Source organism: Fringilla coelebs, assembly GCF_963513975.1.
Source record: "Fringilla coelebs genome assembly, chromosome: 6".
Lineage (NCBI taxonomy): Eukaryota > Metazoa > Chordata > Aves > Passeriformes > Fringillidae > Fringilla > Fringilla coelebs.
The window spans coordinates 59841466-59985644 of record NC_140034.1 but is presented as its reverse complement, the minus strand read 5'-3'; the positions used below and the strand labels follow the sequence as shown (position 1 = coordinate 59985644).

General features: G+C 40.7%; 3 protein-coding genes across 7 annotated transcripts; 1 reads left to right on the top strand and 2 right to left on the bottom strand.

Annotated features, from left to right (window-relative positions):
- Window positions 1–68319: 68319 nt before the first annotated feature.
- Window positions 68320–114799, bottom strand: TPCN2 (two pore segment channel 2). Of its 2 annotated transcripts, none has more exons than XM_084207935.1 (25): window positions 114643–114799; window positions 112589–112653; window positions 111292–111368; window positions 110472–110649; window positions 109752–109868; window positions 108338–108444; window positions 107789–107861; window positions 105993–106092; window positions 105634–105699; window positions 105211–105275; window positions 103986–104083; window positions 103574–103655; window positions 103124–103210; window positions 102202–102321; window positions 101824–101883; window positions 101608–101736; window positions 100909–100958; window positions 98673–98772; window positions 98413–98484; window positions 96065–96138; window positions 95604–95694; window positions 95399–95481; window positions 94812–94893; window positions 93353–93438; window positions 68320–68445 (listed from the first exon to the last, which is right to left on the bottom strand). In XM_084207935.1, the coding sequence occupies exons 1-25, from the start codon at window positions 114746–114748 to the stop codon at window positions 68394–68396; spliced, it is 2220 nt and encodes a 739-aa protein (XP_084064061.1). In that variant the 5' UTR covers window positions 114749–114799; the 3' UTR covers window positions 68320–68393. The 2 variants fall into 2 exon arrangements, with proteins under 2 accessions (XP_084064061.1, XP_084064060.1); XM_084207934.1 differs by lacking the exon at window positions 68320–68445 and adding an exon at window positions 91817–92633.
- A 3288-nt stretch (window positions 114800–118087) lies between these two features.
- NADSYN1 (NAD synthetase 1) lies at window positions 118088–133057 on the bottom strand. 4 transcript variants are annotated; one of them, XM_084207767.1, is made up of 21 exons: window positions 132942–133057; window positions 132732–132792; window positions 132137–132253; window positions 131241–131294; window positions 130814–130903; window positions 129911–129962; window positions 129104–129192; window positions 128161–128278; window positions 127531–127662; window positions 126921–126995; window positions 126636–126760; window positions 126390–126438; window positions 125720–125822; window positions 124868–125036; window positions 124370–124505; window positions 123511–123617; window positions 122638–122769; window positions 122412–122481; window positions 121306–121434; window positions 120655–120831; window positions 118088–118564 (listed from the first exon to the last, which is right to left on the bottom strand). In XM_084207767.1, exons 1-21 carry the CDS (start codon window positions 133024–133026, stop codon window positions 118511–118513), a joined length of 2124 nt encoding a protein of 707 aa, XP_084063893.1. In that variant the 5' UTR covers window positions 133027–133057; the 3' UTR covers window positions 118088–118510. The 4 variants fall into 4 exon arrangements, 3 of the variants coding, with proteins under 3 accessions (XP_084063893.1, XP_084063894.1, XP_084063895.1); XM_084207768.1 differs by lacking the exon at window positions 126636–126760 and having other exon boundaries at window positions 125720–125818; XM_084207769.1 differs by lacking the exon at window positions 127531–127662.
- Window positions 133058–134510: 1453 nt separating this feature from the next.
- DHCR7 (7-dehydrocholesterol reductase) lies at window positions 134511–141722 on the top strand. The gene is made up of 8 exons (XM_084208519.1): window positions 134511–134667; window positions 135659–135762; window positions 136621–136843; window positions 137416–137506; window positions 138147–138360; window positions 138815–139019; window positions 139551–139682; window positions 140276–141722. Exons 2-8 carry the CDS (start codon window positions 135665–135667, stop codon window positions 140738–140740), a joined length of 1428 nt encoding a protein of 475 aa, XP_084064645.1. The 5' UTR covers window positions 134511–134667; window positions 135659–135664; the 3' UTR covers window positions 140741–141722.
- The last annotated feature ends 2457 nt before the right edge of the window (window positions 141723–144179 follow it).

The following is a 144179-nucleotide window of genomic DNA, read 5'->3' as shown; positions in this document are numbered from 1 at the left end:
AATGTTCTGCAGCCCTGCAGTATCTTTCCCTCGAGGTGACACGTGAAATATTTTCCATTTGAAAGTTGACACCAAAGGGGAAGCGCGGTGCAGAAAGGAGTCACCGCAAGAACTTTGCTCCGTGTCCACTTTCACCCCCACCCACCTCACGTTCCGAGGCAATGAGATGATGGTAAAGCCACACAAGGCTGCCTCTCCACCTGTGGGAACAGTGCTGGGAGCTGTGTGGGCAGGGGACACGCTTACTTCCACCTTAGCTCTAGCAGAGACCTGCTGTTCCAAGCCCCAGAGGAGCAGGAGTGCCCAGGAATTAAAGTTAGAGGCAGTTTGTGGTGGTGTGAAGGCTGCACTGACAGGACAGGACAGGACAGGACAGGGTTGTGTGGCTGCAGACATGGAAGAGGAACCGCTGGGGAAAGGCATCACATTCCAAAGGAAGAGTTCTTTGCCCAAGTATTCACCTCTAAAAGGATATTGACAGCAGTAGGTTGGTTTGATATATAAGTGCCACACTCACTGAATGGGTTCCAGTGAGCCATAAAAGAACATGCAGCACTAAAGGGCTGGAGATGCAGGGAACTCAATGTAACTGGATTGTGGGGGAGAAAGTAATTTCCTTCTAGTGGAAGAAGGAGAAAGAGGAAAGAGGAAAGGGAGAGGAGAGGAAAGGGAGAGGAAAGAGGAAAGAGGAAAGAGGAGAGGGAGAGGGAGAGGGAGAGGGAGAGGGAGAGGGAGAGGGAGAGGGAGAGGGAGAGGGAGAGGGAGAGGAGAGGAGAGGAGAGGGAGAGGAGAGGAGAGGAGAGGAGAGGAGAGGAGAGGAGAGGAGAGGAGAGGAGAGGAGAGGAGAGGAGAGGAGAGGAGAGGAGAGGAGAGGAGAGGAGAGGAGAGGAGAGGAGAGGAGAGGAGAGGAGAGGAGAGGAGAGGAGAGGAGAGGAGAGGAGAGGAGAGGAGAGGAGAGGAGAGGAGAGGAGAGGAGAGGAGAGGAGAGGAGAGGAGAGGAGAGGAGAGGAGAGGAGAGGAGAGGAGAGGAGAGGAGAGGAGAGGAGAGGAGAGGAGAGGAGAGGAGAGGAGAGGAGAGGAGAGGAGAGGAGAGGAGAGGAGAGGAGAGGAGAGGAGAGGAGAGGAGAGGAGAGGAGAGGAGAGGAGAGGAGAGGAGAGGAGAGGAGAGGAGAGGAGAGGAGAGGAGAGGAGACGACAGGACAGGACAGGACAGGACAGGACAGGACACGACAGGACACGACAGGACACGACAGGACACGACAGGAGAGGACACGACAGGAGAGGACACGACAGGAGAGGACACGACAGGAGAGGAGAGGGAGATATTTTGGTTGTCTTTAGCACTTTCTGAACACTCATAACTGGTCTACCAGCTAAATGTCTAAGAAAATAAAATCTAGTTATGTTATAAATGTAAATAAATTAATAAATTTTAAAAAAGAAGGAAAGTAAAAAGTAATTTCCTACATGGATTGAGTAAGGAAGACTTTCTTGATGTTATCTGTAGGTTTTTTATAAAGGTAATCCTCCAGCCTGAAAATCCAGATTCCAGGAGGAGTGAGGAAGGTTTTCAGGATCAGATTGTAGAGTTTGTTTACAAAAGAATGCTAGTAAAGGGAAAGAGATGGGCACAAAACAGTACATCTAAGCACAGCATGCCTATACCTTTGTTATAATGCTGTAAAGATACTTTGGGCAGCTTCCTGGCAAATCCAGTCAAAAAAGAAAGTAGGTTACACAGGGCTTGTTTGGGTCTGAATAACTTTAGATCTCTACAATTGCTGTACCTGTGTCTAGCCCTTGAAAAGAAAAAAAGGTCAGTGACAGCAGTTGTTCAGTGACCACAAAAAAATAATGTGTCCCACAGGCTGTTCAACCTTGAACATTTCTGTAAATAGAATTCTGCCTGGAATATTTAAGGTTTTCATCACAATTAGTGTATTCTGTTCATAGCAGTGACTGGTTTATTACCTTAGCAATATGCCATATGTAATTCAAAAGGCTTTTACAGGCCTATTATCCTGAAGATTTGGGTGCACACAAAAAATGGTTGTACATGTTCACAGAGCCAAGGCCAAAAAAAGACTCGTTTAGGAACGAATATTTCTTTTGCTGGAAGACTTCCATTTCTCTTTTTGATGTAATGCATAAGTGACTGCCATGGAAATGTAATGCTGAGGCTCGGTCCTGATGCCACCAAGATAAAAGGCAAAATTGTCTTTGAGTTCCAGACATAGAAATTATTTTTCTGGACTCATTGGAAGGTTCAAAAAGTGAAGATATATGTTGCATTTTAAGGCAAGCATATTAATTTTGTTCAGACATGTGCAACTAACTGAAACAGAGACACCTTTCTTTACTGATTTATGCAGGGTGACTGGGAAAACAGTGCACAGAAAAATATCTTCCTTCCTACATACTTGGGTTCTTGTACCTCAGCATACATAGATCCAAGTAGTATTTTGACTTCCAAATTTTTAATGTTAGTTATTTACATCTAGCTACCTTTAAATATGGAAGACCTGGCTGCCTTTTCCAGGAAGAATACAGAATTCTCTTTGATTGCCTTTTGTTACACAACATTCTGCAGGAAAATGTAGCATCACCTTCTGCGAGGTATAACACTCACATGGGAGGGAAGCAATCCCGTAAGAACATCCAATTTTACATTTACTCTTTTTCTCCTTTCTTAGACAAAGTTTCCATCACCAGGAGCTTTGGCATTAGAGAGGCTGTTGGAATAAATGAAGGGACAGAAGTGTCATCTGGTTAACACCCAAGTAAAAGCAAAAGCAGAGTCAGAGACATGAAAGCCATCAAAGATATCCTACTATTTATGATGTGAATGTAAAGTGTGCTTAAGGCAATGTGAATTACCCTCAGCAGATCTCTGATGTTACCAAAGTAATTGCTGAGGTCTCTTCTGAATTGCTGATAACTCTGTCTATCATGGCTTGCTTTGTTTGCTTTAAGTTGCGTTCTTAGAAGCAACAGGAACTCTTGACAATAGAGAGCTATAGAAATTTTTTTTTTTTTTTGAGTTTAAAACATTGAATTATATCCAACAGGCCCTTAGCTCTGTTCATCAAAACAACAGTTGCTGGGGCAAAAGTCCACAAATATGTGCCTTAGTTTTGATTTCATGTCTCCAGCAGTATGAAAAAGTTTTTTTAGGAGAGCAAGGACAAGCCTACAATCAAGAGCACTCTAACCCTACAAAATACATATAGAGAAAAATCCACAGGGATGGCTTTGGGGCTTATGAGCAAGCTCCCAGCTTGCAGAGGGGAGCTGTGTATAGTTGGCTTCATACCTGAAAAGGTGGGGATAATCCCTAAAGAGAGCCTGTACCCCAGACAGCTTGTGCTTACTTATACAACCCCCAGAATTACTAGGTTACCCCACATCATATTCCCCATGTCCTTAGGAGTAGGTCAAAATTCCTCCCATGCCTGCAGGATCCCTGGTTTGGGAGAGGCTGGAGTCAGGTACAAAAGACACAGCATTTATTTCCTAATACAATGAAAACCTGAATATATATGTTAAAAAAAAAAAGCAGATAAAATAATCTTATCACACTTTTCAAAAAGCACTAGAAAAACTGGGCTGCTAGGCCTGACTTATGCAAAGGAAGACTGGGTCAGGAAGAACGGAAACACACGTAGGAGAAAACAAGAGTTGTTTAGAAAGTTAAATGAGCTGTTAGTTTTAAGGAAAAACGTATTTATTAATGGTTACCTATTGGTTAGCAGGTCAGTCAGTGACTGGTACCTGACAGTGACCCTACAGCTAAGATGAATTGCCCTCCTGTTATTGCTTGGTTTGGAAAAGATATTTCTTGACATTAAGATCACTGCTTTATCCTACTTAGACTCAACACGTGGCACAGGAGTCATTATATATTTAATATATTTAATATTTCTCTTTTGAGAACTAGAGGAAGCAGGATTATATTAGGGGCAGGAGTGTCATTGATTTATCCTGAATTTAACACAGGACATCAAGATTATGTAAAGTACAAAACCATTTCTTTGGAAAAGGAGCAGACATCAGAAGGTCTTTGTCAGAGACAGAGCTACATAAATTGAAATCAAATACAAATACAGAACAAATCTCTACAATGTCTGCCAGCATGGTAGCTCAGACAGCTCTGCTGTCTCAAAAAACCCCAGTTTATAGGAATAAAGCTAATATCAGGTATTTCCAGTGGTGTCAGGCAGAGAAGAACAGGGCTCCCCAAAGCTTCCTGCACAGCCCTGCCACACAGGCAGCTCAGCTCACCAGAAAAGGGCATCACATTCTTCCCTGCACATGCAATTAAATTGTGTGAATCTAAGGCAAGCGTGCTGCATTTAAACAATGAAGTCAGCCAATAAATCTCACTGCTGTCTAATTCTCCCAGGGCTGCAGCCTCAGCCCATACCTCCAAGATAAATGATGATGTTCACCACCAACTCCTGCAACCACAGCCAATAATGATCCTTCTACAGAGTGATCCCACTGATTTCAGTCATGTTACTTTTAGCTTATTCTGACGTGAGTGGCATGCCCATCCCATTGACAGGAACAGCAATCTGCTCATGGACTTTAGAATATTTGCTGTCCTCTGGCCTCAAACATGAGAAACAAGAGTTTCAGAATTAATCACAGCTCCTCCTCTTCTGCCACTCACTGCAAATAGAAAGGAAATTGCTTTCAGCATATATATTTAAACAAGCTTGGTTGCATTAATTAGTTCTCCTACGACATTCACCTCAGTTCTTCTTGTTATTCCATTTTAGACGGTAACTAACTCTGAGGTTTTAAGTAAATGAACTCATTTGAACACTTGGTCCTGTATTTTTCCTGTCTGTTAATAGCTGAGCCATTCAGTATGGCTCTGCAGCACCCTCAGAATTCCTGAGAAAACTGAGTCATCCCATCATTGCTCACAGGAAGGCTGTACAGTTGGGTATTACTGCCACCTAGTTTTCAACTTTTATTATTATTATTACCTAGACTTTGGCATTTTCTATGGTAAAAAAAGGTACATATATAAAACCAGACAATTTTCATTTTAGTCATATATATATATATGTCTGCCTATCTATCTCCTGTGATGTCTTGAAATAGTGGAAAATTGACCAGTGATAAACTATTACTGAATAAAACCTGCATGCATCTAAATGCAATCTGGAATTTCCTGTTTAGGGGAGGTATTACTAATCCCAAATATAAACAAAGTGCGAAAATACAACTTAAACTGGCTATGCAGGATCAAAACAAGAGCCAGTTTTGCCACATTGTAGGAGTTTGTAGATCTATAGTTGATCTTTGCCAGCTTACACAGAATCTAATATCTTTATTGTGGATCTCTTTCAATGCAATGGTCAAATAACGCCTTTCCTGCCTAATATAGGCGCTATACCAAAGCCTTGCAGAAAGGCCTTGCAATATAAGACTCCTCATGGAGGTACCAGATATTTTTCATTTTGAAGTGTAAATAGAGAATTTTCACATTGGGATAGTCCTTTTTAGACCAAGAAATGAACTAAAAGCTTAGCAAGAGAGCAAACACAACACCCCCCCTACACACACCCCCCCAAAAAAAACAAACTGAGAAACCCCAAAAAACAAAAACAAAAACCACACAAAAATAAACAAAAAACCCCCACCAAAACCAGAGAAATATGGAGGACAAAGCAATTTTTGAAACCTCATATAAATTCCACTTTGAGGTCTGAGAAAGGAACTGTTGGGATTCTCCATTTCAGTGACCTTTTTGCTTTTATGCTAGTTCTGTGGTTTCTGACTCTGACAAGGAGTGCCTGTGGGAACCCATACAAATGGGAGGTTAAATTCAGAACCCAGCTGAGCAACCTTTCACAAGATGTGAAATGGTAAATATATTGCCACAGGCAGGTTCCAGTTTTGAAAAGAAAAAATTAAAAATGGCTTATAAGTGAAATTTAACTGCTAGAGCTGGGGCTCTGTTACTCCAAGGCAGAGTAACATGTTTTATAGTTTATCCAGTGCAATTCTACTGAACCATATGAGGAGAAGGAAGTCTGGTCTTTGCTGCAACTGAATTTTGTCCATTCTTTTAACAAACCACATGGCAAAAATTAGGCCATTTCATTGTGTTTGTGTGCAGCAATCACGCACAAAAGCTGCTCCATAAATCTCCTAAAGGAGCCTGGATTCTCCTTCATGGAAGAGAAAGATTTGTGTGGCAATTTTTCGTGGCAGCAAGACCAAGTATACTAATGTTGTTGGTCTTTATTTTTTACCAAAACGGCTTTAATGACTGGAAGTAAAACAAGATGTTTGTGAGCTTCAGACATGATGCAATTTGAGGAATTTGGCACGGTGGATGGGTTGACAAGGCACAATTCTGAAGGAGGCCTTTCAGGACAAAACTGAGACATCTATATTAACACAGGTTGAGAGGCCACAGATGTCTCTAAGCACTCTCCCTTGTTTTTTAAATTGTTATTGAAAGACGAAATTCTATTTGAACTCAGGTCCCAGGCCCCTGGGCTTGAAAACCATATTGTGCACCCCCCACCGTGCTCAGGTTAAGTTCATTCAAACTATTTCTGCAGCTACAGTATGGATCACGCTCAGTTTTCCTTTTTTCCCCTAACAGGTTTGTTTCTGGTCATAAATTCTCAATCAGTGTGCAAGCCACATTGTACGATTTCGTAAGTAGTGTAGTTAAAACATGTTTAAAGTCAAAAGAAAAAGGATCTGACAATGGAGCATTGTCCCCTTTTGCAGAACTGAAGTGTACCTTCTTTGATTCGGTAACCTTGCTGCACTTTGGTATGAAATTGCCCCTTTTGCCATCAAACTTGCATTTAAAGTGCCTCATTAGCATGTCTCACCAGATCAGTAACGATTCTGCAAACCCAACACTCATCTCAGTCAAGCCACCATGGTTTTTCTATCTGTTTAACATCTAAAACTCCTTGACAAAGTTCCTTTTAAAATTTACTCCTTTTGTTTCTCCTTGGGTTTTCTGCAAAGATCTTTAAACTTCGATGTACTCCAAGATGACTCCTGAACAAAAATCATGTCTAGCCCAGCTAGTAAATCTACTCTCCATTCAATGGGATTAAATAAGTGTTTCACGGCTATTGTAGAAGCCTCTAAAAAGGATCTTGCATCTTTAAGAGTTTCCTACAATAAATTAAACACATCTCACCCATTATAAAAGAAAAAAAAGAAAAAAAAAAGAAAAAAAAGAGGAGACTTGATCCAGCACAGGGGAACCACTGTAGACCCACAGTGATGCCATACTTCTAGCACCAAAACACCCACAGATAACAGAGCCTAAATGAACAGAAACAGGCAATGAAAGAGGAATATAATTTCTTTAGGAGCTCAGCCTTGGGCTTCCCATCAATAAAACATGACCAGCAAAATAAAGTAACTATGTAACATATTAAAAATCTAAAACTCTCCCATTAATTAAAAAGGAACGTGTCCGGTTTCTACTTTGAATTTGCGGTACCTCAGCCAGGAAATTATTTTTACTTCTGAAATATGTAAAATCTCAAACTCAGTGTTCAGATACTCCTGAGCCCTTCTCAAACACAGGCACAGAGTAATCCTACTGATATTATTGAAATTGGTGTCTTGCTTAAGGTTAATCTCGTGTTTAAACTAGAGCCAACACACTCAATCCAAACCTCTCAGATCATTCTGCTCATTTATGAACTCATTTAGGAACAGAAAAAACTGGAGTTCTTTGAACCAAAAGCAGTATTGAAAAAAAAGTTTGCTGAAAAGGAAAAAAAAAAAAAAATCTGTGCAGAGAAATATCTGTGCAAGAGCACCTCAATTTGACATAAACTCCTGGAGGCTGAGAACAGGCTACAAACCACAGAATCATCAGTGTGACTGTGACCTAAATTGACACGCATTTCCCTCAAAGGCTACTGAATCATCTGTCTGAAAATCATCCCCACTTGTTGAGTGTTGAACAACCCACCTGAAGCGAACCAACACTTCAAGGCTGTGTTCAGAAAACACGGGAAGAAACCTGCCAGCATGACGGGGCACCAGTTTAGTAACTTTGCTGTAGCAAAGAACATAGCTGATAAATTTGGAAATACCTTTCCATTCTCACATGAGGATAAAGGCCTTCACTGTATTCTTTTCAGTCATTACCTGCAGAGGGAAGAAATGCAACCCAGTAAATTCAAATTCTCCCTTAACCTACAGGGCTAATCAACCACTGAACGTTAGCTGGGTGCTCTGTATTCCAACTGTAAATGCAATGCAGGCAGTGGAAGCAATTTCCTCATTAGCAGTGATCAAAGAAGACTGAAACAAAGTGCCTTGAGAAAACAGGGAAGCACAGAAGGAAGTGCTTCTTGTATAAACTAGGCAGGAGAGAAGATTGTTATCACCTCTCCCCGTTCCTCTTGCTTTAATCCATCCGAGTTTACTAATTTTATTATCCAAACATTAAGGTATACTTAGTTCTGCATGTAAGTGGCACAACCCTCTTGTCCCTGAGGTCACCATCGAAGGTGAAAGCAGAATCACTCACATTCAGTCACTTTTCCTGTCCCTCTGGATGGACAGAAATAGGCTTCCCAGAGCTGGGAATTACAGAGTAATTTTGCGACCATTTTCCATGCAGCCACTCCTGCCAGCCTGGTCATTCAAGTGTCCCCCTGGAGGGACCCTGCTCCTGCAGAAGTCACTCAGAGCTGTAAATGGCACCAATTCTCACAGCTTTCTTTGAGGCTATTGGTGTTTTCTGAGAGTTCCTGGTGGTAGCCTTTTGTCCAATAATAACTACCCCTTACAAGTTTCCAAGCCTGGAAAACATTCAAACCCAAAAAACTGGCTGAGTCACAATACAGTCTTTCTATTTCTGAGTCAGTCTCATCCTTTCTGAAGGTCTAACTCACAAGTTTTGACCTCCCTGTGTTTGTGATATCCAACCAAACACCAGCTGATATGCTTTGGTCCAAAGTGAGTTTCAGTGAGCCTTTTCTTTAAATCAAAAGCCTCTACAAATCGGTGTTTGTATAATATTAGTTGAGAATTCCTTAAGTACTCATATAGAATGCCCAATATTTAATTAGTTATGAGATTAGTTATTCTTAACTTCCTGTGGTAAAAGCCACACCGATGATCTCTTTTGGTTTGATATGTATTACAAATCTACAGGATAATAAAATTCACCATGGTTTGGAAAAAGGGGATGCCTGAAATGTATCTGCCCAAGCTTTAAATGCTGTACACATTATCCCAAAAGCTCAGACTGCTGTGGTGTGATGTCATGGTTTGCCTCAGATACCTCAGGTTTCTTCCTGTAGATTACTTTCCCTGGTGTGTGAATCACTCAGACCTGCCAGGAAAGGTTCCCCTATGGACAGTGAAGGTCTCTTCTCCCAGGTTAGCAAGTGAAAGGAAATGATCTCAAGTTGCACCAGGTGAGGTTTAGATTGGATATTAGGAAAAATTTCTTCACCAAAAGGGTCGTCAAGCACTGGAACAGGCTGTCCACGGTGATGGAGTCACCATTCCTGGAAGTATTTAAAAGCCATGAAAATGTGGCACCTGGAGACATGGTTTAGTGGTGAACATGGTGGGGGAAAGATTGGACTTGGTGATCTTGGAGGTTTTTTCCAATTTAAACAACTCTTATGATTCTACAAGGGAAGGAGCATTTCTAAAGAATGATTCACACTATCCAGCAATAAATGTAAACTATTCATAAACTGTTGTATTTAAGTTATTCCTGATCCTGTGATAGTGATTGTCACTTCCTCACAGACACACAATATCACTCAACTAGTCCACACCTGCAGTTTTGAGCTGCAAATCTCTAAATCATGAAATAAGACCAGAAACTACAGTGCGGGGCTGCTCCTCATCCTGCTGCTCCCTCTTGGTTGCTGCACTTTTCCATTTTGGACACAGACCCTGCCCACCCTTCTGCTCTTCCCCTGCTCCCAATTTTGGTTCTCAGACTCAGCACAAAACAAAAACTGAGCTTTCTTTAGTTCGTCAGGACACTGGAGTTTACCATCCTGACCTGAAGACAGGCCCTGTTCCTCCTGGCAAGCTCCAACAGCAATTACCAACAGGACAAAGTCATAGGAAATGGTTTGCTCTTTGTTTTTTGATTCCACGGGGTATGTCAAGGACAAGCTTTCTGTTTCTGGCCTTTTTATAGCTGATAACTTATGTGGCCACAGATTCTAGAAAAGAGAAGGAAATCCAAAGCTGTCTGCCAAATTACAGCAGATGTGGATCAAATGGAAAAAAAGAAGAAAAGAAGAAAAACAGAAAAACAGAAAAAGAAAAAAGAAAAAGAAAAAGAAAAAGAAAAAGAAAAAGAAAAAGAAAAAGAAAAAGAAAAAGAAAAAGAAAAAGAAAAAGAAAAAGAAAAAGAAAAAGAAAAAGAGAAAAAATGGAAAGGTGGAAAGGAACCTGATGCTTTGTAACAACAGAGGCTGAAGACCTTGAAAATTCACAAGCTTTTCACTGTCCATCTAATGCGTGCATCAAGGATCAAATTCTGTGCACCACAGAAAATCAGTTCAGAGACCAATTACCACAAGTTACAGCTGGAAAAAAGGAGGATAGTATTAAACATTGTTTAATAATAATATTTCAATAATTAGACACTTGTGTTTGGTTCCAACACCAAAAAGAGCTGAATGAAATTGTGTGTTCATTTATTCTGAATTTCTAGGTCTGATTTCTTCCAATCTCAGCCAGAAAAGATTTCAGAGCACTTGCTATGAAATTACAGCCACTTAGAGAGGTGGATCATTCAAGAAACACCACCTTTGCAATATTTTAACACAAAAGAGAGGCAGTCTATCACGAGGGACATAAAAAACCAGACCAAATACAAATTAAAAATACCCAGTCAGTGTTTTCTGTTCCATGTGCAGGATGTGATAATAATTAACTATAATATCTTGTTCCTCTCTGAGCCTTAGTATAGGGAATCACATCTTCACCAGAAGTCTTTAACCAAAGTGTAATGTTCTGAAAGTCCCAGAGTATAAATTTATTAATTTAGTCAAACATCCAAAAGACAGGTCGATACAAAATCAATTTGATAAAATAGGGGTACATTTTTCTTTCTCCTTTTGGCTTTTGGCTTTTTCCTTTTGGTCCAAAAAGCCATTACTTGGTTCCTTACTTCAACTACCATTCATTTCCACAACATTCACTTAAGTTGTTGAATAATAATCATTATTCCTGCAAAAAATCCTTCCATTGCCAAGATGTGTGTGCATCTAAACTAGTCCTTCAAGGAAATAACTGCTACAAAATACTTCATCCCCATGTTTTCCATACTGGTTTTTGATTCCGGTTGCTGAAGTACTTTAAAAAAAAAATTAAAAATCCTTTGTGTAGGAAGAAAGGTTTTGTACCACTTCCATAGAGGACTTGTAACCATATAGGTGCTGTAGAGAGAAAGTGACAATTGTATTCCACTTTCCAAGCCCACTTTGGAAATTTTACCCCAGAAAGAACAGGAAATCCTTTTCCTGAAATGCAGATGTCACAGGAATGACAACTCCTATAAACCCAGGACACCAAACAGCATTTTAGGACAAAAGTAAAGATCAGAACAATCACATAAAACACACACAAGGATTAACTGAGAAGAAGAATTTGTTATTGTGGCAGAAATAGACTAATGATACACCAGCTCTTGAGGGAAGAAAAGATCATCTATAGAGGTAGGGAATGAAAAGTACTTGTCTGACTCTTAAGAAGAAAAGCAAATAACTTTATAACAGGAAGTGCAAAAAAACTTATAAAAAATAAAGTTATCTTCCACTTGAATTTGCCAGTTGTTAAGCCATTTAATAAATCAGGATGTAGGATCTCTCTGCTTGATGACACCCTAATTCCACACCAGATAGAAGCGCTCATTTAAAAAACCCCACAATCATTTGTAGGTGAGAAGCCTGTTAGAAAAAGATTGCTGAAACTATAGCCAAGCATAATTAAAGTTACACAAGTGCTGCTTCACAGCCCAAAATTATGTTGCAGTCTAAACTTCCTCCCTGAAGAAGTAGGTTGATCAGGAAACACCTCCTTCCAGTTTGGGGCCATGGACTCAGGGCAGCCTGGACCAGATTGCCCCTGACCAAATGTTGCTCCCAACTGACAGTCCTGCACTGATCCACTTGAAAAGAAAAAGTGGGAAGTTTTCTCCTTAATGGACAGGTGTTCCCCTGACACAAAATCCCAACCCATCAGTCCCATTTGGTTTGCTAACTGGAATCCTTATGCATAGCCTCAAAGGAGGACAATGGGTGGAAATGGCCATGGAAAGTTAATGACTCTTTCAGCGCCACAGATGGTCACTCCAACTCCTCTAACTCCAGGAAATTGCCTAAAACTCCCTTATTCAATTAGAACTAAAAACCTAGAAAATCTCTTATGAGCAGCAAATTCGACAGGAGTTTCCACAGGATAAAGTGCAGGAAAAGGGACAAAGACTTTTTGATACCAAGGCAAGAAGATTTTTATCACACCACAGAGCAGGGGTTTAACAGCCACCACAGGACTGTCATGAAGAAACATTTAAATTTTGTGATCACCTTTATACATTTTGACACCAACAAAAAAATCACTGAGAAGTGCAACCAAAATCAGAATTAATCTGGTTTGATAGGAGAGATCTCAATATTACATAACTTGATTTGGTAAATTCCTAATTATTCACAAATTTATATTAATTCCAGTTTGTTTAAAACTGTGTTATATCCACATCTCCCAACTTTCAAAGAGCAAAATCACTGAGGATTTATCACTGAGGATAAATAATTTAACGTACTGAACACAGATGAATAGCATTCATGTGACAAAGACTGACATGACAATAAGATGTTTGAAACAATGCTGGTATCTCCCTCAGAAATTGGACCAAAAGGATTTAGTCCACTTATCTCAGTGAATTTTAAAGCTATCCCTGTTCCTTTGACTTCAGCCATATCCCTCAGATATGTTTCTATTTTTGTAGTTAAAGCTGGCTTTCTGTGAGAGACAGATTTAAATTTAAACTCAATACTCTGGACATCCTTTTTATTTTCCATAGTGTCATTGTCTTTGTTCTTGCACTTTAAGAAGTGAAACTAGCAATTCATCAGACTGCCCGGTTAACAAAAAGGGAGAGCCTGTACAATGGAAAATGTTGCTGAGGGTCTGCTTCTGTTGCCAAACTCTATCTAAAATCATTTCTTGATCAAGGTCCAGCCCATTTTATTTTTATCTCTTTCATAACACAAGAGAAACAACTTGGCAGAAGTCTGCAAAAACCATTGGTGGAAAGAGAGAATAGCTACTGGGTACCAGAGTAGCTGGCAAGACACACAAATGTTCCCAGACAGAACTATCAGGAGCATGTAAATAAAAACATAACTTCCATATTGCACTGCCACAGCCTGAGTGCTTCTTAAATCCATCTCTGAGGCAGCATCCACTTGTGCCCAGTTCAGCCATGGACAACCGAGAGTAAAAACACGACACTGTTCCCATGACTATCAGAACTGTGATCTGAATCCTTCTCAGAATCCTCCCATTTGTTCACTGTGATCTGAATCCCTCTCAATATCCTCCCATTTGTTCAAGGTGGGCACAAATCATTGTCAAATCCAGTCTGCCTTTCGTCCCAACAGTTGCCAGTATTTCATGGGAGTGAATCTCTGGCCTCTGTGTCAGTGTGTCTGAAATGCAGCATGAAAACCAGTCTTAAGTGAACTGTTTCATTGGAAACCAAACAAGCAGTTCCTCACATTGAACAGATAATGCCCAAATATAGAAAATTGATTACAGGTTGAAGGTAATGCAGATAGTCAAGTACAGCTGGGGTTTTAGCCAACAAAAAAAAAAAAAAAAAAATCACAGTCAGAGAAGGAAGCATTTAGTTTCTGTTGACTCAATCTATTAATTAAGCTAAACACAACTATTTTAAGTTCCAGGCAATTCATGCATTTTTGGCCTAGAAATGAGTAATTATCTTGTTTGTGACTAATCTCAGTAGGAAATTTATGAGGGCCAAGGGCCGTTTCAGAAACACATGGTCTGATGTGAGTACAGGAGACTGGAGGTATTTTTCTGCTTCCAAAGAGCATTTTACAATTATTATCCCTTTTCAAACTAAAAAAGGAAAGAAAGAATTCAGGCCTCTAAAACTATATTTGACTTTGTTTCTAAATCTAAACAGCCATTTAACAGATTACCATATCTCACCCCATAGTCTGTCACAACTTAACAACCATTCACAGCCAAAGACCCAGTTGTGCACTCTGACAACTTCAAAATAGGGAGAAACCAAGAGGCAATTTTTCCGCTCAGTTCTCAGCAAGGAATGATCCTGATTACAGGAAATGCTTTATTTTGAGCCTGACGCCACATCTATGATCAGGTGCTGTGTGTACCACGTGGAGAAAAATGTTCAAGGCCAATTTAATCTACAGTAACAAAATTAAGCAGGTTTGGTTACCTGCACTGACTGAGAGGACTGGTCTTTCCATGACACAAGCTCACATTTGTAAATTTACAGCGCACATTAACCAAATAGTTTCCAGAGACATGAATTTCATGGAGCTTTCCAAGGATTCTGGGGGTGGAAAAATATGTTCCATTTGAGAGTATGCTCTGTCTGTGCCACAGTGCCTGTGGCAGCCCATACTTTTTATTCATCTACATCCAGATCAAAGCCTTCATCCCCAACAAGCACAACCATTGACATCTACAGAGGTGTTCCAAGTTACTCCAAAAGAAGAGGTGTCTGAACATTTTCCATAGGTGTTTGAACAGAGTAAACAATGATCTCATACAAAAATAGCATTAAGGAAAACCTAAGCTACAACCACACAGCAAAGCAGAAAGTTTAGCTCAGAAAAAAATCCTCCTTTCAAGCAAGGCAACTCCTCTTTCAGTGCCACCTACAGGATCAGCTTCAGAGTACTCACACAGCAGAATTTTTCCAGACTTTTCTGGAAAGCACAGTAGTGCACCTGGAAGATTCATGTTCTTTATTTGCACTGTCTGGATATCTGGATAGCTTTGATTCATGTACCACTTGTAGAGAATCCAGCTGCTGCAAGCATAATGAAATTTATAAATCAAATCTCTTCTCTATGTTAAAGCTGCTCTCCAAAAGGTCTTGGTAGCCCAGAAAAAAAAAAAATGGACTGTGAGGAATTTGCCAACTATATGTTTTACTAAACTTTAGAGCTTTGTATAAATGTGTGATATGTTGCAAGGCTCACCAATGTCAACACATCTACAGTCAGGATAATTTTCCCCTGTGGATTCTGTCCTTGTTATGAGCCTGATAATAACACACCCCAGATTTACCAAATCTATTAAACCTTTATCCAGAACACTTGGCAGGGATCAGAGCATGATACCTGCTTATTATGATATTATGATGATATGATGTTGTTGTTGTTGTTGTTGTTGTTGTTGTTATTATTATTATTATTATTATTATTATTATTATTATTAATCATTCAAGGGTATCAGGAAAAGAAAAGGATTTAGGATAAAATCCTGAGTCTCCTGAAGTCTGGGATTTTTTTCCCATTGGTCTTAAAGAGCTAAGATTTTGCTCCTGATCCCTGTCATAAAAACAACAACAACAAAAAAATAGTAATAATCAGAATAAACAATAGACAGCATAATGCTGGGAGGTTGAGAAGAGGGCATAGCAAATCCAAAGACAGAGCTCCATGGTTATGCAAACTTATTATGAAACATCACCATGCTTTTTCAAAGCAAAAAAAAAAAAAAACAACAACCTAAAATAGAAGGAGTGGGATAAAGTGTCAGTGACTGTATTACCCTGTTTCATAAAAGGGAACACAGATATCTACAGAGGTTTGCACCAATTCTTGGTTTTATGAAAACCAGATTACTTTGCAGCTGAAGAAGGAATTTAAGAAGGAAACTTAGAAGCTGAATTTCTGAGCAGGAATTTAGGGAAGGAATTTAGAAAATACAAACTTTTTGCCCAGTGTCAGTCAGCAGGGTCATTTTCTACGATAGGGTGAGGATTTTGAGCTGCTGAGTTCTGACTCCCAGCCCCACATTCAGAATAGGAGGTTTTGAAACACCAGGTACTCCCCAGATGACACGGACATCATCTACCTGCCCTGGCTGTGTCCTTGTGTAGGAGGGTGGAAATAGGCTTCTGCACAGGAGAAAGAACACAGAGAAAAGGAGAGGAAAGAACACAGAGAGGCTTAGCGAGTGTCACCAAACTCCAACACAGAATTGTTCACCAAGGTCTGAGTTTCCCTATTGTGGTTGCGCCAAGATTTATTAAAGCACAGCATGTGTTCACTTATTTTTATCCAAAATTAACTGAAAAGGCACTTCACATCTGCTCTAAGGGGGGAAAAAAAAGTTTGCTTATTTGGCAAACTTTGTTTAAAAATCTGTTTCTTCCAAGGTTTGTCTCTTTAGTTCTTTTTGTTTGTTTGATTGGGGTTTGGGGGGCTTTTTTGATTTTGTCCATGGGCGTGTAGCTTTCTTCCCCTCCAGCACCTCTCTTCCTCCATCTGTTGACCTCACTTCAGCACATAGTTTCCCACTCACTTTGCCAAAAACGTATAAAACTTGGGGCATCTGCTCCAATTTCTTTGTGACCTGTAATTGTATCATTAAACTAACATTTGCTCTGTTAGTCCCTGGAACTTTAATTAGGCACTTCTGCACCGTTTGCCCTCGCTCAGGCGCTCCCCCATGGAAGTGGTAGGGAATGGCCTTGAACAAATGAGCTGGGTGAAAAGCCAGAAACCCCAGTGCTGAGTGTTTTACAGCACCAGGGATTATCCTTCCTGCATATGAAATGTTTTCCTATGCAAAATATTCTCCTTGTCTTGCATTTCCATCAACGCCCCCTTCTCTGTCTCCACCATTCCTGAATTCTGCTAGTCTGTGCACAATCATATTACAAACCCCTCTCAGAGGCCCAGGGAAAAAGGTCCATTCCTTGAAAATTCAGTTTTCAGCCATGGATATAGGCCACATAGCTCACCTTATTTTCACCATTGAATCTGGGTCTCTAATACTACTCTATTGCATATTAAGAGTTGGATGAATGCCTTGAAATAGAAAGATTCTCCTGCATCAGAAGCACTAATACAGGTAGGGGGTAATTACATGTACATATGAAGCAGGACTTGGGGATGTTTTGAAAGCAAGTTTCCACAAAGTCCAAAAAAGAAAATTACACTGAAACAAGTAAATGCCACAATTTTCAGAGTTAGAAATAATTTTGCCTCGTTAAAGTGATCCTTTACTAAATCTAGCAGGTAGAGACAGAGGATATAATATTTTGTACCACTGAAAACAGCTCCCTGTTATTCCAGCAGCTGCACACTAGGAATCACAGAGTATTTCTTAGAAATCAGATCCAGTTGTTTTGTTGATTTATATCTATCTCAGGTAACAAATCTCTCAGAAGGAATGTTTACAAGCTAGGCTGCTTGACATAGGAATCTGACATTGGTTTACCTTTTCAGTGGAATGAGGACAGCGGTGTTTCCTCTTTTTCTCTGTGATCCCTTCCCATGACAACATCATTTCTTATTCACACGTTTTGTTTAGCTCCATCCAGTAGGTGTTACAGCTGTCCTGCAATAAAGCTAAATCCTTACAAGGTGTTCCCTTCCATTACCACATACTTGGAGAACATTTTAACCCACGTGACATCAAAAAAGAGAAGGCAAACCTCCCAAATCCTAATACATTCATTTGATCATATTACATTGCAGTGTTGGCAGATGGGTGGATTTTCCTGGTACTCTCTCCAACTTTAAGCTTAGAGGCACAATGAATCCAGAAGTATGTTCTTTGTAGAGATTATACTCTGAAAGAAGAACAGTGAGCATAGGGAAAAGATCCACTTACAAATATACTGCACAGGTACAGATTGACCACCCAGCAATGCTGGGAAGTTGAGTTTCAATAGGAAATCCCCAGACACCTTGAACAAAGGAGAGACATAGCTGTGGAAAATCAGGAAAACAGTAAAATCCTGCCTCTGAATCCATTGTTCTTAAATAGAAAATCTAATTTCTTAAGGTAAAACATAGCTCAGCTCTGAAGCGGCCACTGTTCCGAAGTACAGTCCCACCAAGACAGAGATCCAAGATGCAGTAAAGGTACATGAAAACAAAAAAACCCATGCTTCCCCCCAAACCAGCACTGAACAGATCTAGGCTAGATCTCATGGAAAGGGACCTTCTGAAGGTTTGCTCCTCCACTGTGTTCAGAAGCATTTGAACATCACACGAAGTGTAAACTGAGGGGATGTGGTCTCGTGGCCCTGGGGAGAGTGGAGCTCCTACAGTCAGGTGGCCTTGGAGGGAATCCCCAGCCACGGTCCCCTCCCAGCTCCAGGCACTTCAAGGGCAATCAAGTGTCCACCTTTATGAGCAGAGAGTGAAGAGAAGCACAGAAGATAGAAGTGGCAATGTCATGACAGAAGACTTTTTTCTGGGCTCTGGAAAGGTTCTAATAACCACCTTTGCCACTCTAAAATGCACAGAATTGTATACAACTGTGATACCTCAGAATTCCTGGGCAAACAGGAAATTATTTTGCTTTACTCATTTAATTATGAGTCTGGGTGAAAAGATATCTCCAGTATCTCTTCGTTCCTCCCAAGAAAAAGAGATTACTCAGGAGAAATGGATAGGTGTTGTTTTTTCAAAGACATATGGGAACTGATTTTTTATTTAAGAAAAATACAGTGCTTTTAAATGAGTATGAAAAGTATATATTATCAAACCACATGAACTCCCCTCTGAAGTCCCCACACACAAAAAAGAGAAAAACACAATGGACTAATTTCTAAACAAAGAGTTGTGCATTTTTCTATTTTAAACTGTTTATAAAAACTAAAACCCAGTCAAACTGTACTGAGAGTGAGAAACAAGGGCTTTCAATTCATCTGTGCCTCTTCCTTCAAGTGTGCCTTTCACCATCTAAGAAAATCCCAAACAATAACAACATACTAAAGAGCCTAAACTTTTGGCTAAGTTTCCAGCTGCTAATTTTGTCTGTCATGAGCTGCTATTGTCAGTCTGAGGGAGGGATTATTTCCAACCTTAAAAAAAAAGGAAAAGTAGAAGATGCAAAATACACTCAAAGTAACATCTGTGTTTTCTGATTTTATTAAAGCATTTTGTCTTTGTTAAACAGAAATAACAAAACACTGAGCCCTTCCCATCAGTATTCATGACGTCTGCCTTTTCATACAAAACCCTCTGAAAGAAAATTCCCCCTGGAAAAAAAAATACTCTCCTTATAAAAAAACAGATTGTGAGACAGATGATTGCATTGTTTAATCAAATTTCCATCTGAAAACTCTTTTCCTAGTTTTAGATTTAGCTCACCCAGTAAGGCACAGGCACTAGGAAGCACGTGGAAGTATAAAGTAGCAGCTCCTCCATTTTATTATCTCCCTTGAGCTTTGCAATTGGCAATTGAAAAAAGGGGAGGAACAAAAGTAGCAGACATAAATTAAGCCCTGCTTTTTAAAGTTCAAACTGAATTTTCTTTATTTTTCTACAGCTGTCAGATAAGCAGGGTAAACCCACTAATGCATGTTTAATATATAAAAACTCATAATGTTCAGTAGTACGACCTCCATTGGAGACATTAGTTCAGGCCAGTGAACTTGGAGTAAGCCAAGTGTGGAAATGTGGATTTGGGCCAGTGACCCCCACCAGTGCCTGTCATATCTGCTGAAAGCAAACTTGTCAAATATAGAAGGGGCAGAAGGAGGACAAGAGTATCCTTAAACCAGGGAGCAGCAGCAAAGCAAAGATGCCCATCATCTATTCACAGTTGTCTGTTGTTCACTAAGGGCTCTGGCCGTCTCAGGAACAAAAAGTCTGGTTATAGCCTCAACCTTTCAACCCTGGCTGGTCTGGGGGCCTTTCATTTCACAGGCTCCCCAAAGCTGATGAGTGATCATAAGGCTATGATACGCTCCTTGCTGTTATCATCTCTTCAGACATACTCTGTACCCAGCAGAAGAGGGAGAGGGTATTCCCAGGAGTGCCAGCCTACCATAATAAAAGAGCTACTGTTCTTCCTCTTCAGCTACAAAAACAGTCTTTAAAAATAGTTGATTGGTTGTATTAATAGTAATTCCTTAGGATTTTTTTTTAAATAAATCAAACCATTTAAAATATCTTCCTTACATCCCAACAGTGGTTTTAATTGACTCATGAATGCTTTTCCTGCTGCTTTGGCTGTGGCCTGATTTCTTTTTGTCCCCTCATTTTCATTTGTACAGTTTTATTCCTCAGCAAAACAAGATGCAGCTACAGGGGAAAATCCCCTACGAGCATTTGATTTCACAGGCAGGGGAACCCCTTAAACCCTCGCCATTGTCAACAGAAGACAGAGAACCTGCGCTGAATTTGTAAAAATCCCAAAGAAACTTGTGGAACACTTTCAGCTCTATTAGCGACAAGCTTTGATGACTTTCCTCAGTGTTTATTTCCCATGTTCTGTGTACTGCTTCCACGGCTACTCTGTATTTGTAACTCTCCTTTTTGAACGAACACGTTGCACGTGAGACACCTGATTCTCTCTCCAGCAAGACACCAGTGATGGCCCTTGTGTGAAAGCAGATCCCTGAGGGCTGTTCCCACCCATGGCTCCCAACAGGGACCTACCCTACCCACCCAGCCACACATCAGCACTTTTGTCAGACATGATCAAGCACAGTTCTGGTTTTTTTAACACAAGAAAGTCTGCTGGTGCTTACCATTTTGTATTTTCCCTTTTGGAGGGTGTGTGCTTACGAAAGCAAGCTGGATTGCAAAAAAACCTATAATTTTATCGTATTCAATACAGATTCCTGCCCACCAGATGAAAAACCTGATGGTTCTTGCTGTACAAAGCACTCTTTGAGTATGTCCCCAGTGCCTTGCACCATCCTGCTAACATGCTTGGGTTTGAACACATTTTCTTATCCTGGAGATAAAAGTTATACTGGGATAATTTTCAGACTTCTTATGTCATGTTCCTAAAAGATGACTTCTAGGACAGCCATTTCCAGGTTAGGTATTTTTAAGAGAGAGGTTTAAGGTTTTCATGTAATTTCTCATCTTGTTTGTTCTACAGAGATAAACTTTACTGTCCTGAGCGAACTGGGGTCTACCAAAACGAGTACATACAAACACAGATTTGAAAAAAATGCAGACTACCACATGTATAATTTATGGTTTCAGTCACAGAGAGGTAGATGAGGCAAAATAATTAGGCTAATATACCTAAGAATAAATCATTTAAGTAACTTATTTTTACATGAGTGTCTCCTCTTGATTTAGTTATGCACACAGGCGTTGGAAGAACATCTTTGTTTCTTCCAAGAAAGAAAAGTAAGAACTCTGCAAAGCTACTAAAAAAAATTGTATTATTTATATAACAACCAGATTTTACAGATAGTAGCTACTGTTTACAGTTAATAAGGTGAGTTAATTGTAGCTTCTGCTGTATCAAACACAACGGTTCAAATACAGCATCACATTGGAGTATTACATCAAATGTCATTTAAGTGATGTTACCTTTTCAATAAATCCTAACGCCAAAAAAAAAAACCAAACAAACAAAAAAAACCCACAAACAAACAAAAAAACCCCATAACCATTGCAAGACTTTATATTATATTAGTGGAGATAAATAATTTCATAGGTGCACAAGTGATGTATTCCTTATACATTCCTATATTATTTGCCCACAGTAACCAAGTCTACTTAATGACAGAGGAAATCACTGCTACGCCCATCTCATGAATATAAATCTCTGTTTCAGGGAAAATCCTCGGAATGTAATTGACAAAAAAAAACTTTAAATTGGAAGCCCTTAAAGTAAACTGTGCCATCATTCAGCCTCATTACTACTTCCCAGCTTAAAATGAGGGGTGGTTATTAAGCACTGTCAAAATACTCCCAGCTTCACAAGCCCTGAGGATGATTCCTGTGCACTTAGCCTGGTGAGATGGACCTTATTCTGCCATCATTACCTCTGAGATTCACAACACTCTTGTGGAAAAAAAATCCCATAAGATGGCCTGTTTCCAAATTCTTGCTGGTAACAGCATTATGAAGCTCAGGCTATCATTTATTATTTTGCATGTTATTTATTAGAAAGCTTACAGACAGCCCTGAGAATATTTAAGGATCCAGAGACAGAAATCAGCTTATGGAAATGGCTAAACATGGAGATGTGAAAAGGATAGCAAGATCAAGTCATCAAAATTCAGAAAGCCTTAAAAGTAGGCTTAAGGCTGGCCACACAACCTTAATGGAATGTGAGGAGTTTGGGGCTCAGTGTGCGCTCATTTCCCTCTGTTTTTTTGGCTCTGCCATCCATAGGATAAGAATGCACTCTTAAACTGGATGAAAACCTCCCCACACCTGGGCAGTGATCCCTCTCCTTCTGCTACTTCTAACACAGATGAGAAAGCAGAATTTCACTCCACCAAAAGGTCAGAATGTGAGCAAGTAGCACATGCAGACTAGGGACTTTTCCCTCACCCAAGAACTCCAAGTAGTGCAGTTTGGGAGGTTTAGGGATATTCTTCAGCAATTCACATTTCACCATATCCTCCTCTGCTCCCCTTAGGTTTGTTCTCAGTTTGTTTTTCTGCTTTTTATTTCTGGGGGCTGAGGTGAGAAGCATGTTTGTTTATGGAGTGTTTGGCAAGGTTGGTTGCATCCTTGAGCCCTTTCCCATTACACTGATACTGAACATTCCTATAAACCCCATGGCCTTTTCCTAACACATTCCTCACCCATACTCCAGGTTTTACTCTAGTAACTACCTCTTTTTTGTGCTACCTGTTCATACTAACTGAAGACTTCACCAGCTTTTAAGAAGACCCTGTAGGTAGGCATTTAAAATACATGATAAAATGTGGTACATTTATACGGTTCCCACAAAATAAATTGGAAGGCTTGAAATGTGGAAGGCTTTTCACCATGCTGTTTTATGAGGAGGCATATCTCAAAAGAGCTGCTACATTTGATTTAACATTGTTCCTAACAAGAGTTACAGAGTTTTCTTTTCCTGCAAAATTATCTTTAGTGGTTATTTTTAGAGTTTGGTTCCCTATCTGATTACAATAGATCACGTTGCAATTACAGTAATTTATATATGCTATTTTTTAAAAAAAAGACATCTACAGGTCCATTACGGTATCAAATTTTCAAGACCTTTACTTGCAAACTGATTTATCTTTTATTTTATGTCATACACTGACAATCATGTGGTAGGCAAACTTGCCTAGTAACAACATTAACATTTATCCACAATGCAAATGGTTTCACATGGTCAGAGCTCCTCCACATATTAAGTCTTTGCTCAGCCTCTTAGTGTATCAACACTGGGGTGTTCATTAAGAAGCCAGCTATCCCTTATTTGGAATTTTATAAATTGTCTTCCAGTTTCGGATGTACAACCACTGTTTTTATGACCACTGCCTACCCCAAGTCCATTAACCACTTTCAAAACAATTTCAGATCTTTCCTCTGACAGCAGTTCAAAACCTAAAGATGTAATTTCACTTTCTGAGCACTATCTCCTCATTTGGTCCTCCCCTGAACCACAAACATGTATCTCATTAGACCACATAACATCCATGTTTAATTATCCTTAGCAGACTAAAATTTGCCAGTTTCCATATGGCTGATCTGTTCAATCTGCCAGGTTTTTCATTATTTATTCAGGAAAAAAAAAATCGCAATTTACAAAAACAAATTCTTTGTTTCCCCACAGAAAGACCAGTTTCTATTCTCTGAGCAAAAAAAACTAGAACTAAACAATATGTACAACAGAAGCAGATGTAGCCATTATGGTGTGGCCTGGTGCTTTGAGCAAAGGGACAGCACGGGTAAAATTAATGCATTAATACATTTACTTCAATGTGTTTAACCCCTCCTACTTAACACCATTTACTTCAGTGTGTTTAACCTCTCCTACTTAACATCATTCACATTATTCTTGTGAGTGCAGGGAAATTTAAACTTCTTCACCCCAATTTGCTGCAATACCACCACCAGAATCCTGTTTCTGTGGATCAAAAGGAAAACACTCAGAGACCACATACCTAAATATAGCCAGTGCTTTCAGCTGGTGACCAACAGCCTCTGTGGTTGTTGAATTCAGCATCAACTCACGGATCTATTTTGTATCAACACAGTGGAATTGGTTTTTCTGGATGGCATCAATGCCAGGGTCAGCACTGAGGACCAGGGCTGCAACAGCAGAGCAAACATTAAGTTATTATTTCCCTTTCAGAGAGCATAAAAGTTACTCTAGCTTGAAGCCATATGGCCCAGAAGTATGTTGACATATCTCAGCAATAAAGGGTTGTGTTACAGAAGGGACCATGCCCAGGAGATCAAAAAAGCTGGATCGGCTACTTGACCAGTGTCACTCCACTGAACCCGAGCAAAGAGCTGGAACAAAGTGCCATGAACTCATCTGCACCGCTGTCTAGGAGCAGGGACCCTCAACAATGGCAGCACCTGCCAGATCGCTGCTCCCCTCCCCAATAAAGTCACCAACAGCCCCCTCACTGTTCTGTCATGTGCCTGGCACAAGGCCCCTATTGTTACCAGCCACTCTCACTCCAATAATTTCTCCTCTAAATGACACTGCACCACCACAGGTCATTTCAAGGGGACTGAAAAGAAAGATTTTGCATCTGTTTTGAGTTGTAGGCACCAAGGGGGAGGGGGCTCGAAACCCCTTGATAGCTGGCAAATGGTAATAGCAAAATGTCTCTATTGTTTGTGTCTGAACAAACAACCATACTACATGAGAGTTTTTATTGTCCTCAAGGCAATCTGCCACGATTGCTCCCCTTTGCCCATACTCTACAGAGAGAGAGAGAAAGAGAGAAAAAAATCTCCACAATAGTCACAGTTAGGAAACCTTAGTGAGAGTTTAATGACCAGCTACCAACTAATGGATGGTGAGTAACATATGGCAGAGCTTGGCCTCTTCACATATTGATTAAAAATAATTTAAAATTTAAAGCCAAGTTTGTTTGACAAGGTTCCAGCTTCTCAGCAGCCACTTAACAATCTGAATAAACCTAAAGGGGAAAAGCTTAAATTCTAACTAACCCAAGGCAAAGCAGAACAAAGTCATTGTCACATTACATAATTGAATCTATTACATTTACCCAAGATTAACAGCCAACACTTCACAATTTTCTCCCTCTACCTAAAAGAGTTGCTGATGCAAACAACAAAGCAACTCTCTGCAATATTTGGTAACCTTTGTAGAGTGCCTTTATTAGACCCTCTTTATTAAACACAAATATTAATGGCCATAATCAAGACCTGCTAGTCACATTTAAACTACATAATATCATTTATTGCAATAGAATGAGTCTATTCTTATGCCCTTGAAGCACAACTTGAGTTCAATGGTCATATTTTTATACACATCTTTGTATTCTTTTTAGATTGATGAATGTCAGAAGTTATAGTACTTGAGATAATTGTTCCTAGTGGATGGATTTAAATAATGTCTAACTGGATTACTTTTTATTTGCTTTCAAAACCAGCCACACACACTAATAAATGGATTAGATAAAAGCATAGAAATTACAGTACCTGTGTCTCTATCAAGAATCAGATGTGCAGCTAAGAAGATTCCAAGTAAATGAAAGGAACATCAACAAAAAAATGCCAGTGATGAATTTTAAATGGTGTTTATTTGAAAAAGGAGAAAAAGGAGAAGTCCTCTATGGCTCAGCTATACACACAGTGAGGATCTGGATAAAAACTTGAGATATTTGAAAGCTGATATAAATTGGCGGCTAAAGAATAAAGATCTCAGTTATTCTCAGGAGACTGCAACCTGCTCCTGATTCGGGTGCTGAACTGCTCCATAACCTTAGAAAGGTCACTTTGTCTCTAGCTTCTCCCTTATACTGTTTTTAGTGGCTTCTACAAAATGTTCTGATCTTTGTTGAGGCTCTGGCCATTAAATCAACACAAAAGAGTCACCATTATAGGGTTCAGCACTGAGACCCCCTTCAGATCCAGTGCAAACATTTCCCACGCCTTGCAAAATAAAAAGGCAGGTATCATAAAAATTCTCTGTGGAAATGGCACACCCCAGGTACTCAGAGAACACCATCATTACCCTGCTTAAAGTAACAGTGAGGCAAAATATCTGCCTCATTTATGATCCATGATTCCCATGGATCAGCTGAACTGGCAGGAGCTACAGGATGTAGGGAGCACGAATACTGCAAGGATTCCTCGGTTCCTGTGAACCCTAGTCAGAAGAAAGAGCAACACACAGAAACTGTGACAAGGGTGTTTTTGGGTATGAAGGAATGGCAGAGGATGTGTTAGAAAACACAGCACTGATGACATGATGGCATATGAAAAATGACAGATGATGGCAGAAATTCTGAGGGAAGAAAATGTGTGTCCTTTTCCTGAGTAGTAGCAGCAGCAACGTGGGGAGTAGGCAGCACAAGCAAGGAGATGCAGCTTGGTTCTCAACCATATTTTAGCAAAGTGACTTTAAAATATTTTAACAGTTTGACTTGATTACATCTGCTGATTTCTCTTTAATGGAATTGCTAAAATACACTTTACACTGAATTTATTTCTAGAGATCTTCTATTATGCCAGCACATTAGGCCACGACAGAATTTTGAAAGGGATTAAGCTACATGTGGATGGAAGACAGAAAGAGGGATCCCAAAGTGCCACAGAAGTTAAGACCTAACTTGTTTAAATGCTTTTATAGGAACACCACAAAAAAAAAAAAAGACTGGATATGAAAATATCATCTATGAGCACCTATAGATGTGTCAAAATCTGTCTGACAACTATGCATTAACTGCAGAGTGCTCCTTAGAGATAAAAAAGAATGACTGTTGCATTTTACTGATTGGAAACTGGAATGTAGCAAAAGATTTTTCCAAGGTCACACAGGAAAATCTGTGTCAACACCAGGATTAGAAGTGAGATCATCTGGCTTCCAGCTCCATAAAATCATCCTTCCTCTCAAAAAAAATTACTTGTCTTTTCTAATAATAAAAGCAACTGCAGGAACGGGTGTTCTTCTGTATTTGCCTTTCAAGTTCAGAAATATAAGCAATGATCAGCTCTGATCCTGCCCTGCATTTGGACTTCCTAGATGCTTCCCAAGGATGGCCAATGCACATTGAACACAGGAAAGAAGTGAACAGCTTAATTCTCATCTCATTCCTTCCCCTTCATGCTCCCAACAGCAAACAACCCAAATCAGGATTAAAGAAACTAATCCTCAGCACACTCACTTTTCTTTCAGGTGTCTCCACGGGATCTGACCACATCCCAGCCTTTGGTGTACTTTTCAAATCTACAAGGCAGGAAGCACAGGTCTTCATCAAAAGAAGAGGAACAAACGTTTAGGCCAGGAAGTTGCTAAAAATCAGATAGAAGGTATCTTTGAAAGTAGCTTTGAAAGTAGTTTCCTATTTCAAAGCTTAGTGCTTCACCTGTTGTATCCACCTGCATCCCAAAAGCCTGAAGAAGGTAACTGGGACTTAGTGTGGGTGCCAGTACCATCTTGTATTAACTCATATCAGCCAAGCATAAAGCATTAAATGATACAAAACTGGGCCACTGCCAATCAGTTGTGGCATTTTTCGTGCATCTGAAGCGCAAAATCTTACCTAGGTTTGGCTGATTTTCATATTTGGGACCACATCAGTGTGCCATGCTGGCATGAACACTCAAAACCAAATTCTGCAGGACTGCAGCTGCCGTGCGAGCTTCTGGCAGGCCAGGGGTATCCACCAAGTGTCCATTGAAATTATGTTCTCAATTTTATACATTGCATAAACAGGATAAAACTGAAGCCTCTAGAAGGAACCCAAATGCCTTCCACAGAAAATAAGCTCAGAACACCAAGGGTGCCATCATTTCCTCTCAGGCAGTTGCACGCTGCCCATAAACATCATTGGAGTTTATGTGCACACAAATGACCTCTGAACTATTTGTCGTTAAATTTAATTAAAATCTCCTGTCTGAAGGGAAAAATAATAGGACCTGAGAGTGCATTTGGAAGCCATTATGGACAGCCTTTGTGCTCTGTGGAAGGGCACATCACAGCTGAAATAGCCCTGTGTCAGTGCAAGTGTAGAGGAGCAGGGAAAGACATGGCACTGCAGAGGGGCAAGGGAAGGCAGAAGAGAGGGGCTGCAGCCTCTGCACTTCCCAGGAACCTTGGATCTTTCTGCCTGACATCAGGACGCTGGAATTTTCATCATGGCAAACATTCTCCAAAAGGAAAGCAAAGGAGGGTTAGGAAACCCTCACGGAACAGGTCTGATTCTGCTGCTCACTAAGCCCTGTGGAAGGACGGGAGGGCATTGCCAGGGAAGTCAGGGAAGCACAGGTTTTGCAACACATTTGCAGAAGCTCCTGCCACAGATATTTTTAGGGTCATGGAGGACTTCCTCCTCCCTTCCTTGCCCCCCTTCTGCAAGCAGGTCAAGTAAAAGTCTGCTGCCCTGAGCTATCTCTCTTAGCAATCTGATTAACATATGGACATACTCTGGCTTACTAAAAATGGGAAATCAATTTGAAAGGCAAGACAAATATTATTTGCTTTCTTCCCATCTGCTGTGATATGTGAACATGCCTGCTTTCAGCAGGGATACAGGATTATTGATTTAGGATATTTATAGTGTTTGTGCCGTTATCAGGCCAGCTATCAGAAGGCTGTAGGAAAGGCTGTTTGACCCCACAGGCTATTTAAATATGTAGCTGCTTTAATAAAGTCAGATTTTCTTATTCAGGTTGACAGCAATACTATTTCATGTCGTGCCTAAAGATACCATTTCCTGCTTTGTCATCCACTTCTGTTTGATAGCAAGTCAAATTAAATGTAATTGTTAAAGGTCTCTCCTCTCTCCATGGTGACCCCAATGCATTTCCAGGCTGCTGCTCTGACCCTCTGGGTCTGCAAAAAGCTGATTTTCACTACACCATTGCCTTTTAACCCATAATCAGGCTGAGTCACTTTGGTGGAGGAAGCACAGAAAACCAGAGGACCATTTACCATAAGTGCAGACTGGCTTTTAAATGGTTGAGTTTTGAGAAGTTTCTCCATAAATAATCAAGCCAAATAATTGGAAGTGGCCACAGATAACTATCTAAAAAGAGATAGCACCGTGGGCTTCCAGCAGTAGCCCAGGTCAAAATGTGAAATATCCAATTTGGATTGCTGCTGAGAGCATATAATCAATATCTTTCATAATAATATTTCATCCAACCCATAAACACTTCTCCACATTGCTCAAGCCTTACCAGAACACCCACAAGTTGTCAGGAGGGCTTATCTTGGAATTAATGAATGAGAGCCTGTGCTCACAGAGAGCTCCATGTAGCGACGTGTGGCTCTGTAAAGGGACATGGTACACACAGCAATTAGTCTCAGGAGAAAATGCACCTTTTAGGATTGGATTAGGATGGCTGGTGCTCCTAGAAATACTGGGTTATTGGTGTGGCTATCTCTTGACCCTTCCAGCTTTATTTCTCTATCATTTCAAGCTGAAATTAACTTGAGAAAAGTGCAAGGTACTGGAATATAAGCTAAAAAATAACATACATTAGTTACTAAGCAAAGCATTTTATAACCAAGCAGATTTTTGACAAATATTTCATGTGTTATGCAGATAAAGCCCTGAGCTGAGACTCACAAGAGTTGTATGTGATTCTTAGGTCTCTCAAGGCCTTTCTACAGCCACCCTTAGATCTTAGACCTGCCTGCTCCCTGTGTGTTGTCATTGCATCCCAGGGAACAGAGCTGGTCCTGGAACAGGGATTCAGCTCAGGTTGGTGGAAGCCTGAGACAGGTCAAACTAAGGCAAACCCCCAAATCTAAAGCAGGGACAGGGCCTGTCAGATCTTCCCTACCATGAAGGATTTGGGGACCTGAGGCCTCCACAGGAGAATCAGTATGAATAACTAAGGCAAAGATTACTCCAGGGATTCAGACTAATGGAGAGAAGCACTGACTTACACAGCTACATGGCTTGAGGTAACTCAAACAGAAATGCAAGTTTAGAAAGCAATTCTGTGCTCAGGATCTGGAGGAGCTACAAGGTCATGAGAAAAACTTGGTTTAGTTCCACCACATCAGGAAACTCCCTTCTGCAGCAGGTGATAACTGGCTCACAAACATCTGGCTGCAGTTGTAGGGAAGTCCAAGGAGAAGGAACTGAAGCAGCAGCAGTGTAGGAAATCATCTGGGGTTATATCATGTTATAAGGTTACTCAAATGCAGCAGGAATGTTGGAAGTCACTGACTGAGCAGCATCCTGGCAGGACAATTCCATCTCTGTGCACAGCGTGTTCCTGAACAGCCAAGAGTTCTGCTGGGAGTTAATCACAATATTTTCTAATAACAGGCATAATTTGCTGCAAAAGTTACAGAATTAATCTCTGGGGTCAGGTAACCCCCATGTCTCAAAGGCTCTAACAGTCTATCACAGGCACCGCTCCTTCTGACCGGAAGAAGCATTTAATAGGAAATCCTGACATCTGGAAGAGCACATCTGGCAACCATAATGTTTCCAAACTTGCTAAGGGTCCTTTTACATCAAATTATTACCAACTTCCTTGTGTCATGTTCTCTCTTTACAAGGTGGGCCTGCATCACCCCCATTTATCCCACACAGCCCCAACTGAGCAGCATCAATTATACAATAATCACCTGTTTTTCTGTAGCACAGTGAAACTTTTAAGACATTCCTGGTGCTGGTGAAAAGTCGAGAAGTTTACAGTGAGGTATCTTTTGGTTGTTCAGTATTACATGGCAGCTGAAAACATCCAGTCCAAGCTAATAAAAGGAGCACAGGAAGGAACATAAAATCTGAGTCAGGCCTTAAGCCAAGCTCTGCGTACAGGGGATGGGAAGGAGACTCTTGTATTTTCACATCTACTTGATATGAGGTTTCTTGCCCTTTTCTCTGGAGCAGTCTGGGGTTGCTGCTGTCAAACATATCCAACAACATGTCCATAAAAGAATCCTTAAAATACTTTGAAGCATCTTTCCCACATTGTAGGATAAATCCACAGGGGAAAAAGGATTTCTCTGAACAGTTAGAGAGTCTATCAAAACAGCATGGCACTCAAAAGGAAGATGTTTTGGTTGCCCTTTTACCAATGTAAGTCTCTTTTGTCTCCAAAGGCGCCTCATCTGCTACACTGGTGTGACTTTCCCTCTGTTCAAGTCCTTTCTTGTGACCTTTTCCACTTATCAAACCCAGAGTGCTCCCTACGCCTCTCTACTGACATAACTCAGGGAGCCTCACCACATAAGGCCTTGGAGCTCCCACTCATCCCTCATGGCCTTCCAAACCCATCCTTTAATTCACTGCTGCTCTGTCTTGCCAGCACTTTGCAACTGGAACAATTCTCTGCACTTGCTGATGAAAATCTTTTTGTTGGGAAAGAGCTGATATATAAAATATCGCTTAGAAATTATTTCACAGAATCACAGAATCATTAAGATTTGAAAAGACCTTTAAGATCAGAGATTACAACCCTTAACCCAGCACCATCCACGCTCACTACTAAGGTTTGAAAAGACCTTTAAGATCAAAGATTACAACCCTTAACCCAGCACCATCCACGCTCACTACTAAACAATGTCCCTAGAACTATATTCCCATATCTCCACTGTCTATGGCACAGCAACAAAACATATCATTATTGCTCTAAAAGTGTATCAAATCAGATCAAATCATAATTGGGTTTTCCCACCTTTTTTTTAACTCTTATTTAATAAAGTCTGCTGTTAAACCAAGAACAAAGCAGAACCTGAGATTGGATGTCCCCATGTCTGGTCCAACAAAAATTATTTTTCTAGGATGGACTTACCTTAGAGGAAAGGAGTTATATTTACACTATTCTGTGCAACTGTGCAAAACTCACCTAAAATTGCAATAACTGTGTAAGGCTGACTGTTGAATCACAGAACCCTGAACCAAGTATTTGGCTTCCACTCTGCAGTCCCAGATAATTCTCCTCACACTTTACCTTCAAGCATCCGCGCCTTGACATTTCAAGAAATACCAAGGATACTTTCCCTGACTCGATGTGTGTTCCCTGCAAAGACAGAGGGCATTTCACAGGAGTCGGTGGAACAGAAACATAAACAAACCCCCGTGCCCTGGTTAGGCCTCTGATCAGGAATGCCAAACACCTCCCCCTGCTCCCTGTCACGGATATCTCCAGCCCCATGGGTCACTGCTGGTGGCCACAGCTTTGAATCACATGCTGGGCCTCCAATGATTTATCACCCCTTAACAGTTTTTGTGTTGAAGATTCCCAGTTGGGAGCTCCACTCCCCTTCCCCCCCACCATGAAGTATTACCCAAGAGCATCAAAACCCAAGCAGGAAAACACACTGTCCACGTGGAAGCAGAGTTAAAGTTGTTTAAGAAAACTATTTGTTACCCACAGACACTTTGAGCAAATAATTAGTGAAACCATAAAAGATTTTAGGAATTATGCAAAGGTTAAAAAGTTAGACTTGAAATCTTGTAGAGTGTTTCCAACAGACTACATGGGTGTCTGTTTCTCTCTGCACATTCCATTTTAAAACACAGTCAGCTCCTTCTTTTGATAAATCCTTGCTATGAGATTCACCTTAGTTTTCAGCCTCCTGTGCTTCTGTGGAGCTTCCTTGAAGAGTTTATCATCAACAGAAAAACTGTGCACAGGAAAAACTCCATCACTTAGAGAGTGCTAGCAGGTGATGTGGTAATTTCTGGTCTGAGTAAATAACCAAGATTTGTCTCACAGGAAACACTGATGCGGCACTTTTCATCTGCAAAGTTTCCAGCACCTTCATTCCAAAGCCAAGCTGACTTTCAAATTCACAATGTGGGATGCTGCCTGAACCTGGGTTAAAGCCAAGCTTTCCTAGTCTACAGCAAAAAGGCTCAGGAACAGATAAACTTCTTTTCTTTGATCAGACTCACTGGGCAGTAACGGTGATACCATGTCCTCATGCCTGTATCTCAGAATCTGGCAACAACCCCTGCAGGTGGTGGTGCTGGCAGTAATGAGAATAATATTTGTCCTTCTCCTTCTGGTGGATCCAAACAATCCATCCAGTTACTTTTTCAACAAAACAAAACAAAACAAAAAACAAAAAACAGTAGACCCACTACATGTGGGTTCTGAACACAGTTGAACCCATTGTGCACAGGAGCCACATCATTTCAGCCACTGAACAGAGTTTGACCATTTATTAGTATTTGTTTCAGTGGAAAAAGGCAGGTCCTTTGAACAAATGGGTCACACTTCACTCCTGCTTCTCTCCCTCACACCTCTACTGCCACTCAATGGTCTAATCAAAGACACATAATGCCAGCAACAGAAGAATCAGGTTGGAAAACAAAATAAAGTGATACTTCTCGATGATACTCAGAAAATTAAGTCTAAAAGGCAAAAAATCCAACTCATCAGCCAAATAAGTATCTTGGAGGGATGCATGGGAGGCCTCCTGTTGCCCAGGTCAAGGACACAGCTTCAGCACATCCCTTCTCCACTCCCATCCAGCTCTCATGCTTATGGAAAGCAGGGTGACAAGTGGGGACAATGTGGATAGAGAGGTACAGGTCTCATCCTGGCATGGAGCTGTGATGGAGCCAGGGAACATGCACTGCTGTGAGAACTGAGAAATACCTGCAGCTGCCTGATTTTATGTACAGCTTTAGCAACTCCCAACGTTTTGTAGGTTCTTTACTTGCACAACATGCAAGCAGGAATTATTATGGGGAGAAGGTGTATTCTTTATACATTTAATCCAAATCTCCCTGGGCTAAGTCTCAATGATGCTAAGCACTCACAGCCATAATCAAAATCAAGCCATTCTGGGATTATCTTCTGTAAACACAAGGCACCCTGTAATATGTAAAGTTATAATCAGTAAAACAATAACTCAGTGCATATCTAAAGATGTCCAAATAGAAATGTACAACCAATAAAGCATAACCTGCAACACTACCTTACAAACAGGTAATTTACCTGGGAAAAAGGGCAATCCACCACTAAAACAAGGCTACAACACAGGCTCTCTTCCCACTTCCTTTACAAAGGATGATAATAATGATTGTCCAACACAATTGCCAGCACACAGAGTAGCATTTTTGCATGATGTCTCACAACTACCACTGCCCTACTGGCAACAGGTCCCTAATAAATAGGTGTCTGTGACAATGAGGGGCAGGCCAGAACCCTTACAAACATATTGCTTCTTTCTTGTAGTTCTACCACTTGCCATAGACTGTGAGTAGAAGTATTAAAATCAAAAGCTAATACACAGGAGGCTTGTTTATTGCATTGTATGAACCAAAGAAGAATTTCCGCAATATGACACAGAAGGCAGAGTGCACAAAAATTCCTCTGAAGTCTGCAGAGAACGTTTAACAGACCCTCCTCTGTATTAGCCTTTTTCTCACATATCTGTGTTTTGAATTTTAACACAGCTGTGAAAGAAAAAAAAAAAAGGAAAAAAGCCCCACCAATAAGCTTTGCTAATTGGGCATTCAAAAGTTGGAGACAAAGGGAAGTTTGGGGAGGAGATGAGTTTGCTGTGGGCAGTGGCTGTGTCAGACAGCCAATGACATCACTGCCTGTGTTGTCTCCATCACAATTTTCCAGAACAGGATTACAGCGATGACAGATTCCATTCCAAAACTCCCAGGCAGCTCTTTACATAGATGTTAGCAGAACAAAAGCATTACACAAGATTTCCTCTCTCAGTTGAGCAGCATTTGATGTTCTCTAATGCTCACCTTGGGAAAAGCTCTGGAGAACCATATGGACTTGCTGAAATCACACAGGATGTCCTGTCTCATAGGCCAAACTCACGAGTCAAGGAACCTCTGTGGGGCAGACAGAGCAGAGGAGGTGGGTTTTATTTTAGTGGTGCCTTTTATTTCCAAGAGAGCAGGAATGACTTCCAAAGTTTTGCACATCAAATCCAATGGCCACATGTTGCATAGAAAATTGTAATGGTGGCCTATTTGGGCATAATGGGAAGTAGAAAAAAGAAAAAGCATCAACACTATGAGCTGCATTAGAGAATTCTTCAGTAGCCACAAATAAGTAACACACATTTTTAAAATCCTTTCACTTTCATCTTTAAAAACTCAGTTCTCCACTTGTACAGAATAACACAGCTGGTTGTCTAAGAAAGTACAGGAAGTCACAGCTCTTGATATTTGGATGTAAGCTTTCATTTAAAATTAATAACCACCATTGTCATGTATTTCAATTAAAAGTGGCCCAGTAGTTAAGAATTTATGGGCTCAATTAACCTAGTTCCCTTCTCTGATTCAGTTATTTTTTTACTTTCACCATTGGCAGGAAGTTATTAAATTAATATCCTTATTTTGTGCGTTAATTTAATCTGATTTGTATCTATTGCTGATTTCATCATCTTAAACAACATTATCAGCATCAACTCTCTTCTGTGTCTCACTTGATCCGGGGAGAAATGTTTTCTTCTTCACAGAAGAAAAATGAGCAAACATTTTCAATATTTGATGGATACAATTGTGCACAAAGCATTTATCTAATTTTCATGCTCTGTGTATTAGAGGAATTATCAGAACCAAAAAGCAGATAGAGATAATAGCACGCATTCATTTGGAGCTGCCATTTTTTAAAAATTCCCCATAAAATGTTATAGTTCTATCTTTTCCTCAGCCTTCCTCACACATGTACCTTCATGTTGGTATTTAGTTAATGGAAAATCAAAGGAAATTTAACAAGTGTTGTAAGGAACCACTTACATGTGAGAGAACAGCTTCATGGTCATTATCTGGCTTGTGCTTTGGAAGGTTTGGACTTACCCAGCTCCATTCCTTGCCCCAGCCTGTTTTATTAATGCCAGTGAAGACCAGGCATATGTTTCAGACAAACTCTGTGGAAGTGCCTCCTTCACAGCTACTCAGGCCCATCTCTGCTTGCTGTATAATTCCTGTGTCCCCTGCTGTACCCTGGCATTTCTGCAGTGTGATGAAATGAATTCAGATGAAGAGCACAGCTACTGAAGTGCTGCCCACCCCAAGTGATTCAGGCACATTCAGCTTTGTTGCTGTGACCTCCCAGGTGCCCAGGATTTATCTTTGTATACAACACCATCACCAAAAGCATCAAAAAGTGCAAGGAAGGTGCTGTGTTTCAGAAACTCTTTTTTTTAACCTTTAACTGCAAGCACAGGGTTGTAATAAGAAAGTATTACATTGCATTACCAGGCATGTCACTGCAAGCAAAACCAGTTTCACATCTTGGGTAGTTGGAGAGGCAGACAAATACTGTGACTGTCTTTTTCTTCTTGATGTCCTTGGATAATTGATCTTGAGCTAGGAACTTTGCATTCCAGCAGAAGCCTGGATTAAAAACATAGACCAACAACAGTCAGCCATCAATCTTGAGGCAATCTATCCTGTCTGCAACCATTTGTATGAGCCATTAGCTATTCAGTAACTCAGGAAGAGATCATCTTTCAAAGAGAATAAACTCTCAGTGCATATCCCCATTCATTCCTCCTATTCTTTTGCTAATTCCCATCTATTACTCCCTCAGCACTTGCAGTGAAATTGCATGCTCATTGCTTTGGTCATATTTATATACCACATAACTAAGCATCAGAAAAGAAGAAATAACTGCTTTGGTTTTTTTCCACATACAATTCCCAACAAAGATTTGAGAGAGAATTTTCCAAAAATACTGCAGACCCGGATGCAATAATATCCTCCAGCATGTATCCATACCTACATGATTCTCAGTTTTATCTATTTCTCCTGACATCATTCCTGAAGTGCAATGTAGTACCAGGAGCAGCAGCATTAAATTAAATTAAATTAAACAGCACATCCTCTTTGTGAGGGTCCTTTCTCACTGCCAAAGCAGAGTAAAATGAGAGGTTAGGTAAGATAAAGGAGACAAAGGCTTTGTTTTCAAAAAAGGCATCTCTTCAGAAGGCATCTCCTCTTCAAAAATTTTGGAGCTGGCTTTCCTGTGTCTGAAAATACTCTAATTTTATATACATACATTTTACTGAGAAAACATTCAAAATTCACTTTGAAAGTCAGTTATGCTGCATGCCTGTATGGACCAAGGGCTGGGAGGAGGGATGCTGATTGCTGGATCTTTCCACTGTGCCCCTGCCTCTCCCGAGGCAGCTTCCTGCTTCATCTGCTGCCCCAAATCAGCCCAGTTTTCCATCACTGAGGCAAACTCGGCCTCAATGTCTGCTCTGCTATTTGTACATCAGTAGAGAAGAAGGAAGAAACTATTCCCCTTTCCTGGGCAGAGACAGACTCCTCAGAGCCCACTGGACACGAGCACATTGTCCAGGGTGTGTCTTCAGAGCACCGACCAACAGCATCCACAGCCTGCTGGACTTCCCAAGTAACTCCATTACTCTGCACAATCTTCTTAATTGTTTAGGTAAATTTTTCCAATTGTTAGCACTCCTCTGGGGTATTCCCATTGGAATTCTTGTTCCTAAAGACCAACAACAGACGAAAGCAAATTGTATTTGGGACTGGTCATTAAGGCTGTTACATTGTTTTTCCTTCTTTTCAGATAGTAATTACAGGCTGTGAAGTGTTATTACTTTTTTTTTTTTTACCCCATACATTGCAATGAAGATCTTCCTGACCACATGAAGATTACAATTAATTAATCATGATCTTTTGCTTAGTGAACTTGGTTAAGAACATCGCATTCAGAACTCCAACTATATTTCCAAGCCATCAGGTTCACATCATTTTATATTAAAGCTAAAAAATAATTTCAAGAGATGCTTTTTCACTTTTTATAAATTGAAGTCGGTTTGATCAAGCCACAAGCAATGCAATTTTCAAAGTCCAGGAAAATAGTCTGGTGCCTAATCACAGCAGAAGAGTCAACCCTTACAGACTCCTCTTTAAATTCCTAGTCTAAACAATCATATTTCTTAAGCAGAAACAGCAACACTGAAATAAAAAGGTGTAAGCTATTTGAAGGGTTTTTTTTCTAATATAAAAAGTGATTTTTTTTTTTAATATAAGAAGCATGCATTTTCTGGCCAGCTTCACTTTAAAGGAATTTCATATGCACAATTTAGATATTAAGCATGGGCCCAACCATGTTATGTATTTAAGTGTGCCAGTACTGACAAATCATTGGCACTTAACAGTTCTGTCTTTAAAATCATCATAATTTGACTTCAGAGCACTGCAAAAAGCTATAAAAGGATTTTAAGAGCTGGAAAATGACTTTTCTTTCCAGACTGTTCAGAGAACTGTACATTCATTGTACTTTTGAAAGCAATGTGACTTGTGAAACTGGCAACTTTCCCATCCATAACGTCTTAGAGATGTTTATAGCACATGATATTTTAATTGCCTGGTGACAAAATTATTTGGAAATAGATCAGTTTCACAAGGCATTTGCTTCATATTTTAAACAAAAAAGCATGAGGTCTGAATATTGTTAAGGTCTGGACATAAGGCTGACAAAACAGCACAAATGTTAGGGGAAGGTGTCCATAACCCATCACCCTTAGTGCATCCAGGAATCCATGTGCACAAGCTTAGGTGTGGGTAGGGATTCAGTCTGGACAACAATCATCCAGGTACATCACAGATTCATAACCCTCTTAACCCTCTTAAAGTTTAACCTAACCCAGGCCATGTCTTCTAAAGGATGGTCTCCCCAAGCAAGCAGTGGCTGACAAACTGATTTTTTTTTTTTTTTTTTTTTTGGTGCATGTATGGAGGAGTATTTTTCACACAGAGTCTCTCCCTGAACCTACAGGACTGATTGGATGTGAATGGGGAGTCTGCTGCCTTTTAAGCCAGATTTGCCATCTTTGATTTGATGTATAAAATAGTCCAATGGCTTTGGATACACCACCTGGGGGACTGGCTTTGACTGCATGTCACACCTCTAAACCTGGACTCTTTTTTTATAGAACCAGTATTGGATGTGGTCATGTAGCCAAACTCCTGCAGTTTTGGAATTTCTACCTCACTTTCTCTAAGCCCATGCACAGAGAAAATTCAATCTGTCAACCACACACCAACAGATTTTTTCTTAACATCCCACCTTTTTTAAGAGGTAGTCAGGAGGGTTGATTTGCTTGGCGACTACATACAGAAAGGGGAAAATAATAAAGTGTTTAAATGTTTTTCATTGCAGCTTTTTAATTTGGAAGCTCCTTCCATTTTCCAAGATTTTGGTTTGTTTGTCTTATTTTCAAGTTGTCATGCCAGGGTTCACAGGTAACCTAACAAGGGATTTTGAAGATAAAAATTAGGGGAAAAAAACCACTTCAGTACAATCCACAGTTTTAGACTCTTGAAACTGTGTGTGCAAAGGGTAAAGAGTTTTCTTTTTATTTTATTTTACAAAGCACACAAAACATACACTGTACTTGACACGTGCACAACTCAGGACACTTGATCCAAGTCCCATTTACTGCACTTGGTAATTTGCAAATTTAGATCCTGCTGAAATATCTGAAAGGAAACCCTCTTATGAGCATGATTTTGATTTACAGCAGCTAAAGTTCTAAGCTGTAGAGGAGTCTCTCAAATATTTGTTTATAGGAAAAACATGGGCCCCGCTCCTAAACTGGGATTTTACTGGAAGGCTGCGGTGGAAAAGGAGTTACACCAGCGTTCCTTGCCATATTAGAGATCACGTTTTGTAAATGGGGACTGACCTTTAGCTGTACCAACACTAGTAGGTGTCACTGTAATTTATTCCTTCATGGGATTTCCTCTCTGGTGCTTCCCCAGCTCCGTGGCCTTGTTTATCAGCTCAGCAGTGCCTGTAACAAAACATGCCTACATATTCCACATCACATCCTTACCCGGAGCAAGGGGAGCCAGACAACCTAAAATATGGAATATGCATTAGCCAGCATGCTACATAAAATTCCAAAGCCTGAGACCTTTTCACAGCCTGACAGATTTTCCCATATAGCTTTCCACATTCCTGGCATAACCCAATACAGGCACTGCAGGCTGAATGATAAACAGAGACTCCTTCAGGAAGCCTTGGGAAAGTGGAGCCTCAGAATATGATGCTTTGCTCTGAATATTCCACAGGTGACCGAAGGCTGCACAGACCATTTTTTCAAGACAGACAGAAAAAGTAAAAATGGGACCAAAAAAAAGTAACTAAAAGTATCTGGCAATGACCTAGCACCACCCTCAAACACTATATTTTGTGAAAAATAAAAAAAAACTTCACTACTTTCCGATCCTGGAAAAAGCAGAAGCAGCATTTCAGCAGACACATGATTTTATATTGGTTTTGCATTAAGTGCATCAAGGCCTTTTATTGCAAATAAATAAAATTTAACTGCAAATCATGAAAAGCATGAAAAGCCATTTCTGCTAATTGACTCGCTTCTATTTTTTCTATTTTGTTTATCAGCTGTGGCTTACACATATATCCACGGCAGCCCCAGTCACAGGCAAAGTGCATCCAGCACTCAGAAAGCGCTCAGAAAACATGAGCCTTGCCACAGGCAGCACACACCCACTGAGCCAGGCTCTGAGCAGCATTCAAACCATGCACAAATATCCCAGAGTGGAGCCAGGGCAGGTACACACTGCCAGGCTCTTCCAGGTCACACCCCAGGGGAAAGCAGAGCATCTTCAGAGCTGCTCTGCTTCCCATCAGCAGTCAGGGGCTCTGAGCTGGCACAGGTCTTGGGCATTGTTGGGATGTTCTGATCACACTCACGGCTTTGCAGCCTGTGGAGCACAGGAAGAGAGGGGCAGCAGAGGATTGCCTCTCTCACAGAGTGACCTCTGTGGTGCAAATCCAGAGCAAAACCTCCGACAGCACAGCCAGGAGCCCCGGCCAGGATGAGTAATGAGGACCTCGTGTGCAGCCACCGCACGTAGTGAGAGCGCAAAGTACAAACAAAATAATGCACAAAGGACCACGGCCACTGTGCCTGTGTTAGAGCTGGGAAAGCTTCAGCTGGTACTGTTTGCAGTAGTTCTTGGGATCAAAAGAGGGAATGTGCACCTCCCAGTCTTACAAAAACGTGTCCTATCTGTTATTCAAAATTATCTGTTAAAATAAAACAAACGTGCAACCCTGTTTCTGACCACAGATTTGGGCAAAGCACTGGACTGGGTCATACTGTCATCAGCTGCTACCCTCGTTTATGACTGGACAGCAAAACCAGATCCTATTGCCTCTGCTCCCTCCTCACACTACTCTGTGATGCCAACAAAATGACAGAACAGTATTTCAACGCTGGATCTTTAAGCAGGCAAAATCTGAAGATTATTTTGAACATTTCTGCCGTTCTCAGTGATTTAAAAAAAAAAAAAGTTTGCAGGAAATAACCAGAAATCCTGTGCCATTAAAAAAAAATTGATTTTGTGTTCTTTAGCATTCATTTAACCTTAAATTCTATGCAAAAGAAGAAAGCAGGTTCATGAATTAATAAATATCAAGTGCAAACTTTATATCCAAACTTGATATCCACTCTGTTGAGGTCAAGGTGCTAAATGGCTAAGCTGAAATTCTGATACTTAGTACAAACCATAGGCATGTCAACACCTGACTAAATCTGGGAAATTATATTCCCTGTACTACAGGACAAAACAAAGCCAACAAACAAACAAAAAAAAAAAAATTAAGCTTTCCACTGGTGGAAGTAAATATTGAGAAGTACCTGACAACTGAGGAGATCACATATTTTAGTAATTTTGCTCACCTATGGAATGCAGTGAGCTATGAGTTGAGTAAGAACTGTCAGGATTTCCAGCTCTCCTATAAATTAAATCAGGGTGATCTGAAGACAAGGAAACAAACACATCCAGGAAAGGTTTCTCCCTTTCACACACAACACAAGCAGCATTGATCCTAGCCAGTGAGGAATTTCTGGGAGACAAAATTCCCAGGTAATGGGCTGAGGGAGAACTTGGAAAGAACCATGACCCCAGTTCTGCTGAAAAAATGTTAATATTTATGAGAAAAAAAAATAATTCTTTTCCTTCCCAAACATGTCTTTATAGTCTCGATCTAGAGACACTGACAGAGACACAGATTGCTCAGAATATATCCATTTCTACATATAATTATATCAAAAATGTTAGTATACATTTCAGTATACATTATCTATAAGTAGAGCTTATTTTATTGTTAATAATATTACTCTAACATGTAGATGACAGAAACTGAATTATTAGTGATATTCATCACTAATATTTTGCACCAAAGGAAAATTTATCTGGTTTTAAGGTAGAGAACAATAATTTGATTAACTCTACATTTTTGGAATTCAGCCTGAAACCTCAAATTTTTTCCCAAAATACAACTATGTTAATAAAAAGCTCAAGCTAATCAGCATAGAAGTTACACATACTCTTAGCTAGAGAAAAATATAATGAGTAGAATTTGGGGGAGACTAGTTCCCCCAAGCACACCAGAAAATTGGTAAGCATCTTTATCTTCACATCCAATAAATCTTTTCCTGCCTTACTGAAAAATAATCACTCTTGTGTGACCGAAATATATTTTAAATAGCTTTTTTTTTTTTTTTTTTAAGTAATCCACCACTTGAACTTTCCAATTAATTCCCATGAGCCATGAAAATGCCTGATGTAACACTGCAATTTTAAAATCATCTGTGGTCACTGAAGCTGACCAAGCCACCATGTGTGCACACAATCTCCACCAGCAGTTAAAGACCAAGCTGCAGAACAGGTGATGCCACCATGTGGGGCCTTGACTGCTAAATGAGGTCAACTGACAGGGACTGTTCTGAAGGAGGGGACAACATGGAAAGAAGAGCCAAGGTTGGAGAGGAAGCTTTGGGAGGCTGAGCAGCAGCCTCACAGGCAAGCTCCTATTGTGCTCAGAAACAGAAAGAATTTGACATCTGACCTCTCCTAGGAGAAAAACCCAAGCAGCATCTCCAGAGCAGGCAGTGAAGCATGGAAGTGCTCTGTCCCACAACAAAGAGCAGATAAACCAAGACACACTGGATAAACAGATAAACAGGGGCTTCCTGGGTGTCTCTGGGAAACCCCTGAAGATCCATGCTTTGAGAAACAGTGCTCGGATATCTTGTGAGAAGTTCTGAAACATCACTGAGACTGCTCTAAAACCCTCCAAATTCACAGCTCTTTTTAGAGTTTTGTGGCTCACTTCTCCATAAGACTTCGCTAAAAGCCTGATTCTTGTATCAAGCAACATTAATGGTCTCCTCTTCTTCTTTATCCAGGCAGGTGGCATTTCTATTGTGCCCATTTGTGGCAAAACAGGCCATTTATCTTTCAAAAGAGCAGTTAATGAACATTCTCTCCCATTAGTATGGCTGGTAAAGGCCTCAGTCCAGAAGCAGAGGTGGAAGCACTGATCACAGCCCTTGCCACTGCAGGGAATGAATCTCCATAACAGAATTAATCCAGAATGACTTTTTGCTCCAGATGCATCCAGTGAAATGGGCAGCTTTGTTACCAAGAACTGCCCAGTCAGACACTCCCCATTCAACAGGTCTGTGCAGTAGGGAATGCTTGCCTGTGTGGAACACTTACCACCACATTGCTCCAAGTTTCCTTCAAAGGAATTTATGTCCCATTTTGGGCTTCATCCATTGTGTGCAGGCCAAGCATCTTTACCTCCTTCTAAAAAACAGCTTGGGTACCTGAACTCTAAAAACAAATAATACCCGAGCCTCTGGAAGTCTGCTCAAGCAAATATATTCAGTCAATAAAATAATCTCAGCAGAATTCCGAGTTGTGTCCTTGTTTGATTTTGGACCAGCAAAGAATGCACAATCAAACCCCATTACCCAGGATTTTGAAAATGGGATGGATTTGAAATCACTGGTTGTCCTATACCACCACCTTCACCGGTGGCTTCTGTCAATTATATGACTCAGAGGCAGGTGAAGGGAAAAGACCCGACTGATCTGAGACCACTAACGATGAATCCTGTCAGATGGATATTTTGTAATAAATTTCTCCTCCTTGCATTGTAATTCTCACATGCAGCCTGAGGAGAGGTAAGCAGGTTTTTTTTCCTTTTTTTTCAAGTTGGCAGCAGGTCCTACTCAAGGTCAGTTGCTTGGTGACCAGTTTCTCTGGCTACAAAATAAATATTCCACATCTGAAATATTTGAGAAAACACTCTTTTTCCTAACTACATTCCATAGTACTGGGGCCATGGGGTTTCCCAGAATAGTCTAAAATGTTAACAGGGTTACACAAAGGACTACTTCCAATTAGATTATCGCTCTAAGACAGACACAGATCCATCCCCATACACAGCAGTGCTCACATATTCTTTAAATAGTATGTTAAACCTGCTCCAGGGTCTGGAGCCCATGTGAAGTAGTTTAACCGCCTAGGAACAAATTAGCTGGCTGGATCCTGTGCCCTTTTAAATGTAGGTGTGGTGGGAGACATTTTGCAGGGAATGAAAAACTGGAAGTCACTGTGTTCAGTCTGAGGTGCCTGCCAAGGAAAGCAACAAGAGAGCAAGACACAAAACCAGATATCTCACCACCAGGGATGCTCCTGGAAGTACCTGCTCTGGGATCAGCACAGACAGTGTGGAAGTCAGGTGTCTGCAGGCAGCTCCCAGTGCTCCATGCCATCCCCCTCTCCATCCTTTCAGTACAGCGCTGCTTTGTCCAGGACACAGACAGTTGAAGCAAGTTCTTCCAACCCTCTCAAAACATTTGTCCCAGTGATCTATTCTAAGTACCATCATGGACAGATTCTTATTTTTCAAATGCAAAGAGAAATACTGTAGGACCAGTAACCAGTAGCTAACTCTGCACCTTTTCCCATCATAATGACAGGGGATGTCTTCAAAGAGACTAAGAATAGGACAAACATTTAGTGATGCTTCTTTAATACCCTTTTCAGCTCTCAGCACTCTGTAGCATAAGAATTTCCTGCACTTAATAGCCCTTGATGAAGCCTTCTTCCATGAATTTGTCTTCATACAATGACTAGGGAGGAGAAACAACTAATTCTAGATTTTATGATTTGGTAATAATTCCCATAAAAGAGCACCAATTATATGGAGTTTTAAAAAACCCTATGGAAAAGAAAAAGGTATTCTTGAATGAGCAAAATAAGGATTCTCCACCTCATAAGCATCAGTTAAAAACTTGGATGAAGAGTTTTAAGGCTGCCAATTCTCAAAGGGGAGACAGTCAGGAAATGGGTTTAAACTCACATGCTATAGACGTAGGTTCAAGCATTCCTTTAAATACAGGATCCAGGTTTCAAACTCACCTGGCCTTTCAAAAAAAAAAAATATTTAGACATGTACCACTCATATGCAGTCTGGGAATCTAAGGTCAACATGAAAAATTAAAAGTCTCCCACACACACCTAAATGCTGGGGGTGTTTTCATTCTAAATATTTGGTTTTAATTTTTTCATACACCCAGAGCACTCACATCTCAGAGCTGGAAGCTCCACATCTGTGGGATAGTCAACTGTGAAAAGGGTCTGGACACTAATTACACATATCTGGGCACTCATTAGCACCTTAGAGAGAAGGAAGTATTGGTTTATTCTCTTTCATAGGGGGAGGTAAAGGTACTTTTCCTCCATTTTGTTATACTCATTTCCTAAGGAGATTATTTTTCCCAGATGTTCCTGCCCCATTTGCTGGACAGGATGAACAGTGGTTGCTTTATAAATTCTCATGTTTTCTTCATTATCAGCACTTTGTCCACATTGTAGGAATTAATAATTTCCTCCTAATTTTCCTCCATAATGTGTGTGTTTTGCAGATGTTGATTTAACACTTTTGCATATATCCGCATTATCTCATTTTGCAATAAAAAGACAAACTACAGAAGAATTCCTCCTTTTGAATCTACTTATTTTACACATCTTACTTCAGATTCTCAGAATTTGATTTTTCAGTGTACCTGTTAATCTGTTAAATTGGGACTCATTTATTTGTTAAACTGACAATCTGGAGTTTATGGTGATTGGCAAAGGCAAATAAGCAAATTAGGCCAAGGATCTTCAGGTAAACAGCCACAAAGCAAAGAATAAGTATCTCTAAGTGTTTTCACTTAGAACTCAATGAGTGACAAAGAATTCATTTCCTCATCACTGCACTCCAAACTTGAATCTTCCTAGAGCTCTGCATTTCATAGACTATCACTCTGTTTCTGGGATATTCAAAGCACTGCTCCTGCAAGCTTCAGTCCCAGAGCACTTTGTCCTGTGCAACAAATGAGCAAAAGAAGCTGTCATGATACTCAGGGAACAGAGCAAAAATTGCATATAAATCCTTAATTCTATTTTTTTTTAATGTCAGTGCTCAACTTTGTCACATCCTGTTAATACAGCCCAGTAGATGTTCAGCATAAAATGCTCCACCAGCAAAACCAGAAATCTGCTGAAAGACAAAAAAAAAGGATGTTACTTAGGTTCCAGGATTTTTACCAATATTCTAAAGGGATAGTGATCCAGCAAATACTTTATCCAGTTCTTAGCCCTTTGACAGTTCCCTGGACTCTTTATTCCAAGTTCAAAGCAGTTTGCTAAATAAGTCTTAGCCTCCTGAATCACAGAATCATAGAATGTTGTAGGTCATGTATTTCCAACTCCACTTTTGTCCTGCCTGCTGATTGTCCAAACCATCCTAATTTCATCAGTGTCTCCACTCTCACTCACTCCTGGAGCCAATTCTCTCTCCTACATGGTGCAGTCCAGCTTGCCTTTCATTAACTATGCATGGCCCACTTACCCTCTTTAGCTAAAAACTCACCATAATTTCGTTTATTTCCCTGCCAGTTCCTATTTCCTCACATCATATCTGATCTTGTACCCCTTGAATCTGTAGAGGTAGCTACATAATTATCTTGATGTTAACAAGAGTTACATATCCCTGACAGGGCTGAGTAAAAATTATCTCCCAGAGTGGGACAACTACATCTTTGAAAAAAAAAATTCCAATATTTTTGTAGCATGGGAAAAACAATGTATTTTTTCTAGTCTTGTACTTGGAAGACATTAAACTGTTCTGGCTGAAAGCTTCTTAAGAGAATTCAGACAGAGGCAGACACTAAATGAAACATGGAAAAAATTAGTTTGAAACTTTGACAAAGTTGTGAACAGCTGAAAATAGGCTTTAAGGGCTGGAAGTGCCTGGCAGCCTTAGCAGTAGATGCTGTCACAAGCCCTGCCTGCAGTGAAAGGGCCACCCCATCAGGTCACCCGCTTTGGTTACAATCAAGCATAACACAACTGCATTTCTGGAGTAACTCTGTGTCCCTGTCAACCAACCAAGACAGCACTTCTGCCATTTGATTGTCCAACAATTTGGTACCTCCATGAATCCTGACAAGGAGACCTCAGAACACTTCCCCACTCTCCAGGGCTGCGACACGGAACACGAACACGTTGCGAGATCTCCCCCGAGCCCCAGTTTCTGAGGTGGCAGTTCATGGCAAACAGCTGGTGACTGAGCCCCCAGCTGTCCAGATTCCCTCTGTGAGAGTCAGTCGTAGCCCTACTTGTGTCTTCAGCCTCTCCTCCCCGAATTTGGCTGTAATGGACCTACCTAAAGTAATTAGGCCACCTGTTGCATCGCCAGATCCGTTTAGGGGAGTTCTTCGGCACTCTGGTTTACACGGTTTGACAGGAATTGTTTAAGTGGGTACCACTGTAATGGCACTGCAAAGTGAAATCGTGACATTATTTTAATCAATAAATATAATTACGTGCTCAGATGACTGTGAGTTGTTGTAATTAGTTCTCCATACCGTAATGCAGTCTGTAAAATGCCAACTTTTTGCACGTTACATGATGTGGGATGGGAATTGCGTTTGCAGGTGATTGGGATATTTACAAAAAATTGAATTTTTACAGCTCAGAAAGATGTTTTATCCCTGGTTAAAAAAAAAAAAAACAAACAAAAAGAAGTATCAGTTGCAGAACTTGAAAATGGCAATTTGGTTTGGGAGTAAATTTGGTTTTATAGGTACCATTGGCACCGCAAAAAAGGTCACCATAAATTAGCACAGTCCTAACACAGACCAATTCTGCATCCATACGTCATACAGTTTTATTTTTGGTTTAGATGTATAAATAGGATCTATTTAATCTATATATACATATATATACACACATATAGAGAGATATATATATCTCCCCCCATCTTAGAGGTTCTTCACAATAATGCCTTCAGGAAAAGAGTGGGGTTTCTTCTCAGTAGGTTACATGGTCATTTTGGCCACTGCTTAGCATGTAAATTATACAAATTAATATAAACATACCAAATATATTTATATGCAGTAGATTTTAATTTTACATTAGCAAGGATTTTAATATCACAGAATTTCACTTTTATTTTTCTCTTTCTTTACACATACCTTTGTTTCATGTCTTGAAAGGGCACTCCACCCTGTAATCTTCATTCACTCTGTCCACAGCTCAAAACTGACATTAAGCACTTGTTTATTTTTAAATACATCCTTAAATGCAAAAAAGTCAACGGGGTATAAATATATTTTAAATATCTAAATTTCAGCACACTCGTCCATAGGAAATACCAGGAAATACCAGTGAATACTTGCACATCATACCACACTTAAAGGGCTTAGATTTTTCTTATCTCCATAAAAAGAGAGAAGGAAAAGACCTCTGGGGGTAAAGAGGAAGATCTCAATCTCCTTTATATTTTGCATTCCTGAAACTGTGATAGTCCTAATTTTGCAATGCAGGATGAACAGGACGGCTTCCCACATCCTGCAGGATGGGACAACAACAATATGAATGCAGTGAGAAATTAACAAAGTTGCTATTAAAACTGCTTAGAATGCATAAGGAGTTTAGTAGGCAACAAGACCTAAATTAACTCTTCAGTCCAAATTTTTATCATTATTAAATTAACTAAATGTGCCTCAAAACATGAATGTTCTAATAAACTGCTTGGGGTTGCAGCCAGTTTTACCATTCTAGGATACAGAGCAATGTTATGCCAAATAATATTTCTCCAGACCACTCTTATAATCAGAGTGCAACTCATGTGACTAAAATAAGGTCCAAATCAAATGTTTTAGGTACATAAATACCAACGGATCCAGTCCATAGAGTATGGTCCATAACAAGACCACAAACTCTGATTTACAGGGAAAATTTGAAACGCTGCCCTGCAGGGATAAAAAAAAATGAAAGTTGTGAATTCCACACTGGTGTCAGTTCCAATATCCCCAAATGTTAAAGGCAGTAAAGCACAACTTCACCTGTACAGATTCTCATTACAGCCACACTTTTAAACAATTAATACAAACAGTACACTGTCAAATGCAATTTCCATAGGACTGAAATAAAGAATGAGAAGATTTATTTCTTAAAGGCACTATCAATTTCTCCACAAGCTTTGTTTTGCACACAACAGCTCAGAATAGCAATGATTAACTGAAAGGAGGAAAATGGAATGCTGTCACTATTTTTCCAGTTACTCCTTATAAAAGGTATGTGGGTACATCAAGTAGACAACATTTATCTTTCCCCTTGTGGTTTGCTGGTGTTGGAGAAACAAAAAATGGACAGAACTATCATTAAAATTAAGAATCAGAGAAACAGACAAGGGGTTAGTTACATCTACATATAATTTATTGTTGCCCGGCAGGATTTCAAGCCCATGACATGCACCTTCAGGCTTTACAGGCTGTTTTGTAGATTGGTCATCCACCATAAATAAAATCTGACGCTGAAATCAATTGACCTGACATTTACCCTGCTTCACTGCCTAAGCACATACCAGCTCTCATGTGTGATTTTTAGGAGGCTCTAAAAGACAAAATTACAAGGGCTGATGAGCAGTTATCAATGACAAGTCTGTAGGAGTGTGTGAGTCATGAATGGGCCAAGAACTCTGTACGGGAATAGTGTAAGCTTTTACCTAGCTGAGCTCTGATATCATCACGTGAGCTACTGAGAGATATAAAAATAATATATGAAGCGGTAACCTTCCCTTCCACATGAGATAGAAAATGATGCAACAAAAAAAACAGGATTAAAAAAAAAATTCAGAGTGACTAGGCCAAGGATAGTGCATTTCTTGGGCAAGGTAATAAAATTTTCCCATGTTTACTGCAAAAAAATTCAGTTCTTAAAAGACAGTATTACACTGAGTTGCAGTAAGATTTAGGTTGTCTGACTTAATTCAACACCTATTTTAATGAAGACAGTTCATTTGAAAAAATTTGCTTCCTTTTGCCAGGTAAGTTAAAAGAAGAAATCCCAAGTCACTTTGTCCTTGGGCAAGTAGTCAAATTCTCCAGGGTCCTAGTAGGGTGCTTGTTTCAGGCTAGGCATGAAGGTCACTTGCAGGGCTTTGGTATCAAAACTCACTCATGTTGTCACCCCACCCTTTGTTGGTGGGGAAGAGCAGCCAGAGTCCGTTAGACAATATCTGAGACACAGACCTTCTTCCATGGAACAGATTACTCTAGTGGTATCCACCTTGTACTGGTACTCATACACATCACTTGCTAAGAAATGTGATATTTGGCAGGTTATGATCAGCTAAAATCATCAGTCAGTTTCAGAGCTGACTGGCTGGGAAGAGTCATGAGGAATTTGGTAACAAATCAGCAAGCCAGGTAAAAATCCACTCCTGCCAGCCCACAGCATGGCATGTGGACACTGAGCACTCTTGGACTACCCAGCAAGGGGGTTCCTTCCAGCTTGTCCACATCATTTAATTGGCAGAAGTCCACAAGTCCGTTCCCAACAGCAAATTCATGCCCAAGTTGGATAGGAAGTCATTTGACTCAATCAGTAGTCATTCCTTCCCCTCTGTCAGCATAAGGCTTTCTGAAGGATCTTCACTCAGCTGCAGTCTCAGCAGGTCATTTCTCTCTCATCAGATCCCAAGGTAAAAGCTGCTCTAGCTCCATTTACCTACCCAGCTCTCCCCATTGTCAATTCAAACCCAAATGAGCCTTTTGAAGTCTCTTAGTCCTCTTTTTTTGTGCCAGGAAACCTTTGGGACAGTTTATAATCTATATAAGCACTGAGACAGGACCACAAAATGAATCGTATTAATATAATTACAACCAGTAAAGCCATCAAAAGGAATGATTCCATATTTAAGCTAGAATAAAGAGGTAATGTGAAAAAAAATACTCTGGGAGATCTAATTATATAATGCAGTATTCAGTTCTGCACGGCCAGCCCAGCAATTCCTCTAACATTCCAATCAAAGTGATCTCACTAGCATGTGAGAGAAGAGTCCAGCTGACAGATTTGGGACATGTAACGTACTATTTAGTCAAGAGGCCCCATGTGCTATTCATAAAGAATTAACAACTCTTATATTGACAATGACAGTATTGTCAGAAGACCTTTGGAAGGGGGGAAAAAACCTCCATAAACTCCGTCTCTGTGAAGTTGGACTTTTTTTTTTTTTGGCCCCTCTTTTCCAATGCTGATGTAATCTCCAAACATCTCCAGCAGCAGCTGCTCAGCGAAACCAGGCACCTTCTCCCTAGTCCCTTTCAGCAGCACACGCAGCACTTTCCAGCTCCCTCAAGACAATCAGGGCCTTTCTTTCACCAATTAGCTATCACTTCAAGAGTCCTGCGCTGTCCAACGAGCTCTTAAGAATGGTCTTTGCAGGAAACAACACTGGAGGAGCTTTTTTTTCCCCCTAGACAAATGAAAAGGGGAAAAAGGGGAGGGGGAAGAGGGGGACACAAAAAAGCACAAGAAAACAAATCAGAACACAGAAGCTGTCCAAAATGCATCACTCACTTAGTACATGGACAAATGCAGAAATGTCCTCAACAGCCAAGGCTAGAGCAAAGCACACACACATACACAAACACACACAAAAAAAGTTCCTACTTTCTTTAGGAGATAGTTTGTTTAGTCAAATATTTTAAAAAGGTTTCATAGAAAGAAGTGCTCTTGTTACAGCAAGTCTGAGCCGTGCAAACTGAAAAGGAACGAAACTCCTGTAAGATTATGCTCTGTTTCCTTATTTGGCTCTCCAAATGTAAAGCAGCATTATTTGAAGTAGACACTATAGGAAAGAACTCGGTTTAGCTCACTTTAAATATAGATGGATTGATGAAATGAGTAATTACTGGAACTGTTAAGATCTTTTCAGACTTACTAACTAGCACGTTCCTTTCCCCAGAAACAGCACTTTCTGTCTAAAAAGAAATTAAAGCCTGATTCAGAGACATAAGGCTTTGGGAATTCTACATTATTTTTTCCTTAAATTCAGGGTAAAGTAATACCTTGAGATTAGAGGATACAGTAATGTCCTTGGAGATGCCAAGTCCTCATTAGAACTAGCACAAACTCCAGGACCCACTTCAGAAGAAAACAAGAACATTTATTGATGTTTAAGCAATTCCTTGCCTGGGCCTGGATATGTGGAGTTGTGAAGGCAAAACTGGGAAGGATCAGCAGGAAGTGAAATTACTTGGATATGGTTCAAGCAATAGCCTTGTGTCAGAGCTGCTTCCTTGATTTTTAAAAATTTTGCATTAAGCCAAATATCATACCAAAATACTGACTGTCAGTACCCTCTCAAAGTATCACTTTCTGGTCAAATTTGTCCTTGATTGGGGTAACCTCATGAAAGTAAACATGTTGCCTATTACACAGCCATCAGAACCATATTTACACTGCAATTTAAAAAATTAAATAAAATAAAATACAAAGCCCAGGGCTTTGCCTTTGATATGCATTCCCTTTTATTGAATGAGTATCAGAAGCAAAGCCCTGGGCTTTGCAAACAGTTAAATGGTAGAGCAAAGCAAATACTTTCAGGGGTTTCAGGAGTTTGTTCACACTAAGGGATGTTCTCAACTACCACATGGATTCCTTAATGGAGGTGGAAAGTGTCAGAACTGATCAGATTGCTTAAAAGGCAAGAAAGTCTGACATATTGCCCTGCATGCATTTATGAAGCAATGGGAATCAACTCAAATTCCTCTGTTCAGGAAGGCTCAACCAAGGGATGAGTACACAAAATCAGGATTAAGGAGGAATCTTTGAGGAGGCACGCCAAACAATGTCTTTTTATACCTACAGATTCCAAAAGCTGCTGAGTTTAAAGGGACTGCTCCCTTCAACTAGCAAAGACTTGGCTGAAAAAATGCAGCAGGCTGGTGAGAACAAATAAATACACATGTATATGTTACTAGGGTCACCTACAGCTACAGGAAAAAGGATAGAAGGGGCCCAAAAGGTCTACCAGCTTGCCCTAAAGCAAAATCAACTACATCATTCCTGACAGCTGTTTCTCTAACATGCTCTTTTCTTTTAAGAGACCTACACCCACACAGATGAGAAGAAAGGAAATCATCATCTCATCTGAAAGGGATTTCAGCAGGAAAAACAGTTTGACAAACTGTTCAGTGGCTCTATCTGCTACAACACAGCCCCTGCAAGACAGGGGCTCCACAGTACGCACTCACTTGGGCAACCGGCTCATTTGGTAGCTGTACAATTAATTAGTGGTTGAGGTGATGATACCTGAGGTTTTTTTCAGAGAAGCAGTATCTTTGTACCAGCCCATCAGGATGGCTCCAAGGAAAGTGGACCTTTTGTGACAACCCTCTTCCTCCAGCGTGGTGCAACACAGCTGTCCTTGCTCCAGCAGCATTGCTGAGAACCACCGATTTCAGCATGAGCTGCAATCCAGCACATCCCATGCCTTGGCCATCAGCTCCAGCTCACTCTAATAGCACCCAGGAGCCTGGGGGCTACTTAAGGGCACACCCCAGGGATGAACTGGGGGTTCATTGCACTGCCAAGGGAACAGGTGCCTCCTCCTGCCTGGGCTCACGAGCGGCTCTCAGCTCCGGCGGGCCCCGCGAAGTGTCAAAGCCGGAACAGAGGCGGCACATCCCTGGCGCCTGGCACCGGGATGTGCCCAGGACAGGCTGACACAAAGCTGGGGCAGCTTCCCTGCCAGCTGCCTGGGCAATGGCAGCTCCCTGGCTCCACATGCCACGGCTGTCAGCTTGGCAGCCCGCTTTGATTCACACACAGGAATGCTGTCCAAAATGGAAGGACATGCTTTCCTGCTTGGATTTCACTCCTTGGGACAGATTTCCTCCCACAGAAAATTAACGGCACGGCATGAGCGAGGCATATTTAAATGCCAGATGGAAACTGGCGTGGCTGGATTTTAGAAAATGCAGTTTAACATGGGTAGTTGTTCTTCCCCTCTTTGCAAAGTATTATTTTGAGAGCAAGTGAGGAAAAGCACTATGTAAAGCCTATACATTGAGCATTATTACTTGGATTTTCCCAAATTTATTTTTTCACACAACAGATGTTCCTCATGTCTGGCACCATTTTTAATGATGTGCCTTTTTTTGAAGAATGTGTGCTGTATCACCCATAAAAGCATCCTCTCTCTTCAAAGTTTATTTTATTAAAATCATTTTTCAACCAGTCCTCTCTCTAGGGAACAATGACATGATAGAACAGTATTTCTGACAGGCAATATTTTATCACTAACATGTGTTTTCATCACACAACCAGTATTACTACCCTATTCTGCTATAAATATTTATTAAAATCCTCTAATCTGTAACTATTTCCAAGACAAATTTAATATTTTGCTTTTAAATTATCACATAATTAATTGTCCTGGTAAATGCTCATTGAAGGGTAGTTTAGGGGGGAAAAAAGTACATATTACGCAGTCTTGTTGACTTTTAAAATGTAAGGCAACAGATTTCACATCTCATTTTCCAATTCCCTTATAAAGCAATCTCCTAAAATATCACTACATTCCCAAAATTTTAAAGTATCAAGTAAATTTACAAGCAGCAAAGCAGACAATATAACAATAATCCTAAAACACTCACTGTTATCACCAGTTTGAACTATATCCCAAAATATAAGTAAATTAGAATTAAAAAATAGGATATTTGACTTACTGCATTTTCCACACATTCAAAAGTCAGGATATCTACCAAAGGAAGCAGCAAGAGTTGCAGGTGCTGGCAAGGCTAATAAGAAGTTCTGAGTTCTTTGTTGAAAAAAACAAGGGAAAAATTCAAGACCAGCATTTATCTGTCAGAATCAGGTCCCTTCTACAGTTATCAGAGTCAAAAAGGCACCTTGCTCCAGGTTACATATGTGAAACCTCCTGAGCAAGCATTCTACATCACACTGAAAACAAAGTACCACTTAAAAAGGGTCAGATCAAGACGTCACTGCTTTAGAGGACAAAAATCTGACATTCAGAGTCAATTAGTGCTCCACATAAGTTGTGATAACGTGCACATATCAAGATCATTAAATCCTGCATTGAGTCAAAGCAAAGTCAACACTTGCTCCACGGGTTTTCTCCTGGAAAATCCCCAGCAAACACATTCCTCCCACTGTAATCAGCTCGGTATGCCCATTTCCATGATCAAGAACAACAAAGACAAATAGAAGATACTTCATTTATTGCATGTTTCATCCCTTAAGACTAACTTCAGCCTCCATAAAACCAGAAGTATTAGTAAAACCGCAGCTCATCTTCAAAGGGGTCAAAAGTGAGATTTAAATGCAACAAAAGAGCACAAATCACAGGAAACAGCAATAAAAGTGAAGGGAAAAGACTAGAAGGAAATTAAACAAAACCTTATAAATCAGTCTTAAAAGTGATTACACAAAGACATCTGTATTTCCAAAAAGACTTGATGAGACCTCTGCTGTCATTCCATGACCACTTCCATGTGCTGCTGGATGGGGCAATGGTCAGCAGGAGACATCTTGGTTCCCTTTCACTTACAGGAATTTCTTATTAGAAATGTAATCAGAACATGACCCAGCAGTAGTAGAATCATCACATACAGGCCATGATACTTAATGGTACCAATCAATTAAAATATTAGCAATGCCCAAAATGTCCACCTAATTACGAACAAATATAAAAATACAAAAATACTTTGTGACTCAACAGATAAAAATAGGGATACATATTTAAATTTACATTTTAAAGTTCAGAGCAGCATGTTATCAAGTAATTATTATCTCCTTAGTGATCAGAGAGACCATACACAATTTGCTAAGTTTTCACACTCAGCTAGATGCCTAATTTTTGGGGTAGAAAGAACCTCAGGGTTTTGTGCTGAGGAAATTAAGGAATTATCACCAAATTTGACCAGGCACAATGATCTAGCCCTAAACCAACCTTTTCTGGTGCCCTCCTTCCATCAGTAGATTTTTTTTTTCCCCACTGAATTAATAGATTCACATCAATACATCAGAGAATTTAATGAGTACTATTTTTGACAAAACAATGTTTCAACAGAATGCTAATTTTTCAAACATAGAAAACTGGCAAAACATGCTTCAGTTTTGACAAAGTATTTGCCAAGAGCTGCCTTCCAGAGCCCTATGACTCAAGATCAGCACAAACCAGACAGATCACAGTCTTCAAACATTATGCAGTCAAGGCACTCATGCATAAAACCACAGTTTGAGCCTTTTGATGAGTGCTGTGGTCACCTGTCTCTGGGCTATTCGCAAGCCTCCCTTCACTTAAGATCCTTGTTTCCTTTTCACTGTGCAAAAACCAGACTGGGACTTTCAGAAATGTCACAGGATGGAAAACTCACTTCCCTCTCATCTGCAACTCCATGTCTTTGGCAGACCAGATCACTTGGATTATGCTCTGCCTGTGCTGTACCAAAAAGAGTTCAGACCCAAACCTGCCCCTGGTTTACAATTAAATTTGGGTGTTCCGGTCATCCTCTGTTTTGACTGCACGAGCTAACAGCCCTGAGGTTAAAGTTCCAATGGTAGGTCCCTGGGCCTCCACAAGATGCCATTTTCCTACAAGGTCCACCATGTGACAAACTTAACAACTAAAGAAAAATTCAAACTTTCTAAAACTAACCATAAGCAAAATGTGCTTTGGCGAACTATAGACCTGGGAAACTACTTGAAGATTATATCACCCCACTCATAAAATGCAGTTATTAAAAAGAACTGTTACCCTTTCAAGTGATGGAAGGCAAACATTTCACATGCTGCACTCACACTGCTCCAAACCTCATTTTTCTATTCAAAAATGAAAGTCGGGCTTTCAGCAAACTACATTGTGTTTTGAAGAAGTTTTTCATTCTACTAACAGGTTATCCAGCTTACTTCTAAAGTCTCTTTGCACACAAAAAGAAGGGGAGCTGGGGCAAAGAAGGAAAGAAAAGAGTCCATTTGAAAAAATTACACTGCTAGATTACAAGAGTTGAAAGCTGGTATGTAACTTTGCTCCGGGTGATCAAACTGCTAATCAGGAATGCTGTCGGGAACAGAATGGAATTCCAAATAAATTAGCCATATCCAAGAAGCCAATAAAACACAGGATTAAGGCTCACAAAGAAAACAAATTTATTCAGCCTACTTTATCAGAATTCTTAATAATGGGTACTACTTTTTCTCATCGCAGTCTGAGCTCTTCCACTGGAATAGTGTAGAGAAGGAAAAATGAGTTCCACTTCATAAATCTCCTACTTGTACAGACACCTAAAAACGTTACAGAGAGCAAGACACACAATGCCATTCTATATCAATACATATGCTTATCACAGCCACGGGAGAAATGCGCTGATTTATTTCCCCGACTTTATTTCTGAGGCACCTGACCAAAGAAAAGATGCTACACACTTCTGGGAAAATCTACAAAGCTGAAGGAAAAGGTTAGAAATTCACTGACCTCCATGCTAAAATGAGGTTCAATACCACAGTATATATATTGAATAACTAACGACAAGAATAAATCTCTCTCCTCTAAGACAATCCCATTGCCTCATGCTTTTCATCACGTATAACAAGGAAAATTTACAGTACTGTGGCTGAGGTACTGTCTGCAGCTCAGAGCATTTGCTGTTTTCACCTCTGACAGCATCCCAGAGAAACTCTTCATAATAGTTTATGCCAAAATCACAGGAACATTAAAAGAGGTACTTAAGTTTCTGCCTCTCCTTGAATTGGAACTTTAATCTTTTTCAGGCTGGTTTTCCTCATCTGTAAAATGGAGATTATATTAGGTTCTTACTGTACAGCAGTTTGGAGACAGAACTAAATTTTTGAAGCATTTTTGTAACAATAAAATTTTAAAAAGGAGATAAAATACTCACAAGAATTACTTCATGCAGGATCTAGACACATAGAGAAATATCCTCCTGTGACAGAAATGCATGTACCATCTTGAATTCTGAGAAAAATAGGTAAATCATAAATATATTCTCACTTCAAGCCATACATTGTCCAGCACACTTAATTCACTAGAAAATAAGAGACTGAGGACAATACCACTAGCATTTACAGGACTCTGCCATATTTACCCGAGAATCTGTGCATGCAGGCGTTTCCTATAACAAAATTCATCAAGCAAACCACCAGCTGAGTGTGAGTGTTGGGGATTCATTTGCCTGGTGGTTCCCAGCCATGGCACTGTCTTGCTTCCCAAATGACCAAACTGCACGAGCCATTTCATATCCATGGTTGGCATACCACGTATTTTCTAAAGAATTTTTGTCCCAGAAAAGGGGGAGTCCTTGTAAGGCACCAGTTGCATCCTCTCCCCTTCCCACGATGAAACAAATTAAATGCTATTTTTACTATCACCACTATATCTAGTATTTTATTAAAGAACAAAAGCACGTGTTTTATCAAGTGTGACTTACATTTATTTTTTTGTCAAGTGTTTCCTCCTCTCTGTAAGAAGATATTTGCATAAATATGGAAAGAAAAAAATATATTCCCAAATCCTCTTCTCTGGAATTGCACTTCCAGATAGTGACGGTCAGATGATGAAAGCCCTTGCTGTACCATCAAGCCATGTGACTGGAAGGGTTCTGTCTATATCTCAATGCCTCCATTAAATGCACATTAAAAAAATGTTTGATTTGCACAAAATATTTTAAATTAAATACAAACTATGCTGTTCACTCAGAAAAATAAACCAAGAAAGCAATAAGCACAAAGAAAACTTTGAATGAATACCAAGGAAAAGTGTTGATTTTCATTTTCAAAAGGGTCTGCTTGAATAAAAACCAAATTTTTATGATTTAATACAGCAAGAAAAGTTTTGATTTAGGGAACAGCAGAAAAGGAAACTTTCCCAGAGATTTAGAGCACATCAATAAACTGTTTCAAGTCATTTGAGACAGCAATTGTGGCAAATGAACTACTGGTCTAAAAAATGTTACCTTGTTCTACCTTGACCTGCCAAACAGGGCTGTGTACACGCTGCATGAATGGACGATTTGTGGGCTTGAGCTGAGCACAGGTGGAAGTGCTTGAAGATTTGGGGTGGATTTCTGCATTTCCAGGATACAGACCCAGGATTTCTGAGGGAAGGCAAGGAGGGTGGCTGCTGGCATGGAGCAATGCTTCTCCACTGACTCGCTCCTGGCTGTTCGCAGGCCAGTTCTGGATCACTACACTCAATATTTGGCTTTACAAAATAATGTCATAAGTTACAGCTTGATCAGCAAGTGCACTGCTCTTGTACCCTGAAAACAGCATGACTGAGGTATAGCTGAGATTTTTTTTTAAAAAAACCCTCAGAAAATAAAGCAAGTAGGTGAAAGGTAACTGTATCACTTTACAGACACAAGCTCCCCTCTGATTACAACTAATTAAGATATTCAGCAGCCTTAAAACAATACCTTTTTTAAATCAATGTACCCAGCCAGCATCCACAGCTTTTTGTGATGACAAATGCCCTTTGAAAGAGTTAATAGGCAAAGGTTTGTACTGGCAATGAATAGGGCTACCTTTAATTGATCCAAGAGCCTTAGAGAGCTGTCTTATAGCGTGATGATGTATTTGGGCTGCAAGTAGGCCAAAATAAGCATAAAGAAAATCTGTAAGACCATGAGACCTTTCATTTTTTCATTGCAGGGGGGGACAGTGGCGGCGGGGGGGAACTGCTGGGGAAAATGAGACAACTATGATGGGGTTATCTTTGTGCTCTGGCACTTAAAATAGATAAAACGACAGAAATTTTGAGGAAAAGAGAGGAAGTGATCAGGCCATAATTCTTAGAATAAACGTCAAGATGTACGGAAATGTACAAAACAAGGCTTCTTCAGAATTAAAAAAAAAGCCATGAAAAAAGAGGAGATGACCTAATGGTATAAAGAAACATTGATTAAAGAGATACCCAGAGGGAGAAAGATATTCCATCAGCTTTAACAAACACTGCATGGCCCTGCATTCCCTCTTAACTTCTCAAGTAAGGGGAGAAAAAAATGTCTGTGGAAGAGGCAGTCACATGGATCCATTTATAATTTTTCCCCTTATTCCCTGCTCATCTTTTGCATGGTTTTGTTCAAGATGTACGGGAAATATGCACACTAAAAGCAACTCATAAAATTAAAGATGATAGGTTAGTTGTAAATATTTCACCCTGAGTAGCCAAAGAAGAAACAAAAACCCCATCTTTATAAGTAATATAAAATCCATTCAATCATATTGTTTCTTGATGAGACTGATTATACATTAATATTACCTAACAATGAAGGAAGCAGTCTATCCATGCTTACATGCCTGCATCCCTGCACTAGTCTTTCATCAGAAACTCACTTTTGGCAGAATCCCTCCCTCACAAAGCAAAAGGTAAACAGATTTCCTTGAACTTCTACAGGTGCAAACTTTATGTCAAGGTACAATTTTTCTGGATAGTCTGAGGCAAATCAGACAAGAAAATTCCTAGTCTAAAATACTATTTTCAAATTGAATTACTGTGTAAGCATACTATCAACAACTCTGTAAAAAAAAATCAAACAGAAAGTTGTTAGCATCTGAGATTTTCTTAGAAAACAGAGGAACTAGGAAAAAGCAGTTGCCATTGCTCCTTAGAAATAAAGAAGCAGAGCAATAAAATATCCTGCTCCAATATATGCATCCAGATGCATTAGGAAAAGTGAGTCAAGTCAAGTTTCAACCTGGGACGGGGAACCGACAAGCTGTTCTCAAATTCCTGTTCATCCCAGAGCCATGAACGAGCCCTCTTCTAGCAGCCACCCAACAGAAAAAGGTACAGAGCTTTCAGTGTGGTCTGGGTAAAAGTGAGGATTGAACTTACGTCTCAAAACAGCAATACATTCCCCCATTAGGAATATTTGCCTCCTGTGAGTCTTCCCCTATGCTACAAAGCTCTGAGGAAAAGAACAGATAAAAACTTCACATCACAACTTCCAGACATTTTCCCAATTAACCATTCTAAGCCCCCATCATCAACCATCACAGAATTACAACCATACCAAGGTGAGCACCAGCTGCATCCTTCAAAATAACCCCTCACTTCAGGGCACAAACATCAGCAGGTGAGGAGAACAAGGACATGAGGACAGGGGCAACCTACTATGGAAAGTTGAGACAAGCTGTGCACATCCTTGCTTACTTCTGCATGAAGAGACTCAAAATACTGTTTGCATTTTGTGTTTTGAGTTGCTTTCATTTTTAAAAAAATAATAATACTTTTGAGAAAGTCTTCTCTCCTTGTTCCATCCACTTTCAATTCAGACTCCCAGAATCTTACGTTGTAGTTTAAAGCCAAAATATTTCCTTCCACCTTATCAGGCAACATGTAAATTCTAGCTACCAATGGGTTTTCTGAAAAGTAAACAAATAAATAAAAAATTAGGATATACAAGGATGTTCAAAGGATATCAAGCTCTTCTAGGACAATTTAAAATCAACTGCTTTCTGTGCAGGGGACAGCAGGTGGATTGCCCATCCCAGCCTCCCCAAGCATGGCAAAGCACCAGTGTTTCACAAAATAGAAGTCAATCTTATCACAAAATAAATATGTCCAGTAGCTTCCTATTCAACAGAAAAAAATGGCTTTAAAAGTCCCTTGCAAACTACTTTATGATTTCCATTCTATGAACTGGTGCAATCAGCTTATCTGTAGGATGCTCCGTACTATTGAAGATTTCTACTGCCGCCCTTGGGGACAGCCTACAGAAAAAGAGCCAATATTCAGATCCTGTTCACACACATTCAGTTTCACCAAAGAACACACTTTGATAGCAAATACCATCAAAAGCTGAGCCTTTTCCCCAAATGAAGCCTAAAGGGTGTTTATAGGTCTGTTTGTTTACACAGAGGCAAAACATGTCCTGCCTGGAAGCATCAGTGGGAGCCAACAGAGCCCTACAAGGATGGCATCTCTGACTCAAACTGACCACCAATGCCAAAACTGTAAGAATCCCATAACCATGGGCTTATCTTTGACCAAGCAAATACTGTACTGATGAGAAACTGAGGCATGGAAAGGCTGAATAGACATGAACCCAGTTTTTCCAAGGGGCATCTATTTTAAAGCTGCCTCATAAAGCTAAGGGAAACAACATTTTTTAAGCCAGTTCACGTTGTATTCTTGAAGGACTTTCTGTATTCTGCCTACACGTGCATATGCACACACCTGGAACAGCTAAAACAAAGACATGATGGTGGGGAAAACTGATGAAGAAAGAGAAATGGGTTTTCCAGTGCCAAAGATGGATGCAGTTTCAGAGAAAAGATTAAAACCCATCAGTTTCTGTCCCTCCTGCAAGTGCTCAGACTAAAGCCTCCCAGGTTCCTTATAAACTGAAATAACCCTCCTGAATAATTTGTATTTTTCAAAAATGGTCTCCAGCAAGCTTTACCTAAGAGCCAGCTGAGTCTCCTTGCAAAATGTGCTGTTTAACTGAGGTTTAACTAGACTATCATCTGCAATCCCAAATACAGGGAAATAAAACCCACAATGTTTTCCCAAAGGATGCAGAAGGAGCTTACACACTGTATCCTGCAAAGAGGCAACAGGCACAGATAAAGTTGTGCTTTCAGCTCCACCAGAATAAATCCTCAGGAACTCCACGTGGACAGAAACCTCCGCCCTAAACTCTCCAAGGACTTTCCTCAGCTCAGCTGAGGATACTAAGGAAGCAAACTCTGATCCTCTTTTTTTCCTAGAAATCGGCTTCACAATTCAACACCTTTGATGTAAATCTTTTAAAAGACTGTGATGGCATCAAGTAAGAAACAGGATGGGGGAAAACCTGTTTCCGACTCCTCTGTGGGGGGACCATTAGGAGGAGGGTTAATAGCCCTGGGCATGCAATCAAATTAAGGTTTGTGCCAGTTCCCTCAGACTTCCCCAGGCTGGGCAGCTCACCCTCATCTCCTCCCCAAAGACAGCTCTTAAACAGAAGCACGACAGTCTGCTGGGAGGAAACAGAAAGATAATCACACAACTAACTTATATGGACAAAGAATGAAATGGGCCGAGGGAGGGCAAAGAGGGAGGGAACCTTTGATAGCTTCACCTTTGGAGCGATACAAACCTAATGCACATTAAAAACAGAGAGGTGGGGGGAAGCTGGAACTCGGACCTTCCCAACATGTGGATTGCAGCACCGAGTCTAAACAAGGCTGGAGTTAGCATTCAGAGCACACAGCCCAGCAGAGTATGGGAAAGGGATCGAGCAGCCAGCCCAAAGAGCTGGCGCCATGAACTGACGAGCAGAGCGCAAGTGATAAAGATTTACTGCGAGAGAGGAGGAAACAGTCCGCTGGCCCGATTAGAGCTGTGAATACCGAGTTGTTCAGGGAGGATTTTGCAGCTGACTGATCACAGGCTGTCGGAGCAGGCCTTGGACAACAGCTGCAAGGCTTGCTGGGCTGCAGAAACAAAAGGCGCCTAGCACGGTGCAAAGAAAGAGTTGACAGGTTGTTGTTAGCAGTGGCAAATGTGTGAGGTATGTCACTGTGTGTGAGACGGGCTAGGCTGGGGTGCTGGGGAAGAAGGAGGGCAAGAAGCACAGGCAGCACTCAGAAAAAGAGGGGGCGTCGCGGGGGAGGGAGCAGGGACACAGGCTTGGTCAAAGCGTTTTCCTAAAATCAGGCCGGTGTTTGTAAGGAGGACAATCACAAGGTCTGTTTACTGCTGCCAAGATGAATTAGCCCATCGTCTCATTTATAGGACGAATCCGGTGGCACAGACTATAAGGTGCATGGCATTAAAGGGACTAATTAGACGATTCTGGCAAATCTGAATTAAGACCCTTTCTTTCTTTGAAAGCTGGAAAGCATTTCTCAGGACTCCAGTCAGATGGCTTAGGTTTTGTTGGGCCTTTTCTTTCCCTTCTGAGAAGGGATATCTTGTGCAATTCCCTAACTCACAAGGGTCTACTCTAAATTCTGCTCTGAGCTTCAAGAACAGTTGTTAGGAAGCTGCTGGCATTTACATCATATCTAAAAAGGTCCAAACGAAAATCCTGGATTCTGCAGGAATTCAGCTCCCACGGACAAACTTTACAGCTGGTCCCTCCTGTTAAGAGTGGGCTAAACCAGAAGCCCAAATGAGAACATACCTGAGCTAGGAGCCTGCAGCTGAACTCTCACTCACACGCACAAAACAAGGGAGGTTTTTCAAAAGATGCCTCCTAATCTGACACCCACCCCCTCCAAATCCAGTGCCTGCAGCCAAGTGCTTTTCCCAAGCAGCTCTGAGCTTTCTGGAGCCATGGTTCACTAAGCATGTGAGTGCTGGGCAGGAATGTATCAATGAAACTCCAGAGAGGATCAAAGACAGGAGCTGGAGAACAGGAGACCTTACTTTCAGCTCCCTGTTTGGCAAGTTTAGGATTCAGTTCTTGAAGTCTGGCAACATTTTACTCCAATTGTGACCAAAACAAAGTGTTGCAAACACCTCCGAAGCAGTGGTGCATGCTGTTTGCACACAACCACTATATTACAGTGGTCACTATTAAAATGTTTTACAAGCAGCTAAGGTTACCATGGCATTCACAGCATACTCATAGGCAATACCATGAAAATCACAGAAACATCCAGCACTGCAAGCTGCAAATATCAGATGTTTCATAGTAATTAATTAGTGACACTTTGTAAAGCAGAGGCTTCTTGCATTTTAACACACATATCTATCACCAACAAATAGGAGATGCTGAGAAAGTGCAGTGGCCTTTATAGTGTTCAATCAATTATACAAACAAATCTTATTTTGATTTTTCTCTTCTAAATGGTCTCTGGGACCCAGTTAGTGTAGTCCCAATGGGCAGCACTTGATACACTGTAAAGGGAATTCAGAACAAGAGGCATTTCAAGTCTTCTAACACAGCTCCATTCTCCCAATATATATATAAAAAAACCAACCCAGTGTGCAGAATACTCCATCTAGGGGCAGAAATGTGACTCAAAATTTCCTTAGCCTTTGCTTTGACATGTGTTAACCTCATTGTACCAGGTCTGAGCGCATGAGAAATAATCAGACATTTCACAGAGGTTCCAAATAGCTCTTCTTCAGTATGAGTCCATAGATTTTTACTTTTTTATTATTTTAAATACAGAGCTTCCAGCTTGAGTTTCCGCTTAACAGTGATGAAGAACACAGGCACCACTTTTATACACCTACTAGCAACTGGACTATACTTTAAACTACAAATATTATCTTAGGAACAATTTATAATCCATCATCCCCATATGCTCAAGGTTTTCAGCTAAATAAGGGTGGCCAGTGAGCTCAACTAAAAAGAATACTGAAATGCCTGAAGGACTACTTGTGTAACTATATTTTTGGATGTAACTGTGCTTCTGCTGGAGTCAAAGCAAAGTCCGAATTTGAGTGCAATGACAGCACAAATAATTAATGGCAGAGGTATATTTCTGAATCACAAATTCTCCCTGTAGCTGGATAATTCAGTATCATTTATGATTAATGGCATTTGTTCATCAAATGTAATTGAGAGCAATGTATACAGTAGACAGAAGCAACAATTCACAGGCACTGAGAAAACCCTGAAAATATAAAATAATCCCCTTTAAGAACTTTTTTCTTCTTAAGGAAAAATCAGTTACAGAAGTGTATCAAGCCTTGCCTTCCAATGATGTTTTCTTTATAAAAATCGCTTTCAGCTGACAAGTCCTCACTGATTTTCCATAGTCAGCAATGGGTTACGGCTTGTCCATAATGTCACAGCTTTCCACTGCACTGTGTCTTGCTCTTTGTCTCTCTGGTACAGACAGGCTGCTTCTGAAGCTGTTGTAACACTTTGGAAAGTAATCAAATTACTCCCTACATTTGCTCTCTTTAAACACCTCTGCTTGATCCCCTCCACTCTTCCTGTTCAGCCTCTCAGTCGCAAACTTCATGCTTCATAAATGCAGAGGTTAGAATTTTCTAGACACCGTTTTAATTTTTCAAATAGCAATCCAATTACTGAGCAAATTGGCACATGTGCCTGGTTACATAGTGACTTGGCACTGCCTCCACTCGCTGCTGGCAGTGATGAATGTGTTTCCCCTTCAGCCCTCCTCATCTATCTGCCCCAGCCTCCGAGCCAACACCAGTGACCACATAAGGAGAGTGCCTGGCAGCTGCAAGCCTGAGGTGCCAAGAGGCAGACTGTGTTCTGTAGCAGCAGGATCTGGGTCTGTGACTGGCTTCCTGGCTAGTCTTTTGTAAGACCTTTTCCATGGCCTCTAGGTTGGCTCTAACGAAGCCTGTAGAAATGCCTGCAGGGAGCTGGTATAGAAGTGAGTTAAGTCAAAGGTTTAATTTGGTTTCTAAAGTGAAGTGAATGTATACTGGCCTTCTCTTTCCACCCTGCAATTATATTCCTGCCACATTTATGTGAAAATACAGTATTCAGTCAACAATAGGAGTGCATTCCTGAGTATGTCTGCACCACACATTGGGGCAAAGATCCCCAAGCCAGTCTCAATTAACTTTGCTGCAGAACCAGGAGCAATATAGCCGTGTTTGTTTGCTGTGACACCCGAGCTAATTAACTATGTATGGCAGTAACAGAGCTTTACTGTTTCTGGCACCGATGCTGCTGTCCCTGTGTGGCAAACTGCTACAGACATGCCAGCTCACTTGGAGGTAACCATAGGGCTCCCCAAGCCAGTGCTGCTTTGCACTGCCCACATGTGTTTAGGAATACTCCAGGAACTGGCAGGAATTTGTTGGCCATCACGTGAGAGTGGCGAGCCTGTAGATGTGGTTACAGTAAATGTGGACTGTTCCATCCCAGTCACATTCTTTTAGTACTCACAACATGATGGCCACAGAGCATCTTTAAGTAATGTGTTGAGCATCTTGAGCAGCATCTGTCACATGTGTTGCTTTCTCAATATCTCACTTCCTCCTCCAGGGGCAAAAAGCTGGACAAAGATATTGTAAAATATTTCTCATATTTGCGCTTTTTTTTTTCTTTCCCCCAAGAAATTTGGGTCTTATGAATAAGTGAATTTCTTTAGACTATTTAAAAAGCCATTTTCAATTATTGCAATGAAGCAGATAAGAACTTTCCCACAACAGGATAGCTCCTCCCCATCTGTTTTTTTTTTGATCCCCAAGAAATTAACTTTCTTAAAATAAATGAGTGCAGGTTCCAACGACCAGAGATGCACTATGATCCCTGTAATTCAAACAGGCTTTGGTGAAGGTAAAAACAAAAAACAACTTGCCAGCTATTCCTCCTTTGGAATTCCACCTCAGGCATACCAAGAAGCTACTGGAGAGAATCAGTTATTTGTCCAGCAAATTTCTGATGCAGATGATAGTCTGGAATATATCTGAGTGGACTATGAACTGCACACACAAGAATATTTTACTGAGTTTGCTTGCTTGGACTTTACTGTATGAGTTGCACTTTAAGGGTACAGTTGTTTGTTACTGATGGATTTTTTCCTGTCCCTTTATATTTTTTCCCCTAAATCAGGTGTTTTGACAGAGGTACTTAATGAGATGTACTCAGAGGTACTCAGTGAGTGGTTAGATTATATTTAATTAAATCATCTGCATTTATTACAACTCAAGAGCCTTTACCAGTGTTTATCTGTGGGTAGATAAGAAGCCCAAGGTCTTCTGTTGGCTCCCTAGATAAACAAGCCATGTTGTAATTCTGAGAACCACCATAAGTATACAAGGACTTTCTCTTCAAACCTAATCAATCACCCCAGCTCTCAAGACTGACTTTTCACAAGGCACCAAACACAGTGATAAATTTTAACACACGTACCCCTTAAGCTATCCCTCTGTACAAACACCCATAACCGTGATGCAGCAGCCTGGATTTTAATTAACTGTCTGATATCTGAGTGTGACATTTCGTCTGTGCTCTCAGTCTTTGCCACAAGTTTTTATGGAGTCACTTTAAACAAACACCATTAAATCCTGCACAGGCACCAGGCAAGGTAAAGTTATACACGTTGCTGGTAGGCTTCAGACCATTTTTCAGCACTCTGTACCTCTGTATTCCAGTGATGTCCAAGAGAAGGATAAAATCCCTGGAGCTGCAGATGAAATGCAACCCTATTGCCATCTTCAATACCTCCTATGGGAACTGGACACCGGACCCACGCTCCTGGCCACAGGCCTGTAGGACACAAGGAAGAATTAGTTATGCAGAAGGGCACACGAGCATGTGCCTCTCACCAGGCATGTGAATGTCCCAAACATGCCAAAGCTAGCAACATTGCTGTAGCCAAGCTGTGCTGGAGCTAAGCATGCACTTAAGAGCTTTGCTGGATGGCAGCCATTTACAGATGTACAATCAGTACAGAGACATGGAGGCAGAGACTTCCTTTCATGGGTCCTCTGAAATCTCTTCCTGAAGACACATACTTGGTTATTTCAATTAACATGTTTAGAGAACCAAATACTCTTCTTCTGATTACATCTCAGACATTGGCATATGTATAATTTTTCCTGGAGTCCTTAATTTACCATGCTTCTTAAAGATTCAGGGCCAGACAACTGAAAATCAAATGCAGAAAGTAGCCGGATTCTGATAAGACAGAACTCTTCCTGCTCCTGTTTGCCTCTTGCTTTATCCTTTATTTGTTTGAAGATGCTGGTGGGTGCTTGCCTGCATGTAATGATAACTACTAACAGCAGCTTGATGAATAAGAGAAGAGAAAGTGGAAAACAATAGGAAAGGCATTAAGGGCACTAAGTCATTCTTTCTGGGATGGGCATTAGGCATATGTTCACTACTTCAGTCTCAGTGCAATCAAAGCTGTCCTGTGCCACTGCCAAAAACTGCAACAGGTGCCAGAAGATTACAGCATGGGTTAAATCCACTCTTCAGGCACCAGCTCAGGGACTGATCCAAATCCCAGGAGCCAATGAACATCTTCCCCCAGATGTCAACTGTTTTCAAATAGTTCCCCTCTTATTTCCAGTGTGATGCTGGGGAGGGGCAGGGGGATAAATAAATTTGGCTGCCAGGAGGCAATCCTCTAATTTTACCACTGCCAGTCTGGCCAGGTGCCAAAGTAATGTACAGCCACTCAAACACATTTGTAAGGTAATTAATATTTTATATTCACAACAATAAGAGAGCTTCATTCACACAGAACTATTAAGACAGTTTCTGGTTCCGTTCTTCCCAGCACATTACAATGACAACTCCATGCCAGCAGCAGCCACATGGCCTAAAGGTGCCAAGCTGGCAAGGATACTCTCTGTCAGCATTTGGCATCCAAACCCCTTGGCAAAGCCCTCAGCAGTTGTGCTTGGCTGCCTTTGGATCCGTCATGTGCTCGGGCTGCTGATAGCACGGGAGGGTGCTGCGTCCCCTGGGCACCATTTCCCTTTAACACCTGTCTGAGTCGGAGGAATGCGCGCACATGCACAGCGAGATCCCTGCACAGCTCCTCCCACAGACCCAGGCCACATGCTCCATTTCTTACTGAAAGGGCTCGTTTCCTCAGAACCACTGTGCCTTCTTTTTTTTTTGCACCTCTCTCCCCTCCTCTTCCCCTTCACATATCTGTATACAGCCCTTAGAGGGTCCTACATCCTGCCATGCATTCCACATGTGTTGGAGGTTTCCTCTGTGAACAAGGAATACAAAACATAGCCCTTTTGTATATAATGAAATCTCATATTTTACTGTGCTCGTATAAAACCATTTCTTTGTGACTAAGACTCTTTTTATTTGTGACATTTTAATGATCTACAAATGTCTGGTATAGATGAAAGGAAATTATTATTTCCAGGTCACCTTGCAGTAATACTTTTTGATAGGCACCATAATTCCAATTAAATTGAGTAATAAGGGAGGGAGAAACCCTTCAAACATTTAAAGTGCCACTGAAGCAGAAATATTTTTAGGGGAAAACATAAAAACAAATGTACATCCTTTACCACAAACTACAAAATATCAGAGGAGCACAGATAAGAAAACCCAAAACCCTTTTTCATCTGGGGACCATTCAAACAAATGCAGACCATAAGAATGTGACACCGTGCCCAACAAACATCACATTTTTGTGTCACAGAATTGGGGCTGACTTGGGCACAAATTTATTGAAATACTCCCAGGTCTGGTCCCTCAGAGGTACCTGTCAAAAGCACAGCTACCACCCCAAGCTTGGCAGAGGCAGCTCCCAGGAGCTACAGCAGAGAAGTGTGTTGAGATGTTGCAGAGCACCTCCCCAAATCCCTGCCTGTCCCAAAGCACTACCCCCATGAGCCTGCACTGGTTCTTCTGGTACATTCTGACACCTTTGAGCACAGTTATCTTTGGGTCAGACACCCTGAAGCCTGTGACACACACGCAAGCCTTGGGTTGCTAAGCTCACACCACAAAATAGCTGCTATCGCTCGCTCTGGAGGGAAGGCTCCGCGTGCCCATCCCACCCCAGCCGGAACATCCACACACAGGCCACGACCCCCGTGTTCCCCCTTCAAGCCATACCCTCTGTCTGTCACCTTGTACTGTGATTTTTGGTTTGTGTCAAGCTCAGGGACCACAGACACCAGCCAAGGCCTCCCTGTTCTAGCACAGAACACAAACCCTGCTGGCTGCACGTAGTGTGTATCTTGCAGTACTCCTGTGTTTACCCACATGAGCTTTGCTTTTTTGAAATAAACTTTTTCAAAATTGTTTTGAGGGAGCTGACTTTTCATTGTTTTGTTGGGCTTTTTTTACCTTCTTGGACAGTTCTTCACTATTCAATCAGGAAAAAAACTTCTCTCTCCCTCTCCTCTGATACATGTTTTCTTCAGACTACTAGGGCAACATACAGGATGGACAATGGGACCATGACAAATTTAAGATCCAGCATCTTGGAGGCTTTCCTGGCCACAAGCCATACTTTTCTGGAATGGAAAAAAGCTTTTTAATAAGGCATTTTCCATAAGAAATTCGCTTTTTAACCCTGGGGAGGTAAGGAAATACTCCAACTTAAAATTATTATTCAGTTGCATATAAAAATGTTGTTTTAGATCATTTTTAGGACTTGCTGTAATTGCATTATTTTCCATTTTTTTTCCTCCATGACCCGGGCAGTGAATTTCATTGTGATTAAAGCACCTGGCTTTTGGAGCAAGGGAGACGAAAAATAAGTACCAAATAAACATATAAAACTCTCAAGCAACATTCCTGGAATAGTTCTTCTGTAAAGTGCATGGCATGTTCAGAACACATGATTTCCTAGTACAAAGATTTTATTGGCTTCACTGCTCAGTGTGATCATCTCAGATTCATGCCAAATAAACCTTCCACATCATATTGACATTTTATTTTTCATTTCTGGCTACACCTACTCTTTCTAAAAAGCAAGTTCCCAGCTCCTGCGGGATTTCCCAGGCTGAATGCATGTTTTATTATCTTCCCTTGAAAATTATAACCTAGAAGGCAGTGCTGCATGTTACTCTTGGCAACTAAAGTGGAAAGGAGTAAGCACAGGATTTCAGAACATGCAACAAAAGAACAAAAGCCAGGGAGGAGGCTTTGCCTCCATCAGGCTCCTGGCACCTTATTTTGGCAGCATCCCAGCGCCAGGCACTAGGAGCAGACTTGTTCTCATTTGAGTGCCAGTCAGAGAGAACCCTGGGATGAGTGCATCCTACAGCATGGTTTGTATGTAAGTCATGTGAAAGACCAAGGAAAGGAAAAAAAAATTGATGTCAAAGTCAGAAAAGCTTCCAGTTTGAACTACATACACATAAACCTAGATGGACAGACCTTGCCAGGTGTCTCCTTATCATAAACTACTTCCCCCTGTTAACATGACTAAATATATACAACTTACCCAAACCAAATCCCAACCATTTCCCCATTTTAAACTTAATGAACTTTCTCAGATTTGTGCATTTTTTCAGCAAAGTCAAGAGCTTCTTCATGAGAACATGCCTGACTGGGAAACTTGTTTTTTTCAGAACAGTTACTGTGCCATGACACAAGGGTAGAACACTGCTTTAAAGGGCTGCTGACTCTGGACAATTTATATGCTAATTTCAGAAATGATTCCTCCTACATTAAATAAGGAGCTGAGGAATGTTCCAAAGGTCTAGACAGACCATGGCATTAACAGATTGGGTAAATCAACATTAATACTGCCCACAGCATATTACACCGTGTGAACTTTCTTCACTGCCCACACTTTACTAATTTTAGTTCCACGTGGTTCCTCAGCTGACTGGCCAAAATATAAACTACATCAGCTCCCTAAAGCCTCCCTGTTCATCTTGACCTTGGACTTGCCTTTAATATTAAACTTGAGAAAAAAATCCTGAATGGTCACACTTTTTTATTCAGGGTATGTTTATAAATGGTTTATGAAGGGTTAATAATGATTAATAGATTATGAAAATGTTAAAGAAGCATAGACAACTATAAACACTAAGAATAGCTGTTTGGCACCCAATACTAACTGATCAGCCATCTAGAACATACATTCTAGCCCAAACTCCAGCTGTGTGAAGGCCAAGTCTGGCAAATAATCCAAATATCTTCAAGCTTGTTTGAGCATTGACAAGTTCTCCAGCATTTATTAGCAGTATTCTGAGGCTGAGCAGTATTAAAGTACAAGAGAAATCTGTCTCTGAATTTATACTTTGAATAAACAAGCTGTTATAAAATCTTAGGCTAACAGAAAAATTTCCAGGTTTTATTTTACTTTCAATAAAAACGATCTTTACAAAATTTATCATATGTTATATGTAATGCTAATAAAACAGAATTGGAAAACTCAAAATGTATGCAACAAGCATCACTAGATGGATCACAAACTATTAAGATCAACTGAATTTGTTCCTGTATCTCAGCTTAATAGCTACACTGCTCAAACAAGGCACTGATGAAAAGCATGATGCCAAGTCTAAGTACTTAGCTGTCCCCAAAAAAAAAAAGTAAATCCCACTTGGGATGAAATTTTGGGTTTATAAATAAATCAGCATGCAAAGCATTTACAGCATTTTGTGTATTATCAAGATGCGATGAGCTCTTGCAGTGTTACTTACTAGTAAACCCTAAAGCACTAAATACTGTCAGATACCTTCACATGACAAAAATCTGATTTCTTCACAACTGAAGTTACAACTGCTGATAGGCTTTTCTTTCTTCCACCCTCACCTCCCTCCCTTTTTTTTTTTTTTTATTCCTACTTAACTGAGGATTATACCAAATCTATGTGAATGACACAATCTCATCACTTTCTTAACAGACATTGCAACATTTTGGGGGCACAGAACTGAATATTAAGTCAGAAGAGCACTGGGCAGGCACCTCCTCTCATTGAATTCAACAGCTGAACTTCCACAGCGTGCCAAGGGATTCCATTAGGTCTGCATATGATGTGGGTGCCAGCAAACTCTTTGTGCTTCATCACACCCACCCCCCTAACCAATCATTGCACTAGGACTTAATTATTTCATAGGAGCCACCTCTTAGCAAACTACAGCCAGGTAAGGAGTGAAAAAGCCTTCCAAAAACCAGTACAAGCAGGACCCCAAGACCTGACCTAGGTAATAAATACATCACACACAGCAAGAACATGCTTTCCTATGCCTGAGATGCCTCAGCCAAATGTCACCTGATAATGATCGATGATGGCAAATTGGCAGCTGGGCTACTGGAAAAATTCCAAGCTTCACCTTCCAGCTACAGAAATGAAAAGGATATAAGTGAATTCGATCTTTGGCAGGGAAAGGTACATTGTTTCATTGCTGTGGGAAAAACTGCTTAATGCCCCAACATTTCCTAAAAATTAGGCTGCAATGAAACATTAGCAGTAGCATTATTAACTATAATTAACTTTCCTTGCTAAACGAAAAAAAAAACCTTCTCCAAACCCATCTCCAAGCTGCAGGAAGAAAAGATATCTAGTGTTTCACCCCTCGTTTTTTTCTGAGCACTTCAGCAGAGATGCTACTGCAAAGAGAACAGGCCTCTGTGTGCTTTGGGTTTTAAAAATTAAGACAGCTCCCAACTTTCCTGTCCTTTTTCCTCATCAACAAATGAGGAGGAGATTAATCAAAATTTTGGGGTTAGATGATAACACTTGGTATACTGAAAACAACAATCCTCACACCTCACACACCTCAAATTAATTTCTGAGTGGTGAACCTTGTGTAGGAAATAGCTCGTGTCTGAAAAGAGACACAAAATGCATACAGCTTTAAAAAGGATTTGGAGATCTCAGAATCCAGAGGTGTTGCTATGCTCCATGGAACAGAGAAAACCTGAAGAGGCTTTAAAACCTTTGCATCCAAACCTAGTGATAAGAATGTTGTTAAATATTCAAACAGGTATTCTTTCTGAGAAACCACAAGTGATGCTCATGCAGATGTCTGCTCTTGAGTACACATAAATATATGTGTAAAACACCCTATGCTTCTCAACAGGAAGGAAATAATTCCCAAGTCAGGGATCATCCAGAGGGTCTGACTCATCCCTGTGCATCCAGTTTAGAGCCACGTTTCTCCCCTCCTGTCTCAGTCTTTTACCTCAGCTTCCTTCCAACATCCCTTTACCTCCTGTGAAGGTTCAGCCAGCTCCTTTCCTCCACCAATCCTCTTAGTTTCCCCCAGAACATACCTTATCTCAACAGGAAAACAAAACACTTGAATTAATGTTATTTTATTATATCTTTACTTCTCTCTATGCCCCTCTCCTCATGCTGCCTTTTTAGGTTAAAGTTTCTTTATGACAGGGATTAGTTACTGTTCAGTGTACTCACACACCACAGGCTGGATCTTAACCAGCCTCAAGGCACTACCATAAGAAATTGAGAATAGAAAGAGACTGCCTTTGCCCTAGGTAAATGCTCTCCAGAGTGATATCAATCATATTTTTCCATCTTTGCAAAAGGAACCCCAGAAAGCACATAACAAACATGCCAAACATTATAGAACCTAAATCACCAGTTCTTTTGAAAAATATGTATTTTAAACAATTTCTGTAGCATTAAATGGAATTACATTTATTCAATGCATCTCTGAAATAATAAACCAAGGTGGAAATTGCATTTTTGAGTATAGATGTATCTTTTCAGGTTACTTAGGAGCAAATTTTACCTGTTCACAGTTACCCTTTTCATTGAGCTACCTGAATAGAATTAAAAGAACATTCAAATTGCAAACATTTTCCTATGAAAGACCATAACCGGATATAGAAATATTTCTAAATACTCAGGAAAACACCCACAAAATTAAAAAAATTATTCTGAACATGTTTAGCATCTAAATTTTTTTTTACTGATAATTTACCATGTACTTCATTTTCTCAGTGGCAAAGCTCTTGGAACATGCAAGCGCTTAGGCTATAGGTATGTTGCCAGTCTGTGTTTATCATAGAATCCTAGAATAGTTTGGGTTGGAAGGCACCTTAAAAATCACCTCATTCCAAGCTCCCTGCTTTGAGCAGGGACACCTTTCACTATCCCAGGTTGCTCAGAGCCCCATCTAACCTGGCCTTGAACAACTCCAGGAATGGAGCAGCCAGAACTTCTCCAGACAGCCTGTGCCAGGGCCACCCTACAAGAAAGAATTTTTTCTTAATATCTAATCTAAATCTACTCTCAGTTTGAATCCATTCCTCCTAGTCCTGTCACTCCATGCTCTTGGGAAAAGTCTCTCTCCATCTTTCTTGCAGGCTCTGTTCAGGTACTGGAGGCCACAGTTAGGTCACCCCAAAGCCTTCTCTTTTCCAGACCGGCCAATCCCAATTCTCTCAGCTTTTCCTCACAGGAGAGGCTGCTTTACAGGAGCTGCTTTATCTTTCCCTCCAACAGCTCCATCACCTTCCTGTGCTGGGACCCAAAAACTGGATGCAGCACTGCAGGTGGGGTCTCACCAGAAGGGAGGGGAAGAATCCCCTCCCTCCCCTTCCCACTGCCCACAGTGCCTTCGATGCAGCCCAGGACACGGGTGGCTTTCTCGGCTGCTATTACACATTCCTGGCTCCTGTCCAGCCTCTCACCCACCAGCACCCCCAAATCCTTCTTGCCGGGCTGTTCTGGATCTGTTCATCCAGATGCATTGATACCAAGGGCTAACCTGACCCAGGTGGGTGCAGCACTGCACTTAGGCTTGTTAAACCTCATGAGATTCCCATGAGCCCACTTCTTGAGCCTATCCAGGTTCCCCTGGATAGCACCCCATCCCTCAGGTGTGCCATCACCCTGAGCTTGGTGTCACTTGAAAATTTGCTTTAGGGTCAATAAAAGCCACAGGGACAGTCCCTGCTGTTTACAGAACACATGCCAGGCCTGACCAAAGGCCACTGAAACCAGAAGAAATCTTTCCAACCTTTAAGTGGAGTTAGAATGAAGAAATAATTCACTCTTCTCCAGAACAGCACAAAGGCAACTTAACCACAAATTCTGAAGAATAGGAGCTGAATTTCTACCACTCCTAAGGAAGTGGGAACTCAGAATCTCAGGCTTTCCATTGGGGGGAAAGCATGGGGTTATTGCAAGAACTAACCCATTCTGACATGCCAAAAGGATATATTTTCTATCCCATGAAGCTCAGGTTTTCACCTTTGGCTATGTTCTCAGAATACAAAGTTCTGTTTTTAACCCAACTCAGCAGGGCATGCAACAAGGAGAGTGGGAGAGCTTACCTGAACGTGTACTGAGCAATCAGCCAAGGCTTCTGTGGAGACCTCAGTTTCAGATCAAGATGGGCCATTACAGCCACCTAATCTAATCATCATCCCTCACACAGACCAGAAAGCTCAGGCAGATCTAAAAAGCTCAAAACCGCACATTCCAGGAAGGCATCGACTTGGCAGCTCTGCAGTAAAACAGTAATGCCTCAAATGCCACACTTCATTGAGAAAGGACATCTGACAATTTTGCTGTGAGCATTACTCAGCTCTGGAGAGGATGGACCTCCAGGCTCAGCAAGGTTTGCAGCCCCCAGCATGCATTCAGATAGCACAGAGTGACAAACTCTGGTTTGTGGCAGGAACAGCATAGTTTGAGTATTTTAGCTGTGAATTCAAGCTAAATTAAGTAGGCGATCAAACCTTCAGCCCTCTGCTGGTGAATTGAGGGAAACAGACAAAATAATTGAAACGCTATTTTATGAACAATACATAATGATTTCCTTTTATATAGGGCCAGATGAAATTCCAGAGATCTGTGGTACTCTGGAACAGTGTAAACCAGTAATTTGTAACAAAGTATCCCAAAAATGCATTGAAGGTTTTGATGATTTCAGGTGCCCTCCTTCTCAATGGCAGTACCTTCTCTCCTCTTTGTTTGCTCAAGAATTTGTGTAGGGTCTTTCCTAATTGCACATTCTGAAGCTTTCTAGCTAAAACAAATTCTCTTTAAAATGGGCAAGTCATTGAGCCCAAAATTCAACCTTTTAAACATGTGAGGTTTGGATGCCCTTTTGCCAAATCCACAGCAGATCCAAAGACACCTCCAGAAATTCCTGCCAGCGTTACTGACAGGAATGGCTTTTGGTTGCAGTCACTGAGGCTGTAAGGGCTCTACAGTCAATGATGACCTTGCAGATCCTTGTGTTTTGTTAACATGATGGTTTTATGCCTCTTGAAGATTTGCCCTAAGATACATCCTTTGAAACAGGTACACGTGGAATTATCAGCCTGCGAACTGCCCTTCTCCACCCACTGGAAACCATCAAGTAGCTTTGACATGGGGAAGCTGAACTGAAAGGAAATGGTGGCTATCCTCTTGAAGTAACCTCTAGAGAAGATGAGGATGTCATTGCAAACTCGTGGGAAAAATCAAGTTTTCCCATTGTCAGCATGCAAAATAGGCACAGGACAACAGGCACCATGATTTTTCTGCAGTCAGGTTGGCAAATCCTTGAATGTGAAGAAAATTAAAGCCAGAGGCAGTATGTTTCAAACAACTATTAATTAACTAAGGGTTATAAAGCTGAGATTTAGAGAGCTGATGCCTCAAAGAGACAGAAGCAGCAGAGAGCATTGAACAGAACATGAAACTTCAGTATTAGAACAGGTAAAATTAATTTCTCCAATAAAATACATTTTTCCATTATCAGCCTCTTTTCTCAAGCAGTGTTTTTGTCCAAAAGAAAATAAGAGAATTCTGCTACATGCACTGCAAATGAAAAAATGAGAACATTCTCATTAGTCACCAACATTTTCCTCCACCATAATCCCAAAGTGGCTTTTAATCAATTCCCTACAGATAAAAAGCTCAGATATTATTTCCACCATCACATTATCACTGATGAATGTGTTCCTACATTAGACATTAGAGCCAAAGTGGGGTATCCTAAGAGTTTGTACATTTGACCTTCAGTACCACAATTCTTGTAATTTCCTGTCTTCCACCTTAAAGTTCTGCAAAAGGTACACAAAGTATGGAAGCAAATAATGGAACACTGCATAAGGGGACATTTCAACCACGTATAGGCAAATAAAGACAATACCAGAGCTGTGTTGGTGCAACAACTAACAAGGGTATAACTAATAAGAGAAAAATTCAAGAATTAAGTCAATTCACTGTAGTTAAATCACTGCAGATAGAACCAAGATGACCTAATGAAATAATTTCATGACATCCGGTCCAAATACAAGGAACCTTCCTATGACAGAACAGGTTTCTTTTCTCACATTGATTCTTGCCTGATTTTCCAAGATTTTCAAGACAAGGGACATCTGATTTCTTAGTCACTAGAAGTTGAGATATCAGTTGAGAACTTCTTGCAATAGCAATATAGCAATATCATTTTAGAGATACCTTTCTTCAGAGAGTTCCCAACAGTACTCACATGCAGTATAAAAATAGGCTTTATTAAGCTCTGCAGGAGCCAAAAGCCTTTATTCATTGAAGAGGCCACATGCCACCAGCAAACAGAGGTTTAGGGCTGCCAGGGAGCTGGGATCTAGAAAATGCTGCCTCTTATTCATGCAAGACCTTAACTTTTGGAGACAGAGAAGCAAGCACTGAATCCTGAGCTCAGTGAGAGCTTGAAAAAAGGGCAGCTCTTGTTCAGAGCTTGTTCTTGTTTCTGTGGACTGTGGGCCTTGGGATTGAACCAAATAGAAATCAGTGTAGTTCAGAAAAACCTCAGCATTACTAAGGCAAGATCTTCAGGCCAGACTGTAAGGATCGGTACCTGACATCCGGGGCTCAGTAGGAGCAGTGAACCACAGAGGTCCCTCCCCATTTCGGGGGCAAACAATTCCCAAAGCCAACCTGTTCCTGATGCCTGAAGGAAGTCCATGGGGACAGTTTTAACTTTCTTATTCCCAGGAGAAGTAGCAAAAGAAAGATATTAAATTCTTTCCAGTCACTGAGTTTCCACATTTGCAGTGACATTGCCCATAAAGTAGGAGATTGATGGCATTTCCACAGTGGTGACAGCAGAATGGGCAGTTGGAAAGTAAGAGATTTACTTACAATAGCAGCAACTCACAAACAATTTTTAAAAAGCTAGCAAACAAAGATGTAAGTCCATAAAGGAAACAGGCATGTTTGTATGTATGCCTGCTGCAGATTGTGTTCTCCCTATGGCCATGACACAATCCTTTGTGTGAGCTACACAGTGAGGTGTTAAAGGAAAACACAAAACAAAGAAAACCAAATGCTCTCTCTCTTCACCAAAATGAACACACCCAAAACACTCTTAGCTCCTGGATCCAAATATAGGACAGATTTTCAAAGCCTTTCAAGCACTACCTACATTATCCAAAAAGGCAAATACACTGAAGAATAAATAGGGAGAGGTTAGCTTCTTCTTAAAAGGATAACAAATACTGTCCTGTTTGTAATATTTTTTACTACAGAAAACCAAAAACTACTAATAAAAACTATCACTTTTTCTGGCCACATTTACAGACCCACTTGATTCTTTCCAGTAGAAAAATTAATTAAGAACTTTTACATGCTTTTATTCACACCAGCTCCAAGATGTATCTCTTGGGAACAAGCTTGGTCTGCTGGGGATATAGGATCTAATCTGGGAGCTGGTAGTTGCAGTCATCACAATAAAACTCCTCACTCACTATCACAGAGCAAACCTCACCTGCAGACACATAGCTTTTAGGTTTACATGCATATGCGTGTTTATATATAAATATATTTATTTTTACGTATATACACAGACACATAGACACATGCAAACACACTTTTGGAGAGAAATCTTGTGTCTCAAACACAAAAGGCTGTCTCACCATAAATACCATTCTGAGATCTCATCTGCAGTTACCTCTATTACAAACATGCAGAACTGCAGTTCTTTCTGCCTTTATTTTGCTGGGATGCCATGGCAAGTGGTAAATGCTCTGCTGCCACCCAATGACGTTTCCTGGGATTATCCCTTTCCCAAGACCCTTTCCTCCTACTCCACAACCAGGTTAACAAAAAAAAAAATCAGATTAAATTAAAGGCAGCACTTAGAGCTGGAACACTTTGCATACCTGTGGTGCCTTGGCCTCTAGGGAACACAGGACATCCCCACCTCACCTCACCTGTATGCAAATAGCCCCAGTCCTTTTCATCATTCCGCCAACAGCGGCAAAACTTTATCTGAATTCCCAGCCACAAAACCATCATTGTGCTGTGGCAGTTAATTTTTACTGGTTTACAATGTGCTTTCCTGTGCACAAGAGATAATTCCAGCTAAGCACAGCAGACCTTTCACACAGCTGTTATTAGGCTTTATAGGCCATCAAAGCGTTGATTTCGCAGCGCTGTGTCAATGCCAGACACGCTGACTCCCCGCGCTGCTTTCATTGCTCAGTTCCTTTCTTCGCCCTCCTGACAAAGCACAATTTGTTTTAGTCCTTACTACTACATCTAAATTTAGTTTGCAATGCTGTATAAACACAAGTGGTAGCCTGTCAGGTTTAAGTGAAAAAGGGGAAATGCTGTAACGTGGGTTCACCCTACCTATAATTAAGTCCTCAAAAGTTTGAACACTTCAGCTTTCCTTGCAGTAAAATAGACATTTTTATAGTGCCAGTTTAAGGAAATCTAAGAAACTAGGCAAGTAGTTTTTGTCAGTATGTGTTTGCACACAAGAACAAGCTGCTCAATTCTGAAGAACCTGTCCAGAATTCTAGGGTAACAACACGTGCATCTGCTCAAATGAGTGTAATTTAACATTTGTCAGCCCAGAGTATACAATGACTTACTTTAAAATGTAGTTTACATTTTCAGTTATCAGCTTGAGCTGATACAAAAGACCCCGACTGCTCAGGGATGAACGCTCAGTTGAGAATTTATTGTCACAGAGGAACCACACTTAAAGGTTTAAATGAAGGAATAAACCCAGCAGTGCTTGGTTTATTTGCACCTATTTCATTACTATTCTTGTTTTGGCACATAAGATGTAGGAGGATGTTCCTCTCACCAGAACATACAGGTTGTAGAATAATACGCTAAAAACCAAAAGGAAGGAAGAACTAACTTCTCTCCCAATAAGCATCTACAAGAATATTTGATCCCTGCATTAAAAGATAAAAGTTATTTCCAAAACATTCTGTCCACTGCTGCTCTCTGGGATTCTCAAAGATCAGAGATTGTTTTGAGGCTCATTAACAGCTAATGGTATTTAACTATGAGACAAAAAAACCCTGGATTTGGCACTTTATAAGAAGTGCCACTTACCCTTACATTTTCATACTCCAAGCACAGTTGCAGAAGTGTTACAGATACAAACATCTTGATACAAACAGATGCGTATTACTGATAACTCACTGCCTCAAAACATACCTTTTAATGTTTTGCCATTAAAAACCAAAACCTGACTGTATTCCGACCCCCTTGATTCAGGCCCCAGCACTTAACTATGCTGAGAATGTTCCATTAAGTACATCCAGAAGTGCTGATCACACAGCCCAGCCTGCACCGTCAGTGTAAAATGAGGGCTTGAACTCCCTCTGCTGGCTAAAACCACAGCTAAAGAGTAAAAAAAAACCTCTCGCGCCCAAAAATAGAAAAGTACATTAAAAACTTATTAAAAATAAATATAATCTTATCTCTTCTTTAGAGATTTTCATCCTTTCAGTTGTTGGCATCTCAAAGCAATCTTGCAGTACCTGAAAGGAAAACTCCTGACTTCCACTGATTGTTGCTTTCATGAAACACTGATCTGTGACTGGGAAGCTCTGCAGATGAGTCCTGTACAATTTCTTTCTTAAGCACTGCCAATAGATCACAAAGAGGACAGTAACTGTGATGAAACACCAACCAGTCTGTACAAAAAAAGATGGAGAACTGCTGGAAAAAATACATCAGAGTAGCAAATTAAGATGTATTTTCAGAAGGACCAAAATTACAACTTTAGGTCAAATTCACTAAGAAGAAAGGTAACAGTGGCAAATGGGGTTCAGTCCCCAGTCCTAGGAGAATTTTTTGTGCTCCAAGTCACTTTGGCTCAGTTTCTTCCCTGAAAAGTGTTCCTTCTCTTTATCTATCTCAATTTCCAGAGAGAGGATTTCTGCCCCAAGGAACCTATAGAGCAGATTCTGCACCTTCTGTGATAGGTCAGATAATCCAGGCTTTTTTAATTCTTCCAAAATTATTTTGAGAGTATTGTGTCTGGCCTACCACCACCTTGCATGGGAGTATTCATCCCTACATCACAATTAAACAGCCAAGAAAATATTGTACAGTCTATAAAATGACCTGAAGCATAAATGGCAAAGCAGCCTTGCTGGTCAGAGGGCTCCATTAACCCCACTGGTAAGCCCAGCTCAAATGGCAATATTTAACACATATTCTACTTAAGCCTGAAAACCACCACAAGTGGGGTCCAGACAGGCATTGCTGGGTCACAAACTTTTCAATCCAAACCTTTCAATCTTGTGGTATTTGCTGGGTCCCCAGGATGAAGGAGGAATTGAGAACCTGACTCCATGTTCTTAGAAGGCTAATTTATTATGTTATGATATTATATTATATAAAAGAATGCTATACTAAAACTATACTAAGAACAGAGAAAGGATACACACAGAAGGTTACAAATAATGATAATGAAAGCACGTGACTGCTTCAAGTCCCGAGACAGTTGGCCGTGATTAGTCAATTAAGCCAAAACAATTCACAAGAAGCCAATCAAACACCCACCTATTGGATAAACAATCTCCAACCACATTCCAAAGCAGCAAAACACAGGAGAAGCAATCAGATAATTATTGTTTTCATTCTTCTCTGAGGCTTTTCAGCTTCCCAGGAGAAGAAATCTTGGTGAAGGTATTTTTCAGAAGATATGACAGTGACACCATTTTATCTGTGTGGGATTGGGATTTAATTCAGCTTTTCCTCATTTAATGAACTAGATGTAGTCCTCCCCCAAACACCTGGTCACGAGTGTCTGGTGAAAAGGTAGCACCTCTCTGTACAGATTAGAAACACACATGAAAATTCAGTGCAGAACTGCATGTGAGGTGCCTCAGACCTACATTTCACAAGGTCCACCTGTACAATGCAAGTCTGCTGCGGCCTGAGCAGCAGCAGGTAAAGTCCAGGGTAAAGAAGCAAAAAGGGCCTTTGCAGGGTATCCACAGCTGTTTTATTCAGCTGCCTGGTAAAATGTTCAGGTCCAAGGCAAACATACATGGAGGGTCCACGTTCCTCTCTCCAGGGGCCAGGGGATGAACCTGCTCTCAGGGCAGTACCAAGATGAGATCCAATCAGGGAACAGGGAGGGATAGCTCAGGGACATAGGAACAGACATAGGGACAGGGAAAGGAACCAATGGGGTCGAACAGCTTTGAGGGGAGCTTCTTGTGTCTCCCTAACTTAGGGGATGCTCCCCAGGGTCCCCACACATGTGAGCCTTAGAATATTTAAGCCTGAACACAAACTTTCCTCATACCTCACTTTTCAATGTCTACTCAATTAGGAAGTAGAGGATCCTGCTTTACAGATCTCCAGAGGACTGCGTCAGGATCACTCAGGAGATGAGAAGAGAACCAAGGGGTTTGGAAAACGTCAGAGGCAAAAGTTAATAGTCACTGTGGAGGGTCTCAAATAAGCAGATGTTTCAAACATGTGCCTAATTTTAAAGTGCTGAGTTTGATGGCAGTAGATATTACAGTGGGCACCAACCCAAGACAGAGCTAAGGAGGAAAGGCTAGTGGACAAAACAGGAAGAAAAGCAGAGCATGAAAAACATTTTTTCACATGCTCTTTTAGTCTGTGTAATCTACCCTAGAGAGGCCTCAGCAAGCAAGTTAACTTCAGACTTCAATTACAACACGTGGGCAACTTTACTGCCCAACAAAAAGTCCATTAGACATTTATAATCTCATTTTATTAAATTTTCCTACTCGTGATATTTACTATGGGGTGTGTATGTGTGTGAGGTTAATACAAAAATCTATATTCTATTTGTATATTAATAAGATTAAAAGCTCACCTTTGTGGCAGGTGTTGCTGTGGGCACATGCTTGGATTATGGATTAACCAATTCCTATCAAAAACTGGGGTCTATCACCAAATCTAAAGCAAGGAAGGCAGGTGCTTTTCCTGCTGATCATCTAGCTGAGTGCTCTGATTGAATTACATCAGGAAAAAATAGCTTTGCTTCCTTCATGAAACCTGATTACAGAAAGAGAGGGGTGACACCTCACACAAGGCAGTGAAGCTTAAAGGACAACCTGTTCCTCTCTGGCCCCTTCTGCTGGCTACTTTGATCTAAGATTTATTGTCTGGGCTTAACACCTTCACCTTTGATTTCACAGGGAACTTCTTTGGAGGCATTTTCCTACTACCATTGTCCAAGTCTTTTCAGAGAAACCACCAATTATCCAGGATGCCGGGAACTGAACGCTTGTAGTTTTGGTGAAATACAAGATTACTCTCACTGGTATTAAACAGGTATGGGAAGACACATTAAAGACTCAAGTTTTACTTTCTAAGAGCAGTACTTGTTTAAAAAAAAAAAAAAAGAAAAAAGGCACTGTCAGCAGGTCAGCACATCATGTGAGGAACCAATTCACTCCTAAAGGCAAGAAGACCTAATAACACACTAGGGGCCAGACTGGTTTCCCAGCTCACTCTAGAAGGATGCTTCTTGTACAAGGCCATTGTTACAGCACCCCCACCACCCAGCTCAATACTGTAGTGTTACAGTTTTGCAGCAGACACAAAACAGCAGTTCTTTCCTGGGAGCTAACAAATCCAGTCTGCTTTTAGCCAGAAACCTACACAATAACCTAATTTTAAGCATAAAAATCCAAATCCCACTTGGTCTTACCTAATGTGACAGGCTGTGTAACAGTCCTTACAATTAAATTGTAATTTCTGCATCCAGCCCAGCAACCTGTGGTTGTATTAGAGGAAGTATTTCACCTTGCACAGACACACACACCTGCTACACAGTGGAACTTGGTCTAAAAAATGCACTCAATTTTCTATTTTGACATGAATCTCCACCCTCTTAAATGGTGATGATCCTTTGCCAGTGAGACTGTGCAGGGCAACTGGCCTCCTGGGCAGTTTTCCAAATCCAGTATGATGTTGCAAGCGCTCACCAGCTCTGAAAAAGACTATTTACTCACCTCCAAGAACAAAATACAAGAAGTACAAAGGAAGATGAGGCTAAAAGCATTTTTGAAGTTTGTTTCAGGTCAGACAGAAGGCTGGAACTGTTGCTTAGGATGTATTTTTCCCCTAATTTGTAGAGCTGAAGTAGTGACTTAATAACTAGAATCTATCTGTTTACTTACACTTACCAAACCTCCAGCACATGTGCTAGCCTCAGCTCATCCCTACTAAATATTTATAAATAAGATGGCAAACTAGCTATAGTCCTCCCTCCTCTTTGGATAAGATAGGAAATAAGTAGATTTAGAAGTTTAGAGGTTCCAGGATTTTTTTTTCCCACCTTTTAAATGAAGTTAAAAAGTTCTATAGAAGAATAGGCAGCAACAAAATTATAAACCAGCTGATGTGGAAAAGTCAACATCATCTCCTAAACACGCAACTGAAGCTCACAGCTGGTGAAAAAAAAAAAAAAAAATAAAAAGAAGGCAGCATTGTGTGCTAGCAAAGGCAGTGAGCAGGGACTGCAGGTTTTATTCTTAACTCTCCCACGGATTTCAAGCTCGGCTGTGGGCAAATAACCAAATATCTCAGCTGATCATCTACAAAATAAGGATAACAATATTTTCCTATCCCAACAGGATGTTTTCAGAAGAGTTCTTGGGAGGCACTCACTGCAGTGATGGGGTCCATGAAAGTCTCTGCTCAGAACAAAGACAACACCTGCTCCACTGGTTAATGGGAAAAAGATGACTGAGACTGTTACAAGGAATTTCTAGCATTAAAGGACAAGCTACAATTGCCTCTGGCCTACAGTTAAGAAATTCAGCATCAGTGAACCATTCTTTTATACAACTACTGTGGAAAAAATTTAAGTATAGGACTAGACAAGAAAATAATGCAAATGACCTAAATGTTGCCTTCGATATGGAATTCCAGCCATTGATGTAGTTTTTCTCTTATAGTGGGTAACATACATTGTTCATGACAAAAATATCCTTTTGCTTCCCTTGGCAAATAAGTTCATAACTGATGAAGGTAAATGCACACCACAGTTTTTCCTTGAGGATTGCAACAATTTTAGTTAACTATGACACCTTTGAAAAGCATTTATTATGTCTTGTGATTCCATTTTATATATTCTTCTCATATTCTCTGTGGGACATAATGATAGGTGGCTCTCCCAGTGGATTGCTGGACATATCCTCATGTACTTAGCATTTGAAAAATGCCAGCTCAGCCTTCAGAGGTTTTTTTTTTTCCTGACCATCTTCTTTCATTTTATGCTGGGAAAATTGTAGCTCTACAAATATAGAAGAGCTTTTGAGTTCATAATGAAATATGAACTTTAAGGAAATCTGATGATCTTGTGTTTATTCCTGAATTAGCAAGAGATTTCCTGTGACCTTAACTTCATCACTTACATACTATTTCATCTTTTAAAAAAGAGAGTGTATGTCTGGAGGATGCAGAAAAGAAATCAAGAAAGGCTTAGGATTTTACTCTGTCTTGGATCCAGGGAAACATCAGACCTATTTAAATTAACAAAATTAATTTTTAATCATCTTTACCTTTGGTAAGGTAAGGTTCTGTAATATTAAGTTTAATTACTACATCTCTGCTTTTTGTAAGGTTTTCTAGTTGTTCCTAGGATTTATGCTGCATCAGTCCCCTGGTATTAACTTTTGAATTCATTCACCAAATCAAGTTTGAAAGAAGAGCTGAAGTGTGACAGGTATGAATGTCATGCATTTTGTGACATCTGGTAGCAGGCAGAGCAGAGTGCCCAAACTAAGTGTCCTCATCAAGGGAAAAATCAAGTTATCTGACCTACTTGGCTTGGCAGTGAGCCAACACAAACTGGGAGAAGGGCAATACATGCCTTCTTCCTGCCCAAAAAGCTAAAGGTTTTAGAAATGAGATTAAAGGGAACCCAGCAGAGAGAACTGCATGGAGAACTACGGGAAACTAGTGCAAGGTCAAGTATCAGCAACACAGCACACACAACTCAAGCTCATCTCCCTGGGTATAATGGGAAGCTGAAGGAGCATAATTTAGTTTTTGCTATCCCTACTTGTACAACACTTGCACACTGTAAACATTTGTAAGCCATTAGACCCATGCTGTAACAACAAAAGCTAGGTTTGTTACAGCCACGGGAATTCTTGCTGGTGGAAGCACAGAGAGGTGGGCGGGACAGGATCTCGGGAGCAGCTGAGCCACCACCACGCAGGGGCAGGTTCACAAACATCCAGACAAAGCTGTAGCAGGTGACTGTCAAATCCCTCCTGAAACAGCTCTCAAGCAAAGAGGAGCCTGCTCCCTCCCAGATACAGTGCTCAGAACTAGGGAGCAGCCTCAAATCCAAACTACAGCTTCTCCTACAACCAGCACACAGCAATTACACAGCATCAACACTTCACTCCTCTCAGGCATTTACATATTTGAGTACTGGTTTTAAAAGTATTTGTGTCTCTTCTTGATCTGAACAAATTGCTCACTCTGAAGTTCTTCTAAACTCACACCTTTCACATTTCTTAAGACTTCTGTTATTGTCCTGTAATGAACACCTTCCCCCAACTATTTATTTTAAAATGCAGGGCCCAAAATGGACAGAGAGAGATACAAAGGGAAGTACTATTACAAGTAGCAGCAAAGCAATTATCTTTGATCTCTTTCAGATGCTGTTAGCTCATTCAATTTGCAGTACACTATCAGCCCCATAATATTTGTCTCCTAATACTACTTTTTCCCTGCCATGTATTGGTAAATTATAACACTGCATATTTATCTCAAATTTTACTTCACTAGTTTTGGTGATTTCCCCCAGTTTATCAAGGTCATTTTGAAACAGCATCAAATAGAGTGTATTGCTTAGAGATGGACTACAAAGCCAATTTTACCCCTCCACCCTTAAACCCCAAATTATTACTACCTGGAATTCAGAAAACAAATGGTTCTGCATGTTTATAGCAACTTCAGATTAAGTCAAAACCAGCTGATTTCTGGAAAGCTCCCAAGAGTTATATACACTTTTAATTAGAAAAAAAAAAATCTAGTGGAAGAAAAAAAAATCATTAACACCTACATGGACAATATAGGCAAACATTTTGTTTTCAATAAAACCCCAAGACAGAGCACCGGAATAACTGGATCTGATGAAAGCACAATGTTAAACTACAGAAGCTGGGGTAACACCCTGTATTACTCCTGTTACACAGGCAGGTGAAAAGATAAACCATCTAGCAAGGTAAGAAATAGCTCTGAAACAGGAGGTAAAGGCAGCTAATCTATACTCTGCACCATTTTTCTATAGGCCCTCTTTTTTCTTCTAGCTTTATATGTCCTTTTAAAATTTTTTTTTCTGCACTTTAAGAAGTGTTGGAGGGATGCAAACCAATATTCCCCAAAATGTGTCATGTTCATAGCTGAGTGTGCCTGTGAGGTTCATCACTGTATTTCTATATTTTTACCAAAAGAATCAAAAACACTTCAGTTGAATCCTTCCTCTCCCTCCACTCGTTAAGCAATAAAAATTCATAGCAAATCAGGAAGGAAAAAAAATACATGAGGAATCTCAAATTAGCCTTAATTAGATGATTAAGGTCTTCCTTCAGAAGCTAGAAAAATCTGATCCTGATTTAATAACACAAGGTGAGCTTCTCTTCACTTTGGCTTTCACATGCTCCACCCAAGCATCTGCAACAACCATTGCCAGAGACATCTGTTCCAGAACTGATTTTGTTCTGCCCACCATCTTCTAAACAACATAATACCAAAGAATACCACGGACTCTGCTAAATTATGTGCACAATCTGCTCCAGCTGAAATGCTCTGAGAATGCTTTTCCACCGTTCTCTTGGGGAAAAGAGAGATGAAGGAATACCTGGTTTGTAGAGATGGAAATGCAAATCAAAATCAACCTGCCCAAAACCATCAATGCTCAGTTCCAATGAGGTTTCACCTTAAACATGGGTGTGCCAAGAACCTACAGATGATGCTATGTACACCTCCAGAATTGGACAATAACAAAGCAGTGTCCTGTAGTTCTGCATTTTGAAACCCAGCACTTACATCTCACTTGCACGTAAGTTCCTCCATGGGACCAGCCTTTAACTGGCAAAAACAATGGGAACAGAAATGTCTGGCACTGCAGAAATCAGTAGCAAGGGAAAGGCAAAAACAAACCACAGGAATAATTTCAACACCCCAATTATTTTCATGGTTCAAGAAGGAAAAACTTTTTTTAATAATGCAAACCTCAAATTTTGCCTAATGACATACATTCATTTCCATGATTTATACAATTATTGCATAAGATTTGTGGTCATTTACATCTTCCAGTTCAAGTGACATTAGGTAGCACAATTTTGCATTAAATTCTAGATATACTTTCAGTCAATTACACAAGTGTGAAACAAGAACAAGACAAACTATTCCCTTCAGAACGCCTCCTGCACATTTGTCCAGATGTAAAGATGGGATAATGAAAACAGTTGATGTTTATGGTAACCCCACACCAATTTGTGTTGCTTAGGTAGATTGTAGTGTAATGTTGTAATGTAATAGTGAAAAAAAAAAAAAAAAAAAAAATCTCAACCACAAAACCCCCGAAGAACCTCAAGAGACCAGAAAAAAAAAATCAAACTTGTAAGCTGTCTTGCCTTTTTGGCAAGACAAAGCTACTTCAAGTATTCAGAAAAGTGGACAACAAAAAAAATTTTTTTCAGTAAAAAAGTAAAATAAGAGTGTTTAACCACTGTGTAATAAGTCCCAATACATTGGTGGCAGCGATTATACATCACGCTAGAAGGAACAGAAACCATCCTGACATGAAGCCATACTGAACAGAACAAACTCAAAACTAGGAAAACCATATGCTGATGCCTTTATCAGCTTGCCAGGATGAGTGTTTCAAGTTCATGACTGAAAATAAGCATGGTGATGCCACTGAAACCAGTGCAAGTGAGTTACTGGGTGGCTTAATCTGGAACAGAGACAAGAGACTGCATGCAGACGAGGGCACAGCTTAAGAGGCTAAGAAAAACTGCAGGAGTAGCTTAGAACTCAGCTGCCATATGTCCTACACATATGAAAGCTACAACATATTTTGCTCCACAGCACAAAGAAAATACAAGCAGAAAGGTAAAGAAACAGACAAGGATTGTTAAGTAATTTCTGAGCAGTGAGACAAGGCAAAAATATGGTTTTGACCTCAAAAAAAACCCATCAGAACCATCATCCTGGATATTTTGCTCTCTTTCATGCAGGACAAAAAGAAATGGCAAATGATGAAAAAAAGATGAGGAAAAGTACAGAGGATGACTGCTTGGCACTTCTGAAAAACATTTTTTAACTAAAAAAAGAACCAAGGGACTTATAAATAGTAGCTGATTATCTCCCCCAAGCCTTTGTCAATACAGACATAACCACAATAATGTCTATTTTGGTGACCAGTGTCTCAAGGAGAAGGCAGTGCCCCAAAGGGCACTTTCATTTTTACATATAAAACCAGTATTTGTGGTAGATTCTATTCTTCATAGCAGTTTACTGTTATGTGGCAAGAGATTCAAGCCCCTTTTTAGAGGAACACTAAGGGATAACAAAAAGCATGTGGACACAGCTTACTGTGAATCCTCCACTTTGGATTTGTTGAGAAACTTATTTACCCAAATATTTACCCAAAAAGTTTTACCCTGGTGAAACTTAGTGGTACACAGCATGTGGTTATTAAGCCATAGAGGAATGTGATCCTGCAATGCTGGTTGAGCACCTTCAATTCCCACAGGCTGGAATTAAAATTTCAACAGTTAAGCACTTTGATTATCCCCTTCATTTTTTTTTTTTTTTACCCTTCTCCCTTTGAGTGGGTGACTCCAGTGATCGTGGTACAACAATCCAGCCAAAGCTGATTCCCCTTAGCTTTTTCATGAAATACAACACAGCATAGAACAGGACTTGGAAGAAAGTAAAAGGAAGAGGTTCAGTAAAGAGCAACATGAGAATACTGACTCTGAAAGAGAGCTTAGTTTTACCACATTGAAAACCACAAGTGCAGCTGCTCCAGTCCAGGTTCTAACTCCTCTCAATGACCTGAATGGCACAACCAGTATGAACCCCCCATGGAAAGCAAGGAAAAACAGAGGATGTGCAAAGCAGGCAGTCCCTGTTACCAAGCTGGAATTGATTGTGCTCCGACATGATTAACTCCTGAAAATTTGGTAAGATATGCTGGTGTCACATTACAATAAAAATAGTGTTTCAGCTCTCACTAGAAGAAGATTAAGGATTTTGTTCTGGTTCTGCCTAATCCGTTCATGAATTGCAGGGTGCAGCCCTTGCCACACTTGCCTGCCAAAAAAGGCAGCTCCATTTTCTTGTGCTAAAAAAAGTAGCAGGCTTAGTGGTTATAAAGGTTATGTTTTAAAGTGCACTGTCATTTTAAACAGACTTTCCCTATTAAAAAAAGTAAATAAAACCTTCTGATATCAACACCCTATAAAAATAACAGCTGCAATACTCCTTCTGAAATTGCAACTTAAAATCAAGTTAGCAGGATTCAAATCTTTTCCAAAAAAAGATATGAACCCAAAATAAAAAACCTTTCTGCAGAGAATTCCCAAGCAAAATCTCACATAGTGTCCTACCAAGCCTCTCTCCTAACAGCATCTCACAGAAAATCCATTCAGTTTCTTCCAGCTGACAACCTCAAGAAAACAGAGGTCTAAATAAATCAGTCCTTCCCACCAGTCACCTACATAAGTGCAGGTGTGGGTGCTGGTGCAGTTTTTCCATCAACTCCTCCTCTGTAGGCTCTTCCAATACATCTCTACAAAGAAAAAGCATGAGTTGTTAGGGGCAGCAAAGGGAGCTTCCCGGCATTTGTTTTTGCAATGTTTAAACTGAGATGTAACGTGTGCTTGTTTCAGGAATGAAACAAGGAATTAAAATTACAATAAGCTGATGCTCCCTAAAGATGCATCTAGTTGCAAGTGATCCATCCTCTACAGATGTGTCATGGAAACCAGCAGCTGTTTTCCCATAAGAAGCAGGGAAGCAATTTCCTGCACACAGTACAATACAACTGAAGGTCAGTAGATTTGTTTTCCTGAAAAAAACTCCCAAATGAGAACATGCTCCCAATGCTACTATTGAGTATCCAACATGCACCACAAGTTCCACTAATGCACGATCATCAAGTATTAACTCACCACCCACAATTTCATAATAAGCCAAGAACATGCATCACTTCCCTCATCTTCCCTTTTCTTCTTTCCCTTGTGTTTTCCTCCCTCTGCAGTTGTTCCCCTCGCCCCCAGCACCTCTTCTCCCACCCTACCATAAGCACAAAGCATATAAAGGTTAGGCTACCAAGTCAGCTTAAAGCGGGCCATAACTAAAGCACTTGCTGGATTTCTCCAAACTAACAAATGAAACAGCTTGCTTCAGAGGGAGGAAACAGAAGACATCTTGCGGCCAGCACACATTCCTTAAAACAGACAAATTAAAAAAAAAACTACATTGACTATCAAGTCCAGCCCAACTCACCTGAACATGAGTTCAACTGTCCTCTGGTATTCAATATCTGAAAGAGACTCTCGCTGGCAGCGGCGGTCCCACTTGTGAATAAAGTTCTGAAATGGAAAAGGAACAGCAGAAGATATAAAGCCTTCTTCTGATGGCACCAGAAAAGAGGTTATATCTGGTCACTGTGTTTGCAGATAAAATTTGGGAGGCAGGTGAGGTTTGATTTTGCGCGGTTGAACACTGATTTAGTTAGGCATCAGCTTATTTACTTGCTGCAGGTCACTACTTTACTCAGGCCTTTGTCCAGCAATGAAATAACTTTCTCATCACAAACTGAAAGAAGAGCAGAGCAGAAGACAGCCCTGCTGCCTTCAGCTCCTAGCAAGGACTGCCTCCCCAAGACAAGCATGTGAACTACCCACAAGACTTCACCTGATATGAATTTCTTCCTCTTTAAAAACCCAACAACATATAAACACACTGCTAGTCCAGGTTTTGAATAACTCTAACAGATTAATACCTAGGGAGTAAACACACAGCTCAGGAAAAAGAAAAAAAAATAAAAATAGTGACATCCTCCTCTCCTGCAATGGAATGCTGCATCTTGGCTCTGATAGCAAAATTTGGCCACAGCCATGCAGAAACAAGTAGGTAGAAGATGTCCTAGACTGAAAGTTTGCCCTTCCTCCTACTGCAGTAAATTTTAATTCTCAGTACACTCATCAATGTCAAGGACATCTCCAACAGAAATTTTCATAGGGATTGAGATGGGGTGAAGTGCCCTCTACAGGCTCTCAGTTCCTTCCACTACCTGTAAGAGAAGTCTACAATGGCAAACCTGGAGCAGATTGTTATGATTAGCATTCCCTTCATCAGAAATTTGGATTTGCAGGAAAGTATGCCATGAGTAACTAGCAGAACCACAAGTTCTTCATGGCATTGCATAGGCAACAGTTTCTCTGAAAAACTCTAGAATATGATCTCTTGAAAATAAGTAATCAGTTCCACTTCTCTAGAGTGGCACTGAACAACAGTGGTAATTCAAACTGGGGTGGGAAGAAAGAGGAGAACCAAATAAAATAAAAATTTTGAATTTAAATTGCTCACTTCATTTGCTGACAAATCAAAATGCAAAAAGGCCTACAGATTTAATAATTAATGCTGAATTTAAATGGTAATGCATGAGAAACAAGCAATTTTATAATACTTTAAATACTTTTCATCTTTATAATAAGGAGAGTATTACAATGAAATTGTACACACCCAATAAGACACAAGTTTTGTGACAAAACTGCAAATAAAACATACAATTCTCTAGGAAAAAGAAAACAATTCCTCAGCTCCTTGGACATAGGGCAGCAAGAAAGGTAAAATAATCACACACACAAACCCAATATAAAGTTGTTTGAGTTCTTTTCATTTCCTGCACAAATTAGAACCCATTTTCAGGATCTCACACCAAATAAACACACTTCCTTACCTCCAGAAGTAAAGCTACGAAGAGATTAACCCAGATGACAGAGGAGATCAACCACCAGGCTACAAAATAGATCTTTGCCCACCTGCAGATCAGATGAACAGACAAAATACATAAAGGAGGCAGTAAATAAGCTCAGCCTGAGCAGAGCACCATAAAATCACATTTTCTTCCTTGAAATATAATACTACTACTTTCTTAATAGGAAAGGGGGCCTGAATAAAAAAATTAAAAATAACAAATGTTTGCTTTTCATTAGGTTAGCTAAACAAACTCACTCTCCTGAGTTAAACAGCCAAGAGTCACTAGAACAGCTCAACCCAGGCACTATCCAGTTCATTCAAACCTTCCCCAAGAAGTCAGTAAATACAAATAAAAGGTATGTCCAAGGTTTTAAGTCTAGAAAAAATTCTTCCTCCACATAGAATCACAGAAGCATTAGATTTATTTCCTACACATCAGAATTGGTCCAAAAGAAAGGTAAGCAGCACCCCTCTGAGCAGGAACTGTGCTATATGTATATTTCCTGTTCAGGCACATTATAAGCTGGATTTATATGGGACTTCTTCAGTATTACTACAGCTACTTACGGACTTGAGTATCTTGAAAATGCATCCAAAAAGACTTGCCAGTTGTTCACCACCATCACATCCCAGAGGGTCACCACTGCTGCCTAAAAAACAGGAGTAGAACAGCACTTAAGTGGCTGTACCACAGATCTAAGCCTCAGAAAATGAGGAGGAAAGGCAAGCAGAGAGTGGAAGAACAAGGGATTTCATCCATGATCACACTCACAGCAAAGTCATCGAAGTTGTTGGGCCAATATTCCAGCTGTTCATAGGTCCCACACTGCAGAGTGCCATTATCATGTGTGGTGTTGGCAGCACTGCAAGAGATTACAGGCTGATGTGAACACAGCTCCCTGTGAACTCTACTTTAGAATTCTTCTGAGCCCCTTGAAGAAAGTTAGGTTATCTCATATGGGCAGAAAACAAGGGAATAAGTTCAAAAAACATATTTCAGATAAAGCAGGGTAAAACTACAGATAAGCATTCCTGCAATTTTAATGCAGCAAGAAGAAACAGAAGGAGTAACAGATAATGAAGCTGTGTGATTTAACATTAAAAGTAGGGTGGCTCAAAGAATGAGAGCAAAAACAACCCAAACAAAACCGACCACAAACAGCTCAGAGGTAAAAAGATGCAGATGCTTTTGAAAAACAGATTCTTTCTGAGCAGTGATGTTTAGAATCTTACCTGGCATTTCCCAAGGGAACAACAGCACCTTTAAACAGCATTATTCCAGTTATAGCAAATGCATAGAAAACCACCTGGAAGGAACACAACCAACTATAAGCCTTGAATATTTCTGTCACAAAGCAAGAAAGCAAAATGCAATTAACACAGAATTTATATTAGTACCACAGTTGAGATAATTGCATCAAGAACAGTGCCTGAAGCTTTTAAAGTGAAAATACTTCAACTGCTTGCTCTTACTTTTTAATATTCTACCTAATTTTCAGTCATTAAAATGCATTAAATAATTTTGTCATCTCTTTTACTTCTCTGTGTCTCAGAATGCTGATATTTAACTATAAACATTGCAGAATAGTGACTTAAAACCAAAGCTCAGTACCAGTACTTAGAAAGAACAACCTAAATATCTGAGTTTTCTGCTGGAGTCAATGAAAATAAACTTTTAGTGAGCTTATGTGAAGATAAAATTATGCCATTATTTTATATTCCAACAGCAACTTCCTTAAAAAATGCTAATTAGTCTAAAAATAAGGTTTTAAATAACACAAAGAATTTGGGAACTTCTGTCTTCTAATTGTTAGAAATGCAAACTTCTTTTTAAACAGACACCTTTCAGTCTATAGCAGTTGCCTAGGTGATACTGCAATTTTTATCCTAAAAAGATTGTTCTAGAAATAAGCTACAGCTTTGCTTCTCTGAGAAGGAGCCATTTATCCCAGGAAAGCCTGAGGCAAGCTGAGTCTTCAAACAAGAAGTCTGGTGTGGGGTTTTTTTGTTTGGTTGGTTTTTTTTGTATTTTGCTACAAAACAAACCCAATAATGGGAAGTCTGGAAGGAATAGAAAAGAGATGCCCTTGCCTACAAACTTTGAACACCACTGGAGTAAGCTGAAGCCTACATTTCCTAACCTGCCAGAAGATGGGGTATCCGGCCTGCCAATAAAATTAATATTATTCTTTGAAAAAAATATATATTTAAATCCCTCACTGCCTAAGAAATTAGCTAATCAGTTACATTATTTTATCTTCACATGTGTTCCAGGCTAACATTAGGAAAGATATTTTGCATCAGCTGGCACTGGGGTCAGATTTCACTACAGCAGAAGCTCAGTGAGAGCTTCTATGTAGCCTCAAGTAAAAGCAAATTAAATTAATGGAAGAGGCAAACACTTTGGCAGACTTGTGTCAGAAGTGTGAGTTGTACAGCACAACAAGGTTTTCACCACCTTAGATTTGCCCCAACCAATACCTTTATTTCAAAGTACAACACCAGACAATTTAAGGCCAATCCTCTACAGATAAAAGGAGAGATTATTAATGACAAAAATAGATATTCCAGTGTTGTCATCTTATTGCAGGGGTTCCATATTGCTGTCTCCTTTTCACAAAAGTTTCATAGCTTCTCATGGGCAGCTCCTCAGAGCACTGACTCTTTCTTCTTCACAAAGCAGCCAACTGACTCCAGTTGCCCTCTCACCCAGCCACCCCACTCCTTTATAGCACTCTTCTTCTCATTGGTTACAGCTGTGGCCTGTTAAAGTCAGGTCTGCTCCTAATCTTTGATAATTGGCCCAGCTGCAACTTCTTAGGGGTAGGAGTACTTTCTACACTATCTTTATTTTCTTATATTCTATCCCCCTACATTCTGGTTAAATTGCATGCTAGATATATAGACCAGAACAACAAATCATTATCTTTTAACCATTCAAATTAAGGTACCCTGCAAAAACCCAAGAACAATAGCAAAACCAAACCTGCCCAGGCACTTCTTTGCCCTACCAGGAAGACATGGTTGCAAAGCCAGAAACTCAAGAGTTGGGAGAATTTATGTAATGGACATCACACATTGTGATCCACCCTTTAATCACATTTGTTGAGTCTACGTTCTACACAGACACACCTAAAACAGGACGGCAGAGGCTCTTAAAAAATCATGTGCAAACATGCCATCTCAAGACCTTCTCAGCCAAAAACAATTTTAAAGCGGTTTTGCTATTTAATTTAACATATGCAAACCATGGTAAGGAAAACTGGTGTACTTTTAGCATGGATTAATTGATTAATTTTTAATTTGAATCCACACTACCTAAGCTAAGGCAAACACTCAATGGAAGCTTTAATTAATCTTTTAAAGATGATGCTCCTAAAGGAGGCACTGCCACTGTGTGCTGGCTATCACAAACCAGCAGTTTATTGTGGCTTTCCAAGACATGCCCTGGAGAAGAACTGCCTGGTTAAGGTGAAATGTTACTGCTCATGGTGATTGTACAAGAACCTTGTTAACTTTGTTGGTGTCATACCCTTATTAAACTATAACAAAGGAAATTACAGTCTTGCATCATGACTTACCACAAGGATTCCTGCAAAGGCTCTTAAGTTTTTCACCAGATCCAGCAGTGTAGTAACAACCAAAGCCATGAACTAAAACAGAGCAGAATTTTGTACCTATGACATTAATCACAATTCCAATCCATATCAAATTTTTACTAAAAAGACAAAGAATCAAGTCAGGACAGTTAGAGCTGAGCTATTCCACTCCTGAAAGGCTCTAACAAAATTTATAGCTTGACCAACAAAGAAACCCAAGTTGTAGAGGGAAGAGCAATCACCTTCATGTTGGGGATAATCCGCAGGAACCTGAAGACAATTAACATGTTCACCAGACGCACCATATCCCACAGGGACAACAAGCCCATGAACTCAGGCCTCCTAGGAAGGGCAGAAAAAGGAATAAATCATAGGAACATAGCCCATGACAGAACAACACTGGGCTACAGGTAAATACATTGATTTACTTAGCAAGAATCTCAGCTACAGTAAACTAATAACTGATGAAGGAAGGAATCCCTTTAGCCTGGGCTCTTAAATATGTACAGAGAGCTCTTTGAAGTGCATGTTTGTGCCTTCTGCTGGGGAGGAGGCACCAAAGAGGGTCCTTTCAGAAAACAAAGTGAATCAAAAGGACTGCTAGAGGGAGATATTTCAGGAACTTGCACAAAGATGGGCATTAATCCTTCAGGGCACGCCTGGCTGAAGAAGGGGTTTGAAAACAGCACTAGGTTAAAGGACTGTCTTGTCAACCTTCTTCCTTATGTGTTAACATTCCATGGGAGATGGGCATACACTTCAAAACCCAGCCCTGATTTTGGCTTTTACATGAGCATGCTGAATGCTTCTTAGCTGGAAAGGAGGGCAGGTGGTGGGGATCTAAATCTGCCAATGACTTGGTAACACTGATACTAAATAATTATTTGTACCTCCAATATATTCAACCCCAATAACGAATGAAACTATTTAAGATAATACTGCATAGAAGGCATAGTCTAGATAACAGCAACATCACTGCCCTGCCTTGAAGGTGGCAGTTGCTTGTCTGTGGATGTGACAGCAGCACACATCAGGACTCAGAGGGAACTCATCTGGATTGTAACCTGCTCGCAGTGACTGACACAAAGACCTAACAAGAATTACTGGTGCTCCAAGACGATAGAGGAAGCAACTGCCTACATTTAAGAATCAAAGGGCAGAATCAAACACAAACATAATGATAACATCAATAATTAATATAATTAGTTAATAGTCCATAAATAGTCTGTAGCAATTACTCCTTTGGCACCTATCACTTCAAGGTGATAGGAATACAAGTAGTATTCAAATACAAACCCTTCTAAAACCATAAGGTCTGACTTGTCTAACTCTGTTCAGAGATTCTAGTGTAAATTAAGAGAACTTCTTGATTGTTGGAATCTTGGGGGACACAAGACAGATGATGGACTTTGGACCTGGTTAACATAAGAGATTTGATAACAGGATGCCTTGGCAGAAGCAAACGGAACTTTGAAAATTAGACCTGGATAGCAAGAAGATGAAATCAAACAGGTTTACCAGAAGAAAAAAATCCCATTAAACTCTGCAAGCAAGAGATGTTGTCATATGCATAAGTTTGTGTATGTGATTTTAACCTAATCATTGTAGCTCACATTACTAATCTCCTTGAAGTAGTATATAAGGGTTTGTATTCCACAATAAAATCCAATTCTGATCACTAAGTCACTCTCCCCTCCTCTCTCCTTCGCCAACACTTGATGGCAACATAACAAATATCCTGAAAAACGAGGGAGTGTCAGTGTCTTAAGTGTGAGCCTGCATGAAGACACAAAGTAGCAGAATGTGTAATAAATCACTTGTGAAGTTCCAGGAAATCTTCCAGAATTCCTTTGCTTTCCTCTTTTCTTGTGGAGAAGCAATGATTTTTATGTTTTTTACAACAAAAAAGAAATCAGGATAGTTATCCAAAAGCTGTTTGAACTTAAGAAAATAAAAAACCAACTGCTTGCTATTACAATACCAACAAATAGTGTTAAGTCCATGGGAATTTTCTTACTACATTTTATAGCATGAAAAAACCTCAGCCTTCAATCTACATACAGGGTTGAAGAGCTTTCATCAGCCGCTTAGGAGTTCATCTAACTGGATTTATGGACAATCTAATACTGAAACATATTAGGTTGTGTATGCAGTACCATATTCCCACTCTTGCACACCTGGTAAGCACAGACCTGCCAAGGTATTATTTTAAATCACATTACAATTAAAACAAATGCATCCTCCTCAGAAGAGCTACACAGAACTCTAAAACACTACAAAAAAAAAGGAAAAATCTTTCACTTATCCATATTGCATGGCCTCTAGTGACTACAAGGGTGCAAACTTCTACCAAATTTGGAAAATTAAAGACTGGGCTTATGATCACAGTACCATGACATGTACACATGACAATGTGTGTGCTCCCCTGACCCACCCCAGCCACTGAGCAAAGGGCAGCAGGTCACAGAGGTTACTCACCAGCCAGGGTGAGGAAATCCATACACAGCAAAAGTTGCAATCTCCAGAATCTTCAGTTAGGAGAGAAAAATCAAAGCAAAACAAAAGTCAAAACTTTACTTTATAAATCTGAGTTCCAGAAATTATGTAAGCTTCTTGATAAGAAATATTTTCAAGAGCTTTAAGCCACTAATTGGGCTCACTTTAAAGCTCTGAATTGTCATATTTGCCTAGTTATTCTCCAAGCAAACCAAATGTACATAGCATCCAACAATTACTCACAAAAGGATATAGAGTGAATACCATTAACCATGAATTTGACCTCATCTGCCACAGGGGTGTCAGGCTTTGACCAAATATTTGTTATAATAGTCTGGCAATTGTTTTTAAACTTTAAGAGAAACGTGGTTTTAAACTATGAAACAGAATGCCTCATGCAATTATTCCAGGACCTGAATTTTTCCAAATAAAATTTAAAGTCTTCTTATCAGGAAAGGCACCTTTTCCATGAATTTAAATAAGCCAATCTTCAGAACATAGACCTTAAGAGAACCATGTACCGCCATGTAAACTTTCCAGCCACAGAAACCCACAACACTGGCTCATGTTGTTCAGCTCAGCACATCAGTGTTTAAAAAAAAGCAGTTCCACCAGCTCTTGTAGCTCCCTAACCTTCCTAGCCAACAAATCCAAGAATATGTAAGCTAACAAAGCACTTACCAGCAAAATTACAGTCAGAAGTCCATCAAATCTATTGCTTGGGTAAGACAAGTATCTTTTCAAGCCCATTGCTAAGATTTTCAGCAACATTTCCAGCAGGTAGTACAGGATGAAGAAGCAGTTGATAGCCTTCATCCCCCAAAAGAAAAGCAGCCATTAGAATTCCTGACATCTCAGGGAACAGCAAAAACTGCATGGAATATTGTTGCATCTTACCCCCAGGAAGAAGTCATCCCTTTCAGATGGCTGCTTATCTGCATCCATCACCAAAACCACCTTAAACAAAAAATATTTTATTAATCTACTGCTTTACTGCTACATTAAACAGATTTTTAGGCACAAGAATTGACTTTCATATTTTGCATAGGCCTTTTCAAGCAGCTCAAAATACATTTTTAACTGCAAGTATTCCCTCTTAACACTTTGCATGACTAAAGCATGCCAAAAACCCAACTGCTAGAAAAAGCAGTTATTTAAAGAAAATTAAAGAACAAAAGCAGAAATAAAATTTGTAGCAGAGAAAAAACCAAAAAACAATGACAAAAAGAAAAAGAAAGAAAACCACTGCCTCACGACAAAAAAACCTTTACTTACACAAATAGAAACAATGTTTGCCAGGGCTACCACATTCCCCAAGTAGCCAAAGTAGGGATGGCCAAAGGCAAACTGCACTTTCTGCATAAAATGGGATTGGTACTCTGGACTGGGCGGGTGCTGAAAAGAACACAAAGGATTTGCTGAATCACAAAGCATAAGCATTTAAAAAATAATACAGTAATTTTAAAAACACACCCCGTCTCAGATTTTTAAAACTCTGACAGTTTCAAAGCAAATCTTCAGGGCCACAGGCTAATTTTGACATTTAATCAGGAAAATGTTTTCCAGTTGTGGTTATTAACAGCAAGAGACCATTTCTGATTATGCACAAGGTAATGGCAAAGAAGGAAGATAATCCAACCTCTCTCCAACGCCCCAAGCAGACAAACTAAACACCAAGCTACTATTTGTATACATCCCTTCCCCATTTCCCAATATTTAATTTAGAAGTCTTAGATACATGTGAACATAAAAGAGAACATTTCCTAACCCTTAAATAATTTGGCGTTTTGTTTTTTCTTTCTCTCTCTCTCCAAGTGGAGAAAACTGCTTTCTGCCCATCTTCATCTGAACACTGAGAGAATCCATATTTTGTTCTTCATACGGGGACTGGGAGAAAAAGACTTTTAACTATATTAACTGAACAACTCACTTTCAAATGCTGACGGAATAAACAAAGATGTATTTTGTACATTTACCACCATCTAGCAACCCCAAACTAATGCTATAAAAGCCTCCAGAGCAATTTTGTCTGTGGCTATAAAACCTGCTCACAAAAAGCTTAAAAATCAATGTGATCACACCTTGTGTTTCCATATTGCAAAGCTTGTTTATACACTTTATACTAGAGTACTCTCACTTATTTTTGCACAAGGCCAGACAACTTCTGATGCTTTACAAATGATGATTACATACATACTTGCTTAATGGCATCTTTGTCTAGTTCTTCAAAGAGCTTCTGGAACTGGGCAGCTGACAGCTGGTCACAGGAGCACATTTTGAGTGACTGCACATGAAAGAGAAACATTCAGATCAACATCTGCAATAGGAACATCTGCAAAGTTTGCCAAAACCCTCCAGACTACCTTGGAAATCTAGGAATAAAGATGTAATTCAAGCTGTTTGAGTAAGGTTCAATATTGCTCTGCTTTAACATAACACTCCAAGTGACTGGAGGACATGTCTGGCCTTTTCTGTTTTTCCTCTCTGGGATCACACGCTCCTTTGACTAACTTAAATTTTAGTACCATGTAGTAGTGCCACTACTCTGTTGTGATCCAATGAATGCTGCAACAGAGAGCAGATCTTTGGATTTGCTAGTCAGGATTGATAGTCACCAATGTAAAGGCTAAGAAAATCCAGTTCTTACTCTCATGATGGCTTGCTTGCAGCGAGAATCCATCTCAGCTTTCTGCAGCACCTGTAGTAAGGCCCCAACACTGACACAGGACCTATTTAAAAGAAAACAGAATGGACCCTGCTACAGATAAGTTCACAGACGGCAAAATGAGCTGTTCCAAATGTGTTCCTGCCTCTTTGTTTTGAAAAGCAAATGAAAGTAGAAGTAAGAAAAAAGGAAACAGACCCTGTAAGAGTCACAAACAGTGTGTTATGAACATCCAGTTGCAGAAAAAATAAATTAGATGAGCAACAAACTGCCATTTTCAAGAGTGCATGCTCAGTAAATATATTAACACAAAACAAGATGAGCAAAAATCTACTCTTTCTTTTCTTTTTTTCTTTTTTCTAGATAATCTACTGTTTCAAGATCCTTCACTTACTGTTGTGCACTAGCAGGAGTCTCTTTCAGGGAAGACAGCACCTCAAACGCAGCCCGGATTCCCAGCCGCCTCCTGAAGAGGGAGGACTGAACTGATTTCTGAGCAGTAAAAAAGTAAAAACACCACAGAGGAAACAATTTACTCACACTTCAGGCACTACTGTGTCCTATGGCCAAACAATACACTGATCCTCGGGCACACATCCCAGATTTGTGATTAGAGACAAGAACAGGGGACTGCCCTAGGCCTCACTCCTTCCAAGAACTCCGTGTACAAGGAGGAAGGAAGCAAGTAAGCAAGCAAGTCCCTGGAATTCAAGTAAACATGCAGGTTATGGTTTATTTTCTATTCTGGAGTGCATAGGCATATACCTCTTCCAGAGACACTGGCAACAGCAAAGCTCAAGCTTTCACAGAAAGAAAGACTTCACAGAAATTTGCACTAGCATATAGAGAGAGGAGTTAGAGAGCTTGTCCTACTCCAGCTTCTTGCCTAAAAGCACAAATCCAGAGCTATGTTTTTTCATGGGTTTTTAAATTACATTAATCACTTTCAAACTTAGTTATTTTATTAATAGCCAGATTATGTCATGCTGTCATGTAAGAAAGAAGAAAATTGAGAAAGAAGGGGTGAAGCAGAGGAAGAGGAAAGGATTACCAAAAATCCCTTCTGCACCCATTCTGTTTACACACTCCTCTGCCACAAGAGGGTGGGGGCCATTCATTCTGAGTAATATTGCCTTGGGCTTATTATCCAACAAACTTCACCTACTCTCTGGAACTCTACTAGGAAAGCTACTGGGTGGGTAAGGCCTGGTCTAGTGGGAGGTGTCCCTGCCCATGAATGATCTCTAAGGTCTCTTCCAATCCCTTAATATTCTATGATCTGCAACAGCAGCTATATAAACAGCACAGCAGATTTCCTTCACACAGTTTAAGTTCCTCAGCCACTTGTCCTTGGTCAGTCACACAACAGTTCCTTTTTTTTCCCCCCCCTACAAATAGTCAAAATTCCAGATAAAAGCATACTTGGAAATATGCAAGCAGGTTTTGTCACCAGAGGAGATCAAGCTGTAACAGCACATAAAGGGAAAAGGAACTGCATCAAAGACCATTTAGCCTTAAAACTGTATCTGCAACCAGAGTGGGAAGGCTCCTTTACTACCTTATTTCTTCAAAGGTTCAAGGTTATGGCAGAACATAGAAATTAGGAATGCTTTACTCACCAGAAGGTACCCTCGAAACTGGTTGTATATTATTGCTGTAAGCAAATTCATCAAAAACAAGTTGCCTGTTGGAGAAAAGGAGGCAGTAACATTTACTGAAAAATATCTGTTTCTCAAAGAAGTTTCAATGTATGCAGTAAATCAAAAGTAAAACTTAAAGAAGGTTAGTTTTCTTGTGTTTCATTTCCAAAAGGTTTTTAATGTTTGAATATACTGTAATGTATCCATTCCCCTGTGACATGTTACCAAGAAACTCCAAACCATAAGTACCTTCATGAAAATGATCTCACAAACACATTGCAATAACTGGAAGAATCACAAAAGTGAGAAATTCATGATTAAACTTTCCTAGAAAATAAAACAGTGTAGATGGTATGCACAAGTGTCAAAGTTGAAGTGCATTAAAGACAAGAGGTAACTTACCTAATACAGTGAAGAGGATGAAGAAGATTGAATATGCTCGATTCTTAGAATATGCAGGTATCATCACTGAATCAAATTTAACAAAAATAGGAAATAATATTTTAATGCTTGAGATGCATAGTAGAGACCTCTATAAACTTTTGGTAATTGGTAAAAGCTCTCATACAGCTGGATTTTAGCGTGGCATATATAATTATAACACAGAAAGGCAAAAATCAAGTTACTAAAGGCATGAAAAACCTTTACACCGCTTTCCTCTGGCTGTACTAAGAACCAGCAGCTGAAAGAATAGTTACAGTAGCCTGAACAGAGCAATCTTCAAAAGGAGAGACAAGTGTTATTTCTGAAAGACTGCTCACCATCAGGATTATTTGCAGTAGTCAGCAGGACCAGCAGTGACGTCAGGGAATCCGGCAAATTCCGGAAATACACCACCCACTCCTTATCCTGCTGGTTATCCTAGGCAAAGATGGATCCATTGTTAAGAGAAATACCAAGGAACCACTGTCTTAGCAAGGAAGGGGGGAAAAAAGTTTAGTTTTTTTTTAACAATTAATATCAGTCGACAATCAATTTCTTGCATGTGTAATCAAATCAACCCCTGGAAAAAGCAAAAGCCAAAAAATTAATAATTACACATTCTCTTAATAAAAATTAAGAAAATGTGTAAGAATACAGAGCAATTCACATCACTTATTAATAGCAATAAGAAAGCACAAGTAAGAACAGGAAGCCCCACATGAAGTTATGTCTAGTTAGCACTTCAGACCCAGGAAGAACAATCACACCACAAACTGACAGTGTGGGACTCAGAACCTTCCTCAAAAACACACTGGGAGGCTGATCTTGGATCCTTGGATCCTCCACATATAATTTTTTTTTTTCTGGAGGTCAAGAAGCAACAGATAAAAAAAGATGCCGAGAGCAAACAACACAAACATGAGTCAGGCAGCACAGGACAAACAGCTCCTTAATCTGCTGCAAAGACTGGAATATGTAACCCTAAAGGACATACACAAGACAATGCAAAAAGTCATGAATCTCATTAATAAACCTACTTTTAGAACTTGCCTGAAGTATTTTGCCATGTTAGATAAAATTAGTTTGTATGGATGTCAGAGCAGCACACCAAAATAGCAAAGTCCACTCCCTAATTTGTTATTTTTTACCTCAATGTACACACAAGTGATTGGTTTAGGTATACAAGTTATAAATATACATCTGCAGGGGAAGCTCATAGCTGAAATTAGATGTGACAAACAGAGATCATACAAGGGTCCAGAAGGCAAACAACAGTGGGAAAACAGACCTCTGCTTCTAATTCCAAAGATTCTGTAACATGGGAATTCAGGGAATTTGCTGATTGTGAGGAAGACTAGAAGCTGGCTCGAGTGCAAATTACAGCAGAAATGAATGTGCAAAACTGAGAATGAATGTGCAAAACTGAGAATGAATGTGCAAAACTGAGGACCAAAATTAATGGGAGAAGTATGCAAGAAATTGTTGTGTTTACAGTAACATATTTATGGAAGGCCTTAAAAAGTAAGAATGAAAAAAGCCCCAAATAATCTGAGTGTGATAAATTAAGATACAGGAAGTCTAGAAGAGAAGGAACATATCAAGATTAACGAAACACAAAAATAATTTTAACCACTAAATTTCAATTTTGCTTTTCAGAAGCAGGAAGAGAAGAACAAGAGGAAAACCCAAAGGGATCAGAAACCAAAACTAGTACAGGCAAAAACCTGTACTAGTACCTGTATATCAGCATTGAAAAGTGAGAAAACACAGAAAAAACTAAAGTTAGAAAAAAGCTAGATAGGGAAGAGAAAAAATAAATGAATGATAATATAAATGAAAGAGTGACAAGAGCTTTGGAGACAGAACAGCACAGAGGGTTTCAACAAAAGCAGAGAAAGTAACTCAAGGGATCAAACTGGGTAAATGTATAAGGAAGTCTCCTGCATACACGACACCATGCACATGTTAAAGCTCTCCGAGTGGACTTCAAACTCATCTCAGCTCGCCTGACAACGTGACCTTTCTCAGGGAAAACGAGTTTCACTAGTTTAACTATAAAACTCGACAAGAAGCAGCTGTGCAAGAACAGAAAAAAGGCACCCAGATCTACCAAAGCAGCCAGAGAATTGATTACCTTTGTTCGAGCAAAGAGCAGCATGGCAAACATGGTGAAGAGAGACAGATGAACAGCCAGTAGTAGAAGAACACTGTTGGAAAGCAAATAGATCAAAGTATTAACAGCAACTTTATCTTATTCTTAATATTTTCTTCTAAAAATGCAGAAGTATGCCATATAAAGAAAACCAGGGGCCTTTTAAGAAGTTATATGGAGGTAACAGAAGGAGATGTGAGTTTTGATACAAAATAAAATAAAAATCACACTTATGTGCCTCAGTTCTTTCCTTACAAAAGGGCTTAGAAAAGCAAAATCAACACCTCCCACTTGACTAGCATTAAAAAACCTGTGTCACACACACAGTCATGTCAAAGTCTAGGACAGACTAAGGGGAATCAAAAAGTTACCACAACCTTCACCCTCTGTGACCCGATCTCACTGATCACTTAGCTACCTGATCCAGAAGGAAGCTGCTCAGCTCAGATGCCCCACACCAGAACTCCAAGGATAACAACCAGCCTGGTACCAGCCATCCTGTGAAAGGATGTCTTCTGCGCTATAACCCACCTTGCCATTTCAGGCAATGTGCTGTTGATACTTTTTAATGTTTTCTTCATCATTGAGGAATTCTGGAGGAGAAAGAACGGGCGAAGGATTCTTCTTATTCTCACACTCTGCAAAAAACAACGGATCAGTCACCGAGTTCCTGCAACAATGGCAGCTCAAATATTTTGAACGCAAGTTTGTCAGAAAGCACTGGACACACACACTAACTAAACCAACAGTGGAACAGAAAAAGAACTGAACTCTGCTCTTCTGAGCTCACAAAACATCAAAAAAGATTCCACACCTCATTAAAATGAGGAGAGATTGCTTTAAAAACACACATTGACATTTCAATAGTTTCATCAAGCCCCTAATTGGAAACAATCTAACTTTACTGCTCAGTAGACATAACAATCCGGCAAGAGACGGCATTTTTGTATTTTCTGCCAAGGTCCATCTCAAGAAAGGGATTAATAGAGAGCTACTTTCCATAAAAACCAATATATATTCTAAAAAATAAGTGCTTAACTTCAATTTTCAGACTGTTTTATAACTAAATGGCCTGGTAATTACTTAGCAATTTCTGTCTCTGACAAGACTCAAGTTGTAAGTGCTTTTTTTCCCACAACAGGGTAGCAAATAATCTTTTTGATTCTTGCAGTCAAGACATTTGCAAGCCTTCAAGTTATTCCTGTCACTTATTTGCTACTTCAAGCGTTTCAGCATCTTGCATTTTAGGATCAGTCTTCTGTGGGCCACACTTAGCAGTAAAAAACCCCCATAAAAATTACTTTCTTTATTTCTATTCTCTTGTTCATCCATCCCAGAAGTTCGACTGCTCTTTCTGCCATTGCTTTGTGTTGGGAGACTCCTGTTCCAACTTCCCTGTCCACAATCCCACCTCAAGATTTCACATTTTAAGATCATGTCTCTCTCATTCATTTCCCTGCATTTTTACCACATCAGTGTTTTCTTAACAAGGATTGCAAGTGCACAACAACTAATTTAATGTAAATCTGTGGCAGACAAAATCAACTGGAAGAACGCAGCATTATGCCAAGGAAGGCACTTCTAGAACCATTTTCAAACATGAAGACACAACTGTTTTAAACACAACAGAGCTTCAGGTTAGAAAGCAGATGTTAAACTACCTAATTACCTTTTTAATTACCTTTTTCTTATACTTCACTACAGAGGCTCTGTCATTCACTCAAGTTAAGCACATAATTCTCCAACTGCGTTTCAGGCAATGAGTTTTCCCTGCACTCTTCAACTGCTAACAAACTAAAGCAATGAGTGCTATTTAATTTTACCAACAAACACAAAACTTGCATTAAGAATCAAATAGAATTCTTTACTAAGCTACATTACACCAAATTCACTTTGCTTCAGTGAATTATCCAGCTATGAAAGATCAAAGTAAAGCTGTTCTTACCTCTTTGCAGGAAAAACTCAGTGACACAATCCAGTCAGCAAGGGAAACAACTAATGTCAGTATATAAGCCATTAGCCATTTATTTTTCCAAAATTCTTTCCATCCAATTAAGTAACTCTGGACAAAGGAAAAAAAAAGAACAACCATAACTTACTTTAATAATAAAATCCAATACCCTAGTAAGTCAGCACCAGTTTTTTTCCAAGTATCTGCAATTTTACATTAGTGCTGTTAAAAAGCTCTCCAAAATTCAAACAAAAATACGTTGTTGAGAGATCTTTTTTTCTACAAGAACTAAATTAAGGTCACAAGAAAGAAATCCTTTGAATGCAAGAAAATTTTCCACTTAATAAACATAAAAAAAGTATTTTCCAGAAATAAGTATCCTAAGAAAGGTCAGTTTCTGAGAACTTTTATTTTGTGTAAATGAACTGACACATATTTATCATATCTATTATATACCCTGATTTTGTAGCCTAATACAAGCAGCTAAGCCAAAACACTTGCACTCTCAGCAAAATGTATTTCATTTTATTTCACTCAATTAGGAAAATCAGGTTAAAAAAAAAAGGGAACAAATGTCTTAAGTAAATAAATATACACTTGTTAATTTCTCCTGAAATGAGGCTCTAATAAAGCAAGGCAATTTCATCCTGCTTGAAAAACAATTCTACCACACACCTACTGCTTCTTTCAGTACCAGATGAAGGAGATGCTCACCTTGACAGACACATCAACCACGAACACCAGGAAGCAGAGCAGCTCCACACTCTCTGTGAGGCCACAGGGAGGATTCCAGGCGGGAAGGCGGTAGCGCACATCAGACGTGATGGTGAGTGAGGAAGGCTCTTCAATGAAAGCCAAAGCCAAGATTACAGTAATGGTTAAACTCAAAATCCTGTTTGGACAGAGATTAAATCAAAAATAAAATCAACAAAATCATTTAAAAAAAAAAAAGTACAAAAAAACACCACCCCAAAACAAACCACATAAAATAGCCACAAAATGAGTCCAAATAATAACAAAATACTTAAGAGTAAAGTAATTTTCTTTGAAGTAAACCAAGCTTTATGATACCATATTTCACTCAAATGGGTTAGACCACAAGGCAGCACTTGACCAGCATGTTGTTGCCTGCACTGGAGATGTAACTGCTGACCAACAAATAACTTGAGGCGGTGTCCTTTTGAAACTAACAGCAGCAAACAATCTTGCTGGTATCCAACGTGTTTAGAAACACACTCTTTGAAAACTCTTAACGCAGAGTGCATTAAATCATGCTAATTACTCCACTCATGCAACACTCCTGTGGCTGTTTCCAAAGAGCCATCTCTGTCATCATACTTCCATAATATTTTCTGCTTTCCACTTCTATCATGCTTACATGCGGTCATAAGAACTTATTTGCTTCCCAGAGTAAGTTCTTATAAAGATAAAAACACAATTATCTAATTATCTAACAAGAAAGAAAGAGGAAGAGTAGTTTTTAAGGGAGACTAACTCCTAAACAAAAAGGCAAAGAGAATAACCAAGTTCTTACCACTGGCAAGTCCTGGAATAGTACCATCGATAAAGCCACAGGGATTTGGAGTCCACACGGTGATTTATAGATCGGTACTGAAGGCAGGAAGCAAAAAGGCTAATTCAAACATTACATTCAGTCTGCCTCAAAAACAGAGATCAAGTGAGCAAAGCAAACCAAATTGGTACATGTTATTAATTATTAAAGTATCAGGTCACCCATGACCACAGAGGTACTCTACATGGGTGAAAAGGGGAAGATTGTAAAGAAGTTCTGTTATCTAAAGACCACAGAGCTGCTCAGATAATTAAACTGTGTGCCAGTCATCTCAAGCAAGCGCTGTCATAATTTCAAATAACAGCATTTGTAATAATTCAGTGACTATTCTATGCACTCGCCAAAATGGTCCACCCACTTAATTCCCCTCTCCAACATTCATTCCACTCATGGCTCTTCTTTAGTCTTTCTCTTCCAACAGGCCATAAGATGCAAACAAATTAATTCTGAATAGAAGAGACTTCAACCTATGTCTTTGAATAAAATATGCTTCCAGATCAGGAAGTGCCTGTGATTCTTAAGGAATCCACAAAATATGTCCCTCCTCTGTGACAGCTCCTGGGCTGTTCTTACTCTGCTCCCACTGAGCAGAAGCTTCCAGAAGGGTGGCCACACCTTAAATACATCTGACCCCCAGAAATCTCCCAACCAAAAGCTATCCAGGTGCAGCAAGAGAGCTGGAGAACTGCCCTTCAGCATTCCCACTGCCTGGGAGGAAACACGATCGAGGAATCTGCAGTAATGGCTAGTAAAGGAGTGACAAAGAGGGAATCAAGACTTCAAAAGGCATCAAGTTCAGCTGAAGAGTTCCAGCTTCATACTTGAAGCCAGCCTTAAACTCCTGAGCTTTTACCGGCTCTTAAGATGTGCAAGCAGTCAGATCGAGAGGCAAATTACAGGGTTTGCTCAAATTGTTTCTCCTAGCAGTATGTTAGTCACTAGCAAAAGATCCATAATCAAACCAACCCAAAAAAATAAACAAACAAAAAAACACCATGAAAAATCACTCCACAAACCAGCATGTCTTCTGAAACCCTGAAAGAGATTACTTCATTGCGGGAAAAAACATATTTCTCCTAGGCAGAAGTTCACTGAGACTCACATACCACAGGAATTTGGAATTCTGATTTTGCTTTGTGAATTGAGATGGTGGTTTACAAACATTGCCTGAACACAGAAGAACTTAAAAAAGTGGCAGAGTGTCTGACAAACATCCAGCATAGGAAGCATAAACGCTAACAAAAAAATTGTTACTTACTTGTATTGCATCTTCAATGAATACTATGGCTTGGTTTATATAAAGGTCATTATCAGCTCCAGCACCTATGAAGAAAAAAGAAATATGAATCACTTGCTGTATTCTGGCTAAACAAATTTTGGATAAAACTGCTTATCAGTTAAGAGAAGGTGCACAATCACAGTTGTCATAACAAAGTGCACTGTACACACACAAGAAAAAGAGTTCCTGCCACATCTGCTCTGTCAGCAGCACTGTGCAATACATTAAATAAGTAATAATAATATCAAACACATCATGCACCTTTTTGCGTTTTGTTAAAAGGTTCTCTTTTGTGTTTAAGTGGCCAGATTACACTGGTAGTTAAGTTTCACAAAACTACACAGAGACAAGTCCTAACAGACAAAATAATGGAGATGCAAATTGTTCGTTGACAGAGTATACAGTCAAGCAAAGCCAGGAACATCAGGCTATGATAACTACTATGATAACAATTTTTATTTTTGTTTAATAAAGATGCTGCGGTCTAGAGTGATCTTGTTCCTCCAAAACCAGCAGGCATCTCCAGTCATATGAGAACTAAATTAAGTGGTTTTTAAATTTGTTCTGAGAGTTACTCTTGCCTTGCCAAACAGATCAGAGCTCAAGACACAGCAAGGGATGAAAGAACATAATTTGAAATAAAATACCACTAAATTAGTTACCATGACACTTTTTAAAACCTGTAATTAAGAAGTCTATGTGAAAATAGACACATAAAAAATAAAGGGCAGCCACTTGAATTTACTTGAAGTAAGACCTTTCAGGAACTAACCTGGCAATTAAGCCAAAAAGAGAAATATAGGTAGTTAAGGTCAAAATAAGGAAGAAAAAAAAAAAAAGAGAGCGATAAAAAGAGATAAAAAAGTGAGGGGGACTCCAGAAATAAAAAACATATGCCAGTGCAACCTTCCCACAGAGAGGAAGAGTCCCAAGGAGCACTTCATACCATCTCCACCCAGGAGACAGCAATCACAACCCGGGATACAACAAGAAGGAGTCGATCCCAGCAGTAACAGAATGCCCTCCCACACACACCAAGCAATACCAGAAACACCATTGATGAGAGCCACAGACAATTTTATGTTCCACATGATTTAGCAGCATCAATTTCCTACAAAGACTGCAAACGGTTTTTAAATGTCACCCTTTATCTGAGCATCAGCAAAAACAGTTTTGTACTGATCCTGATACGAACCACGGCACGAAAAAGATCTGAGCATAAATAGGAGACAAGCCAGGCTCAAGCAGTAAAGACATTATTTTTTAATGACATCTCACACTAGTGAGATAAAAACAAAAGTTGCTTAAAGGAACCATTAGCTAAAAGGATTGCAAGGACAGAAAAAGCTTTAGGTACTTGAAGCACACGGCAAGCCACTAGTGTTGATGCCAAGGATTTTGGAAGGGCAAAATCTGAGTGACTGTTCACAGCATAAAAATAAAACAGGGAAATTAGCCAAAAATGTTTACTCTAGCAATTTCTGCATGCATTCTACCATGGATATCCAACTTATTCTGCAACTCTTAGTCACAGCAAGTGACACTTAGTCACAAGTGATGATTAAAGCACTGCTCGCTTTCCATCCCAGAATCCATTCCAGACCACGCTGCACTTCTGGAACTGCAAAAAAAGAGCAACAAAAAGTGAAGGCTCCCTTCGGTGATGCAACGCCCTGAAAAGAGCGAACCTGAAGTCTCCAAGGGATTCCATCCTGGGAGAACTGAGATGTCAGACCTACGACAGTCACCGCGTCGGAGAAAACCTTGTCAGCACTTTAGAGGAAAGCCCTAAAATTACATAAGGAACTAAGGAAGCCCGGGGCTGCAGCAGCAGCGCAGGGCTCGCACCTGAACCCAGCGCTAGCGGCTCGCTCACAGCCGTCCCCGCCGGAGCTGCCGGCAGCAGCCCGGGCGGGGCGGCCGAGCCCCGCAGCACCCGGGGGAGCTTCCTGGGCTTCCTGCCGCTCCCAGGAGCGCCCCAGCTCTGCGGGAACGGCAACAGCTCCGCCCGCTCCAGCGTCCCGGGCACTCACCGTCCTCGGCGGCCGAGCGGGCACCGCCGCGCTCCCGCCACAGCCCGCGGCCCGCCCGCCAGCGCCGCGGGGGCAGCAGCGGCTCCGCCTCAGCACGGGCCTCCATCGGCACCACCGACCACCACTGCTGCCGCCGCACCGCCGGCTTGCGATGGGGCAGGACGGGGCGGGAGGGGAGCGGGGGCGGAGGGGAGGGGAGCGGGGCTCGGCCCGCCCCGCCCCGGGCGGCTCCGCCCGGCGCATGTGACCGGCTGTGAGGGAGAGCGGGAGCCGCGGCCCGCCGGGCTCCTCCCGCCGGGCCGGCGCTGCCCCGGCGTTCGGCCCTTGGGCGCAAATTCCCGCCCGCCCCGAGAACGGGGGTACTGGAGCAGGCGGGGTGTGGGGAGAAAAGTGTCGGGTTTTCACATCCCGCACGTCATTTATGGGCTTAAAAAAATACCTCCCTGCTAAGGAGTTGCATCGTTTTTGCCTCGGGCTGGTTGCAGGTTCCTGGCTGGGTGCCTCAGGGCAGCTGCGGGGCCGCTTCCCACATAAATCACAGTCCTAAATAACCATTCACATCCCTCGTTGCAGAAAGTACTTAATTTGTATTTAATCACCCAGGCTTTCCATAAGCAGCCATGAACTCCACTCATGTTGCTTTCACTGTTAAAGATGCTTCACTTGTGCTGCTCACCGGCTTTTCACACGCCCTTCCCCTGGTCAATTTCATAAAGCTGCAATTTCAAAAGAGGCGTCAGGACAATTTACCAACGCTTTTCTGCCGCACACTGGGATCTGTGGCGGCATAATGATGAACACGAGAGTGTATCAATCCCTCATTTTAGTATTCCAGCCTAGGAAGTAAAAGTAGACCTATCCTTTGCTCTTTAATTGAAAACTATATCTTGTTTATCAAACGGGGTGCTCTTTACTCCAGTGAATATTTTACACATTTACTAGTCAAGACTTATAAGGTGATGCTTAGTTGTAAGAACTAGTTGAATTGCAAATAAAATCAAGGACCAGGGAGCAATGTTCACTGTGGACAATGGTGTTGCGTTTATGTATGTTTATGTATGTTTGATAAATAGCAATGGGGTAGCTTTTGCTTTCATCTTGCACCGCTGTTTAGTCAAAAAATAAGTTTAACACTGACTTCCAAATAAGTCAGGGTGAGATCCAGTCGAGGATAAAAATGAAAACTCTTTGATATTATCTTTACCATGATGGTTGTGCAATGGATTGACCTGGGCTGCTCTGTCACTCCCTTCCTCAGCTGGACATGGAGAGAAAATATGAATTAGAGGCAGGGAGAGGTCACACACTGAATACCATCATAGGCAAAACAGAATCTACATAGCAAAATTATTTGAATTTATTACCAGTCGTAACAAAACAGGATAATGAGAAATAAAGCTAATCCTACGGACAACCCAGCCCTCCCTCCTTCCTGGCCTTAAACTTTTTCCTGATTTTCTACCCCTCTCCCTCACTGGTGTAGCGAGGCAGGGCATGGGGTTATGGTCAGTTCCCATTGCTTCTGGCACTGCTTCCTCCTCAGGACAATGAGTCCTTCCCCTCCTTCAGCCTGGGGGTTTCCCTCTCACAGAGACCAGGCCTCCACAAACTTTTCCAACACGAGCCCTTCCCATGGGCTGCAGTTCTTCAGGAACAGCCTGTTGTGGGTTTCCTGCAGTATCACGAGTCCTGCCAGGACCCTGCTCCAGCACAGGATTCCCACAGGGTCACAGACTCCTTTGGGCATCCCCCTGCTCTGGTGTGGGCCCCTCCCTGGGCTGCAGGTGGATCTGTGCATCCCTGTGCCCTCCCTCCCTGGGCTGGAGGTGAATCTGTGCATCCCTCTGCCCTCCATGGCTGCAGGTGGATCTGTGCATCCCTGTGCCCTCCCTCCCTGGCTGCAGGTGGATCTGTGCATCCCTCTGCCCTCCATGGCTGCAGGTGAGTCTGTGCATCCCTGTGCCCTCCCTCCATGGCTGCAGGTGGATCTGTGCATCCCTGTGCCCTCCATGGGCTGCAGGGGCACAGCTGCCTCCCTAGGGGCTGCAGGGGAATCTCAGCTCCAGAGCCTGGAGCAGCTCCTGCCCCTCCTTCTGCCGTGACCTGGGTGTCTGCAGGGCTGGTCCCCTCACATGTTCTGACCCTGCTCTTCTCTGGCTGCAATTACTTCTGCACAATACCTTTTCCTCCTTCTTAAATGTGTTATCAGAGGCACTACCCCCATCACTGGTTGGCTTGACCTTGATCCATCCTGGAGCCAGCTGGCATTGGCTCTGCCTCTGCTGCAGGCAGTTTCCAGGAGCTTCTCAAAGAAGCCACTTCTGTAGCTCCCCCTGCCACTTAAAACCTGGCCACACAAACCCAATACAAGTTGTCTGCAGTAAAAAGTGATCATCATCAGCTAGATGTTAGAATTATTTCCCATTCTCAGTAGGCAACAATGCACATTGGAGTTAAGTGTTGATAACAGTTAAGTGTTGATAGTTCTAGTTGAACTAGAAGCATCAGATGGAACAGACCCAGTGAAAATTTCTGGATAGTAAAAGGAAAATAAGAGTGAGCTGGTACAGTCTGTAGTCAGCATTAGCAGGCAAGAAATAAAATGCAATTTGTACACATGCTGTAAATGCAATTGCTAAAAACGAGAAGTGTCTGAAATAGTTAGGGTAACAACACTAACTGCAACAACACAGGAGACATGTAAATATTGTGGTTTTGTGCTATTATTTTTTATCTGAATGAAAGCAAATGCCTCCTCTTTCCTCTTCTGTGTCCAGAAAGAGAAACCAGTAACTTCTGGAGGAAACAAAGAGATAAGAAGTCTTCAAATACACAACAAATTTTTGAACTTCTCTTCAGAATTCATCCACTCCCTCTAGCTGGAATTGGAAGTTCCCAACTAACTGTGAAGGAGGGCAAATCATAGCTGGGATTTTCCATTCTTCCTGCAGCATCTTTAACTCCAAGTGAATCAACTCCCAAGTTATGGAAAACAAATGTGGAGAATGTGCCCTTTTTTGCAGACATTTTCTACTAGCACAATGTACGAGTATTTTAACAGAAGTCTCACTGGGCCTGAGCTCTCCTGTTGCTGCAGTTAAGTATATTGTTTGCCTAGAACTGCAGAAGTGCATTTCTTGTTTTCCCTAGTAGAAGTGCACCTTTCAAATCAAAGTTTAAAAAGAAAATGGGAACAGCTAAACATTAAATGAAAAGGCAGAAAAGGGCCTCAGACAAAGGAACAAGCCCATCCTTTTTTATTGCTCCACAGCACTGAACAAATTTAAAAAATCATTTTGAAGACATGAAGTTAAAAATTAAGTTTTTGCAAACCGTAGGTGGGATGTGGGTAACACTAATTGAGCTCAGAGACACTGGTTTTATACTTCATTCTGCAATATTCAAACAAAACAAGAAGTTAAACTCTAAATTTGACCCCACTAACATGAAGATTACCCATCTGCTTCAAGACAGACATGCTTCCAACACCTTGCAGAGTTTGACTTTGTGGCCACTCAAAACAATGGACCAGTCTACAAAGCCCGTGCCAGGTAAATAAAAAAACACGTAGAATAAGAACTGAGTCAATTAGCATGACAAAATTACAAGTTTATTGCAAAGTAAGGTGAGTTTTTAAATTAAAGGCAATTAACTCAAGAAGTTGAAGGAGATCCTTAATAAATGACCCCTTAGCCAACCTACAGTTTAAGTATATTGGGAGTAAAACAGGTAGTCAATTAAAAAAATTGATTACAACAGTCAGCTCAAGAACTGTTAAGCAGGTTATCCCTGTTCATTATCACAATATAATCCAGTTTTGAATATTCTGTTTGGCAAATTAATTACCACAGTTAAACAAGACAGAAAGTCAGTCCACATCTTCAGCTACAGAAATTCCTTCCTTTTTTTCTAGCTTGGATACCTGTAAGTAAAAAAGAAACCAATTCAGTAGCAAAAATAAGCTTCTCCATCAACATCTCCTACAAAGATAAGGTTTTTATGAAGTGGATAAATCTTTTGGTTTGACCAAATGCAGCTAATCCTGTGGTGTAACACCGGAAAAAGCAGAAGATGGCCTGCAGGTATCTCGTGCTTGCAGGCAGATGTGCCAGCTTTTTTCTGAGCTGCATCACAGTTCCTTCAAATTATGGCAACTATTAAAATCCCAGTGAGTATTTTGGCACCTGGAAGTGCATCATTTGTGCTCTGACCACAAATCTTTTACTGCAGACACAGCTCCAAGGCAGAAGCTACAGACAGCACTGCCAGAGTTCCTAGAGTTGTTCTAAACCCCCTCGGCCAGATAGAGCTGAATGACATGAAGACTCCAAGAGCAAACTTGGTAATTCCCAGCAAATGCTATGATCTTAAATTCCTTTTACCCCTGCTCCTTCTGCAGCAAATGCAAAGGGAATTTTGCACGAAAAATGAGTGGATAACTAAACTGGCTGGCTTGACTACACTACAGACATCCAAGCAGAAAAGTACTTTCTACACATCCAAGTGATTTCTCTGTCATTAGCACTCCAAATTGTTTCCATTCACAAATGAGCTCGAGCTGTAACATGACTCTCCTACAGGAAAACCTGGCATTACCTAACTAAAGGTGGGGTTTATGTCAAGTTTATGCCATATTTTCACATCCTGTTACTGTGCCAGAAAAATCTTAAGTGCAGATTGAGTCCCAGGAGCAGAATCATCAGTGGGACAGTGTCCTAGAGAGTGATTCTCTTCAGAATTATAATTGTGCTGAACACCTACTGTAAGAAGAAACTCTTCCTGTATTCCTTTTCTTGAATAGGGCAGATTTGACTCAAACCACTGCAAGTTATCATTTTTCAGTCTTGCAAAGAGCTGCAGGAGTTATCAGTTCAGGTCACTCTTATCTACACAATAAAATCTTCCCCAAACTTGCCTCCTGGTTTCCAGGAACAAGTTGCAATGCCCATTAACCTTGCAGAGCACAACAGCTATTACATACAAATCTAGTTAGAGAATGTAACAATATCTGCATCATTAAAAGATCTTAATCACATTTACTGTAAGCATAAAATAATTACATTTTGGTCCAGACTCTACAAAAACATTTTCCCTGACTCCCACTGAGACCAAAATAACTTTTGTCCTGGACTTCAGTGGAAAAAAGTCCAGTATGATGTAAAAAATCCCCCACTATACTACTTTACAATAAAGTACTGCACATGGTAGCTTTTATCCCAGGTTTCAAGGTAGTAAAATACTATTACAACATGTCTGGCATTTCACAGATGAAGGAATTAGAATTTTATTACATGTATAAACATATTCTTAAAAGCAACTGGGGTGTAAAATCTCTGGCAGAAAAAACTTTTTCAAGGTGCTAAAATTCTTCACCCCAGCATTTGTGCCATAAAAGAGGCATTAAAAATAAGTTTGAAGGGGTGGCTAAAAACTATAAAAAGTTAAGCATGGTTCCAATAATCACCTGGGTCCCTCCCCATCTCAGTGCTCAAACTGAGCATGGTACCAGCATGGTACTGCTGCTGTGTTTGAGCAAACATGAATTTGTGAGTCAGCTAACTTGAGATTCAAAAAAGGAATTGCTGCAGAAGCAGCGGGGAGAAGCATTCACAGTGAATTGCTGCCTGTCAAGTCTTAATTCTGCAATTAAGCAGATCCCTTCAGACAGGTCCTGAACTGAAACCAAAACACAAAAGCTTGTTTCTCCCATTAGCATAGGACTTCATGAGTCTGGGTACACCTATTACTTTTAGTCCTCAGTACACATGTTCTTTTATTTCTTCTTGTTCTTTTTTTCATAGCAGTGTGACAAAAAAGAACCTAAACAACCTACACTGAAATCAGGGGATTTAACCTCACAGTTTTGTGAAAAGAACAATCAATCACAGTTATTTCTGCAATAACTGCTACCCTAAATGTTAGTTGTCTTTTACTGGAGAATCACTGGGACCAGGCTTGAGCGACTTTGAGTAATTTAAATACAAAATCATTCCAGAAGCAGAAGGCATTTACCTGTTTGTCTATACACCTGAACTGCCAGGACCATGAGGTGTTGTAGAGGAAAGGCCTCAGGTCGAAGCGGTTGTCATCTGGACTGTAGTTTTCAGCATGGTAGGAAGGAGTGAGGGTGGTCATTTTGTGCCTGTTGACTGAATACATCCTGAAGAAATGCTTAACCTTGGAGGCCACCTGGTGTACAAAGAATGTAGCTTTTAACCAGAGGAAGTTTCTTAGTATTTTAATTTAAAAATTGAGAGGAGCACAGTATTTTGGAGACTGTTTTCTACTTTTACACGGTCTAGATATTCTTGCAAAGCAAGAGCCATTTTTTGTCTCAGAACACATAACCAAAGGCTTCAAGAGTAGCTGGTCATCTGTATTTTAGAGAACAATTTTCCCCAAGGTATAATTCTGAAGTAATTATTTTCAAATTACCCAATTAACAATTGTTTTAACAATTTGCAGCACAAGACAACAAGCTCCATTTAAGAGATGCAGGCCAGCTTTTCCAGCATATTCTGCTGCACCTGTAGAATAATCTCTAAACCCCAAATAATGAAACTATTACTTTCAGCTAAAAGGAACCTGACCTCTCTCCAAACATGCTCTATTTTGGTAAAAGCAGTAAACTATTTGATATTTTTTTTCTCTTTGGTATATTACCTCTCTTGGAGTAAAAATTTCCTTCCATGTATGAATCAGCTTACAGAACATACTGTATGGTCCAGCCTTTCCAATTTTCCTTAATTTCCCATAGATTGAGAGCTCGGCATATGTCATCCCCATATCTGCCTGAAAACACACACAGAAAGTCAAAGAAAATCTTACCTATGCAAATTTTAATGAATACTTTCATGGAGCAATTAAAGTAACCCAGTTAAATCAAAGAAACACCAAAATGATATTGTCAATGTCAAAAAGACATAGTAATACTATGAGCAGAAATAAAAAAATCCACTAGAATTTCTCTGAATTGGGAGATTGGAGGCCACAGAGGTAGTTTTATCACTCCTCTCCTTTCCAAAGGGATAGCAAAGAGAAGGATGTGGGGAGAAGAGTGCTTTGCCACCAGTGATTTTCATAGCAGTAAGGCCCTGATTTTCTTCTGATATTAAAAAAAAAAAAAACAACATAAAACAGACTGCATTTTATAACACCCATCCTTCTAAGTGTCCAAAAATCTAAAATAGTTCAAAAATGTTAATTTGCTGTTTGGGAAACTATTGTCAACACAGACAGGGCAGGTATGGGGAACTAATACTTTGTTGGCAGCTTTACGACTCGTCAGAACACACCTGTCAGTAAGCATGGTTACATACAAGAGTAAACAACAGCTATGGGACAAACCCCAGATTTTGGGGTAAGACTTAAAGCATTTTAAAGGCACTGCCCATTATTACCTCATTACCATGATATAATCTGAAAAATCCCTTTGCCAGGATTTTTCTCCTGAGAAGCCTCAGAAAAGAAATGTAAACAATAATCATCTGATTGCTTGGAATGTGGTCTAGAAGTTGCTGACCAACAGGTGCATCTATGATTGGTTCCATGTGAATTGTTTTTAATTAATGACCAATCACAGCCAGCTGTGTTGGACTCACTGAGTCTGTCATGGATTTTTATTATCATTTTTTTCCACCCTTCTGTCTGTATCTTTTCTCAATAGTTTAATATAGTTTTAGTATATCATTTTCTAATAAATCAGCCTTCTGAGAACATGGAGTCAAATTCTCATCTCTCATCCTGGGGACCCAACAAGACCACATTACCTCATCAGTTTGAGCCACTTGTCCATCCACCAGGGGCTCCAACTCTGCAGTGGGTGGAGCTGACATTATACTGTAAGGGAGAGGGAGAAGGAAAAACATGGATTCCATACAGTCTGATGAGTGTTGGTTTGTTAAAACAGCACTTCATCCCAAAAGTGAAGCAGCGGGCTCAGACAGTTCCTCAGACAGTGGAATGAACAAATACAGTCACTGAATCATTGCTCACCTCCTGAGGGCTGTGAGCTGGAAGTTTTCAATGCAGTACTGAATGAAGTTCTTCAAATCAGTCTTGCTGATGCCACCAATGGGGTTGATATCAGCACTGGAGCAGTCATACTTGGTCAAGTAACCACGGAGACTGAGCAAAACAGGAAATTTTATACAGCAACAATACTAATGTAACTGCAGCATGGGATACAACCCATGACACTATAGAGAATTTAAACATAGCACCAAGAAAGGGAGAAACAGACTCCCAATTAGTAACATATTTACACCTAAAGGGCAACATGTTAAACTGCAGTAGGACAATCCTAAAGCCCTGAAATTTCCAGAAGATACTTTAAACCAGCATAAAGCACTGCAAAACTATCCATGCTGAGGCAATATGTGCAAAACAATTAAAACACTGTGCTGATTAATTAAAACAAAAAACCTCAAAACACCCACACAACCAGTACTCTTACAGCTTTAGAGGTTACCACTCCCACAATCTTACAGGGATTGCTTTAATCTTCAAATACCAGCTCTACTAACAGTACTCCAGATTTTAAGATCTGGTTTTTCAGCTCAAAGTTCAGATCTTCATTCCTAATACAGGAATTCAACAAACTGGGAAGTCAGCCTAGTGAATGCACAGGTAAGCTCTACTGAAAAGAGCATTTTAAGGGAAAGCTGTAGCAATACTTAAGCTAAACCTCTGAAAAATACACAATTTCCCATTCAAGCTGATTTAACTATTTTCATTAATTTCATTGTTACCAGTGCATTCTTAGGTTGTTACCTCTTCTGAATAATAATCTACAGAGATATTTGGTAGAGTTGCAGGAAATGACAGTGACCTGTTCCACGTGGGTTTGGATTCCCAATTTTCACCAACCTTTCATCCACATTGGCTGATCCCAGCACCAGCAGTCCCCCTGGCATCCCACGAGCCCACAGTGTCAGCTGAGCAAACAGGTAGGCAAGGACCATTCTTATTCTAGCCTGCAAAGCAAAATGGAAAGGAAAGCAAAATTATCATAGCAGAGTGATTTCTCCCCAGTCACTTTTATTAATCAACTGTCTAAACAAGCTCATGAAAAACAAAATGCAGGCAGGGTAAGTGTGACTGCAAGGAGGATAGTCTTGTGGAGAAATTGCTGAACACAGTCAGGAAATCCAGGTTCAGTATTTGCTACTGCCAGAGACTGAGCAAGTTTCTCCTGGCCAACTGCAAATTGGGGAGTAGCTGCTATTTGCTACCTCTGATAGCACTAACAAGGATCCATGATGGATGAAGCATGCAGATAAACCATATGCTGTTATAGAGCAAATAAATCCCTCTAGTCTAACAGAAAACATTTGTAAAAAGTTTACATTGCTTTTGTCCTCATTCTGAAACTCAGCTTTTTCTAAGGATGGCAGCAATGCCAAACCAACCCGGGATCCAGCCTCCAGCTCCAACAGCAATTGTTGGTGATGTTAAGCAAATATCCACACTCCTCTGTGACTTAAACCTCTCCTGTTGCCAAAAAGCTGGCAAAGAATTCAATGTTTGCTTCCAGAGCAAACAGCTGGATTTCTCCAGTAACAGAGAGAGAAAGATCAAGTCCTCAAATTAACAAAAACTATCAAACAGGATAACCAACACTCTGAACTAAAGCAGAGTTGTTGATTAGTTTGGAAAACCAAAAAAATCAAACCAAAACCCACAGAACCAAAAGAGTGTGACCTGATTCAGTCTACAGGACACTCACCTGCACATTCTGGAGTGCCAGGCTCTCTCTGCTGCTCCCTCCATGGACAGAAAACTGGGGAGTTCGACCTGTCACCACACTGAAGATCCCCACAACAGCTTTCACAGCCGCATCAATGTTCAGGTTGATGTGGTAGCTGAGAAGAATTCAAGCACAAGTGACTCAGCCAGCACAATCTGACTACATAAAATAGATTAAAAAAACACCAAAACTCCACCTTATCAAATGAGTTTTTAAAGGTGCTAAAATCTCAGATCTGGTAGGAAGAAACTTAGGAAAGAATAACACTTTTCAGAGTCTGTTTCCAAAATTCCATGTCCTTTACCAAATGTTTCTAAGTTGGCATCACTTTAACACTTTCTAATAACATCTGCAGCATTCCTACTTAACCTACCTCCTATTCCTCTCTTATTTTTTTCCCCTTTTCGAGTTTGAAGGTTTTAGATGTAAGTCTTTGCCAGAACATGATATTTTTTCCCACCACTTCTGAGCTTGTACCTGCCTATTTGCTCAGCCAGCAGCTTGGCCCTGTTGCAGGTATCCTGGGAGGAGTTCTCACTAGCCATGTAGCACGTGGTGAGGATACGCTTGCAGAATTCCCGAGGATCCTCAGGGATGTAGGTCTCATCATTCACAATCCTGCGTGCATCAGCCAGCACATCTGCATCTGAGGACAGAGCAGAAGAAACAGAACAGGAGTGGAAATTATTGTGCTCCTCCCTTTGCAGGATGTGCAAATATCTTGTACATCCTTTGTATTCCAATTAAGCTTTACAGCGCCCATGACAAATAAGACGACTACATCTAACTTCCCAAAAAAATCAAATAAAAGAATTACTGATTTTGCTTCTGATTTTGAGCACAGAAATGTTAAATCTTTAGATCTATTGAAGAATTTTCATAGAAAACATGATCTAGTATGTACAAAGACTTAGCTAAAAGCATGAAGTCTGCTTAAAGCCAGAACTTAAAGAATTTAAACCATTCCTAACCATGCTTTGTAGTTCTGCTTTTAATAGAATGGGAAAATTCTAAAAATAAACTGAAGACTACATCAGCCAACATTTGAACAATAGTCTGAACTATTAATAGTCTAAACAATAGTCTAAACTCAGAAACTAGGTCTGAGTTCCACATCCAATTCTTAAACCCAAAACAGAAACTATTACGCCAATTCAGAGAATCTGAATTTGGACACACATTTTCACTGGAATTTCTGAAGAGATACAAAGGACTCCATTAGAATGACAAAAAAAGGGTCTGCCATTAATAAGCTCTTGCAGCTTATTAATATTAACCTATCCATAACCATTAGTAAACACAGCTGGCCAGACACACAGATCTACTTACTGCCATTCTTGACTGCCAGGCAAACCTGGCGACACATGGAATACACTATGCAAGCTGTAGCAGAGCTGTCAATTCCACCACTCAGAGGTAGGAGAAAACCTGCCTTGAAAACAGAGCAAGGAAGAGGTTCCACTTAGCACAATAAGGAAAAAAAATATGTATTGTACCACTCAGAAACACACTCCTGTGTGGCATCTTCAAGGCTTCATATTGTTCAAGGTTTATATTCTACTGGGGAAAACCAGAACAAACCACCCAGAGCAAATCCTCTGAAACCCTCATCAAATGGGTAATCAAACAAGTAGTCAGTGTAAAACCCTTTGCCTAGAAAAAATTCCAGTTGTCTTTACCCTCTAGTAAGACAGAAATGCTAATAAAAAGAATTACATTTTTCATATATACTTTACTATTACACTGAATGACTACTTCATGTCACTCTGCTGCAGTGAAGAAAGCACAATTCCTAAGGGAAGGGTGCACAGAACATACTGAAGTCACACTTGGAATACAATTTTTAAGTCTGACTGAGCTACCAGTGAAAAACTCAAACTTTGCACCTTGGACTAACATCAGTTTGGGTAACCAGCAGCACAGGAAAACAATTTGGATTGTGCCTGTGGCACATAAGAAGCTGTGTATGCCAAGGGAAAAACAAACCCAGTTTTCTTACCTGTTTGCTGCGCCTTAAATAGTCCCAGAGCCAACATGCAGGTCCAAGGCTGAAATTACAGAATATGATTGTTCTAAGTAGATTAGGGAATAACACCTGTGCAAGTCAATATATTTACTGTGGTCTTCCAATGAGAGATCTCCTTTACTTAAATCTGAACAAAATCTTATGTTTATCTCTTTCTTTGAGTTTTGGGTTTTTTTAAACCAAAATAATTTTCAAGCAACAGATTCAGCATTTGATTACCTGATCTCCTCCTCAGGACTGTGGTGTCTCCACTGGATTGGCATACAAGTAGGAACAGCTAAATCATCAGGACACGACAGAGCAAAGTTCACTTTTACCCTGGGATAAGGATTCACTTTACTTGCCTAAGCAATAGTACAGAAGAATTCAGAAGACACCAATTTTAACATAGTTTAAAAAAAAATCAGCTCTCTAAGATACTGTGAAAATCAAGACATGCAAATACTTCTTACATCCAATAACTATTCAAACTTGGCACGGTTGACAAACACGAAGAGTTCTTACCGCCAAGTTACGAGATGAAATCTCTGCTCTGTAACTTCGAACATCCTCCAGGTCCAGAGTGGCAACCAGCACCTCCTGTGGAAAGGCTTTCAACATTAGATCACTCTACACAAACAGATAAACAAGGCTTGGCAAAAGAAATGCCATCAAGGAATGCCACAGCATCAGCTGGGGCAAAGGAAAAGGCAAGAAATGTTACCGGGGGAAGAAATGTAGCTTGCACAAAATGTGAGGAAAGCTAGATGACAAATCTACTATTATCTGAAATCAAAGTGAAACCTTGTGTCCACAAAACTGGGTCATAATTAGAGTCATTGCAGTCTTTGGCCTTTCTTCCTTTAAATAAGGGAATCTCAATTAACAGGGTCTCTCCTCCTCATGGTGATTGCATACAAAAATGTTTTCATGAAGTTTTTCCACTGTGACAGTTCTCCCTTCATCACAAAAGCAGGAGAGCTCCTGTAGGTAATCTGACTAGGAAAGCACTCAGATCTAGTTGAATAGCATAATTAAAATACACCCTTTTTAGTCTAGAGATGTGGACCTAGATCTGGAATGTTTGGAAGTGTTGAGCATAAGTGCCTCAGCAGCTATGGGGTGAATACAGTACCACATCATCCAGTGAGAACTGGGATCCTTGTGCAACTGTTTCTCCATTCATGGAAATCATTGCACAGCCATCATAATACAGACGATCACCATCACAGCCTTTCTGGTTTGCTAAAATGTATATTCCACCATTCTGCCAGGGAAACAAACATGCAGGGAAGAGGAAAAAAAAAAAAGCTGTTCAGAATGTAGCACCTGACAGGATGTCAGGATGTTAAAAATCAAAATGCTGTTTCTCTGCTCCTGCCCTTCTTACAAATTTCCTCTCCCTTTACATTGTGAATGATTTATGGCTGGGATTCTCTCTTGACAGGAGCCTCTAAGTAGCAAGAGTCATTCCCTCAACCCAAACAGAGAGAGCTGCACTTCTAAATTGAAATTCTGAGTTCAAACTGAGGTTGGGAAAAGCAGGTGATGACAGAAGCTGTGTTTGGATGTCAGAGGAGAGAGCAGATTCTGTTAAATATAAGCATGTTAAATTACAATGACAAAGCAGCTTTTTCACAGTGTAATGTACACTCATTGCTCTATTTTTGTCCCCATCACTGTTAGATAGGATTACAGACCAAATAATAACTGTCTCCTCATCATTTTTCAAACACACAGAACTTTCCAATAGAAAAGCACCCACCTTTGCTGTGGCAGAATTCACCAGATCCACCCGGGTGTGAGCCTTCCGCAGCACATGGTGACTCCCAGAGGAGTTGGTGAAAATTTCCACTCCATCAAGTCCCATCTCAATGTGAGGGCTGTCAAAGCAAAAGGCACAAAAATAAATCACTACTGTGCTGTGAAAACTGCAAATGTCATTAAAAATCACTGACAAACAGAAACATTTATGTCACTGTCAGTTTTCTGCATGTCTTAGCTCAAACAAGGTTAGGGCTTTCAAAAATATCTGTTTTCTTGCATTGCCCGACTCTTTTGTCAAAGACCAGCAGTGGCTGCAGAGGTCAAAAGGGCTTTTGCTCAGTCTGTTCTAAATAAAATGCCTTCTACTCTATAGAAGGCCAGATCCCAAAGAGAGAATAACATAATCTTGGTCTGAAAGGGCAACATGGATATACACTGCAAATTCAGTTGTCCCATTTTCTTTGTCTCTTAGTAAATTCAAAAGCAGAACCACAAGGAGAAAGTTTTTACTGCTTTTTTTCTTTTTCCAATGTCATAAGAAAGAAATACTAACAAAAAAATCACATCTTCAACACACCACATCTTCTGCATTTACAAGGAAATTAATGTAACTGGGAGATTCAGTAAAGTATCAGGAATGTGAGCACGAGAGTTACCTGTCATTTATTTCCTTAGGTCACTCTTTTCATTCTGTTTGGTTTTGGTATTTCTCCCCTACCTTCTTGTTTCAAGCTGATTTAGTTTAACAACCAACATTTCCTTACCATCCTGCACCTAGCCTAATGAGTTCTTTCCCATGATGTATTTATTGCTCCTAATTATATTTTATCTTACTGGCACTTTCTAAAAGATAAATTACACAGAAGAATAATAAGCAGATCTCTTGAAACATTTATTTCAGGCATGTTTTCAATTACTTTTTATTTCCTCTTCTCCTTTACCTGTTTGGTGCCCAGAGTTCTTCACATATTTCTGCCCCTAGGCAGGTATCTTTGGTTGCTAGCACTGCATCCCCAAAAGGAACAGTTTCCTGAAGAAAAACAACAACATTTTTACACACATGCAGTAGAACAAGCTGTTCAAGTCAAAAACTTGAACTACAAATCTTAAGAAAATACAAAAATTGAGTGCTTACTTATGTGAAATTAGTGACACAATATCAATCACATTATACCTTCTTTTATTTTATATCAAGTCACTTAAAAAAAAAAAGAAAAAAATTCTGAAATGCAGATTTCTGGACGGATTGAAATTTCATATTTTAATTTCAGTAGTATTCAGATCCAGTGCTTTGCTTAAGGACAGGAATTAAACAATCTACAAAAAAGAGACTTGTCTGTGGCTAGGAATGACACTCATGCTTTAGTGGGAACTAACATAAATTTTAGATCCTTCCAAACAAATAAGCTTTAAATGATTTTTAATTTATTTTTTTTAACCTAAAAACATATACTCAATTCTAGTTTCAAGAACAGATAAATTCAGTATCAAAATTGTGCAAAATATGGCAATCAAGGTTCTGCACGTACAAATAACTGAGGCAGATTTAAAATTTACTTGCTTTGCTGCCACATACTAACATAAATAATGTTAAATTATTCTCTCATTTAATGCAACGTAGAACCACCACTGAAACAAAAGAATCTACAACATAACTGGCAGCAAAATTTTGGAGACTACAGTTTTTAATTGCTGAATCTGGAAGATGCTAAATTAAAAGAAAAAAAACACAACAAAAACCAGCTTACCTGTCCAGTCACTTCCTGAATTATCCTGGGCAGAAAATATTCCTCCACATGCCTAAATCAAGTTTAGAGATTGTGAATACATTATTATATAGATCACAGCATAAAAACTGGTTCTCATCTCACCTTCTAACACTGCTTAAAGAAACCGTATTGAAGTTGTACAGGGCTGTGTGTATTTAAAAAATGAAAAAAAACTTCCTATTTTCTGCAGAATTAATGAGAAATGCTAACATTTTAAGATAGCAACACCTGTGCTTCAGAAAGGCGAGGTAAGCAATGCCCCATCCTGGCTAGAAAGCAGACCTAACAAAGAGCACACCGTGCAAGACAAATGCCAGGCGGAAGTTTCTCTTTTTGCAGGGTTACTACACGAGCAGCACAGAACCAGCTGGGGCCCAGAGGAGGGATCAGAAGTGCTTTGCTGAGACCCTCAAGCTGGAAACATTCCCTGACTACAAGATGAGTGCACAGCATCAGAGATGAGTGCCAGGCATGTCCTGCAGCATCATAAGGTAGGCAGCTTCCACTCTCGGCAGAAGTTCTGACAGAGCTCACCCATTTCAGTGTCTGCCAGTTCAGTACTGGGATGCAGCACTCCGGAGACAAACACTGTCCCTCCAGCCCTGAGCTGGCTGTTCTTAGAAAGCACACACCAGGAAAATGACACTTTACACTGGCTGAAGGATCAAGCAGCCCCACTTTTTCTTCCAGCTCAGCAACTCAGAGTTTGACTGCTCAATAAGCTTCCTAACCAAGCTGCAACCATGTAGCTTGGCTGACTCTGTCCTGCTGCTCTGCCTGTAGCAGCCAATGAGGATTTGCTGCAGATATTTCAACCCCGTTGCTGTGGCTGCAAACAGCAAGCTGTGTTTTTTAACACAATTCCTGGAGTTGCCAGAATACCTTGCTTTGCTCCATGGGGTGAACCATCTAAGTTCCCTGTAGTTTCCTGCATTTGCCAGTGATATTTTTGGTCTGATGAGAAGAATCTTCCTTAAATAAAACAAAACAGAAAAACTGAGTTAACACAGCCAAACAAGCCTATATATGAACACTGATACTGAACAACTTCTTTTTTCTTTTATAATGTAACATTTTTAAAGTTTCTTGCAGACTCAAGGGGTTTTTCTGAACTTTTTCAGAAAGCAGTGGGAATGCAGTTTCCACAAATCAGAAAAGAAAAATTAGATAATGAGAAATTTAAGTTATCTCTCTCAATTTAGCAAATAGGAAGAATAATCCATCACTCTAAGTAGCACTGAAGAATCTTGCTTGAAGGCCGAACTGGTGTCTGAAAAGATAATGTGTTACCTCACAAGGAGCTACTTACTTATTTAAAAAGATCACTCGACAATTGTAGCGAACATTTCTGTGCAGTACAGGCCTGTGAAAATAAGAACCAAAACCAGCCATGACTACACTCACTAAATGAAATTATAAAAAGCTACAGAATCTACTTTACTGCAAAAGCTATTCAGAAGACCTCACTGGAGGGAAAACCATATATGAAGTTTTAGCTTCTAATTCTTTAGTTTAAGTAGTGCATTGAAAAAATCTGAGTTACTGACTGTGCTGTCAATCTCAGATATATCAACTACTACCTGAGCCTTAGGAACATGAGCACACCAGAAGATTCCCTGTGGCTGGGCCAGGTTATTTAATCAAGTGTGACCTCCTGTGATACTGCCAACCCAGTTCAAAATCAAACTAGCTTTACACAATTATATCAATACAAACATGTTAATTTTACAGATATAATTGATCACCCTTCCTTGTGTGTCAGCACAAGGCTTACAATGGCTTCAGTGTGTTTCACATACCCTTATGTTAAGATGTCTGTCAGTGAAAGCAGCCCCTACATTCCCACAAGACAGTCAATTTATAAAGCCCTTTGAATTACACCTGACACAAAGTCTGACCTGTGGCAATAAGTACCAGACATTAAGGTTTCCAAGATATAACTGTAATTATCCAATATATAACTGTAATTATTATTTATTACTTCTCTATTGAAGGGATCAGCCACCAGCAATCTTTGGAAGGATTTCTTTTAGAAAATGTTCTGCACATTGCAGTCCTGGTCATGGTAGTTAAAAGGGGAAAAGCAGTGCAGTTCCTAAATGTTTGACATTTGGTGCAGAGCCCTTGCTATCCAGAGCATGGCACAAGCAGCATTCCCTAAGGACTTATCCCTTTATCACAGGTTTATAAAAAAAATAAACTTACATTCCCACATCACAGATAATATCTTGAGTAGCTGGAGACTCCAAGAGCTTTTCCAGAACTTGAAACGAATGCAAGAGTGTGTCTGACTCATAATAGTGATCTGAGCAGCCATAACCACTGTGTACAGAAACAAGGAGAAATCAAAAATTCAGCCAGATCAGCACCAGAGCCAAAGAACCAAAACTACTTCAGACAGGGAGCATTTCATCATTACATAGCTAATTTATATAGAAAATGAAGAAGCAGTGCTGTCAACACCATCCCTATTTACAGCATTTAAAACTCTGCAGCGTTCTATATCACCCCATGATATTCCCTCCAGGAGAGCAGCCTGGGCCCAGGCAGAAATCAAAGCACCAGAGCTCCCCTGACGGAAAACTCACGGAAGCAGGTTAAAAATGATCGCTTCCAGTCAGGTTTCCAAGACAAGAGACCCAATCCTGCGCTCACAAGTGCGGAGCTTTTCTTTGCCCCGACGGCCGCCCGCTCCCAGCACGGCTCTGGGCACGGCAGCCCCTCGGGGCTAATGCTCTTCCCGACTGTTCTTCTCCGGAACTGGAACCGCACCAACGCAAAGCCAGCAAAGCGCCCTTACCAGATTTCCAGCTCTGGCCCGAGCCGGTACCGGGCTCCTTTGCTCTTGGCGATGTCGATACCTGGAAGAGTGTTGGGAGCGCAGTGCGTGAAACGGGCACGGGCTGCGCCGCCCGCGGCGGGAGGCAAGGCGGGAGACAAGGAGGGAGAGGAAGGAGGGAGAGGAAGAGGCTCCTGATAGCCGGGGGCGGCCAGCCATCTCGGCACTCACTTCTGAAAATCCTCTCCAGGTTGCCCTCAAAGTCCAGAGCCCACTGGTTCAGGGCGCAGGTGGCCACGGTCACTGCCCGGCCCATGGCGGCGCCGCCGCCTCCCCCGCTGCTTCCGGGGCGGCACCGGGCCGGGGCTGCCGGCCCCTCCTCCGGCCGCTCCTCCCGGCCCCTCCTCCCGGTCATTCCTCCCGGTCATTCCTCCGGTCGCTCCTCCCGGTCCCTGCTCCGGCGCCCGCAGCAGCCCCTGCACCGTCAGTGCTCCAAGCACGGGCTCCATGCGGAGCCGCTGCCCACCCGCGCTGTGGCTCTCCAGCGCCGGTCGCTGCTGCACGCCCTTCCGCAGTTTTATCTCCCCAGAGCCCCGAGTAACGGGAATGAAGCCTTAGCCCGTTTCTTAGCTCGGCAGCTTCTTTTAAGAAGTTCAGAGGGCGGGTGCTGAAGGTAACTAGAACAGGGTGCAGCCTTCTGTGTGTTGTTCTCCTTTCAGCATCATCCCAGCAGCTCTCAGGGTGCTGACCCCAGCGAGGCTGATTTCTTCAAAGTCCCATCTCCTCTCTAATGTCCCTCATCACATATTTGGCCGCTGTGAGCCACCTTACACATGGGATTCTAATTTCTCTCTGTACTAGAATCAGAATGATTTAGGTTGGAAAAGCCACTGAGTCCAACCACCAATCCAGCACTGCCAAGCACACCACTAAAGCATGTCCCCAAGCACCACATATACATGGCCTTTACCTCCAGCAATGGTGACTCCACCACCACCCTGGGCAGTCTGTTCCAATGCCTGCCAACACTTTCCATGAAGAAACATTTTACTCTCCGATAAACGAGCCTTGGCACAATTTGAGGCCATCTCCTCTTCTCTTGTCGCTTGTCATTTGGGAGAAGAGCGTACAGGCTATGGCCTCCCTTCAGGGAGTTGCAGAGTGTAAGATCCCTTCCTTAAGCCTCCTTTTCTCCAGGCTGAGACCTCCATCCCCGCTCCCTCCCTCCAGATTCTGCCCCAGATCCATTCCCTTCTCTGGACACACTCCAACAACTCAGTGTCTTGGATTAAGGTGGCCCAAAACTGACGCCACAATTCAAGGCAGGGCCTCAGCGGTGCCCAGAACAGGGGGATAGTCACTGCCCTGGTCCTGCTGGCCCCACCACTGCTGACAGTGACAGGAAGCCATTGTCCTTCTTGGCCATCCGGGCACACCTGGGCTCGTGTTCAGAAACTCTCGGCCAGCACCCCCAGGTCTTCTTCTACGGGACCATTGGGAATTGCACAGAACGGCCAGTGGAACGCGGAGAGTTCAACAGCGACTCAAGGCGGCCCAGTCTGGCTTAGGGGCTCCACGTTGTGACCCAAGCGCAGGTGTAACCTCTTTCCTCGGACGCCATTCCCGCTCCATCGGCGCGCCGCGCTTCACCCCGCGCTCCCGCGGCAGGGGGCGGGGCCCGCGACCCTCACGCTCCTCGGCCCATGGGACGAGCTCGCGCCACCAATGGGGAGCCGCGGAATGGGCGGGGCGCGGCGGGGATTGGCTGAGGCCGTGGGGCGGGGGCGGGGCCCGGCGGGCACGATGCCGCCTGAGGGGCCGCAGGTGCGCCAGAGGCGGAGCGGTGTTGGCCGGGCTGGTCCTGGGCAGCAGAGCGGGGTCCCTGAGCACTGATCTCCGGTCAGTGGTCCCCGGTCGGTGGTCCCCGGCCAGTGAGAGAGCAGCCTCGGCCCCGCAGGTGAGTGCGTTCCTTCCTTACCGTGTCTTGGATCAGGCCTGGAAGGGAGCCAGCCGTGTGGGCAAAGGGGAGCGACGAGCCGCCTTCCCCTCATATCGCTTCTGAAAAGGAGCCTACGGTGGGAGGACTGAAGGAAATGGCCTAAAGGCGAGGTAGGGGAGGTTAGGGTTTGATGCGAGAGAGTTCTTTTGTTTCGCTGATGGTGTGGTCAGGCGTGGGAACAGGTTGCCCGAGAGGAGGTGGTTGCAGAGGGTATGGCCAGGCTCAGTCCATAGATAATGGGCTAATTGTATAATGGATTAATGGAATAATTGTCCATCAGATAATGGATCGGGTTCGCTGTGATGAGCCACATGGAGTCGGGACGTCAGTCCATAGTGCTGATTATAGGGTGACGATCTTTAGCATAAGAAGTATGAAAGAAAGCTACAGTGCATGTTCCACAGAGAGAGTTAGGTGGTGCTTAGTAGTCATTCTCCATTCCCACTGATTTTTTTACTTCGATGGGATTGTATCTTGTTTTCTATGTTGTAAATAACGTATATGGAACAAGGACTCTGGGCAGAAGTATCCAATTGACAGAGTCTGGTACAGATAATGTTACAACAGTGTCAATTTCTCAAATTAAAAAAGGCAGTTGAGTTACAAAGGTTTAGGATAATGTGGTGAAACGTTTTTTTTTTCATTTTACGTCTGCATGTAAGTAATAAGTGATATTAATTGTCTATGCATCGTAAAAGAAATTTCCAGTTAGCAAGAAGTTTAACGGATTTCTTTGATATCAGTGTTTTGATTAGGTTTTGCTGAATGTAAGTTCATAGGGAATTAATTGGTGGCAATTTTTTGCTTTCTGTCCTCCACCCCTAAATTTTGTGGGTTCTGAAGTCTATATAATAGATTTCAGTAACTTTTATTTGTGATTCTCTTGTAGAGGTATAAATATTATTGAGAACCAGCTGGAGTGATAGGATTCATATTTTCTTTCCTACAGGACATCATGGCAGCTCATCAGGAGAAAAAAACTGCTGAAGAAAGAAAACACCAAAACACGCAAAATGATACTAAAACATCTCAAGGCCAGTGGGGAAGAGCATGGTGAGAGAAGCCAATGACCCCAAGTAGTCCTTGTATTTCCAATTGCTTCATTCTTACTCTTAGAGATGCTGTATTCCTTTTAAACTTCCCTCTGTTAGTAACAGATTTTTGGGTTGCCCTGCTCTGGAAAGGTCATAGCAACAGGTAATTTGCTGTAGCAACAAGTGCTGAAGAAAAGTTCTTCAGGTTTTTTAAAGCAGAGAGTTTGCCAGACAGTTTGTGTTAAAACATACTCTTTGCAAAAAAGAAAAGCAAATCATAAAAGTTGGTAAAATTTCTGGTTCTTGCAAGGAAATAAATATTTTCTGAGGTTTGGAAAACAGGCATTCTGGCATCTGTGGCCTTCCCAGCTGACAAGTCCTGCTGTAGCAAGGTTTATGACTCCTGTCCCAGTTCCCAGAATTGGGCAGGTATTAGTAGGGCATTGTACTGCAGCTGGGAACAGCAACAGTGGCATAGGAAATTCAATGTATGGCTGTCCAAGGTCTGTCTTTTCCAAGTTTCCAAGCTTTGCATAATGTTCTTGGGAGTCCATTATCACTTCCAACTGAATACTCCACCAGTTAAAGCCATGATTGCCATCAAAAAATGTGAAGTCTGTAATAATGATCTGCTTTTGGAGGGGAGATTTTATCTAATCTCTTGCTCTGATCAACTAGCATAGTTTTAGAGCAGTTTGTGGCAAAGTGTGTTCCTTACTGAGTTTTTAATGGCTTTTTGACCCCCAGACATGTCTCTGCCTTGAACACATTTTTAGTTTTCATCCAGTTAAATCTAGAAGGTGCACTGAAAAAATTGTCTGATGTAACTCACCTGTCTGAAACCTGGGGAGACAAAATGCTCTGTTTTGGATTACAGGGAGGTGGACTGGTTTTCCTTGGCAAGCATCCTTTTCCTGCTCACGTTTGCACCACTGATTGTGTATTACTTCATCATGTCGTGTGCCCAGTACCAGTGCTCTCTGACTGATCCACTCCTGGACTTGCTGACAGGGAATAAGCATCTGTCTGACATCTGGAGCAGGACTCCCATGCTGACCTACAGGGCTGCTGCCATTTATTCCCTTTGGGTCGCTTTCCAGGTACATTATTGAGTTATGATCTGGATGCACTGTCTGCTTTCTCCCACAGCTGTTGGATCAATCCTTTTGCACAAAGGATGGTGGAATATTGCACTGGCATTTACTCTTGGGTGTTTCACAATTTCCAAGGTGTTTTGGAATCCAGATGAAGCCTATGTCCTTGGAAAATAAGTATAATGGGAATATACAGAAATATTCCTTGTGTGACATAGTCCCTAATGAGTTTTTTAAGAAAAAACAGCTATATAACAATGATACCCATTTGTTTTAAATTAATACAAAAGAAATAAATCACAATAAATGGACGAGGATCTGAATGTAGTTACCAACTGTCCTGCCTCCCCAGGACAGCCTTAGGATGACAGCCTTACATGGAATACATCTTTAGAGCTGTGGAGTAGCTTAGATGTATTGCTAGCCTAAAAGCACAACAGCTAAATATTGCCATTTTGGCTTACCCAATACTTACTAGAAACTTGGGAGGAATGTTATGTTTGGTATATGTATGTGAGGGGTAGTGTTTTGAGGGGTTTTGTCTTGTCTCTATTTACTGTGAATACATTCTCTCTTAGGTGTTTTTGTATGTGTCCATTCCTGATTTCTGCCATAAATTTCTCCCTGGATATGTGGGAGGTGTACAAGAAGGTGCTGTCACCCCTGCTGGTAAGGTCTTCCTTGGAACACATGCACACCATGTGAAATTCAAATATTTCTGTTCTTAGAGTCTTTAGTAACCCATGTGTAACCAGAGGAAACGTGGACATAAATGCTCTCACCTTCCTCACATGTTCAGTTCAAACAAAACTAGAAAGCAATCTAGGTCATCTTTTAGAATAAGTTATAGCATTTCTATCTCTTATAATTAATAAAACTGTTGATCTGGTAGGCACCACACCAGCAATGGAAAAGTACTGGTTGATAGTTTTGGCACTTAAAATTATCAGTGGACTATTGCTGGTATTTGACAAGATAGCTTTACCTGCTCAAGCTCCATTAACCCAAGGGACTTGGACAAAATGTGTGATGTGAGCTGTTACTGGTGGCTTGTTACCCTAGTCAGTTGTGGAAGAAGTCTAAATTAAGTTTTATGAGAAAAACTCAGCATAACAAAGCCTAATGGGTACAGCAGAGTCTAATGGAACTTTCAGAAAATTGCTTCAAGGTATTTAATTGGGTGATGAGGAGAGAGAGGTCATTTCATGAGCACTTGATTGAGCTTCTTTGTAGTCTGTGCATACCCATGTTAAATAAAAGCTGTGTTAATGCAGGGTCGCTAACACTCCATTTTTTCTTCATATTTTAGGTGTTGTGAATAAATATGAAATAAATGGACTTCAGGCCTGGATCATTACTCATGTGCTTTGGTTTGCAAATGCTTGTTGCTTCCACTTCTTCTCACCTACCATCATTTTTGACAACTGGATTCCTTTCCTGTGGTGTGCCAATATCTTGGGATATGCAGTGTCCACCTTTGCAATGATCAAAGGCTACTTTTTCCCTACCAATGCAAAAGACTGGTAGGTGGATTTTAGTAGTGAGAGAATACTAGGTTTCAGAGATTAAAATTGTTAAATAGAAATCGGGTATATAAATTGTATGACAGAGTATATTTCACTGGCACAGAGAGCTAGGCCAGTGTATGGCAGATTCATTGCTTCACCAGCACCATCCCCTGCATTTCATGCTGCACACCATGGGTCTGGCAGCCTCAATGTCACAGATACACCAATCCTAAAAATATTTATACTGTTCAGAAGTGTTACCAAGAGTAAACTTGGGCACTTCTGAAATTCTACAATTTATGTCTATTAATGTAATACTTTGGTTGGGCCAGTTTGGGTTACCTTGCACAACATTACTTGGTTTTATGATTTTTATTACTACTACATCAAATTAATCTGAATTGTGTAGGCAGAGTAGCAATTACCGGTATTTGTATATAACTGTTCATTTCTAATTTTTTTTTTACAGCAAAATCACTGGCAACTTCTTTTATGACTACATGATGGGGATTGAATTTAACCCTCGAATAGGGAAGTGGTTTGATTTCAAGCTGTTCTTCAATGGGCGCCCTGGGATTGTGGCCTGGACTCTAATCAACCTCTCCTTTGCTGCCAAACAACAGGAGCTGTATGGTGAAGTGACAAACTCCATGATCCTTGTCAACGTCCTCCAGGTAAATTCTGAGGAGGAAATTAAGAAACCAGCTTGGAAATGAGGTAGTATGGAAGTAAGAAAAAAACTCCTTCAATGGAAATGAAACGGGGGCATTTTTTCCTGGCCTGAAACAAGCTCATTGAGTGATGGGACTTCTTTGGATTTTTTCCCTGATCTGTGTAAATGGGAGCCTGCTCAACAGAAGCTCCATCCCTCCTCTTTGTAACCCTGTGACTCTAAGCTGAACAGAGATCACGGTCAGTTAAGTTCACTTCCCAAGTGTTTGTCCTAGAGTTGTATACTTGCCTTAGTCATCCTATTATTGCTTTATCTGTCTAGGGAGATAGATATTGTGCATCCAGGTAAGTTGTATTTATGTGATAGTTCTTCTTCACCGAGTTCACAAATGTCTGGTTTTGAAGTGCTAACATGAAAACACCAAAGAATTTTGAGATCATATCACCAGGCAGCACAGACATTAAGCTGATGCTGTTAAACAGGGTAACTGGTGACAGTGCTCCGTTATTAATGTGAAATTATTCTGTTGCAGGGTATTTATGTTCTGGACTTCTTTTGGAATGAAGCCTGGTACTTGAAAACGATTGATATCTGCCATGATCATTTTGGATGGTATTTGGGCTGGGGAGACTGTGTTTGGTTGCCTTACCTCTATACTTTGCAGGTAAAAATGTGTACACTGTGTATTTGGGCTAACATGAGTGAAACTTTCCAGAAACATTCTTTCTAGCAGTTTAATTTGTACCTGAAATGTTCCTATGTAGTTCCACTGTTGAGAAATTATTGCAACATTCTTTATAACAATTCTCCTGTAGGAAGGCTTCCTGTCCCTGCATGGGTTTGACATCTTTTCCTCTCCTGCCCTTCTTTTGTTCCTGTTTCTGTCATTGACAATTGTGTCTGCATGCTTTTCTAAATCCTTTAAGTTTCCTTTCTTTTTACTCCGGCTTGTTGAGGGTCTTTTGGTTAGTGGTGGTTTGTTTGGGTTTTGTTTCTTGGGCTTTTCCTTCTGTCCAGTTTGCATCCTTGCAACTTCTCTCTTCTTGTTTCACAAAGAAGTGCAGTTTTGGAGAGAGAAAAAGAGAAGGGAGCTCTAGGATGCAGAGTTTTCTGAGAAGTTTTTTGCAGTTTTATTATTGCAGTAGATTTTTCTACTCCCTTCTTCTGGTCTCTTGAGGATCACTGCAGTCAAGGAATTGGTCTGGCACGCTGAGCCTCTGTTGGAAGTAAATAGCTGATTGTTTTTGTGTTCCCCAGGGTCTGTACTTGGTTTATCATCCCGTCCAGCTGCGCACGCATTATGCCTTAGGGGTCTTGATGTTGGGCTTGCTGGGTTATTACATCTTCAGAATGACCAACCACCAGAAGGACCTGTTCCGTCGCACCAATGGCAACTGCAGGATCTGGGGGAAGAAGCCAGAGTACATCGAGTGCTCCTACATGTCCGTGGATGGCACCAAGTACTACAGCAAGCTGATGACCTCGGGATTCTGGGGCTGGGCACGTCATTTCAACTACACGGGAGACCTGATGGGCTCGCTGGCCTATTGCCTGGCTTGTGGCTTTGAGCACGTGCTGCCTTACTTCTACGTTGTTTACATGACCATCCTGCTCACCCACCGCTGCATCAGGGACGAGCACCGCTGTAGCAGCAAGTATGGGAAGGACTGGAAGTGCTACACTGCTGTGGTGCCCTACCGGCTCCTACCCGGCATATTTTAAGGCTAAAATATGCAGGATGCAGGGGAAAGAAAAAAGAAGAAACGTGCAGGCATACCATGTTTAAAGTAACTGAAGTGAGGCACTGCTCTGGCCCATTTTTTTAGAGGACTCTTTTAATTGGAATACTCCTCTGAATCACCCCCTTTCTAAATTACCTTGCAGTTTAAGAAAAGATGCGTGTATTGAGACTCCTGAGAAATCCCAAAGCTGGGAGGTGGCCTGACCCTTGGTAAGGTAGCAGGGTTACCCTTGGTGGTAGCAGGGTTCTGGAAGCAGTTTGCAATGCTTCAGGAAAGAAGTTTTCTGATGCAGCTGCTGTGGCCATCAGAGCCTACAATCGAAAGCAGCTGCAAAGGAGGTTTGAATGTTGATTGCTTTTGAAGACATGAACAGTAGAAATACTGAACTGACAAAGCTGGTCTGAAATAACTGTTATAATCTAAAACAAAAATGAAAACTGTCATAAATTAGTGCAGTTTTCAGGACCTGGCAATATAGAACATGACCAGCTGAGTTTTATTTTGCTACTGAAACCAGAATTTGTGAAACTACTGAGCTGAGCTGCTTGGGCTGGTGTAGAGTTACTTTTTTTCCTAGTAACTGCTATGGGCATAGTTTTGGATTTGAGCTGAGACAGTGTTGATAGCACAGCGATGTTTTCACTATTCCTGAGCAGTGTTCACACAGCATCAAGGCTTGTTTTGCAACTCACTCCACCCACCAGGGAGTGGGCTGGGTGAGCACAAGGAGCTGGGAGGGGACACGGGCAGGACAGCTGACCGCAAGGAATATCCCAGGCCATGTGGTATCGTGCTCAGCCCATAAAGCTGGAGGAAGAAGGAAGTGGGGAATGTCAGGAGTGATGGTAATTGTCATTTCAAGCCACCATTACATGTGCTGGAGCTGTGCTTTCCTGGAGATGGCTGAACATCTGCCTGCAGGTAGCAAGTGGGGAGTAGATCCCTTATTTTGCTTTTTTTGTGTGCAGTTTTTCCTTTACCTATTAAACCATATTTATCTCAACCTGTGAGTTCTTTCCCTTTCCAGATTCCCTCCCCCCATCCCACTATGGGGGAGGGAGCAAGGGGCTGTGTGGCATTCACATTCTCTGGTGAGTTTCTGGTGCCAATCCCACCTCCATGTAATAAAACACTTCTCTGTATTATCTCACTGCACAAGCATGATAAATACCTTGTCACAGGCATTTACTTGCATCCTAGTTCTCCAGTGATGGTGAGACACAGGTGTTAGCTCAGCTTCTGTGCCTGCATTGTAAATAGCATTAGACTAACTAGGTGATGATATCACGTCAATATTTTGCATTTCCACAGAAATACCTCACTATCTATCTTTCTATTTTTTTGAGTATAGACCATGAAAAAATGCAAAGGGCATTTAAAATTTACCAGTGTTCAGAAGAGACCACAGTCTGTGTAGCATCTTTAAAAGAGGAGGTTTTCAACTATCTCATGTTTCCAGAAACACTTAAATACTCAGATGTCCTGCAGCAGAAGTGCCTGCTCAAAGCAGGGTTAACAATTAATTCAGAACCAGCATGCTTTATTCAGTTGGGTCTTAAAAATCCTCAAAGAAAAAATCCTGGAAGCTCTCTGGGCAACCTGGTTAATTACCTTTGAGTGAAACACTTTTTTCCTTCATCAGAATCTCCCATACTTCAAGCAGCAGTGATCTTTCCTGCCAGTCCTTGGCCAGCCTTTGCTATGGCAAGGTGAATATCTTGTTCTAGTTCAGCCCAAGCTGTGAATGTACAGGAACACTGAAAATGTTTGACCTGCAGTTTCTGAGGCCATCCTTCTTGAAGTGAAGGGGAAAACCATGTGAAAGACATGCAAACAACTCAGATCACAGTTTCCACCATGTCTCTGAAGCAATTGCTGTTTTTTTTTTTAAAGGATTCTAGGCTGAGGTAGTTACATAGCAGCTTCCAATGAAAAAATAAAAAGCAAGGGGGAAAATAAAGCAAATATCATGTTTAAAGATATATAGAGTGAGGTTGATTGAAAATAATAAAGTTTTAGCTGTACAAAGGAAACTGAATTAGGCATTTCAAATGCCACTTAATTAAAGCCAAGTGATGCAGTAACTAGGGAAAGAAACAAGTTATGTAAAGTAGGTAGAGGATCTTCAGCATTTAGTTCTGTTTACACTAAGCAAAACATTGAATAGAAATACCCTCTGTTCCAGGGGACAGTGAGCAGGTTGTATCTCTCTTTGAAAAAGGCTCTTTGGGTAATCTGGTGTATTATACAACACCAAGATTAATTTAGGTACATTTGTTGCCTGAATAATTAAAATGGAAACTACTGCAAGAATAACCAACATAAACTCAAAGGAGTTCCTGCCTCACTCATCCCTCAGAATTATTTGAACATGCTAATAAGTGGTAGACAGAGAAGATGGATCTTGAATATGACCTGATTTAGAAATTTCTGTATTCCTAAGAATATCACATGTCAAGAGATATCATCCACCCGTGCATGAATTTCCCACAAGGATTTTGTCCCCTCACTCTCTGTTTTCATCAGAAAAGGAATCCAGACATAGAAAAAAAATTTATGTGAAAGTATTTATGTAAAGAACACTTGTGCATTTATACAGCTTTTCCATCAATGTGTTTTACCTCATTTAGGATTTTTTATCATATATTACTTTGGCTGTAAGTTGGCTTCAGCAAGTAGAAAACTATTGCAGCTCAAGGAGTTTCAGGAAGCACTGGCAAAACATTTGAATACAAAAGCTTTTGAAAATCGGATGTATTTGCAGCATCTCAGCAACAAGTGTTCCATTATAATTAAAATTATGCCATTAGTGATGAATATTTGCAATCAAGGGCGGATCTGCAGAGGTGGAGGTATCACAAAGGTCATTTTTTGCCTACCATGCACTTTTCTTGCCTCATCTTATCATTACATCAGTAAGTCTAATTGATTTTTCCAGGTATCTGTTTCAGAACTAGAAAAACAAAACAAAAGTACTGAAGATTATGCAGGAGGAGGTGTAGTTTGAATGTATCACACTGAATCACACACACAACAAGGAGAAGCAGCCCTTTGTAATGCTTCTCTCTCTGCTCAGTGTATGCACACAGTGCCTGAAATGTTGAATAATTAAGTTTGCTGACTCAAAACAACTGTGACAGCACTTCCAAGAGTTCAGTGGCAGTGGCTTCCTTCAGTGTAAATTCAGTGGACCAAAATTTCCTGGGTGGTTCTTGAAACCAGACTGCCAGGGTGTTGGGGTTTTTTATTGGTACAGTTTTAAACAGACTCCTGTGTGAGGTTCCGCTGCTCCCACAAGCCAAACGTTCTTGCTGGGAAATGTTCTCTGTGCCAGGGATCTCAGAAGGAGAATCTGGCCTACAGATCAAATTCCCCAGCTCCCAGCTTTCTGTTTTGAGAGGCAAGCAGGCATTCCCTAG

What these genes read in the sequence shown, in the direction of transcription:
- NADSYN1 (XM_084207767.1), bottom strand. Translation starts at nt 133,026, where the DNA reads ATGGGCCGGGCAGTGACCGTGGCCACCTGCGCCCTGAACCAGTGGGCT. An exon ending in GGGCCAGAGCTGGAAATCTG is followed by an intron (nt 132,254 to 132,731) that starts GTAAGGGCGCTT and finishes TTCTGTACACAG; the next exon opens with TGGTTATGGCTGCTCAGATC. An exon ending in TTTCATCTCGTAACTTGGCG is followed by an intron (nt 126,761 to 126,920) that starts GTAAGAACTCTT and finishes ACTATTGCTTAG; the next exon opens with GCAAGTAAAGTGAATCCTTA.
- TPCN2 (XM_084207934.1), bottom strand. Translation starts at nt 114,748, where the DNA reads ATGGAGGCCCGTGCTGAGGCGGAGCCGCTGCTGCCCCCGCGGCGCTGG. An exon ending in TATTCCAGGACTTGCCAGTG is followed by an intron (nt 110,650 to 111,291) that starts GTAAGAACTTGG and finishes CTGTCCAAACAG; the next exon opens with GATTTTGAGTTTAACCATTA. An exon ending in TCGTAGCTTTACTTCTGGAG is followed by an intron (nt 93,439 to 94,811) that starts GTAAGGAAGTGT and finishes TTTCCATTTCAG; the next exon opens with AACTTTATTCACAAGTGGGA.
- DHCR7 (XM_084208519.1), top strand. Translation starts at nt 135,665, where the DNA reads ATGGCAGCTCATCAGGAGAAAAAAACTGCTGAAGAAAGAAAACACCAA. An exon ending in AGGTGCTGTCACCCCTGCTG is followed by an intron (nt 137,507 to 138,146) that starts GTAAGGTCTTCC and finishes TTCATATTTTAG; the next exon opens with GTGTTGTGAATAAATATGAA. An exon ending in CTTACCTCTATACTTTGCAG is followed by an intron (nt 139,683 to 140,275) that starts GTAAAAATGTGT and finishes TGTGTTCCCCAG; the next exon opens with GGTCTGTACTTGGTTTATCA.